This window comes from Anolis sagrei, chromosome 1 (genome assembly GCF_037176765.1).
Source record: "Anolis sagrei isolate rAnoSag1 chromosome 1, rAnoSag1.mat, whole genome shotgun sequence".
Classification (NCBI taxonomy): Eukaryota; Metazoa; Chordata; class Lepidosauria; order Squamata; family Dactyloidae; genus Anolis; species Anolis sagrei.
Genome location: NC_090021.1, coordinates 106,919,802 through 107,063,980, shown reverse-complemented (window position 1 = coordinate 107,063,980; position 144,179 = coordinate 106,919,802). Strand labels below are relative to the sequence as shown.

The 144,179-nt window shown below is 40.2% G+C and overlaps 1 protein-coding gene and 1 long non-coding RNA gene across 2 annotated transcripts; one reads left to right on the top strand and one right to left on the bottom strand.

The window, feature by feature from the left end:
* Positions 1 to 44,021: 44,021 nt before the first annotated feature.
* TBX18 (T-box transcription factor 18) lies at positions 44,022 to 94,616 on the bottom strand. The gene is made up of 8 exons (XM_060752988.2): positions 94,236 to 94,616; positions 87,315 to 87,531; positions 83,249 to 83,350; positions 74,129 to 74,300; positions 62,318 to 62,485; positions 58,731 to 58,795; positions 52,093 to 52,187; positions 44,022 to 47,981 (listed from the first exon to the last, which is right to left on the bottom strand). The coding sequence occupies exons 1-8, from the start codon at positions 94,492 to 94,494 to the stop codon at positions 47,257 to 47,259; spliced, it is 1,803 nt and encodes a 600-aa protein (XP_060608971.2). The 5' UTR covers positions 94,495 to 94,616; the 3' UTR covers positions 44,022 to 47,256.
* An 11,275-nt stretch (positions 94,617 to 105,891) lies between these two features.
* On the top strand, positions 105,892 to 119,881 carry LOC132760774 (uncharacterized). The gene is made up of 3 exons (XR_010909830.1): positions 105,892 to 106,275; positions 108,341 to 108,397; positions 118,750 to 119,881. It is a non-coding gene; the product is annotated as an uncharacterized lncRNA (long non-coding RNA).
* Positions 119,882 to 144,179: the final 24,298 nt, after the last annotated feature.

Sequence of the window (144,179 nt, the reverse complement as noted above, 5' to 3'; positions counted from 1 at the left end):
GCAGTGTTGAGCCAGACAGCCTGGCTGACCTCACATTTTACTCTTGTTGTGAAGCTAAAGTGAGGAGACCCATGCACACCTCCTTAAATTCCTTTAGAAAAAGGGGGAGACATAATGCAGAAAATAAATGATGGGTTTGAGGCAGACATGCCTACAAGAAACCCACTGAAATTAATAGGACTAGGGGAAGTGATGACTAACTTGAGCCCCTTGATTTCAATGCATTTACTCTAACTATGATTAAGACTGAATCCAACCCATAATCAGGGAGATTAGCATTGACCCACGACCCCTTCATTCCTTCCCTTTAACTGCATTAAACAGAGAGTGTTGTTTGGTGCAAAACGTCAGGAAGGAGGTGGGTGTCTGTCTGTGCTAAACTTGACTTACCATTAATCAGTCCTTTAAAAGCCAAGTCCCTATGGACCACAAGGGAAGCATTTTACAGCACAGGCATGATATGTGAGGTGACACAGGAAAAGTAGTCTATACCCAAGGATTAAAACAACAACAATAGTGTCTCACAAATAATGCAGCATATTTATTTTTTTTAAAAAAATACCAATTTAATAAATAAAAATGGAAGGTGTTACTTCCCCCCTCCCTCCCACCTCACCTGTACTTTTAATATTTACCCATCGAGATTCATTTGAATTCATGTGAGCTCATTAAAAGGGATCTCCAAAGTCAAAAGGGCTTGAATCATTAGTGGACAGCTGTTGAAAGCCTCAGTTCTGTTCTGCAGTCTGTCAAGTCTGACACGGGTCCCTTAATGAGAAAACTCCCAGGAGTTTGGCAATTATGGCATGAGGAAGGAAGTGTCCCAATCGCTAGCCATAATAAAATATTTGCAGAGCAGGTATGGGAAACCACAGCTGAGTGGCACTCAATAAGAAAAAGAAAAAACAACAGTAAAGTGATAAGAAAGATCCTCATTAATTATCCTGCTCCCATGCCATGGTGAGATTTGGTTTGGTTGCACGAATCTTTTCCCTCACTATGGTTTCTTTTGTTACATTTAGCTAAACTTACCTAGATATTCAGTAAATCCTAAAGAGAGATGTGAAGAGAAGGGGTTGATGTCTATAGCAGGGATAGACTCAGGTTGGATCTACACTGCAATATATTGCAGTTTGGAACTACATTATGTGGTCATCATAGACCCCTATAATATAATTTAATGGCATTGAACTATGTTATATGGGTCTATACTGACAGTATTATATGGCAATATAGATCCAGCCCAGATGATGTTCTCCAGATGTTTTGAATTACAAATCTCAGACTCCCTGGTCATTGTTAAAGATGGCTGGGTGTATGGGAGTTGCTTAGCTTTGTCCTGACTACACTTTTAAAGAGGGATCAAGACTGGTGAGGCAACTCTAATCCATACTTTGCCACAGAGCTGATTTCATAGAATTGAATCAGGCTAGATTACCTCCAAGCCTAATGTAACCCAACTGAGTCAATGTAGTGTAGGCTTTTCAGCATAGCACTACAACTTGGGAGTCCAAGGCAAGGACCTCTGGAGCAGAGTATTGGAAAGGCCCTGCTCTAAACTACATTTGCAGAGTTCTATTTGTGCCAGAAGAATGGGACTGACTGTGTTAAAGCCCTATTGTGATAATGTGAATATGATAGACACAAGTTCCACATATATTGTGTTACAGATACAATCTTAAAGATTAAATTGCCTCACTGATAAGCCAAGTACTATAATTCCACAGTCACACTAGCTAGGGTTCAGTGGGAGAGATGCAGAGGATTGTTTTTCAGTGTGCAGCAGTTATATTTCGCTATGCGGCATAGTGTTAGACTTGTCAACTGTTGGCCATTACCAATAATATATCAGTTACTTTGTTGGATGAGACCATCTAGGACATCATTTGATCTCCAGTTGTGACTGGGCTGATGTTATTTGCAAGCTGCTGCAAATGATAACATGTATTCCCTAACAGGTGACTTCTGGGTTGTGTTAACATAACACTATAAAACACAATAAACCACGTTCAAATCAATGTAAACCATTTGCAATGGTGCAGGAAAGATCCGTGGGGGGAGGTTGTGGGTACTTACTTTACATGTACACTCAACTTTGAAAAAAAGAGGGGAGAATTATTGTTTTTATGAGGTAGGAAAGGACAATTAGGTATCCATAGCAATACCAGGTTAGAATGATTTCCTTAGTCTTCATATCCAAAGTGTGCCCATGGAAATTGAATCAATTTTACCTTTTCTTCACCCACAAAAGACATTTGAAGACATAGCCATATTGGACTGGATCAGTATGCAAAGTACCTTTGAAACTCATTGAAAGAAAAGCATTGGTAGCATACACATTCCCAGACTTAAGTTTGGGTCATCAGATGTAAGGTTCCCAAAGTACATACCAACAAGACAATTTCAACCTGTAAGGCTGAGTAGATTGGGAAGGAGAAAGAACAAAACCAGCAAAGATTCTTGCTTACAGAACAAAACAGGTATCAAATTCAAATAGGTTGGTAGTACGTGCAATTGGGCGGAACTGTATTGAAGCACAATGGAAAGACTGCCTCTCCCTTTCCCTCTGTTAGCTTATTTATTTATCATGTCAGAAGTGAATTGAGAATACAGTTATAATGTATAGAAAAACCACAAAGTTAAAAATCTTGGCATTATACTAAATTTCCTTTGACCAGAAGCTGGCCACTTCAAGTGCCTCTGGTGTCACTGTAAGAAGATCTTGTGGTGCCAGAGCACAGTCTGTTCAGCGCCTTCCAAGTCGCCCAGTCTTCTGTGTGCCCAGAAGGGAGTTTCTCATCTGGTATCAGCCACTGATTGAGGTTCTGAATTTTAACCTGTCACTTTTGGACTCTTGCTTGCTGATGTCTTCCTGCGAGTATCTCTGTAGAGCTTAGAAAGCTATTTCTTGATTTAAGGCATTGATTTGCTGGCTGATATCTGAACAGAGGATGGGCCAGAGATGTCCATGCCTTGATCCTTTCATTGTTGGCTGCTACTTCCTGACAGAGGTCAGCTGATGCAATACCAGCTAAATAGTATAGTTTCTCCAGTGGTGTAGGCCGTAGACATCGTGTGATAATGCAGCATATTTCATTATGTTTTAACATGATGGGATGTATTCCATACTGGGCATGCGTATTCAGCAGCAGAGTAGCAAAGCACAAGGGCAGATGTCTTCTCTGTTATCTTAAGTAGTGGAAGTCAGAGGAAGGCAACAACAAGTTTTCAATCTCCTCTTCCCAGAACTTGCACGTGGAGAACTATGAGGTATAGCTGTTGAGTACATTAATTTTCACTTTCTTTGATACAGTTATAGAAAACTGTATCAAAGAAAATGTCTTGCAGATTAAACAGCACCACTCTGTTTAATGTAGCAAGCACAAAGCCATAGTCTTTCTGGAATGATTCCTGATTTGAGCTGTTTATCAGAATAGCCACCAAGAATTGTCAATCCCTTGTATATCCATGTGAATTTTTGTAAGATAGAATTAGCTAGGTTACTTAAGCGTAAGTCCTTTTTATTACAAATGGCCTTTTTAAAAACTTTGGAAACATCTGTATGTAAGTCATATGGGTTCCTTAATGGAAAAGGTTTAAGCACTGAAAGGCCGCAGAAAGCAATCCCTCTGGATCCTGTCCAATGTTTCACTCCGAATCAGAAGCAAACTACCACATCTGGTGCGAGAGCACACTTCGGCAATCCTCTGCCTCATAAAACTGTGTAGCCCCTCATGAAATTGAGGGAATAAAAGTCTCCTTTGTGGCATTTGCCCTCACAGTAGGTCCCATATCCTTGTTTCCATTTCATTCAAAGAATCCAAATGGTGCCTCAATGCCACATATTACTCTATGGAAATATTATTTCACAGACATTTGCATTTCTGAGACTGACGGTCTATGCACAGTTTCCAGAAATTTGTAAGAGTTACATGGAAAAAATTAGTGGTCTTGTCCATTAAAATGCTTTTGACTCTCAAAGCACTCCGCAACTCCCAAATGCATCTTGATATATTTATATTATACCCTTATTCTCCTAAACTTTTAGAGTCAGCATAACAGCTTGTGACCCCAATGAAGTGCACCAAGCCCCCATTGCTATCCTTTGGGTAGCATTAACAGTCACAGTACATAAACCATGCAAAAATAGATGTTGACAGCCTGCCTCTTTCGTTCCTTATATCAACGTCTTCTTTGGATCTTCCGTAATCTCTTTGAAAAGAATCCTGCTTCTTTTGCCCAACATTTTTACAGTCTTCTTAAAGTGTAGAAATAGGAATGATAGGTCGCAATCAAGCAGGAATTGTGATGTAAGTTCTTCTGAATTCAAAATATTGACATGACCTCAAGTCATTTCCTTCTGCCTTAATGGTGTTGGGGAGCTATTAAGGCTGAGGGATTCTGGGAGCTATAGTCCAAGAGTTCTTGTGGTATGGGCATACCAAATCACCTTGTCTCTCTCCTGAGGAATCTGTATAAGGACCAAGAAGCAACAGTGAGAACTGACCATGGAACAACAGACTGGTTCAAGATTGGGAAAGGCGTACGGCAGGGTTGTATACTCTTACCCAACCTATTCAACTTGTATGCAGAACACATCATGTGATGTGCGGGGCTTGACAAATGCAAGGCTGGGGTGAAAATTGCTGGAAGAAACATTAACAACCTTAGACCCGTCGCAAACTAGCCTCCTGCAGGAGCAAACTGTGCCAGCACATCCCTGACGTCATGAGACTCCGCCTCTCGCCCCGCCCCTTTCTCCGCCTCTTTCTCCGTGCCAGAGTGGTTTTTCCTTTGCTAGGGCAGCATTGCCAGTGTACTCTCGTTGTTGAATTCTGCCAACAACGAGAGTACGCTGGCAATGCTGCCCTAACAAAGGAAAAACCACTCTGGCATGGAGAAAGAGGCGGAGAAAGGGGCGGGGAGAGAGGCGCAGTCTCATGACATCAGGGACGTGCTGGCACAGTTTGCTCCCGCAGGAGGCTAGTTTGCGGCTGCTCTTAGATATGCAGATGACCACTTTGATGGCCGAAAGTGAGGAGGAGCTGAGGAGCCTTCTAATCAAGGTGAAAGAAAACAGCGCAAAAGCTGGGTTGCAGTTAAACATAAAAAAAAACAAGATTATGGCAACAAGAATGATTGACAACTGGGAAATAGAGGGAGAAAACGTGGAGGCAGTGATAGACTTTGTATTTCTAGGTGCAAAGATTACTGCAGACGCAGCCTGAAGCCAGGAAATCAGGAGACTCTTACTTCTTGGGAAGAGAGCAATATCCAATCTCGATAAAATAGTGAAGAATAAAGACATCACACTGGCAACGAAGATCCGCATGGTTAAAGCAATGGTATTCCCCATAGTCACCTCTGGATGTGAGAACTGGACCATAGGGAAGGCTGAGCGAAGGAAGATAGATGCTTTTGAACTGTGGTGCTGGAGGAAAGTTCTGAGGGTGCCTTGGACCGCCAGAAGATCCAACCAGTCCATACTTCAAGAAATAAAAGCTGACTGCTCATTGGAGGGAAGGATAGTAGAGACAAAGTTGAAGTACTTTGGCCACATCATGAGAAGGCAGGAAAGCTTAGAGAAGACAATGATGCTGGGGAAAATGGAAGGAAGAGGGGCCGACCAAGGGCAAAATGGATGAATGGCATCCTTGAAGTGTCTGGATTGACCTTGAAGGAGCTGGGGGTGTGATGGCTGACAGGGAGCAGTGGTGTGGGCTGGTCCATAAGGTCATGAAGAGTTGGAAATGACTGAACAAATGAACAACAACAAGTTCAAGAGGCTGTCCTTTCTACAGCTTTTACGGATTTCAACAGGATTTCATTGTGATTAGCCTTTCCTGATGGCCAGAGCTGTTTGATAGTGAAATGTGCCACCTCGGAGTGGAAGGAAGCTCCTTCTTAAACAGAGGTTCTCAACCTGTGGGTCCCCAGGTATTTTGGCCAAGGTGTTTTGAAAATTACAGTTCTAGGCAGTTTCATATGGGAGATTATCCAATACATCTCAATACAAAAGTATACCCTATAGAATTCAATGGGGCTCCCCCCACCCACAGAAAATGAGTACAGGATAGCACATTTTGCTCATCATGGTATAACCTTAGTAGTGCACAATATTAAGAGTGTATCTATATTGTAGAATTGACACAGTTTGACTCCATTTTAACTGCCATGGCTCAATGCTATAGAATCATGGTAGTTGTAGTTTTACAAGGCATTTAGCCTTCTTGGCCAAGGAATGCTGGCCCCTCAACAAACTGCAACTCCCAGGATTCCATAGCATTGAGCCATGGCAGTTAAACTGCATCAATTTCACAATCAAGATGTATCATAAATCCACTCTCTTTTCTGATTCTGTTGAGTACTTACAGATGGTCAACTAGACAGAAGAGGACAGGTGGACCTCATGATTTCAGTAGCACAAGCAAAGAATTCTACAAAAGTTCATGCTAGGAAATAAAAATGGTTGGGAAAAAAGGATTTATAATATTCTGATTTATATATATTTTCAAAAAACAGAATATTGCCAAAATAAAGCTTTCAGTATAGAATGTGGGGATCATGCAATCTTTGCTAGAGAGCACTCCCCATGGTCTATGGGCCATTCTTCCCAGTCCCAGAGTAAAAGGACAGCCTTCAAAGAGGGAAACTAATGGGCCCAAGTCAGGCAGCCCTTCAGTCACCTGCCTATCAATCAAATTGTGAAAGGCCAGGGGTTCAATTAATTGATGACACCTTTGAGGTCTCGCTTAGCAATTAACAAGTCAGCAAGAGAGAGAGGAAAAACAAGCATTCTTTTTTCTTCTTCTCTTGAATGAAAACAAAACTGCCCTGTCTAGAGATGTGTTGAAAATGTCCCTTCCTTGTCTCTTCATCTCTGTCGAAGACTAACAGTTGTAACACTGATAATCTTTTAAAGGCACGGGTCTTTATTTTAGCATGAAATGTGACTGATTGGAACCAGTTTGTGGCCAATTAAAATGAGTACTGTTGCGTAAAGAAAAGATATAGCAACTGCCATTTTTAAAGATCTATTGCAGTGAATAGGACTGGTCCTTCAGCCTTAAACCAGTCTGCTATCCTGATGCATTATACTACAAGGCCCATAATCCTCAACCTGCACTGCCCAAGCAAGTAGGAACAGGAGTACTGTTGAAGGTTGTGTTAATCTTCTGAACAACCCTTATAAAAGGAACAAACATTGTTTGAAACCTGTAAATGCTGACAGTAGCACAAATTAGACTAGGCACACTGATTCAATGGGATATCCATCCATAAGTGTTGACCTAACCTTCAGCAAGTGATTGATGGGTCTAATTTATCAGGGAATACCAATAAGTTTGAGGCCTAAATAAATGTTAAGAGAGATTACTTTTTTTACATTTTTTCATGTTCACTTTGTGTATGTTGGAGTGTTTCTTATGGCACTCGTGTGTGTGCGCGTGCGCACGCGCACATGCCTTTAAGTCATCTGTGATAGCAACTCTATTAATTTCAGAGACTTCTTAGGCCCCTTCCACACAACTGAATAAAATCCCACATTTTTTGCTTTGAACTGGGTTATATGGCAGTGTGGACTCAGATAACCCAGTTCAAAGCAGATATTGAGCGATTTTCTGCCTTGAAATTCTGGATTATATGGCTGTGTGGAAGGGCCCTTAGATAAGAAATACACAGAGGGATTTTTGCCAGTTCCTTCCTCTGAATTATAACCTATGGTACTTTGTAGATGATAGCACATTACAAGTCTAAATGCTAGTCCTTTCTAACCCAGACAACTATAGTCTAATTAGGAGGCAAGTATTTAAAAAAAAAAATCAAGAGCCTGATTTCAAGCAGACTGATGAGATATTTGGGCAGCACTTATCTACATTCATTATTATTGGAAGCCTGCTTCTGACATGAAGAACAATAATGTCAAAAGGGAAAGTCATTTATCTAGGCATGTGACATGTAAGTATTTGTGAATTAAAAGCCTCTGAAAGATGTAGCAATGAACATAATAGCAAATGTACAGTTATAATCTCCAGCAAAGGATCGCTGCCTTTTCATGGAGCTTGAGCAGCTAATGATATCGCGAGCAAAATCGTGAAGGGCCACCCAAGACGGGACAGTCATGGCAGAGAGGTCAGACCAAGCTCAATCCCTAGGGAAGGCAATAGTAAGCCACCCCAGTATCCTTGCCAAGAAAACTAAATGGACAAATACAACCAGAGATATGTCGGTATGCCATTGGAAGATGGGACTCCCAGGTTGGAAGATGGCCAAAATGCTACTGAGGAGGAGCAGAGGATTAGTTCAACTAGCCCCAGATGTGATGACACAGCTAGCTCAAAGCCAAAAGGAAGGCTAGCGGCCAACGGTGCTGGAGGTGAACGATGAATCCGATGCTCTAAAGATCAACACACTATGGTATTCCCCATAGTCACCTACGGATGTGAGAGCTGGACCATAGGGGAGGCTGAGAGAAGGAAGATAGATACTTTTGAACTGTGGTGTTGGAGGAAAGTTCTGAGAGTGCCTTGGACTGCCAGAAGATCCAAACAGTCCATACTTCAGGAAATAAAGCCCGACTGCTCATTGGAGGAAAGGATAGTAGAGGCCAAGATGAAGTACTTTGGCCACATAATGGGAAGACAGGAAAGCTTAGAGAAGACAATTATGCTGGGGAAAATGAAAGGAAAAAGGAAGAGGGGCCAACCAAGGGCAAGATGGATGGATGGGATCCTTGAAGTGACTGGCTTGACCTTGAAGGAGCTGGGGGTGGTGACGGTTGATAGGGAGCTCTGGCGTGGGCTGGTCCATGAGGTCACGAAGAGTCGGAAACGACTGAACAAATGAACAACAACAACAAAACAGTTATAACAGAATTGTTATAGTTGGCTACAGACAATCTCTCAGTCTCCTTGAACCATAAATGGTGTCTATTCTCTCCTAAAGCATTTTGTGTTCAGAAATGTATGAAAAAAATCCCTTCTCTGAAGTAAGGTAGCCAGTTCACACTCTGAGATTTGGTAGTCAAAATCTGGGATCTAGGGATGATACTTTTTGATGATGCAAAAAGCACGACTTGGTGATGCCACGATCATATTATTGCAAGAAAAAGCCCTGGTGCTGTCATTACAAATGAGACATTAACATCAACTGCAGCATACAGAGCATGCCATTCAAATGAAACCTCATTTAACAAATGGGAAAACCTTATAGGCCCACTCAATTTAAGTCAGTGCTCTTGCCCTGAAATTTCCCCTCTCCCACCAAGGACTCCAGAAGACATCCAATCCCCGAAATCTAGGAACTGTATTCCTGAGCTGCAAACAAACTTTTTACAAAAGCTCCTCTAGTATCTATGAAGAATTCATTAAACCTTGATTGCCACATGGAGAGCATCTGGATTTGTGGGTGGATAGGTGAATACATAGAAGTTTCAGTATTGGGGCATGAGTCAAGGAAACCAAAGTTTAACCATTGAAATCCACTGGGTAAATTTGGGCAAGTTGCAATCTCTAAGAGCCCTTCCACAGAGCACTATATCCCAGAATATCAAGGCAGAAAATCCAACATTATCTGAGTGTAGATGCAGGGCCCTTCAACACAGCCCTATATCCTAGAATATCAAGGCAGGAGATCCCACATTATCTGTGTGTGGACTCAGGTAACCCAGTTCAAAGCAGACAGAGTGGGATTTTCTGCCTTGATATTCTGGGATATAGGGCTGTGTGGAAGGGCCCTAAGGCTCCTTCCATGCAGCTAAATAACATCCCACATTATCTGCTTTGAACTGGAATATATGGCAGTGTGGACTCTGGGCCTTTCCACACAGCCCTATAATCCCAGGACATCAAAACAGAAAATCCCACAATATCTGCTTTGAACTGGGTTATCTGAGTCCACACTCAGATATTGTGGGATTCCATGACTTATATTCTGGGATATAAGGCTGTGTGGAAGGGCTCTCAGATGGAGGCAATGCCAACACTCTTCTGAATAAATCTTGCCTAGAAACCTGCATTATGTATTTGCCCTAGAGTTGCCAAAGTTGGAACTGATTTGAAGACACACAACAGCCATTGAATGTGTGTGTATTGTATGTGTCAAGTCTTAAAACTGATGTGCACTTATGTGATACTGATCAAGTTGTGTTATGTAGACATGATACAAAGGAGCTTTCTCACTTGCATACACTCATCTCTGATGTCGAGTCTTTTCACTAGAAAACCCAAAATGGAATCTGATACCAGGTAGAAAAAACACCCCCTGCCTCCTTATGTATGATTACTCCGTATGTATCAACCATAATATCATTAAAAACTAAGACATTGCTTCAGTTATAGTCATTTACATTAAAACAAACAGCTTAGGAAGTTAAGAGCATATTTGACCACACAGAGCATTGTTGACCATATTGTTTGAATTTTGAACATCTGCATTTGACACATGATGATGTATGATTTAAATCTCACAGTTCCCAGTGCTTGTTGGTTGACATGCTGACATGTGACATGATCATGGCCAAATTGCCCTTTTTCATTTCACCAAACACTGTACTTTTACATGGATTTTGCTGAGGAGTGCTGCCAGCTACAGAAATTCAGACTTCAGATCTGGAACATGTGGCTTTTCAAAAGGTTCTTGCATTGCAATTCCCATCATCCCTCACTATTGCCTAAATTGATTATGGCAGTCATAGTACATCCACATCTGGACTACAGATGTTGGGTCCAGGTGTTCACCCTCAGCTTTGATCAAAAAGAGCATGACTGGTCCTCACCATTACCCAGTACGAGAGTAAGAATGCACCCTTAAACAACTGGTTCTCAGCTTTTGCTCCTGTTTATGTTTTGGCCTTCATCTCCTAAAAACCATGATGATTATTTATTCTGGGTGATTTTGTTTGGGGCTGAAGATTTCAAAATTTGGAGGTCCAAAGGTTGAAGCCCTCTCTCCCAAAATTCGCTCAGTGACTGAACAACCCCTTTTCCATTTCTTTGAGGAACCCCTGGTGAGAATCCAAATAACAGTCCTGCAGAAGATGATTTGAAACCCAGTAGTATATCATATCTAGCATGATTTCATACCTACATGTAATCCCCAGTAGTATTAGGTATTAGTAATTCAATAGTTGATGTCCAATGCCATTTTTAATGGCAAGATATGCTAGCGTGCAATGGTTTCAAGTATCTAACAGTAGTTGGCAAACATATGGCTATTGACCACATAGACCCCTTCTACATTGCCATATAATTCAGTTTATCAAAAAAGATAATCCACATTATCTGCTTTGAACTGGATTATATGAGTCTACAATGCTGTATAATCCAGTTCAAAGCAGATAATCTGGATTTTATATGGTGGTGTAGATGGGGCCTTAGAAGACTTCGTCTATTTTGCATAGAAAAGATTTGATTCCCTAGCTTCTCCAGCCAGGGCCTGTAGTTTTTAAAACACTAGAAAGTCAATGCCTGTTAATGTAGGCCAGGCATGCACCTGTGGCCCTCCAGGTGTTTTGGACTTTAGTTCCCAGAATTCCTGACCATTGGACAAACTGGATAGGGCTTCTGGGAGTTGGAGTCCCGAACACTTGGAGGGCCACAGGTTGTGCAGGTCTGATATAGACAATGCTGAGCTAAACGAACCAGTGACTTAGAGGGCAGTCTATTCTTTATGCCAGCCCAAGAATCATAGGTTCATTAAGTTGGAAGACACCACAAGGACTTTCCTGTCCATTCCCATTCTGCCATAGGGAGACACACAATCAAAGCACTCCAGTCTCTGTTTAAAAAACCCCATAGAAGGAGATTATGGGGCCATGGTGATGCAGTGGGTTAAACTGCTAAGCTGAAGAACTTGCTGGGACAGGGTTAGCTCCCCAGCCCCAGCTCAATGTGGTTGAATCTGCATTATATGAGTTCACACTGACCATTATAATGCAGTTCAAATTTGAGTATATGTCACTGTAAATAAGGCCTGAGTCTGCTCTAGGTGTTAATTTGAACATTAATGAAACTATCCAAAATTCTGAATCTATTTTGGGGATAAACCTTGGCCTCTTAGCCTAAAGTATGAACTAACACCTAGTGGTGTCAGTGTCCCACAAAATATCTTCACCTTCCACAAAATATCTTCACCTCTTTGGATAGCTCCTTCAAAGTTCCACTTTGACGTGATCCCCTCCTGCTAGGCTTTCCTTCCCTCCATTAGGCCAGTGTTATATTAAAAAGCTAACAAGAACACAAAATTGTGCCTAGATTACTATTAAGGAGAATATGCAGTGACAGCAAAGTGGTGAGGAATGTCTATTCCTCCACATTGCTGAAACAATATGACATGGACAAATCTGTCCCATTACATGTCTTTTTTGGCATTAGCAATGGTTCTGGTATGCACCAGGAGCACAGAACACAATTACACAATCGTGTTCTGAGATCCCTCCTTTCAGCCAGCTTCATCTCCATTTCAAGGATGAAGGGCAACGGATGATGGCTGGTAGTAAACAAACATCATATGATGGGCTCTATGCCTCTTTGTCCTTGAAATGGAGATGAAGTGTCCTACGACAGGGTAAGCACTCCATGTGATGAGGTCCTAAGTGATAGATAGAGCACTATTGGCACCAAAATAAATTTATCATAATGTTGAAATAGTGCGATATTGCTAAAAAAAAAAACAACCTTCAGTATTTTGACTATAACTCAAATTATAATAAAGAAGGCTCAGTGTACATTGCTCATAATCAATTTCCAAAGTGTTGTATGAGTCCAGATGTGGCACACCATTAGAGGAAAGGAGAGGAGGGAGGACAAAAAGAAAAGAGGGGAGTGTGGGAAGCTTGGGATATTTCAAGAAAGAATTGGATGCAGACCAGGGAATATGCAAGTAATATCAAAATAAAAAGAACTGGAAACCTTCAGTGCATCCAGAAACATTTTTTCTCCTGGATGAACCCTGAGTGATGCCATAGAATAAGCTGAAATGTGCTTTTTGCCATCAAAGACATAAGCAATAACACTAAACTCAGTGAGGAAGGGTGACTGTGTCCAACTTTTTGTGTGATGTTCATCAAATTCTATGCCTCCTCTCAACAGATATACATGCATCTTAGCCTATGCGTGCTTACTCAGAAGTAAGTCTCTCTGTGTCCAGAGACACTTATTCCCAGATGGTTCATTTATGATTTCAGTCTGTGGTTACTGGATGCATTTCAAAGGATTTTTCTATTCCTGATACTAACTTGTGCTTTGTTTACTACAAAGTTCTGATTTTGTCATTCTAGCAGTATCTTTTTGTCCCTATGGTAGATCCAAGAGCTTGGCAGATTCACAAGCTACATAACTATAACATATTCTCCTCAACTTCTTTTAAAGCATTAGGGCTGAGATAACCCAAGGCATGCACCCCATAATCTTGATACTTGTGTATTTATCACCTGGGTCAAAAGTGAACTCATAAACATCTCAGAAGGCCTTGTATGTTGCAAAAATTGTGAGAGAGAGATGACTGCTGACCTATCAATCACATTAAGCACACACTTTGTCATCTCATCAAATGTTGGCAGGAGATCATAACTCATGATGATGGCACAAACAAAACACTAACTCCCTGGATAGAGAGTGCAATGTGGCTCTAAGTAAAAGCCAGCAGAGTTTTCATTTTTTTTCATTTAGGGAGAAAATGAAGTTGGACAATAGTCATTTCTTCTCCTCTTTTCTTTCTTTCTTTTTTTTTACTTTAAGAGTAAATAATGTTATACTACATCAGTGAAATGACACTTTTGTGCTATAACTAGGAAAGGGAAAAGAGTCCTGACAGACTATAGTAGTGGTTCTCAACCTGTGGGTCCCCAGATGTTTTGGCCTTCAACTCCCAGAAATCCTAATAGCTGGTAAACTGGATGGTATTTCTGGGAGTTGTAGGCTAAAACACCTGGGGACCCACAGGTTGAGAACCACTGGACTATAGGATTACATAAGCAAACCATGTCACAATTTAAAAACATGTTGGGAAGATTCCTATTGCAGAGCTCATAAATCAACAAGTAAATATAAGAGGCGAACATAACTGACAAAACCAAGCAAAAACAAAAAAGTTTTGTCTGGAGAATTCATGCCTTGTTACATAAATCCGGAAAAGCCCTCAGATTAGCATTGAGAAGTTTCTTTCTCCATTTGGTCCATCTGTGAAGCAGGAATAATAGTCACTTACATGACAAAGATGCAATGGTGACATAGTAAATATGGAGGAGTGTATTTCAAGAGCTGCATTTCAAAAAACAGCTTTCACGAGTTTAATCTCCCTCCTCAATTGATGCTCCATTCCAAATATTTCACATAATCATAGAGTTGGAAGAGAGCTCGTGGACCATTCAGTCCAACCCCCTGCATTCAAAGCACCCCTGACAGATGGCCATCCAGCTTCTGCTTAAAAACCTCCAAATTATGAGCCTCTACCAGACTGCCAGAAATAAGCTCATTTACATATGAGGTAGGGGGTGGTTCATGAAAAAAAGAGACATATATGGGCAATCAGATCAAGAATGGAAAAAGTACAGGCTTAAGGAGGAACACCTTGCATTTCAAATATCTAATATATCTCAAGCAAATGCCTACATCTGTTACCATGCCCTCTCGCCTTTGTGAGGTTAGAGCTCATGGCTGCCCAGAAGATGTCCAGTAATGTCCCTAAGAATAGAGTCTTATTTTTACATGCCTACATAATACCAGAAATGATTTTGATATTCCCTGTGGCGCAATAATACTTCACTCTTATACCAGTTTATTTTTCAGCAAATGGAAGTCCACTTTTTATTTTATAATGCCGTTGCTATTATATTCAGTTGGATTTGGTTAGTTCCATTTCATATATTTTTAATGTTTTCCTTGCAAATTCTTTGACGATCCCCCTTACCATGAAAGGTATTGTAAATGATCTTTGAAACAAACAAATGCAATAAACCTGGGTGACTTGGTTCTGCACATATTGTTCTCATCTTTGAAAAGTTCTGAAACCACTTGAAATGAAAGCTAAGGGGCCACTTTGATATTTGCTAAGTGTTCACTCTTTGGCCTGTCAGCACACTCATTGGAAATACTATCCCTGACCTTTTTCTTCACACTGGGAATTTGTTTCATGCTACAGAGAGATGAACATCTTGCAGCGGTCACACAGTTTGCCAGAGACCATGGGAATGGTGACTGTCAAACATATTTAAGATATGGACCCATGTGAAAGTGGTTTTAAGTGTAGTCTCCTGTTTCGATGATAATGGTTTACATTAGATTGATTATATGCAGACCAAGAAATGTATCATATACATATACTACTCACAGTGCTGAAAGATAAAAACCCCATTTGCTGGTTTTGTAAAATACTACTGGACTTTGACACTGATAATGCAGATCTCTATGTTCCTTGTAAATCACAGATATAATTACTGCCAGAAATCAGCTCATTTATATATGGTTCATGCCTGAAAAAAATGAGACATATATGGTCAATAAGATCAAGAATGGAAAAAGGACAGGCTTAAGGAGAAACACCTTGCATTTCAAATATCTTAATATCTCTCAAGCAAATACCTACTGCGGCTTCCATGCTCTCTTGCCTTTGGGAGGTTAGAGCTCATGTCTATGATCCAGCAGAGTCCCTAAGAATAGAGTCTGATTTTTACATTGTTTTCAGTGGGGGCAGAGAACGTAAGATACCCAGGGTTGCACCAAAGGGCTACTCCACCATGATGTTGAGAGGGTATTTCCCTTTCTTGGAGGACAGAGCTTACAACCCTCTCTAAAGTAATCTGTTATCCTTGGGATGCTGTCATTATACAGCTGCCAATCCAGTTGGTTTTTGTGTATGAAATTATTACAGCCATTGAAAAGAGTATGAGCAACCTCGAAACCTGATTTTTATTCGATATGTATGTATTTTCCCCATTCCTTTTAATTGTTTTGTTCTGGCCTTACACGCCTTCAAGTCATTTCTAATTTGCCACAGCCTCCCTCTGAGTCTCAAAGGGCCTGGCTTGTCCAAGGTCACTGTGACAGATCCCTTTGTCCAAGTACATTAAAAAACATGACACCCTAGGAATCCTGCCACTCATCTTATCCTTGTTTCCCACTTAAATTTCTTTTTGGGGTGGGTTACTGGACCTCAGAATGACCCCTTTAAATGTGGCCTTGACTGTGTTGATGTGTGGTCCTTTCACTTTTGCTTTGTATGACTTCACTCCAGTTCAGGCTTGATTGATAGCCAGATACAGGGTTAAAACAACAACACGCATAGGTTTATTGAACACAACAGAAAAATATATTAATATATTCTTTGGGCTCTCCAGCAACATAGGCAGTTCTTCTGCCTTCTTCAGATCCAAAACCCTGTTTCTTTCAGCTCCAAATCCTGTCTATGTCAGCTCAACAAACTCTCCCCTTCAGCTTCAAACCCCATCTAAGGCCCTATCTACTAGGGTTGTACAAAACTTCATTTGTTATTTGTTTGCTTATCTATTTTGTAAGAAACGGCACAGGCGGCCATGCAAAAAACTTAATATTCACACCATTGTGTTATGTAAATCACTGAGTTATGAAGGAGTCTCCATCACGGGCACTCCTTCTTCCCGAAAAGAATTGGGTTTGGTTCCCCCAAAGCGCCCTGAGCGGAATGGAGGAGTGGAGGGAGAAGCCCTACTCTTTCCCCAAAGGGATGGGTGGGGCAGGGAGGGATACCTGGCTGGATGGCCGGGCAAGGAAGAAGCCCCTCCGGCACATAACTGACCCAGAGCACAACAGGCAGAGACCACACTCACATTGAGGCTTTTATGTGGGAAGCTAGAAGAATTCTGGGGAATGTAGTTTAGGGCGAGCCTTTTGAATTCTCTGCCACAGGTGTCCTTTCCATTCCAGACAACATTTCCCAGAATTCTGCTTACCTCCTTATGCCTCCTCTTCCTCCCCTCTGAAGGTTTTGGTGGGGGGAAACCCATGTTCATTTTCTAAAGGGATTTCAAGATAAAAGGGGATTGTTGGGCGTTGAATCAACCCTGTGAGGTAGACAAAGTTTAGAGGTGGTAAGTCCAAAGTTTACCTAGTAGGTTTCCTATTATTATTGTTATTATTTCAAAGGCTGGGTGGGCATCTGTTGGGGGTGGTTTGACTGTGCTTTTCCTGCCTGACAGAAGGGGTTCGGACTGGATGCCCCCTGAGGTTTTCTAGTAAATAGTACTGTTAAGTTTATGTTGGTTAAAATTCCCTAAGAATCAGTGGATGTGCAAATCTAGGTTCTGAAACGTGGGGGGTATGATGTCCTGATTATGCTGCATAATTGAAAAATAGAAATTCAAGGAGACAGCTCTTGTTTTTTTTTTAATGTTGTTCTTAAAACCTTTTTTAAATTTCCCAAAATCAGTGGATGAGTAAAATGTTTTGCATTGAACTGCATTATATGAATCTACATTGAGCATATAATGCAGTTTGAAACTGTATTATATGGCAGTGTAGATGGGATCACAGTCATCCTGTTGATGTCCATGGCTGAGTCAGACTCTAGTACAGGAGAATTCTAATCCTGGGGCGGAGGCGGAATGGGAGGAGGAATTCACAGCAACAATTTTAATTAAAGAACCACAATTTAATTCTGCTCTAAGAACCTCATCATCTTATGGTCCTGAAGTCAGCGAAGAGCGGGGGGCATTCGTTGGATAGCAGAGCAAATCTGGCAGGCAGTGTGAGAACCCGTTGCCCCATGCCCCACATCTGCCGCATTCGCCGCATCTCCCCTTCCCCATCCCATGTGGGAAAACGTTGCCACGTGGCTTCCTCCCACACTCTCCCCATTCTACCTTATGAGAACACGGGAAGCCTCCCATGTTCTCAGGGCTCCATTGTAGAATGTTTTCAACAGAGAGCCAGGATGTGGTCCCGTCAGAAGTAGCACTGCATCATATGATGGGCTCTGTATGTCTGTCCTGGCTCCGTGTTGAAGGCATCCTAAATTGGAGCCCAGACCACATGCAATGAGGTTGTAAAACAAGCTGTTGGACCCAATATACCATACGTCAGCGAAATATTTGTGTTATCTGAAACCAGGAATGTTAAAAAAAACTGGCCATAATTGTCCAGTCATTTGAACATATGTTTCAAGGTGCTTGTGAGTCATTCAAAAGTCCTGGGTCCCAAAATAATGTCCTTCAGATTCCAAAGATTGTCCATCCCTGTTTTAGTATTTACTCTTCTCATAGCTGAAGTCTAACAGTTGGAGTCACATTGTGGTGCTGAAAAGTTAGAAACAAAAACAAATATGCTAAGAAAAATAATCACCACTTTGTACACAGTCAAGTCACAAAACATTGGATAAGCACTACCTAGGTAGCAACAGTGTCAGTATTGATTTTTTAAAACCAGGATCCACCACACTGTTCCCAAATTTTGGATTGCTCCTATCTATTGGGCTCTGGACAATGCACGCTGAGTTTGTGATCAGTTTTTAATGATTGTGTTATTGTCAACTGTTTAATTGTGATAAATGCTGATTGTTGTTTTATATGTATATGTACTCTATGTAGGCATTGAATAGTGCCGTTTTTGTAAGCCGCCCTGAGTCCCCCCTAGGGGTTTGAGAAGGGCGGGGTAAAAGTAACTGTAATAAATAAATAAAAAAAAAATAAATAAATAAATTGTGTATTTATAAACTCCATTGCTTGCTTTGGCATGGTGGACAAAACAATATATGTTCAGTCCATCCCAGCTTCAATCCTAAGTCTGTTCCACCTCATGCTTATCAGTATGCATTTTAAATCATAATTTGTATTTATATTCATACACACCTTTTCATAAAATACACATTCTTTTTTTTTTGCAACTTTACTTAACGTATATATTACTGGATGCAATTTGTGGACTGAGAGACTACACTGTAAAACTGACGTGTGGGCAATCCAACATATATATATATATATATATATATATATATATATATATAATCCACACATTAATCCACAAAATGTGATACTTTCATTTTAAAATGCAAACCAAGCAAACTTCTTTTCCACCTCTAAACCTGACTGCCATTTTAACCTCCTTCAGAATAGTAAATGGGCAGGCATAAAAGCAAGCATTTAGTGGTTGTGGCCAAGGAAGGAGTGCTGAGAAGAGAGAAAAGGAAAGGGAGCTCACAAAAACAAGACCACCCCCTGACCACTGGAATGTCTACCTGCAGAGATCGGTGTCTGGAACTTTAGCAGGCATTTCTTATCTTCTCTATTACAAGCCTAGAAGCTAGAGATGCAAATATGGGCTTTTGAGTTTAGTCCTGTACGTACCATGAATACAGTAGATCTTGGCCAACAGTATTTTCAGGGCTCTCTCCCTGTTCTTCACCTCCAGAGGGTTTCCCAAAAATTCCAATGCATTTCTCTTCTGGCAGTCTATAATTACACTGGAGAAGTTGCGCTTTCCCAGTAACAGCTTGAACCCAGCTATCCCGCTGTGCATGGAATTGATGTACACTATTTCTAGCACACCCACAAGGCTTTTTGGAATGGTTCCCTCAGATGATAGAAAATATAGTACTGTGCTATTTGCTATTCCTCATTTTTTTAATGGTTAACAAATTTTTCTCGTGACCTTTTCCATTAGGAGTCTCATGTTGGTCGATCTGCACATTGGACTAAACAGAGGAACTGTTTTAGATTTAGATGTCAGGTGAGCTTGGTGCAAAGTAAAAAAAAAAACGAAAGAGAAATGGAGAAAAAAAATATCTTAGTTGTCTTGGCAAGTTTGAGCCAATGCTGAGAGATGACGTCATATAATCATTCAGCTGCTGGTTTCTAAATTAAATGCACCGAGTCTAATGTTCCCAGTGCTAACAAGCAGAATGCTGGTTACCAAGAACTAAGGCAGCACATAGGGAGAGTAAGCCAGTAATACCTTTGGGCCTACTTTACATAGGCTTCCGGTCCATAGCTGTGAGCTGGGAATGTATCCAAATAACTGGAGCAAGTGAGCCTAAATTGGTTCCTTTGTATGTTTCCATCTGTTGCTAGTATTGCATGAAATGAAAGTAAGCACTTAAACCTGTAATCTTTCACAAAGGGATTGTCAGACAAAAACGTCCATTGTGCTGCTTTTAGGCCCACTTCCCAAATTTCATGCATGCCAAATATGATGGCAGGAGGGGAAATGCCCATTGAGAGCTCTAAAAAAATTTTTTTTTTTGATTTCATACATTTTCAGTTCTCTGTTCAGCTATGTAAGCAAGGGAAGAGAAAGAATATCTGGTTCTGATCTCACACAAAAGAATATCAAGTATGAGTCAGCTGTGATGTTATCTGCATTTTTTAATCAGTCAGCCTCCAGCCATGGGGCTAAGAAAAACAGGCTTAATGGGTCGCATCAGGGGGTATGTGGACACCCAGCTTTCTGGGGACAGGTTGTTCTATTTTGATGACAGCTGTGAAGAATGATAGCATTCCTTTCACCACCCATGTCAGTGGCAGAAATATTGCCCTATATTTGGGTACTTTAAATATCCCATGAAAACATATTGCATAATCTTAGTTGATTAGCACTAAATGCACCCTGGAGTTTGGATTAATCTTTAGAAGTGTATGAGATCTAAGAATATTTGAGTTGTTGTTGTTGTTGTTGTTTATTCGTTCAGTTGCTTCCAACTCTTTGTGACCTCGTAGACCAGCCCACCGTTGCCACCCCCAGCTCCTTCAAGGTCAAGCCAGTAACTTCAAGGTACTATCTATCCATCTTGCCCTTGGTCTGCCCCCCTTCCATTTTCCTTCCATTTTTCCCAACATCATTGTCTTCTCCAAGCTTTCCTGTCTTTTCATTATGTGACCAAAGTACTTCATCTTTGCCTCTAATATCCTTCCCTCCAGTGAGCAGTCGGGCTTTGTTTCCTGGAGTATGGACTGGTTGGATCTTCTTACGGTTCCAAGACACCCTCAGAATTTTTCTTCAACACCACAGTTCAAAAGTGTCTATCTTCCTTCGATCACCCTATAATATTGTAAATTAAAAACACAAAATAAAGGAGTTATTAAATATTGAAACGTCTTCATGACTTTTGGCCCACTCTAACTACATGTGTTGCAAAATCATTCATTCTACTTAACCTGTCCCTTTCCGGATAGTTACAAAAGCACTGACCTCTGGGAGTCTTGCTGCCAAACCTTAATGAGGAACCTCTTCACCCTGCTGCCTCCTTCCAGTAGCCTAAGCATGTTCTCTAGGTCCTGTTGCGCTGTTGCTAGCAGAAATGTCCTTGCACCTGTCAGAGGGAAGGAAGTGATGAGTGAGAAGCAAATCAGCTTATGTGGTCACATTGTTTTTCTAGTAAATGTCCATCATTATGGCATATCAGTTCAGCGACAAAAATCTAAGACAAACCAGGCAGATAGATAGATATAATTGATGTGATAGATAGACAGACAGTAGCTGCATGCTGTATGCTGAAGGAAGCCTTTGTGGGGTTTTTTTCTTGACTGAATGGGCATGTGTGGTTGCCTAAGGTCAGTGGTCATAGTCTCACCCTCTGATCAACCAAGGACTTAAAGAAAAACACCTTAGCTGTAGACATATGGAGATAAGAAAGGTATATTCCAACCCATGAAAGAGCTGATTTTCATTTGTTGGTGGGAACATGTGAACACTTCATCTGCGGGAATAAAGTGCGGAAACTTATGAACAGCAGCTTAGCTGAACATGGGAGTATTGCCGGAGGTATGTGTGCATGCATGTGCAGTATGGGGAAACTTATGGCCTTCCAGATGCTTCTCATCATCCTTTATCATTGAACCAACTGACAAGGGCTGAGAGAAACAGGAGTTAAAGAACATGGGTTCCCTAGTTCTTTAATAGTTTTAATAACACACATAGTTGTTTTTGTTATTTTCATACTTATGTATATTATTCACATTGTTTTAATTAGCCTTGTTTTATATTTATTGTTAGCTATGTTGAGATCCTATTTCAGGGAAAAGGTGGGATAAAAAGGAAGTAAACTAAATACATAAAATATCTTAACATTGCCATTATGACACTCTGGCATTGGGGTTTGGTTTAAGCAGGTTCAAAGACAAACAGGTGCCTTGTGCATATTTTGCTAAAAAGAATAACCTTGTGAAATGTTGGGACCTTGTCATCTTTGTTTTGGTGCTTTAAAAAAACAACGGGAAAAAAGCAGAGATTCTTGTAAACCAACTCCTGGAGTAAAAACAAAGGAAGGCAAATTCTGCTTTTCTGAACGGTTAGCCCCAAGAGCTGAAATAATAAATAGAGAGTGGAGGTAGCCTCTCACTTCAAATAAGCGGTGGCAACTCTTCTCACAACCTTGGCCTGCCTCGTATTTGTGCAGTTGCTGGCCATAAGACTGCCATAACCCTCGCTGTGCTTTGGACAAGTGCCTGTCTCAATCATTCTTCACATCATCCTGAGGCTAAAATTAGTTGTCTGCATACAAGTGTCCAAACTGTGAAGGATTTCTGCCCCTTTTGGGTTCAGATTTTATGTCTCTGATTGGCAGGCAAGCACAGCAGCTGTCTATGTGGGTGGCAAGGAATTCCTGTACCTTTGGATACTGGGGAAAGGGGGATTTGGGACTGGGACTCTGCAGCACTTTTCTGTAAGCAAGACATGATAGTGCTTCTGACACTCAGGGATGGGACGGGAGGGGGAGAGAGAAAAAAACCTACTCCACAATCAAAGTTCTTGCAATATCTATTAGCACATAGCTGGTAAGGGTTCAAGGCCAGTAAAATCTGCTGGAGCTCTCATTTCTTCTTCTTTAAAAGCGTATATGAACTACTCATTCAGAAAATATTGCATTCATATTTTAATCACAGGGTTCCACAAGAATAGAATGTGTTGATTCCAACCGCAAAACTCACCTGAGTTTATAACACCCAAATGCAATGTGCTTGCAAAACAATTTTCTTAAAAGAAATGCCTCACAGCTCACCATCCGGAATATGGTTTTAAGCAAAAAAAAAAATGTATGTCTTAAATGCTTTTAAGATTCTAAAAATTCAATTGGATACAAACACGCACACACACCATATATACCATATAATGTATATGTGCATAAGTTTCTATAAACTAGGTTACCAAATCTGTATGGAAGGGGCATATGGAAACTGTAGACAGTGAAGTCAGAGGGAAATGGGACAACTGCATGATTAACATGATAATTCATGAAACATTTCATAGAATCCTAGATCTGGAAGAGACCAGAAAGGTCATCCAGTCCAATCTCATTCTGCTATGCAAGAATATGCACTCAGAATTCCCCCAACATATGGTCATCCCACCTCTGCTTAAAACCCTCCAGAGAAGGAGATTCCACTCCACTCAGAGGCAGCATATTTGTTTCACCCCAGGCCTGGAGCCACCTATGACCATTGCACCACACAACAGTCCAGAATATAAAGAAACAGTTTATTGTAAAAAAAAAACAACATAAAAATATATGAAGAAATCAGGAATAAAGAAAGAAGATGTATAATCTAATAAAGTCTTGTAATAGGTGATAATGAAACAGGAATCGAAATGTCTCTTATAAATCCAAAGGTAATATAGTCCAAAATTAGCCAAAAATCCCAAATACAGCTTAAGTCCACAAGCAAAAGATGTACTGAGTAAAATTGGAACAGGAATACATAAACAAAACATGGAAAACTTCCAGGATACTAAAATCCAAATCCAAGGCTTGACTTGAAATAACAACCAGAGAACTCAGGCCTAGCTTCTCACTTGAATGCCACATTGCCTGAACCGAATTTAGAGTGCACATTGGTTATTTTAAAAAAGACATGAAGGTTTTTTTTTCATTTCATAGAATGGCTGAAAGAAAATAAAATAAAAGTATTAATCTAAAAAGAAGAAAATAGAATACTGAAGATATCATCGCAGTGAAAGTAGAAAGCAGAAAAAGAATAAGGGACAATACCATAATAGAGAAGCATGGAAGTACAAATCCCACTCAACCCCATTGCCACCCTACTTTTCCTTTCTCCTTCTTCCCCATACTTAAATCCTTCAGGTCCCCCCTACTCTCTAATCTATCCTTCCCCTTTTCTCCCATAACTTACCTTAAATGTTACCCCCACACACACACACACACACACTTTTATGTAAATTTAAACATATGAAAATCACAATAAATTATTTTTTTTAAAGATATGAAGTCATGGGTTTTTTTCCATAGACTTTCTCTATCTGTTTCCCATGGAACCTTGTTGATGTATAGATCTGACTATCTGCCCTAATCTGCAAACATAATTCCTTACTAAATTGTGTATTGCCAGGTGTTGTCCCATGAGAGCTTTCTGCCAATTTGTCTTCACTCGAGCCCTTATCTAGGGATGTTGTTTCTGCCTCCTGTGACGGACCTGGGAGCTCAGAGGCAATTGCATTCTCTTGGCCTGTATCACTTTGAATCCCGGGAAAGCCCATAATCCCTTCCGAGTCTAATTCATCAGTGAACTCATCAGCCCCTAGCTTTTGTCCCTGCTGAAACTGCTGAGCTACAACAATATCCCACTATTAAACAATTCTTACTGTCAAAAAGTTTTTCTTAATGTTCAGGTGAAATCTCTTTTCCTGCAATTTGAATGTTGCTAAATTAACAAAAATCTTGACATTTGATAAACCAAATAACATACAGAATATATATGTAGACATATTATGGGACTACTTGGTTCATCTGATATTTTTCTTCCTAAAATAAAATAGATGATTTTAGTCACCTTCACCACTACCATCACCATCACTGTCTTTCTCTAGAAATTTTCACCTAGTGTAATTTGGGACACTCTACCAAACCAGTGGTGAGGACATTGTGAGTGACTAGGGGCTGCCTCCAGTTTTCCCAAAAAGTGCAATGGAGAGAGCTATGCATCAAACTGAAGCATTGCATCCTGTTCTTGTATTGGAGAATGTGCATTTCACCATATATCTCAAGAAGCTTTGGTAAAACAAGGCTGACTGGTGGTACCTCCAAGGTCAGTATTGTCTGTACTGATGACCAGCTGCTCTCTAGGATTTTTAGATAAGAATCATTTCCATCTTTACTTGGAGATGGCAGAAAGTGTACCTAGGATCTGTTCTTGTCTGTTTGAGGCAGGTGTAAATGTTGCAATTGGCCACCGTGATTAGCACTGAATGGCCTTGTATCTTCAAAGCCTGGCTGGTTGCTGCCTGTCGAGATCATTTATTGGGAGGTGTTAGCTGGCTCTGACAACACATTCAAAACCAGATTTTATTTTATTTATGTCCTGCCTTTCTCCCACGGCCCATGACAATTTATAACAAGTTACATTATGGATGGTCTGGATGGTCTAAATGCCCTGAAAACAAAAATGTGAAAAAGTTATTGGATCCAGGAAAAAAACATCCAACATGTGCCCTTTGACTGCCTCGATTTGGCAAGGACAGCCTCAACTAATGTCATCCCACTTTTTCAAATGTTCTTAAAATGCCCCCACCCCCACGTTTTCTCTTTGTCATAACACTGCTGCAAGCTGAGTTCAAAGTCTAAAAATAGTTTGCACCCATTGGGAAGAAGATAAATCTTTCTCTTTCTGGTAGGCTTAGGCCAAGCAAACTGTGGCTAATTTATATGATTTTTCCCATGAATAATTTTTGCCCTCTTGACCGTGTGGCTCTTGATTGTGTGGGTTTGTGTGTCCTGGTTATCATCAGTGAAATGGTGGAGAATCGGTATAACTTAACTTAGATTTGCTAAATCATTGATTAACAGCCAGTGGTGCTAGTACATAACTGGCTGGATAGATATTCTTACCTATCTGTTTTCATGTATGAAATTTGGAGGATATGCTATAATCCTTTTGCACAGCACTGGCAAAAACTGCATTGAAAATTTTCATATTCACTCTCTCTGCCCATTTACCAAACGCCTGTTCAATCAGATCAAATATAAAGACAAGAGGATCAAGCAGGAGGGGGAAACCTTGCAGAAGTTTCTAATTCTGGTAACAAGTCCCTCCAAGCTTGGGAGCTCGGCTGCTCGGCTTGCGAAAAAGCCCATCACAAATTAGGCCAGTTATCCACTGAGTCATCAGCAAATGTCAAAGAGTGCTCGAAGGGTGGCAGGGAACAACCTTGCCAGGACCGATCAAATGACATTCCAGGCAGGCACCTAATCCTAATCTCAGTATGAACATGATCTCCCCCCCCCCCCTTTACCACCCCCACAATGTTCACGAGATGTTAGCAAAGGCATATGTTAGCAGCCATGTTTCACACAAGAAAGAGAGCGACCAGCTCGAAAGGCACACAGAAAGCAGAGGGCTCCTTTATTGAGAAAAGTTCTAAAGTTTGCACATTTTAAAATATAAATATCAATAGTATAATTATATGTTATGGTAACAGCAAAATCCCAAGTCCTTAAAAAAAAAGATCAAAGCAGAAGTTTAAAATCTTTCTTTTCAGGCAGGATTTTAAAGATGAAAGTTCTAAAGACCGAGCCAGGGGGTGCTGCGTTTTACGCAGTTTAATAGGTTTGTTTAGTGGTTTTATTGGTTTTTACTATGTATTTTTAATATTTCTATATTTAATTCTATTTTAATGTTTATATGTGTTATGTTTCAATTCACATATTGTTATGGTTTTTAATGTTAGCTGCTTTGAGCCTCCTTTGGCAGAAAAAAAACCCCAGAGTATAAGTAAATGCTAATATGTTCAGGCGAGACTTGCATACTTCAAATATATGTGTGCAAATATGCTTTGGTTGCAGGTATTTAAAGATGCATCTAAATTGTACACACCACTTCAAATGCCATGGCTCAGTGCTATGAAATGATGGGAGTTGTAGTTTTACAAGGTTGTTGGTCTTCTTGGCTAAGTAGTGCTGGTTTGTCATGAAACTACAAATCCCAGGAATCCATAGCATTGAGCCATTGCAGTTAAAGTGGGATCAAACGGAATTCATTCTACAATGCAGATGGAATGGTGTACATGGCTATGAGTAACACATGCAATTGTGTGACTAACATGTGTGCATATGCAACCATAGCAAGCCTGCTTTGTGCCAAATAGCTAAAACAAATTGGAAGATAACAAACCTGTCTAACTATGAAGAGGTTTTACCTAGGCTCTCTTTATTTTCAAGATGTACGATGTTGTGTTGTACATCTAGAGGCGCTGGCATACTATCTAATTCCCGTATTTGTCTGCTCAGAACTCCTTTATCGCATTTGCTACCAAAGATCTCTTTGAGACAAACTGCTGCATTGTTCCCTTCTGTTTCACTTATTCCATCCCCACCCTTCTTCTCATATGGAAATGTTGTTATCTCTTTAGCAGACTCCAGCAGTCATGTCTGTCATTTCAACAGCTCTGCTTTCTTACTCCTGTCAGATGGAATGGTGTGTTGTCATTCCCTTTTGTTGTGAACTTTGGATCACTGCCAGGTGATACTTGACTGAGTTTCATTTTCTACAAATCCAAGCCAGTCAATCACTAGACTAGAATAGTCATTCATACTATTGGACAGTAAGTTTTCCATGTTAATGCAAGATGCTAGTGTTTCTCCAATGTTGAATCAAATTTATCCCTAGCCAGAGTTTGGAAAAGTTATCTTTTTGGAAAACAGAATTCCATACTGACCATTGCTATAGGTGGTGTTTGGAAGCTACTATTCAAAAAGGAATTTTCCAAGCTCTAGCCTGAAGATCCTATCACATTGTTCTGTTATTGCGTTATAATTTCACTTACCTGGGTTTTTATAGCTTGTGGAGGTGAGTTTTAGAAATCTCATCTGGAGGGTTCTTGAGCCTCATTCAACTGCAAAACCCAGAATTCCACTGGATTATGTCATTGCAGTTAGTGGAATAACAATGCAATTATAGTATGATGTGATAGGGCCCTGAGACTGTAACACCAACATTTCACATATGAAAACTTGGACAGATGTGGCCAAGCAACATCAGAGTGTGCTCAAGATGGCAAAAGTTATTAATAAAGAAGAACACATGGGCTTTTGCCCATGTAGATGCAATCTCTGTGTATTTTTTTCTCCCAGATGAATCTATTGTATTTTATAAGCTTTGTGTAGACATAAGGGCTGGATATCTATTCACAGTATCCATCATTGTTATTGGTTTCAATGTAACCAGATAGACTTCAATCTAAAATGGAAGCCATAGCAATAGCAGCAGCACCAGAGGTGGATGTGACAGATGTTACGCAACATTCCCCTTATTCAAAACAGAAAGTTGGGCTACATCTTTGAAAGTGCTCTCCCCCCATGCCCCATATCACCCATACTAATGCGCACAACTTCAAAGAAATGAATTCTGGCATCTGTAACAATTACCAAAGAGTGTCAATCAAAGCCAAAGAGAGAACAGACTACACGGCGAACAGTGTGCGTACTCCTCCAATTATAGGAGTTTGGTGTTCCAGTGATATGGCAACATATGGCTCACAGCATAGGAACCAGGATAGTTGAAAAGAGCTCCAGCCGCGTTTCCAACTTTGATTTGCACAGAAGGTGCAGGAAGCGAGAGTAGCACTGCATTCAGAGTCAGCATCTGTTGCCATTTTGGTGATTGGAGGGGCCTCACCTGCACAAATCAAAGCTAGAAACATGGCTGAACCTCCTCACAAATCCATGGAGAGAAGACTGTGGTTAATGACGTCAGAAGATAAAACCCATTGATTTGATTGGTTCTGTTCCAAACATACAGAGCAACCTTCTCCAGACTATGTGAAGATGGTGAAGGTTGTAGTTCAAATCTCAGGATCACTCTCTAACATTAGTGCAAAAGGGGTTACGAATTAGTTTTGGTCAAATTTAGATTTGGTTTGGTTATTTTGGGTGCTGATTCAGAAAATTGCATTGGATAGACCACATCAGCTCTAGTTTCTCACACAGAACATATACCATCCAGCAGTCACCATCTGCTTACCCGTAGAAAACCATATTTAATAATCTAGAGCTGATGTGGTAGTAATAATCTTTTGTGGGTAGTCAGCCTCACCCCTCCTGACATCCCCATTGCCTCGGCACTATAAGAGGGTTTTGCAAGACCAGTTGCTCTTGTTGCCGCATGGTTTCAAGGCAATGGTCCAGTAATGGTGAGGCCATGGACCATATTTTCATTCTTGTAGACCACTGGTTCAGAACCACTGATCTAAAGAAAGACAGCAACATTACTAAAGGAATGCAAATGCAGCAAATATAAGAGTTCTAGGTGTGAGTTAGCATTGTACACTCTGCAATGCTAGACATCTGGGCACTGAAGAAAAATGATGGGGGGTGCCTCATTTAATCTCATGTTTGGATTTGAGTCTGATCTCCATTTAATCTCATATTTGGATTTGAGTCCCATCTCCATTATGTACATTTTTGCAAATGTAAGTATTCCAAAATAATAAAAACCCAAAAGTGCAGGACACTTCTGGTCCCAAGCATTTTGGATAAGATATACTCAACCTGCAGTATGAAAGTGCTCTTTCAGAGACTCAAGAAATGGAAACAGTGACCTGTGGCCTTTAGATATTAGGCTATGGCTGGCACTTTGTTAGTGACATACACATCTTGATGCAATGGTAGATGTGTGACAATTCTTTTTCTGTATTGCTGTACCACTGCATGTATGGATTCCCACACATTGGAAAAGTGCCACACCAAAAGAAGTGGATCCTTGATATGCTGGAGTTTAGTTCCAATACCACCTCAACTTATATATAATGGCACAATAAAATGATGCCCCTTATATAAAATGTCAAAATAAAAATATTTTCAAGCCATGGATGGTCAACTACATGGTTAAAGAATTTGGGGATACAGGGAACTAACTGTATTTGCAGTTGGATTTCATCTTCTTTTTCCAGAACTCCCAAAATTTGGGGAGAAATGTTAAAAACACCCCTAGCAGACTGCAAATACTGTTATCTAATGGGCTTCTCTATGAAGATATCTTAGTAGTGATACAGTATAGGGTGAACCAGAATAAAACTTTTTTTTTAATGTCAAGAGTGACTTGAGAAACCGCAAGTCACTTCTGGTGTGAGAGAATTGGCTGTCTGCAAGGATGTTGCCCAGGGAATGCCCAAATGTTTTACCATCCTTGTGGGGGGCTTCTCTCATGTCCCTGTATGGGGAGCTACAGCTGACAGAGGGAGCTCAACCCGCTCTCCCTGGATTTGAACCTCCGACCTGTTGGTTTCAGTCCTTCTGGCACAAGGGTTTAACCCACTGCGCCACTGGGGGCTCCAGAATAAAACTAAGTCGTCCCCACCACCACAGTTATAAGATATATGGTAGTCATAAGTCTGAGACAAAAGTCTGATCATGAAACAATTGTGTGTTATTTGCAGTCATTCAGCATTGTCAATTGTACATATAGCCTGGAAATATACATATTTGCATATTTTTATGAACCTCTGCAGTCTTTGTGTGAGCAGCGATACTTCATGTTGATATAACTGCTCCTGTTCTTAGCCAACGTTGTACATTTCTATGGGCAGTTAACGTACATCCTCTCTGTGTGGCAGCTGTTGTGCTGTGGAAACAAAACTGAATGGTTGGTGGCAAAGTATGCACTGGGTTGGATTCAACAGATTAATGTAATTTTAGCTTGGGTTAAAACATCTGAGCCCTGAACTGAAATTAGGGTGCTGTGTAAATCAACAAAGTCAATTTCTCGCCAACTCTGGCCTTGGGAAATTCTCCATCCTAATGTTCCTGGTTGATATTATTGTTCTTAGGGAGCTTATCTCCTATCTCTCTTGGAATGATAGTCCACTTTAATAAAGTGCCTAAAATATCGTAATAAACACAGAGCTTATATCAATAGCATCAGATTTCTCCATGTTGTATTTGTGTGTGGTTTAATTAGATGGAAGGATCACAGGAGACGTTTGTGTCGTAATGATTCTTTAAAGTGAAACCATAGATCAAAGTTCATAGCTGCCAAATATACAACTTTCGAAACCGGCTCAAGTGCTGCTATTAATCACGGCTGCCGGAGGATTTGATGACAAAGATTAAACTGCTGTAAAGGATACTGCTGTGCATCGGATTCTTGCAACTGTCATCAAATACTCTGCCAACCATTAACAGGTCAGGAAAGTTGTCCACCGTTCACTCCTGGTGCCCTTCTTGCTCCGTTCACCTAAGTCATTGCAACAGTCAACAGCACTGGAAAAAGTTCCGCAAATGTTCACAGATAATTAACAGCAGCAACCCAATTCAGGCCAATGGCTTGCATTGTGTTTCTCACCATTAGCTTTGATTTCTCTAACTGTGGAGAAGCCAGGCAGTTGGAGCCCATTGCCTTCAAGCACGCTTGTAAGGTCTACAGCTGGTTGGAGCACACAAGGCTGTGAAATAATTACAATATTCGTGGCAGAAAAGAGACTGAGTAATTACAGTGTTCAGTCTCTTTTCCAGTTCTCCTCCTCTCAAGTCTTCTTTCTTGCACCCATTTTCATAATTCCACTCCACACCAGGCCTGGGCTTCTGCTAGATCAGTGGTTCCCAACCTTTTTTTGACCAGGGACCACTTTGACCAGGGACCACTCTCCAACATTAGTACCAAAATGGTTACAAAACAGTTTTTTGGTCAACTTTAGATTTGGTTTGGTTATTTGGAGTACTGATTCAGACCACATCAGCTCTAATTTCTGATACAGAACATATGCCATCCGGTAGTTGCCATCTGCTCACCCACAGAAAACTATATTTAATAAGCCTATGCACTGTAAGAGGGTTTCGCAAGACCAGTCACTCTCATTGCAACGATATAGTAACAGTGAGGCCACAGACCATATTCGAGTTCTTATGGACCACTGGTGGTCCGTGGACCACAGGTTGGGAACCACTGTGCTAAATAAAGTAGGTGCTATGGCATCTTTCCCTAATTTAGCATTTTTCCAATAACGTGGATTACATTGCCCGTGCTGGCTGCATGATAAGTGATGTACAGTTGTCCCTCCACATTTTCATTATTTATTTTTGTGGATTTGGTTATTCACATATTTGATTAAAACTGGTATCTCTCTAGGAATCTCTAGGTCCTATGCCCAGTCATGCCAGAAGACCTAGAGATTTTTAGAGGGAACAGCTCTCTAGGATTTTCTAGGTCCTCCAGTGCAATTCTACTGTCAGCTTCCAGTGAAAGTTGACCAATGCTTGAAGATATCCATAGCAGACTGCAGACATTAGTATCAAACAGCCTTCTCAAGATGATATCCTAGTAATGATAACGCATAGCCACAGTAGTGATGCGGTGGGCATAAGTCTATACCTTTATTCACAGGGACCTTGTGTCTCTAACCTCAGTGAATGTGGAGAGCCCACTGGAGTCAAAAATATTTGGAGAGTGTCATATTGGGAAAATCTGTACTATTTTCCTAGCAGGATAGATCATACTGTATGGACTAAAAACTGAAGCTTTTCTAGGCAGCTGCAGTGGACCATAAAACTAGGCAAAATTTATTTACTGCCACTTTGGAGAAGCGGGGCTCAACACACAAAGCATTTAACATTCATAAGACCAAATATAAAACACAAGCATTAAGTACAAGAATATTTACCATATTAGAAACAATAATGTACAGTGAAAGGGTTGAGGGAAATTGACCATAATCAAGGAGGAGATGAGGTTTTTAGTCATAGGAATAAATGCACTTCTGAGAAGCCTACTTTTGCTTCCTCGATTTAATGAAATATTATTCATTAAAAATACTGTTTAAAACCCATAATCTAATAAAAATATTCCTCAGCTGCAAGGGGAAGAAACAGAGGGAAACTCAGGAAAAAAATAATGGGAAAAAAATAATGTGAGGTAAAAAGCTGGTGGAACTGATGTGCCTCCCACACCTTCTGAGGAACCACAAAAGAACTGGTTTTCCTCTTTCCTTGCATGTGTATGGAGCAATTGCCCTGAAGCCTGGAATGGGGATTGTCATAACCATAACTGACAGGGAGGCCTGTTGACTAGACTGGGAAGAAGCAGTCTTGAAGGTATTAATTTCCCAGGCTATGCAAGGTTGTAAGATTAAAGCCCATCACCTTGAATTAGGCTTCTGAATTACAGAATTCAGGAGGAATGACCAGGATGACTAGCAAGCCTGTGCAGAAAGCCCCTATTTGAATGGAGACAATGATTTGTCATGTGAACCAAACATGGGAAACAATGCCAGGAATGGCTGTGGACACACAAGAACATAAATTAGGTTTCGTAGAAGAAATAGTAGAACAGATTCCTCAGCTTCAGACTGAACTTACATGCAAATAAACCTGTTATCTTGATGGACTAATACCTATATAAACAGCTAGCATGTAAAGAATGAGTTATTGCTGAGAAACTGAGGTCTAAAAGACCCAGAAAGTGATTTGTACTTAGGGTGACAGCTTCACACAAGCAATTCACCATACAGACATTTAAGTCCAGGAAGGCCCTGATGACTTGCTTGTCATTAACAACTGGTCACTTCTTAATATTTATTTCAATTAGGATGGAGCAACTTGGGTTACAGCCATCATCAGCACAATCAATAGTAGTAGCTGATAGGAGCTTCAATCCAATAATGCTAGGAAGGTCTGACTAACATAGTTCAGTCACTCCTATTTTCAGAATACGGCTGGCATCCTGTTGGTTAGCCCCAACTAGAGCTGGTCCATTCAGAGTCAATCAATGGTTGAATTACACACCAACACATAAGTAAATCTAATTAACCAACTTTTGACAGAACTAAAATAGGATTCAAGTTTATGTGTTATCATAATTTCAAGTTTTTCCTCCCTGCACCAGTGGCCCATATGCTTAAGGTAGGTAATAAATTTCTTAACACCCTTCTTTATGCCTTTGACGTGGTGCTTGATCGCTCACTCCCAGGTGGGCCTGAGATGGCTCTTACAGAATCTAGTTACTTCCTGTTCACTTAACACGATAGTCATTAACAAGGAGAAGTCCAGGGTGGTGGTATTTGGGAAAAGGCACAAAAAATTACAATTGGTACCGAGGAGGAGTCCCAAATGAGCAAGTTAACTCCTACTTATATCTAGGGGTACTTTTCTCAAATACAGGGACATGGTCAAGCCACCTCAGTAGAAACAATCAGAAAGTTACAGCTAATTCCAGTGTATTCTATAAACTGTGTAACTACAACCACCCCACCAGCACATCCCTTATTCTAAAAGTATACAAGGCCAAGCTCATGCCTATATTATATTTTGGGGAAGAACTGCGGGTCAAATGAAAGAACCCCTTCTGGAACAGGCACAGGGCTATTTCCTTAGGAAAATACTTAGAATCATAGAGTTGGTAGAATTTGCATGTTGCATATATGTTACTATCATATTGTATTTGGAGAGCGAATGAGTGACTTGATTATAAGAATTGGTCAGATTCTAATTATTATTATTTTGTTTTGTAAATTGAGAGAAGTCTGAATTGACTTATAGTTAGTTAAGAATTTGTAGTAGTTATAGAGTATAGGAATAATTTAGTGATAAAGGTATGTTTACTTAATGTTTATGTTAAATTGAATAAATGCAATAAAATAATTAAAAAAAATAAGCTGATCACACCATGTTTAAGAGATTGAAATCTGGTAAAATCTCAAATAACTAAAAATTTAAAATAAATAAATAAATAAATAAGAATCATAGAGTTGGAAGAGACCTCAAGGGCCATCCATTCCAACCCCTGCCAAGAAGCAGGAAAATTATATTCAAAACGCCCTTCCTGCAGACATTAGATCGGCCCCCTCCCTGCTAGCGTTCAGGAGAAGAGTGAAGACCTGGCTCTTTGAACAGGCATTTAATTAAGCAGTGCAATTAATTAATTGATTGATCATGGGACATGGAATAATGGACAAGGAGATCGGATTACGTCTTTGCTGATGAGACGTGATGGATTACTTATATGGATGTATTGATGTTATATTGATGTATTGATGTATTGTTATAGCGATGTAGTTGCCTTGGTTACTGTTTTAAATGCTAATGTTGTGCACTTTGTGTACTGACTTGGCTGTAAACCGTTCTGAGTCGCCTACGGGCTGAGAGAGAGCGGTATACAAATGAAGTAAATAAAGAAATAAAAAACCCCCAACAGATGGCCATCCAGCCTTTGTTTAAAAGCTTTCAAAGAAGGAGCCTCCAGCACACTCTGGGGCAGAGAGTTCCACTGCTGAATGGCTCTCACAGTCAGGAAGTTCTTCCTGTGAGAAAGGAAATTTAGATGGAATCTCCTTTCTTGTAGTTTGAAGCCATTGTTCCGCGTCCTAGTCTCCAGGGCAGCAGAAAACAAGCTTGCTCCCTCCTCAGGCTAAACATGCCCAGTTCTTTAAGCTGCTCCTCATAGGGCTTGTTCTCCAGACCCTTGATCGTTTTAGTCACTCGCCTCTGGACACATTCCAGCTTATCAAAATCTCTCTTCAGTTGTGGTGGCCAGAATTGGACAGAGTATTCCAGGTGTGGTCTAACCAAGGCAGAATAGAGGGGTAGCATGACTTCCCTGGATCTAGACACTATACTCCTATTGATGCAGGCCAAAATCCCATTGGTTTTTTGTTTGTTTTGTTTTGCTTTGTTTTTTTGTTTTTTTGCTGCTGCATCACATGAAACAGACAAAAATGCCCTGGCTAAAGCAGTGAGAGCAGAACTTGGTGCCCATTCTGTCCAGTGCCTGGTTCTGATAAAAGTCTTTTATTACTGGCTAAGGATTCTCCAAATGGACCTAGGGAGACTTCCTAAACTAGCTAGCCAAAAATAAAATAACGTTTGGCCCAGAAAATTATCTTTGGATGAACCTCACACAGGGACAGAGAACAGCTTTGAGCAACTTAATTCTATGGTAAGAACAGGACGATTTCAAAAAATCCCTTATTATGAAAGAACCTGCATCTGTGGTACTCCAGCATAGAGGACATCGTGCATATTTTGTTTGATTGTTGTTTATATGCCAAGGTGAGATCTCAATAAGTACAACTTCTGATTAGAACAACCAACTGGGATCCAAATGCCAAACTGCCCGATTTTCTTTCTGGGGAGAATCTGCACACAGTCCGTTGCACAGCTGCCCAACTGCGAGATCTCTTTCTCTCACAAAACAGGGTCTTTTGTCATGGCAATGAATTTATTTAAAATCGTTTTGTAACTTAATTTAATGTTTTTACCAACGTTATGGAGCCCCTGGTGGTGCATAGGGTTAAACTGCTGAGCTGCTGAAGTTGCTGGCCGAAAGATTGGTAGCTCGAAACAAGAGAACAGAATGAGCTCCCACTGCTAGCAGCTCAAAAACATGTAAATGTGAGATGAATAGGTACTGCTCCAATGGGAAGGTAACGGTGCTTCATGCAGTCAGGCCGGCCACATGACCTTGGAGATGTCTACAGACAACGCCGGCTCTTCATCTTAGAAATGGAGCTGAGCACCACCCCACAGAGTCGAACACGACTAAACTTAATGTCAAGGAAAACCTTTACCTTTACTTATTACTTAATCAAGTTTTAAATGTATTTTATCTAATTATGATAAGAGTGTTAGGATAGGGATTTGTGTTTAGTTGTCTTTTACTGTTGTCTTTTACTGTTGATGTGGTCAGAGGACTAGTCAATAAACAAATCTATTTTCAAGTTTGAGTAGGGAAAGGAAGAGGTGGCTCAGAAAAATAAATTTTGGATGGCAAAGTATTGATTAGAGGTGCTAAGATCATGTCTGTGCTCTGCATAACCCTAACATATTGTGACTGAAAGAGGTGGCATTGAGTGGAATAGCACTGGATGGAAATAGTTTGGTCTTCTACATCTTGCTAGACTGCCGCTTTTACCTTTTCTCACCTATGCTAATTAAATCACATCTGCACACTCTCCAACTGTTCTGATTTGACAGAATCAGTCTTGATTATTTCTCTATCATTCTACTTTTCAGCTGTTTTGAACGTGTTCCAGTTTTCCCTCTTTGTCTTCATCTTGCTTCAACTGCTGCAGTCAGAGTCTAGGGTACAAAAGTTGCTTGCATTCAATGAACTCAACAGCGAAAGAGGAGAGAAATGATTGGGTTTTGCCCTTTCTAGTAGGTTAGAGGAAAAGCAAAGTGCTTCAGCTTCTACTAGCCTGTGTGTTCTCTCTCATTAAAAACTTGTTAAATTTTTACCACATTCCAATGTTGCTTGGGCAAACATATTGTTAATCTGTGACATGGTGGAGGGTCTGAATCCTGAGGACCATATTTTCCCCAAACCTGGATTAGGAAGAAATAGTGAAAGAAGTAAGATTGTTTAATGCTCCTTCCAGTCGCTTAGGGACACTTCAACAGTGAGAGCTTTGGAGTAATAGCTTTAACAGCTTTCAAGGTGAAGTTTTGCTGTTGTCATCACTGTGGTAGTGGTAGTCACATAATATATATTAAGAACATAAACAATAAGATAGTATGCAGTTTGAAAGAAGAATGACAGAAATCATCCTTCCTGCAAATGTATCACTGGACATGGAGAATAAGAGAAGGAAAGTAGGATGATGTGTGAAGAAGGGAAATGTATGAAAAACCCCAAAAGAAATGATCCCAACAAAGTCCAATCTAGTTCAGCTTTCTGGTCTCACAATGGCCAAACAGATGCTCATGGAAAACCCGGAAGCAAGACATGAACATGATTGAATCTTGTCATGTTCATGCTCTGCAGCAACTGGTACTTAGAATTATATGATACTCTCAAAGAAAAGGAAGATGACTGGAATCCTGTAAGGGAGATATACATGGTAAAACACCATTCCAACTCAACCCTACTTACTGGGGCCTCATCTATACTGCTATATAATGTAGTTTCAGAATGCAATTAAACTGAAATAAACTGGATTATATGAATTTACACTGCCATATGATGCAGTTCCATTATATGGCAGTACAGATGGAGCCTGGGATGCAGCTGCTGTGATAGACAGGGATCTGTTCCCCTGTGGTTTGGAAAGCAAGGGACATTTCCACCCTCCTTTGTGAGCGATCCCAGGTACAACAGACAATTATCCTATTGCAACAAAGATCATCTATGCAAAGTGGCAACATGAGGTAGTTTATCCCTGATCAACAGGAGAAAAGACACACATCAATCACTGTGGTTGTTTCCCAGTAAGTAGGATTGTGGAGGCATTTTCATGGTTCCTATATATAGGGTATGTAGGGATCATGAATTATGTATTCATAACTGTTGTAGAGAATAATGGATGATGTTTTTAGCATATGGAGAAGGCAACTTTCCACTGTGGGGGAAATTCTAGATTTTCCCAATCCGCAACAGGGATTAAAGGGAAGAGAAAACCATACCAAATCTCATTGGACCTGTTCAGATCTGGAAGAAGAAAATATAGAATGGAAAGATAGAAGATTGCTAAAACATCATCTTCAGTAAATAGGGTGCAGAAAAAGGGAGTTGTTACTTGGTCTATTACAGTAAGTACTGGAAGTATTTTACAGAGAGCGCAAACCAAAAGGAGGTAGTCATTTTGAATGGAAGGATTAGAATTATTTTTCTAATGCATTGTCTACAGACAGCAAAAGTGCAATGAAAAAGATCACAAAATGTGAAAATGGATAGCGTAACCACAATTAAAAGATAAAGAAAAGATGTTAGGCCGTGTCCATCTGGTTACAATGCTATTAACCCCAAAGGAATCAGTTTTTCAGATATTTTTGGACTATATGTACAAGCAGCACTGTCCAGAATAGTTGACAGTGGAGAGTGTTAGGGACTGAAATCTTGCAACCCTGGAAGACCAAATGAAGCTCACACCTGATCTATATTGGCTGGCTGTAGCTCTCCAGTTTTTCAGACAGGATTCTTTCTTTGTCCTACATTTATAGGCCATAATCCATACTGAGACCCTGTTTCCTGCAAAGTATGGCTGACTTTGTAACTAGTCCCAACTAGATTTAGGCATTCAATCAATCCTTGAACAGTAAGACAGGGCTTTCATAAATCCTATCGATTCATTCAGTCTCTAATAGATGGAACTAACAATTGAGTAATAACCCTTCCCCAGAGATAAAGCATTTGAAAATGGGGCAGGGAGGGAGGGGAGAACTACTCACCAATACCAGGTAGTGGAGAGAATGAAGAAAAAGAGAGACCCAATGAAAGGAGACGAAAAGAAAAAAGAGCAGAAGGAAATAATTCTGTGGGTGGAAGCCAATTAATGAAAGAAAAACAACACAAACTGTTCCAACCAAAAACTGTGTCAGATAATAATTCATACTTATATGAAAGGGTCAATTAAAGGAACACAGCAAGAGAAAGAAGTGTTGCAAGAGACTGGAATTCATAAAAGTTGCTGAACAAATAGAATGCCCTACAGCAGAAGCAACAGGGCCAGCTAATATAAATAAACAGACAATATAGATACCACAGAAAAGTGACTGTGAAACTAATCTTTGACAGTTTTATAGTAAAAACACAAAGGGGAAAGAACAGCAGATGAAAATTATTCAAATATCTTTTAACTGAGGTTATAACCCCAATTAAAAGAAAAACAGGGGAAGATGAATCATTTTATTGCTTAAAAAATCGCTGGAAAAGAAGACTGGGCATAACTATCTACTTTGATGATTGAATGGTACTAGGTCAAGTCATACGGCAAACATAACTCCACTGATTTCAGATCAAATGAAATCTGAAGAGGAAATGATAGACCTAATGGAGGCACAGTGTCAAATAGTGGAGAACTTCCTTCGCTAACTAGTGCGTTTATTTATTTATTTATTTGGTAGCAAAAGCATTGCAGAAATGAGTATGAAACTGATAAAAATAGAAGGAGCACAGGTGGCTAAATATCTTTTAACCAAAAACGGACAACAGTGACCGCATTGTCTGTAGCCTCAAACAATTCTTCCTCTGTACAAGAGGCAGAACATTGCGGACAAGCATACACATGCGGAGTTGTCTGTTCTGCTCCACAGTCGCACAAGGCGCAGGATTCTTATAGGGAGTGCCATTTTGCCAGGTTGTCTTTTGAACTGCCCACTCCACTTCTGAGTCCGTTCAGGGCCTTCCAAGTTGCCCATTCTTGGTTTGCCCCTGGAGGCAAACCCTCATGGGGGGGGGGGGGCATCCAATTGGAATTTCCTGGTTTAGCTGCCCAGGATACTCTTGCTGTTGCTGGGGGAACGTTAAGAAGAGTGGTGGTTCTCATGAAGTTTCTCCTTGATTTGAATCTACTGGGAGGAGGCTGATACCCATGCAGTGGGTGGCTTTCACGGTGTTCAACCTTATTTCTCTGTTAGCAGCAAGTTCCCATAACACATGGGGGGGGGGCAATGCCAGCTAGCTTGTAGTGTTTATCAACATGTTTAGGTTTAAGACATCCTGTGATTATTCTGCATGTTTCATTCAATGCTATGTTCACCTGCTTCCCGTGGGCAGACTTGTGCCAAACAGGGCAGGCATACTGAGCAATTGAGTAAGACAAGGCCAGGGCTGATGTTCTTATTCATTTTGGGTCTGCACCCCATGTGCTGCCAGTAAGTTTCTGCAGGATGTTATTACATGCAGCTACTTTGTGCTTGGTGTTCATGCAGTGTTTCCTGTATGTTAGTGTTCAATCTAAGGTGACACCAAGATGTTTAGGATGGGAAAAATGTTCAAGCTCTTGACCTTCCCAGGTAACTTTCAATTTCCTGTTGGCTTCACCGTCCTGCAGGTGAAAAGCACACAATTGTATCTTGACAGGGTTAGGCTTCAGTGGTTATCTTTGTAGTAGTTGGAGAGCTCTTTCAAGGCATTAGTAAGTTGGATTTCAACTGTTTCAAAGTCTTTTGCTTATGTTGTTAAGCCAAGTTTATCAGCATATATAAAGCTCTTTGTGAATGGTGGCTGTGGCTGATTGTTAATAACTATTTTAAACAAGGTTGATGCAAGAGTGCTGCCTTGGAATAAATTTATTTATTATTTATTTGCTTTACTTCTATACCGCCTTTCTCAGCCGAATGGTGACTCAAGGCGGTTTACACAGTAAAGATCAACACAACAACATCAAAAGGCAATTAAAACACATTATACAAACATATCAATTCAAAAACAATCATTATCATAAACGTGTGCCTCAGCAAACAAATCAGAATCAGAATCCGCAATCATAATCCTTTATACCAATTCCTATGTTCAGTTGTACCATCTTACTGTATTTCGTTGCACTATTTAGCCAAACGCTTGTTCGTAAAGCCAAGTCTTGACCTTCCTCCGGAATGCCAGCAGTGAAGGGGCCTGTCTGATGTCCACAGGTAGGGCATTCCACAGCCGAGGGGCCACCACCGAGAAGGCCCTGTCTCTCGTCCCCGCCAACCGCGCCTGCGATGCGGGTGGGACTGAGAGCAGGGCCTCCCCAGACGATCTTAATATCCTAGTCGGTTCATAGGAGGAGATGCGTTCGGAGAGGTAAGTAGGGCCAGAACCGTTTAGGGCTTTATAGGCTAAAGCCAGCACCTTGAATTGTGCCCGGTAGCAAATTGGCAGCCAGTGGAGCTGGCGCAGCAGAGGAGTGGTGTGCTCCCTGAGTGCCGCTCCTATTAGCAACCTGGCTGCCGAACGTTGGACCATTTGAAGCTTCTGAGTAGTCTTCAAGGGCAACCCCACGTACAGAGCATTGCATTAGTCTAAGCGGGATGTAACCAGAGCGTGGACTACCGTGGCCAAGTCAGACTTCCCATTTCTTTGCCTCCTCCATCTACTTTTCCTCCCTTGAAATGCCACATAGAAGCTGTGGTTTTCTAGGAGGGTTTGGTGCAGAATCTGCAGGACTATCTTGATTGATGAACAAGGAAAGTTGAGATGGTGGCCCAGATAAGAAAGACATACCCAAAACAGAGATACTATTTCTCTGTATCCTTGCTTCCAATAGCCCCCCGCTTTCCATATAAGAATCTTTGTAAATTGCAGTGGTCGCCTTTTAATTCAAGTAATGCTCAAGTAATGCCTACAACACCCAGAGGAATATTGAATTACATCTAGAAGATATAACTACTACTAGCAATTATTGTGTATTATGAGTGTGTTCCTTTAAATCACCTGTTGATTTACAGAGACCTCGTTTCATATAGAGGTAGATTGCCATTGCCTTCATGTTAAGTGTCCAACATCTAATGTGCCTCATCCAAGCACTAACTCTATCTTGGCTTAGCTTCCAAAATCAGATAAGATCTGGTGCCTTCAAGGTATTTAGGCTATAATGTTTATTGTTGTTTACCTTCAAGTCATTTCTGACCTTTGACAACTTGAAGGCTGAGCCTGTCAACAGGTTTTCTGGCCAGAATTGTTCTGAGAAGGATCCATTTACCTTTCTTTGAATTTGTGTCTTGCCCAAGGTCCCCTAGTCGTTTCCGTGGTCAAGCAAGAATTTGAACCCAGCTCTTCATCCAATACACAACCATTCTGGTTCTCACTGTTTGGATTAGTAAATGGTTAATCCTACTCTGAAGGGGTGCTCACAAATGAGAATTTCTAGTGAAAAAAACCATGGACAGGTTTTATTTTCTTGATTCTCACTAAATTAATGGAGGTGAGATTTAGAATTTCGGTAATTCTGCACCAAAATGATGATTTTTAAAGGAACTCCCTCTCTTCCAAATCCCACAGCACACCAGAGCTAAATAAATCTGTAAAATGCAATTTTGCCAACTTCCCTTCAAAGTTTCTCTTTTCTCAAAATGCTTATTGAAGATTTTCTGTACAAACATAAAGGCTTGAAGCATAGCCCCATAGGGCCCAGACTTGATAAGTCAGGTTTTGGACCAAGAATTCCTAAGACAGCGTGGCCTGTAATTTTCTAGACTCTGGCTGTTCCATGTTATACTGGGAGCAACCATATCGTGCTGCCCACCATTATGCTGTTTAGTAGTTTCTCCATTTGCTAGGAATCAATACATTCTTGCCATACAAATTATTGGTGGTGATGGGGGCCACACACTTCCAGGAAAAACTCTGGGAAAGGCTCAAGGCCAAGTGAAATGTGCACACACTAAGTGTTAATTTTCTAGATGTAGCTGATAAATGGCTCTCATCTCATCATCACATCTTTTGGAATGAATTCAGACATGTGGCAAATAGCAGTGGCCTGTCAGGGGTTAGTTCAGCTCCGCAAGTCACTCATTCCTGTTCCAAAATAAAAACCTGGCTGGTTAGCTGTCAGCATTCGGCTCTTCATGTGCTCAAAATTCATCACGACCTTCACCTTCAAATGACAGAGAGGGACAGATAGAAACAGGTTTAAATTTAAACATGTAAGGAAAGCCACATGCTTTTCATACCTTTCCAGCTCTCCCTGGGCTGCAGATGTTATTGCCTACAAATGACATTCAAGTGGTACTTATTTCCTTATCTGTTAACACCAGAGATTTTAGGCACTGGAAACAAATAGACTAAAAAGTAGGCTTTTTTCTAACAATTTTTGAAAAAAAAACAGTCCTTACATCCGAGCTATTTTCCCTATTCCTGGGATTGTATTTTTCCCCTCCCCTTCACCATTTTACTAAGATGCAGCTGGTTGCATTTATACACTAATTTTAGTAACATATTGAAACCAGATATAGATCTTCACATTTTCCTCAATGGTTTGTTGAGTATCTTTATGTGTTTTCCACTACCCATCCAGGTCTAAAGAACCATAGTTCTGGTATGTTTCTGATGGCTTTCATTTGTCACATACCATTGTAAGCTGTTCTTGGAGGCTTCCTTGTTTCAGATTATGCTGAAGAAAAGAATGAAAAGAGTGATAGTTCCAGGAGAAAACCTCTCTTGAGCATATAAGATGACTGGAGAAAATAATGTTGCCAGACTCCAACTTGTATGACCACAGGATCATTAGGGTAGACAGAGGGGATGCTAGAAGTTGCAACTCAATGGCATGCAGCTCCTCATTTCTCAATTAAAATGTAACTTCTGCCTTATAAGAAAAATAAAGCCACAGGCAGGTCTATCACTTAGTGAGAGTCTCTTGAGGAAAAAGAGAAAGAGGTAAACATGATTTATGACACTTTTCTGAAAGGGGTGCTGTGGATTTTGTTGTTTTTTGAAGCATTTTTTATTTTCAAAATTTAATAAAAAGTGTTTTTAGATACACACTTTAATATCATTTCTGTGTTTAAAAAAAAACAAAATACAGCTATATATAATTATAGATATACTGCTTATTTGGCATTCATTATATTCCACGAAAAGCTGGACTTTGTAATCACACGCGGTTGACTATGTACAACAGAAACTGCATTTTAGGAAAAAGCTGTGAAAACTACAATATGGTGGCTTTATAATATCAAAGAAATTATTGCAAGAAAGTAGGATAATGGATTTCTAGATGAAATTACACTTAAGGTATCTTTATAGCCTGTTCACACTCATCCAGCAGGTTCTGTTGTGATGGATTTTGTCCTGTAAAACACCAAGAGCTTTGCCTCATCAATGGGTCTTTCCTTATCAAATCCCCCTTTAGATGGTAACATACAACTTAAAGCTTATTTAATTACACACATTGAACTAACTATTGCATGATATGTAACTGAATAAAATTTTCATTACAGCAATATTTCATATGCTCTTAATATTGTGCAAATTTTATTGAGTATCCTTTTGGTGGATTTAACAATTGGCTACTATCCAATACTTTTTATGAAATAAAGCCCTCAAAGTGCATGAGGTCCGCCTCAATATATTACTATTGGAGAAATCTTTAACTGAAGGGGGGGGGGAAATAACTTGACTTTGGGTTGCCATGTTTGCTTTTTGTCTTTGGCACAAACCTTCCTTTTAGATCACATGTTTTATAAGAACAGTTGTTTCTTTGGGGAAGTCACACTGGGGGCCCTTCCACACAGCTCTGTATCCCAGAATATCAAGGCAGAAAATCCCACAATATATGCTTTGAGCTGGGTTATCTGAGTCCTGACTCAGATAATGTGGGATTTTCTGCCTTGATATTCTGGGATATAGGGCTGCGTGGAAAGGTCCTGGAATAATATGGTTGCAGTACGAAGAGTCAGAACCACAAATAAAATGTTATTTTATGTCAGTGTTAACTCAGAGTATTCGAAGGTAAGCCTATTATTATTGTAAGTTCATGGGTTGTTGGTTTGATGGTTGCTCTTATATTGTTATAATGTTGTTGTTTTATGCAGTTATATGTTGTTATTTTTGTATTTTAGTGTGTTGTATTTTAACTATGTTTGTTTGGGCTCGTCCCCATGTAAGTTACCTCGAGTCCCTCCAAGGAGATGGAGGCAGGGTAAAAAACAAAGTTGTTGTTATTATTATTATTATTTTACCAATTTCATACATGGAATTTGGGGACTGAACAGATTGGCCCACATATGTATTACTTTTAACCCTCTCATATATTATTACTGCTTCTTCCTTCTTACTTGCAAGATCTTTAGCCTTCTCTGCTAGTGCCTCATCAACTACAACTTCCATAATTTCATGGCCCTTAAAGTGGTGTCAAACTGCATTAATTCTAGTGTTGATACACTTGGCAATCTTTTTCCAAAGCATCTGGAATTATAGCCATGCAGCCAGTACAATAAATATCCTTCACAAAAGAGTAGTATGTAATTGTGCTTAGGCCTAATTTTAAATGGTTTCAAAGGGACACCCAATATTGACAGAGAGCCCAAGGACCATGTGTGCAGTGTTGCACATTTCCCCTTCACTCCCATTATCGCCTTCCAAAAATAGCCACTAGAAAAAAGCAAACATCCCACTCTTGAAAGTCGGTGTGCCCTCCTGAGTGGAAATCAAAGTGATGTCAGAGAATACTTTTGAAAGAGAAAATCAGAGACAATTCTCACACATGTGGGGAAATACTGCTTGTTTATGCAGGACTTTCCAGATCACAAATTGGAGTGTGGGCAAAAAGTTTACATTTGGCATTTAAACACCTTAAAAAATGAAGCCCAAATTCTGAAAACTAGGATAAGAAAAATAGGAAGTATGTGTCAGAAATTATTAGATATCTGATAGCTCTGGCTAATCTAAAATGTTGATATATCTGTAGAACTAGCCAGATAGTGCATTTGTGATCTTAACCTGACAAATAATGCTCTGATCTCAGTTCACTGTTGCATTTAGGCAACAGATTACTAAAATGAAAGCTTGAATATTTGTATATGTTTATACAGATGATTCCTATGATTCGTTTTAAAGCCACTATCCACTATTTTGTGTAGAAGTTCTGTATTTGTGATTGTGGGGATTTCTTTTTTCTTACACTCTATGGGCCAAACAATACATGCTAGAATGAAAACCAGCTATAAAATCAAGTGGATTTGCAAACACAGTCTATTTTATTCCAATGCAGATATGTCACTTCTGTACACCTAGTGAGGCATATCTAGGTTTTTTACGATGACTGCCACTCCAATACCAGATGCTAATATTCCCCTAAATTTGGAAACAGGATGCTGCCTTTGAAAAGGCAGTTCAAATGTTTTTTGAAAATATATATAATATTTTAAAATATAAAATCTCTATAGAAAATAGTTTATACTCTCTTCAAATGGAGCAAGCCCACTTCAAATTCATTCTGTACAGAGAAGTTAGCCATCTTGCCCTCTGCACTGCTTAATTTAGATTCTTACAATTGCATCTGTAGTTTGCTAGTAGGCATTCCTATGCTCACAATATATCATAATAGCAAAGACAAGGCTCTCAAAAGCCAGATATATGACAAAGGCTTGAGAAGGAAAATCACAGCTACATGTCTGAACTAAGCCTAATGGAAGCGCAAGTGTTTATTATCTCTCTTACAACAGAGAAGAAATGCATGCATGATGGCATCAGCTCATTGTAGTAAGAACACTTTAGGAAGAGTTATTATAAAAGGATGTATTCCTATATATTTAAATCTATTTTCCTTTTGTTTCATCTAAATCAGACCTGAGTGTTGTTTTTTTTTTTCTCTTTAAAGAGGGAAAGATGTGGAGAAAAGAATGCTAGAGGAAGTCCTGCTTAATTTGTTGCATATGGCCAAACATGTTATAAAATGAATTGTACACTACCAGGAGACTAAATGGGCAGCTCTGCAAACAAATGTGGCTTTGCCCAGAAGATAAAAGCATATCCAAATATTTAACCATAGGTAACTTAATAAATTCATTCCCACTTCATCTGGTGATTAAATTAAAAAAAATAACAACTACTTCCATAAACACCTTAAAAGGTACAGCAATCCTGTTTAGCATTATCACCCAAAGGAGTACATTGTAGGAACCCACACTTTTTTTTATTTTAAAAAGGTTTTATCAAACCATATGTGCAGATACTTGAGATGATGACAGCGAGAGGCTTCCTAGGGTCCTAGAGTCAAAGAAATTCTGCTGCCCCCCGTTGCTAAGTAAGTGCACTCCTTCTACAGGGGGCAACATCTGCCGATCGGTCATGGTTCCACTTGGCGACGACCCCAAGAAACTTCCTTGGGAAGAAACAATTTTCTCAGGACTGGCAGCCAGTTTGGGGGATGTGGAGAAGTTGTATCCATAGAGAGCACAAGGGCTGTGCAACCTGAATGTGTTGTAGGAGTTCTGGTGGGTTTGATTTGTAGCAAAGGCGTTGCTAGACGGAGAAGGCATAATATACTGGAGCTGGGGAGACATCCCTGAAATCTGCATCGATAAGCCTGCCTGGGAACAGCCGAATCCATCACCATCACTGCCTGCCACAGGCATATTCACTGCTGAACCACTTGACACGCCAACGTATGAGGGAGTCCTTGGAGTTGCGAAGGTCTCGTTGGTTTGGTTTGTAAGCCTGTTGTATGTTTCAGCCAAGGAAGTGCTGTATCTGTTAAGGGCTAGACCTGAGCGAGCGCAGGCTGTGTAGTCAGCTGGGGTGAGGCTACAGAGCTGGCTGGTGTTGGGAGGAAGGTGAAAGGCTGGAGAAGAGCAAGGAGATCCAGGGAGGATGTGGGAATGAGTTGTTGGCACTCCATTTCCAGACCCCTGGAGTAAAGTGGAAGACCCAGCATTTCCTAGAAGAGAACGTTAAAATATTGCATTCAATGAAAAGAGGCTCATTTGCCTCATTATACTATCCTATTCATTACATCTATGATCTATTAAAATCAGGATGGCTTAAATGAGGTTAGACCAGGCCCAAAATGAAGGAAAAGAAAAGAAGGTATTCATCTCTTCTATCAGGAAAAGTAAACCAGATTGGTAATCAAATTCTACCTTAGCAGTAAGTCAGAGCAGCAGGATAGCATAAGGGACACAAATCAGATTTTTTTTTCTGTGTCAGAAGCGACTTGAGAAACTACAAAGTGATTCTGGTTTGAGAGAATTGGCTGTCTGCAAGGATGTTGCCCAGGGAATGCCCAGATGTGTTACCATCCTGTGGGAGGCTTCTCTCATGTCCCTGCATGGGAAGCTGGAGCTAACAGATGGGAACTCACCCTGTCTCGTGGATTCAAACCGGCAACCTTCAGGTTAGCAGTTCAGCCGGCACAGGGGTTCATTGTGCACAATACACATGATAGATCATTGTGTATTGTTGGCTGTGGTAGGGACCATGGCCCTTCTTAACAAGAGAACCCATCATGGGTACATACCTTGGGCACATAACATTATGGCACAGTTCAAAATAAGAATGAAGAAGTTATACTTAGAACACACAATGATGGAGTAGGGGCACACTGAACTGCTTATTCAGTATAGCATTTCACTAGACAAAAAGACATGAGTTCACAGTGTTCCCGTCAAGAACTTAATGTTCCTAGATGGCCATCATTCAACCTGGCTACAAGAGGACACAAGGGAGGAATTCTGCTATAGCTGCTCAGCTTTTCCAGACTTGGAGTCTCCACAATGGAGAGGAGGAGAACTTACTTCTGCGCAGCACAGCATTGTTCATTCAGTGTTTCATACACTGTACATAAACTTGCCTGACCACACTATTAGCCTTATCTTGGCCCACAAATAGACCATCCCTTTCATTTCAGGTGGTGGTGGTTGGAGCAAAATGTAATATGGGCTTTCTTTGTTGTGAAATGCCTGCTAAATCTGAGAAACACCAGTACAGTCAGCCCTCTTTATCCATAGATTCAACAATCCACGGCTTGAAAATGTTTTTTAAAAGATTCCAAAAAATAAAGTTTTAATTTTGCCATTTTACATAAGGGACATCTTTTTACTATGCTATTGTATTGAATGGGACTTGAGTATCCACAGATTTTGGTATCCACAGGGGCCCTGGAGCAAACGCCAATGGATACTGAGGGTTCACTGTAAATCTTTTTTGCACTAGTAACTTTGTCTCATCCTTGAATCTGCTTTGGGAATGATTGCTGTGATGTTATGTGCTAGATTAGAAGGTCATCTGTAAAGGTTTCTAACTCACTTAAAAATTTATATAGCTACCCCAAGAGTATTCATCTCTCTCACGTTTACTCATTTGTTTCATATGCATGGTTTTCTTGGCCAGTTTTTTAGTTGTGTTACACAAATACGTTTCTCCCCTTTTTTTTACTTAGGACAGTGGTTCTCAACCTGTAGGTCCCCAGGTGTTTTGGCCTACAACTCCCAGAAATTTCAGCCAGTTTAGCAGCTGTTGGGATTTCTGGGAGTTGAAGGCCAAAACATCTGGGGATCCACAGGTTGAGAACCACTGACTTAGAAGCTAGTGCATGTAACACATGTATTGGGTTTCAATGCATTATGGCCATTCCATTTTTGTCCACTCTTAAAAATTTAAGTTTTTCTGGTCTGTCTGCCTGCCTCTGCCTTTGCCTACTTTTTGCATCAGCCATCCAAAATGACACTGAACATTTCAAGTCAATTACATAACCACTGTTGACAATGAATGTAAGGATCAGAGTCAGTGTGTCTCAGATTCCTTTCCCAGCTCCAAAATCCATGAAAAAATTGGAAAAGCTTTTTTAAGCCACAGGGCACAAGTATACTTTCTAAAAGCCATCTCTAGGCAAAGAGATGGGAAAGGCTATCATATGGAAGAGTTTGCTTGGCCCTTCTCTCTTCCCCCCTCTCTAATGCTAAACACCTGCTAACACCAACAATAACTTCCACCGCTTGTGTGGCCCCAAAGCAGAAAAGGGAGGGGGAGAGCATTCTTTTTCAAGAAGGCATATATAGTTAGAGGAAAACTCATTAACATGACCTCTCTTTTCTAAACTAAGGCATATCCAGGAGGGATATTTTACACCCCATAATCCTCAGCAATTAATATTGAACAGCCCTAAGGGATCTGTACGCTCGCTAGCATCTTCGTAATGCAAAGTTCAGATCCAAAGTTAACTCTCCATCAAAAATATTTCTGACATGCACATTTTCCTATTACTTTGCCAAAGCTAAAACAATTTGTATTTTGCTTTTGTGGCCTGTATTCTTGTTCCAGCACAATTTCCCCCCTGACATTCTGAAGCAATGGATGTAGATTTCAGAACAAGTTGGTACATTTTTTCACATAGCTTTCTAATATTTTTCATAGTTGTGTACAACTTTGAAACAGCTTGGCAAGGGGGAAAATTGGTATTCTAGTTATGTCAGTAAACAGTTTCTAAAAATATGTGTCTAACAGGCCTAGAGGGTGTTTATTACACGACAAATTACTTTGTTTGGCAAGATCTTGGAATGACAGCTACTGACACAAATGCCTCGTGTGTGTTACACCCAAACTTAATAATGTTTAAATCACATTAAATTCAGATTTGAGCTTTAAACCTACATTCAATTACTTGGTAGGAAGTCACACTGAACACACTGTAATTACTTTTGTGTAGACATATATAACATGACACTGTTAGAAGTAATTTAACACAGAAATCAGCAATTGCTAGCAACCGGGGCCATGTTGGCTCTCATTGGATCCTAGTACACCCTTCCATATCTTCACTCCCATACTACTAAATCTCCTCCCAAATTTTGTAGGAAAATGCCTCTAAATATCTAGCAGTACCTTCCAAGCTTCCACATTTATTTGACTGAATCTGAAGGATAATTTGACACCCCCACAGCTTTTTAGGCCCTTGTAGGGCTTTTTTATTTTGAAAACAGGAAGTGAAAATCCACTTCCTTTTTTCTGGGCCTCTAGTCACTGTTTTAATTAGAGGCCCAGAAAACGTGATACCTGATTTTAAAGCCGACTTGCACCTTAATTTGTTTCAGTTCATATTCATTAAAGTTTTTTTTCTAAATTTCAGTGGGGTTGCTTTGCAAGAGTCAAGTTTGTTAGATCAAGTGTCATGTTTGTTAGACAGGAAGTTAAGGAGAGACATTCAGAGTGAAATAATGCTGAAACTTTGTGTTCTTTTAAAGTAAGGCAAGAGGGGGATTCCTGGTTTTGTTTTTTAATATTTGGGGCTGCAACAGATGAGAAGGCCTTTTTCCATGTCTTCCCACATTGCATTGCTCCCACTGATCACACTCACAGAAGAGCACCCTGTCCATACCTCTATATGATAAGGCATTCTTTCAAGAATCAAAGTACTAGCTCCTCATTACAAGCAAACTTGATGCGGGGCAGAAATGAACTGGCAACCAGTTCCATTGCAACTGGACTCACACTTTGTGATTTCCCATTCTGCTATCATTATTATTCCCTTCCACCTAAAGAAATCAGTTATGAAAGAAAAGAGAAAAGGAAGACCCAACATGGCGCACCAACATGGTGTACCAGCTTCTGTGTTGAACTAGGACTCTGAGGTCAGTCTGAGGTGCAAACTGCAGGGTCCCTTTGAGCAGCTCACATTTTCTCAACCTTAGAGGAAGGCAAGAGCAAACCTCCTTTGAAGCAATCTTCCTAGAAAATCCTAGGACAGGATTGCCATAAGAAGAAGTTGACAAGAAGACATACACAGCAGCAGCAGCTTGGATGTGTAAGATAGGTAAATGTAAATATAAGCAATGTGAAATCAGTACTGCTATTATTCTTAAAAGCTTTTTACATGAGCATTTTTCCCTCTTGTAAGATAATGGTAGTATAGACCATCAATCTAATTATTAGAAAAAATACAGGACCCAAAACCCCATCTATTTAAATCAGTTGAAGTTTTACCTTTAACCTAAATGGAATACAAGTACATGAACACTGTTTGTGCCTTTGAAATTCCAAAATGTGATTAGTACCTTGTTTCGCAATCCCAGGTATATCTTCAAATGTTAGTGTCCTCAGTGAAGGTCTCCAGAATGCGTAAGATTCTACTAAAGCTTCCAATCCCATCCTAGACACACACAAAAAAAAACACTTTATGAGAAGAATATTCCAAAAATTGCTTATATTTTGCAGTACTTTATCATCGTGTTCTTTCCATGGCATGAAATACTATAATAATAATAATAATAATAATAATAATAATAATAATAATAATAATAACCTTTATTTATATCCTACCAGCATCTCCCAAAAGGGACTCGGGGCAGCTTATAAGGCACTACAAGTGTAGTATCTAACATAGATGGTACATGAGTATAAAAACAATATCACATAAAAGTTGTAAAAACAACCGCTATTAATACATCAAATAAAATAAAAACACAGTTTAAAACACAGACTATCTATAGTTAAGACTAGCTGCCTTCAAATCAATGTGGATGATAACTCTGTAAATCCGAAGCAAAGCCTCAAACCTAAATATTCCCTTCACCCACTGACCTATATGGCCAGATAATGAACAGACCATAACACAACTTTATTTTCTTAAGTCCTGGCTTATCATTATACACAGATCTAATATTGCTCTGCCATGCAAGTACTTATTGAGACTGCTAAAATTTCAATTTTTCATCTTTTGTTCAGAGGCAAAATTGTTTATACAGTTCAGTAGCTGATATAGGCTATACAATTTGAATTTGCATTACATGGTTAGTGTAGGCCCATATAATATAGTTCAATTATATGGGTCAATGCTGACTATATAATGGAGATTCAGACTGCATTATATGGCAGTGTAGATCCAGCCATGTAGATCTTGTCCTACTCATGGAAATGAGTAGGACAAGAAACTCTGTTGAGATTGAGGAGACTAATAAGAATTATCAGACACGTTCTTCTTTTTTTTTTCTTTTTTCCTTGTTTTGCTTTTTACTCCCCACCCTTTCCTTATAGATTTATCCCTGATCTTTCCCAGCAATACCCTTTATATTTTTATCTGTATCTTGAAAAATCTTAATTAAAAATGCATATATATAAAAAGAAATAAATTACAAACTTTTTCTCTTGAACTACAAGTTTCTCTGAAACACAACACTTAAGCCCTTGTGCAATTACAAGTCTACTACTGGAATGTTTTTTTAAATCATAGAACTGGAGAAAAATGCTGAAATGGCAACAAAGATTTTTGTAGCAGAAAAGGCTAAAATGCTTGGGGCTCTTTAGTTTAGAAAAAAAGACAAAGAACAGAATGATAGAACTTTATAAAATGATGATGGGCATAAACAGTCATTTCTCAGTTTCTCTCCTTCAGCAGGAGCTTGGCATCACACAATTAAAATAACTGGCAGTATATGCAGGATGGACAAGACAAAGTACTTCTTTATGCAGTATACAATTAACTTATGGAGTTCAGTTTCTTTGGAGACAGAAATCAAACTACAATTGAACTTCAGCATCATAATATCATGGAAACCAGTATTTTCCCATCATATTTTATTTCCAAGTCAGTGGTGCCAGAAAGAGTCAGAATTGTTGCAGGAAAAAAGTCATAAAGTATTAACTAAATATGAGCTTTGACAATGGCTTTCATTTTTCTCTCCTTGTGGTAATGGAGACTTTTCGTTTGTAGTGAAAGTAGAGATAAAAGCCCACCTCCTGGAGGAGTGTAGCCAAAGTGATAATTTATACAAGATGCTTTCAAACAATTTCCACGTTTTATCACCATCTTAATTTATACTTTCAAATGGCCAATTTTATTTAACTAAGCTATGTAATGTTTACCTAAACTACTTAAAAAAGGGCATTTTCATACTTCCCCAAGTAAAGATGGGATCACTTTCTAAGGTCTGCATGAAGAACCTTAACTGTTAGCTTATAAATTATTCTCAATTTTCCAAGTTTTCCAGGAAAAACCTCACTTTCAAGACACAAACCCACGGGTTTCTACAAATGGTGTGAGAGAATGTAAATTATATTAACAAAAAGAAGGGGGGGGGGGATTTTCATTAAATGGATTTGTCTACAAGTGTCTTAGAAAAGAATTACAGATCAGTATTATGGCTATATTATGCTAACAATTCAACACTCTCCACCAAGGGACTATTCTTCCAGGAATAATTGTCCGGAACCGCACAGTGGTGGTGAATAGGGCTGAAGCCAAGTACAGACAAAGGCAGAATCAACAATATGCAGAATCCAGGGCTGCTAAATCACAACACCTCCCACCACCTTCCTTCTTCTCAGAACTTGAAAACAATAGAGTTAGCACTTAATGTATAGGCATTAGCATTAAACCATTTAAAATTAAGTAATAATGCTTTAAATCTCATATTTTTTATTTTAAAATGTTTTAAAATAACTAGCATGCTTAGTAAGGAATAATAAAAAATGAGACACACTGATCATAACTCAAAAATAATAGAATTAGCATGTAAAAATTAAAACAGAAAATATGGAGAACACTGTCACAAATACCATATATAATTTAGTATAAGCCGACCCGAATATAAGCTGGGAAAACGTATTGACTTGAGTTTAAGCCAAGGGTGGGAAACTGGTAAAATTTCAAAACAAAAATAGATACCGATAAAATTACATTAATTGAGGCATCAGTAGGTAAAATGTTTTTTAATATCTACATAAAACTGTAATTTAAGATAAAACTATCCAACTCTGATTAAACCATTATTCTAACCTTCTTCAGTGTAAATGTGCTTACGTATCCTTCCAACAATAATAGAGTAAAATAATGAAAATGTAATAATTAACATTAATAATACAGTAAAATAATAAATTTAATATAACAATAATAAATAAGTAAAATAATAAATTTAATAAATAAAATAATAATAATAGAGTAAAATAATGGAAATGGAATATTAACAGGCTCAAACCCAGCACCTCAATCCGTGGGTGATACCAGATGAGAGACTCCCCCCTGGGCACACAGAAGACTGGGCGACTTGGAAGGCGCTGAACAGACTGCGCTCTGGCACCATGAGATGCAGAGCCAACCTTCAGAAATGGGGCTACAAAGTTGAATCCACGACATGCGAGTGTGGAGAAGAGCAAACCACCGACCACCTGCTGCAATGCAACCTGAGCCCTGCCACATGCACAATGGAGGACCTTCTTGCGGCAACACCAGAGGCACTCCAAGTGGCCAGATACTGGTCAAAGGACATTTAATCAGCTACCAAGTTTGCAAAATTTGTGGTTTTTTTATCTGTTTGTTTGTTTTGTTCTGTTAGAAATGTAATACAATGTTCTGGTTGCGGATGACACGATAAATAAATATAAATAAACCGCTGTGAGTCGCCTTCGGGCTTGAGATACAGCGGTATATAAGCAAAGTAAATAAATAAATAAATAAACAGTAATAATAGAGTAAAATAATAAATGTAATAATAACAATAATAGAGGAAAATAATGAATGTAATAATAATAAACAGAGTAAAATAATAAGTGTAATTAATAATAATAGAGTGAAATAATGGAAACATAATAATAACAATAATAATAAATAAAGTAAAATAATTAATGTAACAAAACTAATAATAATAACAGAGTAAAATAATAAATAACCTTGACTCGAGTATAAGCCTTAAAAAGGGCTTTAAAACTTGGCTTATACTCGAGTATGTACGATATTCGGAGTTACTAATCGGACTATTTCTAAATTCTATTCCTTCTTGTTGTGTGCCTTCAAGTCTTTTCCCATGTCCCATAAGGCAATCTTATCATGTGGGTTGTCTTGGTAACATTTCTTCAGAGAGTGTTTGCCTTTGCCTTCCTCTGAGGCTGAGAGTGTGTAACTTGCCCAAGGTCACTCAGTAGGTTTCCATGGCTGAGTAGAGATTTGAATTCTGGTTTCCAGAGCCATAGTCCAATGTTCACACCAATACACTAATGCTCACTTTTCGTTATCCCTGTTTTTTAACACTCATCCTGCCAGGTAAATAAATAATTATTTTTGCCAGAGGCCTGAACTGATTGCTTCTAGCGGGTTCCTGAAATCAGACGGAGGTCCACCTGTGAACCTAGGACCTGCCTAAATGTGTTACAATCCCTAAAGTGGACAAGATGTTGCTCCTGGGAATCCACATGATGCGTAAGACCCTTCCGTCCCCAATCTTAATTTAACCAAATATTACTTGCATCTCTAAGCATGTTGTAGGGGGGATGAACGGACGGAAACCTTCTGGGATAATTTCTTCAAGGTGTAACAGACATCCCAAGTCCTAGGAGAAGCTGATTTTCCTGAAGATGCAGAGTTTCTAGACAGATGAGCCTTGTCTGAGCCTTGCTCAAATAAATGGGGAGGTCTGGTGGGTGCACCAGATTGCATCATTTAACTGGGATTCAAATATCCCCCTGCATGCACTAAAAGCATTGCCCTGGAGCTTACCCACAGTATGTGGCAGTGTGAATTGTTGGGCCAGTTTCTATTTGGAAACAGCCAGTTGTTCATATCTCCCCCCTCCTCCCAGTTTTCCCTAGGTTTGGGTAACCCACGGACAAGTGATGGCACTTACTGTCCCCCTCTCATCCTTGGTTTAGCAGTGAGGACTATGTGTGAAACTACTGGTGGCTGTACAATATAAAACAGATCTAAAAGGATAAAACTGTGTATATGAACATTTTGGAATGAATCAACAAGGTATCAATATTGTCAATAAAAAGCCACATTTTTACTTGGCACCGCAATGCAGCCAGTGGTAGCACCAACCCCACCATCAATTCCACAACCAGGAGCTATATCGCTGAGATGGCTCTTTCCTGTGATTTCACACAGAAGTATTGGTCCCACAGGTGGAAGACAAAGGATGGTCCCTTCAGAACTCCTCACTCCTCCAACAAGCATATACTCAAAATGTTCCATGGACTAAATGATCAGTCGTCATCCTAACCATACAGTTTGTTCTACTGGCTTTTACCCATGTATTGCAGTTGGATGTTGTTGTTGTTGTCGTTGTTATGTATCTAATCGTCACTTTCAATTTATGGCAAGCCTAAGACAAACTTACCACAGGGTTTTCTGGGTCTGAGAGTGGATGACTTGCCTGGGGTCACTCAATGGGTTTTTATGGCTAAGCAAGGATTCGAATCCTGATCTCCAGGGTCATCATGCAATGCTCAGTCCACTACACCATACTGGCTCGTGCAGATAACCATACACTGAATTAATGAAAACTTGGGGTTTTTTTAATTTTAAAAGTCAGTTCTTAGTCCCAATGACTTAATGAATGAATTACGTGGCAAATTTCACATCCATTAACTAGCACTTTGAATAGTGATTTCATATACCATAATTCCCTACTTCTTTCATGTACAGGCAGTCCACAAGTTACAAACATCTGAATTACAAATGACTCATTGTTAAGAATGGGTGTGGGATTAAAGAAAGTGAAAAAACTTATCTCTCGGAAAGGAAAATTCATTCCTGAAAGAGTTATTAGGGGGAAAAAAAGTATCTCTACTGAAGCTTTTTCACCAATCCTTGTTTCCACAACAAGCCAACATTTTCAAAATCGAATTCTCACAGGGACAGAAAGTGAGATGAACAAGGGAAAGACAGCAAAATAAACATCACAGGAGTGTTAAACCTTCTCTAGGCTATACAAAACTAAAAAAAAAAATCATTATGTGTGGCTGGAGTTAAGAAATGTATCTGTTCCAACTTACTTACAAACAAATTCAACTTAAGAACAGCGCCATAGAACCTGTCTTGTTTGTAACTTGTGGACTGCCTGTACATCTGTTTATTCATGACAACAGGAATTGCTTAGTCCAAACAGAGTATGCCTGTGCCTTATCTATTCTTTTAAGATAAGCTAAACTTGGGGTATTTAAATTGTCTTATGATTCATACTGTCTATTGTTTTGTTGTTTCAAGTCACATCTATTATTTTTGTAAAATGCTATTAGTTTTTTTAGATTAGTATAGAGAATGCCAAAACTAAATTTATTTATCTAGTGAAAGACCAACTATTTTCTTCCCCATTGTACACAGACTGGTACTATATTAGCATTCATTGGTTATACATTGTTTTTCCCCTTCCAGAAAGCTTCTCAGGGACTGAAAAAAGATGGTTTAAGGAACAGAACCTATCCGCCACTCAGTAGCACTGCCCTATGCCTCCTTAACTCACAGTCTATTTATGACACCTAAACAGCTCTTTCTTTGCACATTTCTCCAAAAGTTAAGTTCGACTGTATTCACCAGGTCTTATTCCTGATAAATGTGGATAGGATAGAGGTCTTAAACTTCTGAAATGCTTATTTATTCTCCTTAGCACCAGTTCTATGCACATGATTAAGGATCTTCCAACAGAATATGCTGAAAAATTTAACAAACTATAATTCCCAAGATTGATGGGGAAAGGCATCTCTGATAGTTGAACTATTATAAAACTAATGGAAATTGTAGTGTATATGGAAATCTTTTTTAAATCACACAGCAACTGTACATGGAAATACAGAGAGCATCTCTTTGGGCATAGATAAGGAATCTATACTCTCTCAGCAAAGAAAGTGCTAAGTATTTGATGAAGTTTTCCTAATATCTCTAAAACACAAGAACTGCATAAATTACAAACATTTGAAATCTTACCTATTGCGTCCCGAATCTCGAAATCCTTTGGCAAATGGATTCCTGTCAATCTTGAGTCGGGTGATCTATAAAGATAACACAGCATGTTCAGATGTCTTGAAACTATTCATAGTTACATAAATCTGTGGATACAAACACATTATATCCACATACTTGTTCATCCAATGTCACTAGGTAAGCTAAGAAACATAAATTCAACACCCAGTTGGAAGTATGGATCTAGCAATGCAATTCACTCAACTGTGGCTAAGGCTATTAAAATCGGTAGTGGAAAATGTAAAAATAAGAAAAATTAACACAGTTTTATTTATTGTGCATGGCTCTTTTCCCATAGGGGAGAGCCCGTTCCATCACTTTAAGTTAAAGCATATGATGAAAAACTCTGTAATAAATGATGTAAACATATAAAAAGTGAAAACACCGCTGTGGCATAATTATTCATATTTGGCAAAGACATGACAAGAAAACTGTGCATATTGAAGAGGTCACTGCCAAGTGAGCAAAGTTATTGGAAGCAACCCACTGATGGATTAAATCATGTTTGAATCAATGGAAATAAAGTAGATAGTTAAAAATGGAAAAATCCCTAGAGTAATTTTAATGGCATTATCTTCATTGTCAATATCCACCAGCTTGTTGTTGTCGTCACCGTTGTATACCTTCAAGCCATTTCTGACATACGGCAACCATAAGAAAAGCCTATTATGGGGATTTCTTGGCAATAAAACTATAAGAAAAACCTATAATGGGCATTTCTTGGCACCCACTGACTCTAGCCAATGTCAGTGGGTGCAATGGAGCCCCCGGTGGAGCAGTGGGTTAAACCCCTGTGCCGGGAGGACTAAAGACCGACAGGTCGCAGGTTCGAATCCGGGGAGAGGCGGATGAGCTCCCTCAGTCAGCTCCAGCTCCTCATGCGGGGACATGAGAGAAGCCTCCCACAAGGATGATAAAAACATCAAATCATCCGGGCGTCCCCTGGGCAACGTCCTTGCAGACGGCCAATTCTCTCACACCAGAAGCGACTTGCACTTTCTCAAGTCGCTCCTGATATGATAAAAAAAAAGGTGGGTGCAATGAGCAACAGCCACCAGCAGTTTTACACAAAGTGGTCGCCACTAAGCCAAAGACAAGAAGAGGACAGTTAGTGCCATCCCCTGGCCCTGGGCTGCCTGAGCCCAGGGAAAGTGGGATGGCTATGTGAACAACCCTACCCAGGTACAAAAAGGAACTGGCCCAACTGTTTAACCAACACAAAGTGCAGGTAGTCTACTTCCAGATCCCTGAACTGATTGAGGAGATTCTGCACTAGACAAAAATATCCAGTTGCTTCAGCAGGAGCACTTCTCTACAAACAAAACTTATCAACACAATTGTGATTATACATCTCTTTTCACTGCTTGAGATGGTAAATGTTATAACTGGCATCAATCACAACTGGATAATATAGGCCAGGATCCAGAGGCACACACAAGTAATTTTTCCTCTGCAGTTAGATACTGTAAACTACTTCAGGAAATCCACTGTTTCAAAACTATCTTGCCATCTGTTATCTAGGGCTCATGTTCGAGAAATACAATCTCAAAGCCTCCATTGGCATGCAGAATTAACTGAGTTGCTCTTTGGATCCTAGCCATAATATGGTAGTTATGATGATACATTTTTCTCCATGGTCATTTAGGTTGCAATTCTATCTACACTTATTTGGGAGTTAATCTCACTGAACTCCATGGTGCTTACTTCTGAGAGAACATGTATAGGATTACCCTGCACATTGTTTTAACTTCAGAGGAATTTAATACACGATAGCAAAATCACATATGTACATTTCACACCATTCCAAAATATGAGAACTAAATAATGTTCAGTGTCGATAAAATTACAGTGTTGATCCACTTTGGGAAATTGTGGACATTTTTTAAAAAATGACATTGACTATATGAGGTTGGACAAGCTGATTAATAACCACTTTTCTATATCTCTGTCTTAATAGCCATTTCTCAATGGATAATATTATTTAACTGAGAGAGCACAGGAAAGCATTCTCATGGCTTTCTTGTCTTGACTATAGAACAAGTCTCAAATCTCACACCAGTTCAAAATTTAACTTTCTATTTAAAAAAGTTAAAATGTAACTGTAATAATACCTTTTATATGACTTAGAACAGACATGGGCAAACTTTGGCTCTCCAAGTGCTTTGTACTTCAATTCCCACAATTCCTAACAGTCGGTAGGAAAGCCATGATAGTACAGGGCAATGCAAGCTAGAATCTAAGATACAGGTCTTCTGATCTAAAAGCCTTGCAGACCCAACGAACTACAAGAATATATATGCTACTTTGGAGTTATAATTGTTATTATGGAAAATTCACTGAAGAATATCTAGAGTTGAATTTCTGCAGCAGGCAAATGGGTCTTCAAAGGCATGAAACCTTTCTATAATATGAGCAGAAACTACCAAGAATTTGAGGCTGCATTACTTCTACTTGCATACATTACACCCCCAGAAAATCGGGGGGGGGGGGGGATCTTATTAAAGGTCCCTTCTACACTGCCATATAATCCAGATTATCCAAGCAGATAATCCACATTATCTGCTTTGAACTGGATGATACGGGTCTACACTGCCATATAATCAATTTCAAAGCAGATAACCTGGATTTTATTTGGCAGTGTAGAAGGGGCCTAAGTCTCCAATCACTGAATTCTGTAACCTATTCTTTCTCCCAAAATGGCATCCTGATGCTTCCCTTCACATTTCTTGTGTTGCTTAACATTACACCATATTTGCTTCATTTAGGGAAAACATCCAAGTATGACTTCAACAAGATCTGTATGTTAAAACAGACATGATTGGGGGGGGGGGGGGTATTGAAAAGATGAGTTCATAGCTACCATGTTTCTGCATTGAGCTATAAATCATTGTTTATCAAACTATGGATAATAATGTGGCCTATGCAAAACAAAATTGACTGTTACAGTTACGACTGCTCAAAAATTCTGTTAAACTCAAAAAGATAGAGAGAGAACTGTTGAGGGATAGAGGTTCCCTCCTCTCTTTCCCATTTCATTTCCAACTGTCAATTTAGCCTCTGAAGCAGAAGAAAGCAAATGCTGTAAACCTTCCACATTTCGAGGTTTAACTTTTGTGGATTTGATCATTCATGGATTTGGTTAATATTGTCTCTCTAGGAATCTCTAGGCTTGAAGGTAAGGTTTGGAGTGCCCAATGTTCTCGATCTTCACAGGGTAGAAGTTCATGTCCTATGGCTTAAAGATTCTTAGAAAGATATTCTTTAAGATTTTTAAAACTCTGTTTTTATTTGTGTTATTTTTGCAGGGCTCTGTGTCCATAACTACTGCAAAAGTGGAGAACCTACTGTACATAATCTGTGAGGTTTCCCAAACACAAGTAAATGCCGACACAGCTCTACATATAGTAATATATTTTATTAAATAAAGTTAAAAAACATTTGATCATCTTCTTTTTACATAGTGTCATTTCCCTTGTATATTTTTTCCTCTTCTGATTGTTTAGCATTCAGGGGAAATCCAATTAATTAAAATTAAAACACAATAAAATTACCTGTTGGTTCTGGTACGCTGTTACAGTTGTAAAAACAGTTTCCGGAAAGGAGAAAGCCTTCACTCCTTCTCCTGAAGGAACGGGCTTGACAGGAGAGAGATCATCCCCACAGTCTTTCCGAATGACATGGACACGTGGTTGGTATTTGTGCATAGAATGGAGAATAATCTACATGAGAGAGAGATAGGGAAAGAAAGAGACACAGAGCTAGCTAGCTTTCTTCTTGTTTCTTCTGGATCAGCATTTTAAATACACTGAAATGTATTGCCTATCTTGCTTCATTTTATTTTTGGGGCATGCCAAGTGTATTGCTATTGTTTCTTCTGCATCAGCATTTTAAATACACTGAAATGTATTGCCTATCTTGCTTCATTTTATTTTTGGGGCATGCCAAGTGTATTGCTATTGGCTAGGTTTCAGTTCAATTAGGTGCCCCAGAGGGATGGTTTTGTAACCATGTTAAGGCAGTAAGCATGGTCTAAAAGGGGATCAGGTAGCTGGATCTTCTCCAGATCTCTCAGTATTTTCACAAGTCCTCTGAATAATCTTTGCTGAATCATGATGAAATAAAAAAATAAACCACTGGCCAGCATAATATTAAATATGAAAAATATTTGTTCATTTCATTTTTCCCTTTGAATTGTACATTAAAAAAAAAAAAACCTCACAAATATATTCCCAGCATCTCTGGCCAAGATATTATATACCAACCCAAGACACAGCAGAGATAATGAAACCATGTTGTTCATCCTAGGACTACCTCCATCTCATCTGATTTCAGGTACTATCTAATCTGGCTGAAACCTTATTTGATTACATGCCAGGTCAGTATTTGGATGAGAGGGATCTCTAAGTAGTGCTAGGAAAGAATCCAGCCTAAAACATAGAGAACCACTGCCAATCAGAGTTGACAATGCTAGACTAAGATGAGCCAAGGGCATAAGACAGCTGCTTCTCTTCCTTCATTTAAAGGATTACTGTTGTACAATGAACATACATAACCTGCCTGATCCTAAACATATTATTTGTACCAGGACAATATAATACTGACCATGGACTGAGCATTAACTCCAAATCTGGAAACACAGTGGGCTCTTGGTGTTGCTGGGGTTTTAGTTCTAGGACCTTTTGTGGATACCAAAATTCATGGAAGTTCAAGACCCATTATGTACATAAGTCTAGTAAACTGTTGACCCTTATACAAAATGGCAAAAACAAGGTTTAAATTTTGGATTTATTTATTCTAAAAAAATGTTTTCAAGCCATAGATAGTGGAATCCACCGATGCATAATCCATAAATACAGAAGGCCAACTGTATTCCTTTCCTTTACCAGTAGAACAACTGACATATCCAGTATGTCAGGGTGGAAAATGTGAGAACCTCCAAATGCTGGACTTAAATTCTCAGCATTCCTGACCATCAGCAATGCTGACTAGGGTCATATGAGTCCTACTTCTGCAGTGTGTGTTCAGGCAAAAAGAGAGAGAGAAAGAGAGAGAGAGAAGCTGAAACACAAATCACAGAAACTTCTTCAACACCTCAACATTATCACTTATGATGCCCAAACATGACAAAAATGATGTTCTCAGGCATCTAAGAAATAGAGGAGTCACACACACTATGTTCCATCAATACACAATCACAACAACCAATCAGCCCTGGTGGCAAAGGGAGCCAGAGCATAATCCAAGAGAGAGTCTTTCTGTAGCTAGTTTGCCTGATAGGCCTAACCTTGTCCAGCCTCTTATTCAGCTCCAGTCAAACCTAATTGTCTTTAATCTCATCTCTACTGCAGACGTGTGCTGGACTTTCCGCCAGTGTGGTGGAGTTTAGTCAAATCATAAAGACTAATATCAGGTGAACTTTAATACAGGATTATGGCTGAACTAGATCAGGGTCCCCTGGCATAATGTCAGAGCTCATGAGATATCGTTATCATCATCATAAAAAAACCCAACTTGCTTCAAATAAATACCAGCTTTAGTTTAAAAAAAATACATTGGGCAGCAAAAATATTCTTTAACATGAGATGACAGGTGAATGACATTCATTCCGAACAGCATTGTTCAGGGACATGAAAGTATGATGGGAAGAAAGGAGCATGAGGGAATTACAGGAAATGAAGGTAGTATTTTGTTCATGCTGTCAGTGTGTTGACTTTTTTATTTTATGTTGTATATGATACAGTTTGTTGTTGTGTTGAAGTGTATGTGCATTTGTGCTACTAGGAAAAATAAAAGAACGAAAGGACAGCTGAAGTACTGGGGAAAATATTACTACAAAATTGTTAAAATTATAATAATAGGAAGTGATATGAAAAATAGCAAATAAAGCTTTAAAGCATATAAAATGTATTTATCTACTCTATTTATAGAGAACACTGAGAAGAGTGTGGTGTTTGGAACAAAAGTTGTCTCACTTTTCTGTGCTCATGCACTCTCAAGTCCATGAGCACGCTCTCACCACTCCTCTCTTTTAGCAAGCTCTCCCCCTCTCCATTGTCACCAGCTGACTACCGTGTATATTCTGTTTTAATTTTTAAAATGTGTATGTCACGTTATATATTTATTTATTTTGTGTCAAAAGCATTGCATAAGTAAACAAGTGTAAAATGATAAAATAGAGGGAGCACAGGTGACTAAATAATTTTAGACCAAAGTTTGAGATATTATGTATTTATAACATATGTTCTGTAGGTTCTGTGGGTTTGTTCTTAAGCTGAATTTGTATGTAAATCAGAACAGTACATTTTTAAGTGTAACTCCGGTCAATGGATAGCATAGGGGTTAACGGTGTGTGTTTTGCCGTCTGTGCACCTATTAAAAAGATTTCATCTCACATTCGGTCCCTGTAACAATTTAATTTTGAAATATTTGGCTTGTTGTGGAAACAAGGATTAGTGAGAAAGCTTCAGTGGAGACCCCTTTCCCCCCATGATAACTCTTGCAAGAGTGAATTTCCTTTCCTACAGATAGATTTCTCTTACTTCCTGTTGTTTCACACCTGTTCTTAACTATGAGTCATTTGTAAGTCAGATGTTTTAACTCAGGGACTGCTTATATACCGTATATGAGGCCCCTAGAACCGTAAGAAATGCACAACATTCAGTGTTAACAAATCATTCTCGAATTGACCCCCTTAAAATCAAATTGCCCAACATGGGACATGTGCCTCAGAGAGCCAAGGTATTAAGTAGTCACTAGTTTGCCTTCTACGAAATTAATATTTTGTTACTATGCCCTTCATTGCAGTCATTTTGGGAGTGAACCCACTATAACCTCTCAAAATTTCAATTGTATCTATGAGCTCAAAAGGTTAGCAGTCCCTTCTTTTCACTGTAGAAAATTAATATTTTTTATTTATATATGAGGAGCCATCCACTCATATACACCAATGGTGAATACAGGCTGAACAGAACAAAAGCCTGTGAAATTGCCAAAAAAGATTGACAATGTTATTTAAAACTGAAAGTACAAAAAGAGAGGAAAGGGAAATTAAAAGTGTTTACATTGAGACAGTACAGAACAGTGCTTTTATTTTACCAATATCCCTAAAGAGAAGAAGTAAGACCTGAACTACATTGGCCTAAATATTCCCAATGGGTGTCTGATGTCTCCTCTTTCCCCCACTTCAAAATCGGTACAGTGGAAACCTATGAAGCATATGTATAAATATTTTTATAATGCTGCATTAATCATGATTTCCAGGCATACTCAGATAAATGTTCACATTCGTTTTACATTGCATATGAATTTGCTTTTAATAGTTCAAAATCAAAAACATAACTATTGCTTTTGGAAGCCTACGAAGAGATATAAAAAAGGGTTTAATGGCCACTAGTCGATAGAAAATCTAATTAAAGAGAGGAAATTTTTTAATTTCCTGTTTCATTATTGGCCACAGAATATTAAATTCAACATCTCATGTCATCCTTCTCCTGCCCTCCCCTTTTTTTGGCATCAAATGGAATGCCAAATACCATGAAATTAATTGTCCAAATAAAAGGATGAGCTTTATATTTGAACAAAATGAAGTCTTGGCTAATCTGGATGATTTTCTATGAATTCACCTCACACTGGGGGACATAATACTGTTTTGGATAAGCAACTTTCTGGATACTTGAACTTGCAATAGACTGAAGTCAGGCTTTTGACAATTACATCAGAAGCTTGCAAAAATGCCAGAAAGATAATCTTTCCCCAGAATATAATTTCTCGATGCCTGCACTCTCATACAGAAAAGGATGCCAGAAAGTGTTCTGCTGAATTAAACATTTAAACAATATTTCTTGCATCTCTGATCTTTTTGTTTTGTTAAAAAAGAAGAAAATGCAATATTGAACACACAAGTCCAATCCATTATGCTTCTGTGTATTTGCACTATGTAAACAAAATATTGGATCCAGTTTACTTTTCTAACCAGAGCTCATTTGCAATACATTACAAACTGCTTTTTAAAACTCGGAATTAGAGGCTGAACATCCCTTATCCAGAAATACGAATTCTGAAATGCTAAAAAATCCAAATTTGTCCTCCCGGGTGTCTGATATAATGATACTTTTGCTTTCTGCTAATTCAATGTATGCAAACTTTGTTTCATGCACGAATTATTTAAAAATACTGTATATAAAATTACTTTCAAGCTATGTGTATAAGATATATAGGAAGCAGAATGCCGTGTTTAAATTTGGGTCCCATCTCTTTGAGAGATAAAGAGAGAGATTCCCAAATAATTGTGTTATCAGTATTTTTCATGGCATCTACATTTTGCCACAAATTTACAAATTACAGACATCAATTAAAGGGTATTGTGAATGGTGCCATTAAATTTGATAAAATGTCTTATTATATGCTTAATTGTTATAGTGATATTATATGAGAATATTAATATATGCCTTTGATATAAAAAGTTATTGATAAAGCAATTAACTTTCTATAATAACTAAAATAAATCAGTTAAAACAGGCTGCATTTCAGTTCTTTGAATTGAGGCATGGAAATGAAGGGGGAATAAAAACAGCTTTGCAAGTATTAACCTTCAAAATGTTTACATATGTTATTTGTAGGAAAATTCTTCCAAAGGAACAACCTAATACTGTGAAGATTACATAATATATTTTGTTCTCTACAATTATACAAAATGAGCAATGCGTTACGTAGTAAAAACTGGTACATATAGATATGGACTTTTATGTGGAAGGAAGGCACAATTTCTGCTCTTTACGCGTATTTCCAGCAGTAGGGAGTTTCCCATACAACTGAGAGCAGGTTCTCTTGGGTTCTCATCAGAGGTGGCACTGAATTTGTCAATTGCCAGTAGCACGGTTACTAGTACTGTTGTTATCGTTATTCAGTAAAGTCACTATTGAATTTTCTACTATTTGCTTCACAAAATTTTCTCAGCACATTCACTTTATAATAGTGACTTTGCAACCTTGACAAATGATATTAAAATGTAAAGTCTTGTGGCTCAGAGTGCCCATTACACACAATTTCCAGTCTGTCAGAACAGGATGCAGAAATGTGTTTATTCCATAAATAAGGATAGGTCCTTGTTCTACCAGGCATGGTTTTCTAATTTCTCTTAGAACTACAAGGAAAGGATAGTCCCCTTCAACACCAGAACAGAAATTTTGGATTCAAAATATATTTGCAAAAATTGTACAGTGAATGAACTTGTGCCCCTTCTACTCATTTTATTTGACATTTATCTTGATGTTTGTTATGTTTGTAATAGAATTTACTGTAAAATTTTGAAGACAGTGAAACTAAGGGTAAAATCATCTATGTATCTACTTACAAATCAGATTCACTAAGTTCATTGGACATAAAGTAGGTAACTATATGTTTGCAGTGTGCAGTCTAAATTACATAAACCTACCTAACCTGGCAACTGGTTACACAAATTACTGGAGTTTGGCAAAATGTAAGCTAGAATAATCCCTAATCAGATTACACTAACTACATAACCGTAATGAGATTCAGACGACTCAGTACAAAAAACCAAATACTGCTCACACAGCTCCACCTAGGTTTAATTGTGTATTTTTTTAAATACAAAGTCTTGGACATTTACATGCAGAACAGGATATGTGGGTGCACGGTAAGCACCGTATTTGTGTAATGGATATACATGGTTTTTATTTATTCAGTTAGAACATCTTACATGAATAAGTGAAAACATGTATAACAGTTCCACTTAGGGCTTCCTATACAGACTTGGTACCTTCATCTAGCTCAATGGTTCTCAACATGTGGGTTGCCACGTGTTTTGGCTTACAAATACCAGAAATCCCAGCCAGATACCAGCTGTTAGGATTTCTGGGAGTTGAAGGCCAAAACATCTGGGGACCCACATCTTGAGAACCACTGATAACTGGAAATAGGATTTGCTGATCCACGGTTCAATGTCTCCCTTATGGATTTGAAGATCACATCATACCATTATATTCCACGTACATGGTTTCTGCCTCCATAACTCTGAATATGAGTAGCTGGGAATCAGCAGCAGAGAAGGCTGGTTTCGTTTTTGGTTTCTCACAGATATATGATTGATCTCTTGGGGAATATGATACTGACTTAGTTTAGGCATATGTTTAAAAAATTTTTTTTCAAAACTTGAGTTTTTTTTTCAAAATATGGGCATGGGAGAAAGCAATATTATCAGATTTTTTAATCCTTAGATTATATAGGTCTTATGTCTGATACAGGAAGGCTCTTCTTTTGTTCTCCGATTCGCAAACACCTAACTGTATCTCCTGATCATAAAAAATGTGATGGCGATGCACATCATGGGATACCTTTCTTATCCAAAACGAGCACACTACTTGGTTGCTGCTTGCACACCCTTAATTCTCATTTCAGTACGTTAAGAATTACTGAATTCTTCAATAGGATTAATGATGTACTTCTCAAGAATACAACAGTTTGAATACTGCCTCATATAATGCTATCCCCAACCTTCAGCTAAGCATTTATACAATAAACATTTGCCCTATGATTTATTCTACATGTGTAATAATTCAGCGATCTCAAACACTTTTTCATTTTGTCATAATGACCAAAGAATAAAAGTATATACTTTGGAACAGTTATTTCTCTGTTTTATATTTCTGGTAACAATAAAGGACATTCTTTGCAATCTCTCCAATTTTAGAAAGATGAATTTCTCATAGAATCTTTTGTCTCCAAACCCTATATTCCAATTTTCAAGGCACATTTTAGTTCTGAATCAGTTCAATGTGTATTTTTGAATTGTTCTAGGAGAACACTACTTGGTTCTCCTCCAAACTGAAGTACTCATTAAAGTGGACTGCTCAATTCCAAAGCATTCCACACAATGAATAATAGCTTTACAGAAAGTTATGTAGTTTTCAATTCAGATGGGAAATAAGTTAAACCCTGCGATTATACAATGTGGAAACTTGCTCTCGACCCATCTTGGGAATGTATTTGTAGACTGCTATTATCTAACACAAAGAGGTTCCCCTACTTGCTGTGCAAAATGAAAATAATGTTTTTCAGTGATCAATTCAACAGTGGTCGATTCCAGACTTAATAATAGTTCCTGAATAAGCTTTGGTTTCAACACTATCTCCCAAATGCTGTTCCCAACCAAATTCATTTGAAACAATGACATTAGAACACTACTTGATAAGATAACACCCTATGTTATTTTGAACAATGCTGTCATCACATTAACGCATTGGATATTAGCTGCAGATCACTTATTTCAATTTTTTCCTTATTTCAACTTTATTTAGTTCCCTTGATTCTGAATCAAGCAGTGTCAAATTGTATAAAAATCCAAATTCTAGTTGGTGCTCCAATCTCTGGTTTTAGTTATCATACACACATATTATTTCTCATTTAAAAAATTATGTTGAAATTACAAGTAGCAGCATTTACTGTTAGCTATGATTTATCTTGCCTAAATTGGCAAAGTTACACACGTATATATGAATGGTTGATAACACTATGTAACACACTTTTTATTCCCAGGTTATAGATGTCTTTTTCTAATTGATTCTATCATAAAAACATGGGAAACGCTTATTAAACTGCAAAAACGCTGGGGGTTTTTACACATTGAATAGTTGAAAGTTTAAAAATGGAATATTTTCATTAAAGGAAAATTATAAATTAAGTGCCTAGTCTGAAGGAAATAATAGTACTATCCACAGCCACAAATTTAAGTTTCTGGAGTGTAATAACTACATTCAAAGTAAGTACTGCACAATTAAACAGGAAATAACACTTTCAAACCAAGAACAAATTTTTTTCCTGTTTTGTTACATAGTATAATAGATGGGAGAAATAAAAGAAAAGCAGATTCCAATTTTGAATAGGTGTAGAAAGTTCAATATTAACCTTACTGAATAAGGATAACAGTACTAGCAACCATGCTTCTGACAATTGACAATTTCCTCTTAAGGTGCCACCCCCGATGAGAGCCCAAGAGAACCTGCTTTCAGTTGTATGAGAAACTCTCTACTGCTGGACATATGCATAAGGAGCAGAAATGATGCCTTCCTTCCACAGAGAAGTACGAACTAGACCACTGCTTCTTAAATTATGGGTCCTAACCCCAAGTGGGGTCTCCTGAACTCAATGTTGGGGTCACAAAAATTGGCAACAGTAAAAGTTTTCTGAATGCCACTTATTTACACAAATCTATTAGAAATAGTGTTTATAGTGGACTGTTTAGTAAGTCTTGCAAATGCTGAATTATCAGCAAATGTTTGGTTTTTATACCTATGTTAATTATACCTATGCAACTAGTATCACATGCAAAAAGGGGTTGTGAGTGGAAAAAGTTTAAGAAGTCCTGGACTGGATGCCAGAGTATTCAACACAGTTGGGGTGACATACAAATTGCTTCCTCTTAAGCCTATGAGGAAAGCATTCTTGCAAAAGAGTGTCCATGTCTGTGAGACTATCTAGAACATGACTATGCACTGTCCCACAGCGTTCTCATGACACAGGATAGTGGCAAGTTACCGTCATGAGTGCCTTCACACAGATGCTCTCATTATACAATTGTAACATCTCGGCTATGCAAAGCCATACTTCAGGATGGAAAGCATAATTTCAGCAAGTTGCTATGCCACTTTCAATCTTTTGTTGTTTTGTTTTATTTTGTTATCATCATCATCATCATCATTTACAGGCACTTTGCAAGTGATGGAATTTTTTAAAATCCAGTTAGAGAAGTGGATAAAGGAGAAGTTAACTGATAACTTTTTGAAAGAATGGGAACCATTGATATAATTCATAAAGAAAAAAGAAAATGTAAAATTGTTTGCGAGTTTTGAAGATTAAATAAAACATTGAAGTAGCAAGGTAGAAAAAATAAAATGTCTGAGGTAAGACATTAGCAGGATTGCAATAATATTTTCAAAGTGTGTCTTTGAGACAAGAAGTCCATATTAATGTTTTAATTTTTGTTAATTTGATTACTGGACACTGGGGAAATCTTGTTTTAATTGGTGTATATAGTGATCTATATAAGTAAATTGTATGGCAACACTCATATTGCTGGAAATAAATGAATAAATGTATAGATTATTTTTAAATGTTTTTCCAGTGAGGGAAATATGGATGATGCCAGCACAGGAGCACCTGGACTCACTGCATAAGTCGAGGGACTGTGGCTCAATCAGGGACTATTGACCAGCTTTGCCCATCAATAGCTCCTGACTGCTTCTTTATCATGGAAAGGTGGTGAACAAATAACAGGTTTTGCAATAAGGACCGTCAGGCAGTCCTGCTGTTGTGCCAGTTCACCCATGTGATAAAGTGCTAAGGCAGCCCTGATATATCTCAGACATACAACATAATGCTGTTGTTTTTTTAAAAAACGAATGTGTTACTTTATTACTAACCTTTAAAAATATGCCATCAAGAAACCCTATCTTATATACCATTTTTGGAATTATGTATTAAGTTGTAAAAACTATTTCTGAAAACAAAAAAGGGTTTGCGTGCCCTCTTCCCTCCCCTTCCCTGTGTTTTGAAGAGAACAGGAAATACTAGGATAGCATATTTTGTCATATGAGGTGGTGTCATAACTAAACAATTCGGAACTTGCAAACAGAACATTTAAACCACAAAATCCCCTGCCAGCTTTGCAGACGTAATGAGCTTCAGCTGTGAAAAGGTTTTGCTCCACGAGGTACGTAATAAATCATTATCAGGGTAAACACTGCTCTCATGTTGTTCTTTTTGAGTACTGTTCTTAACACCTCAAGGGGCTTTTGCACAAATTATTTTACAAAATCATTAGTTATATTTCTCGTAGATTCTTATATGCCAAAGCATTGTTTTTTAATAACAGACATGTTATTTTTGTCATATTTTGGGGAGATGAAGCAAAGTCTACATATGCAATCCTAAATGTTTATGTAGCCTTTATACTTTCAATTTAATAGAGTTCCTTAGTTCTGCTTATCTTTGGAGTTCAAAGTATTTATTAGGAGAAATAAAATTGTGCCCTATTACAAATAAATGTCTACAGAAAAATATTAACACATGGCTATATCTAACTGCCATGCGGTTTAAAAATGAATTAATTTTTCCTAATGTGAGGTTACATATCAAATAATTTCTTGTACTAGCCCAAGGCACTGACAAAAGGTACAGGTCTAGGGTGAACAGAAAAGTACCCTCAAAGCAAACAGGAAGCAAAAAGTAACAAACATAGGCAAGCTTTATGCTCACACAGAACAAAAAATGTGAATTATCAATATTTACTGAAGAAAGGTCGAATTAACTCCCCGACTCTCCACAGCAGATGATGGCAATTTTATCTAGCTCTCTCTTTCTTATCTTTTTTCCAGACAAAGCAAAAAGAACCACTTTATATAGTACATAATCATTTGAGTCACTTAGCAAAAACTGAACCATTTCTACAAGAGAGTTGCCGTTGTCTTTTATCAGCAGGGATTCCAAATATCTTTCTCTTGGGTCACTATATAAAGGACAGTTTAGCATGTAGTGCACAATGTCTTCCACCTGACACTCCTAATAAATACAGATGCAAAGTCTGTTTTCCAATGGCACATTATGGTGATGACCATCTAACACTGCGGTGGGCATTACTTGGAATCGCAGTTCAGTGAAGGCAGTTCTTAATGAGGATGGCTTCAATTTAATGAAGGTAAAGGTAAAGGTTTCCCCTTGACATTAAGTCTAGTCATGTCCGACTCTGGGGGTTGGTACTAATCTCCATTTCTAAACCTAAGAGCCGGCGTTGTCCATAGATGCCTCCAAGATCATGTGGCCAGCATGACTGCATGCAGCGCCACTTCCTTCCCACCAAAGTGGTACTCAGTGATCTCACATTTGCGTGTTTTTGAACTGCTAGGTTGGCAGAAGCTGGAGCTAACAGTGGGAGCTCACCCTGCTCCCCAAATTCGGACTGCCAACCTTTCGGTCAACAAGTTCAGCAGCTCAGTGATTTAAGACACTGTGCCAACGGGGGGGGGGGGGGCTCCTTAGTCAGATATCTGGCTCTAAAATGTTCTGATCTCAACAAGGGGAACCATGGGGAGAATTTTGTGTTCCTGGTTGATTGCAGATCCCTTATTAAATCAGTCCAAAATAGCCAGTCTCATAATTGCCTCTTATCCATATCCAAGGCAGAATTTAACTCAGAGAGGTTGTAGCTGGGTAGGAGATTTTCTAAACTTATTTTCCAATGTTAATCGTTACTTATTTCCAATTAACACAATGCTGGACAAGGTTTTATATCACAAGTCTTGTTTTTAAAGTGTGCATTACAATAATAATCTATAAAACAAGATACTCACATGGCCCTGGTCATCCAGTTCATTGTTTGTAAGTTTCAGTTTGTCAAAGCTAATCACTTGTCTCATCCAAGTCTCTCCTGAAGCAGGTGAATCTGGATGAATATATACCCGGGGAGGTACAGGTGAGTCAGCATTGCCAGCCACCATCCATTTGGAGCTGTGATAAACATACCTATAGGAACAAGCCCAAGGAGGATACGAGTAATTTATAAACCAAAAATAGATTGTTTAATTCATATTAAAACAAGAAAGAATTATTCCCTTCTTGACAAAGCAGCTTCCCTATTTCAAGAAAAAGCACAGTTCCAATTTGATACAAAGTACCTGATTTAGCCCAGTGTTTCCTCAAATAAATAGTCCGCCGGGAAATGAAGGCTTCAAATATTAATTAAATGTTTTTTGTTTTTGTTTTTTTGTTAAAACTGTTTATTTTTATTATGGTACATAACAAAAAAGCAAAGCAAATCATGGCAGATATAATCAGGTACCAATATTTTTGACTTGTACATGCCTATCTACCTTATTCAGTCAATCAGTTAGTTTTGTCATTAAGTACAAATTATTATCATTTACATATCTTAATACACATAGACTTGCTATTTCTGCCTGTTTTCCACTGCTTTCCGTCAGAGCTTTGTATTAAATTTTTCCATAACATTCAGTAAATCATCACATGACATTTTACACACATATCACAGACCTTACACTCATCCCAAAACCCCTATCCTAAACAAAATAAACCCTCATCCCCACACCTATGCACCCTTCACCATGACTTCCCACACCAAAACACTATGAAGCCTTTAACCTATTTATTTCTCCTTATTCATGGTAAACCTAAATTCCTAATGGAGCTCCTCTATATTACTGACTCTCTATTCAGATATGCCATGGCCAACTTCCATTTTTCTAGAAAGTCCTCATTACTCTTATTCCTCCTGTTATAAGTTAGTCTGGCCTTTAGCATATATTCTCGCATTCTTTCCCTCCAATCCTTTTTGGTTAGACCTTTTTCCCCTTTCCAGTCTTTGGCTATAGTCAATCTTGCCGCTGCAAAGCTATATTGATATATTTCTTCGTCCTTTTGATTATTGTTTTCTCTCTGTAGACCTAGCAGACACAGTCCTGGGCTTTTTTTAATCTTGTTATGTAACATTTTATTTGTCTCCTTAATTACCTTATCCCAAAATTCCTGTATGATCACACAGGTCCACCAAAAAAAAATTAACTAAATGTTGGATTAAATATTAAAAGAAAATCAGTAAAAAAAATGGAATGTTTAAAATTGCTAAGGAATTATTTGCACAGAAAACCAAATTCTGTGAAGATTCTAAAATGACACTTATCAAAATTGATATTTATCTCACAATGCCTCCTGTGTAAATCCTGTAGATCGGTGATTCTCAACCTGTGGGTCCCCAGGTGTTTTGGCCTACAACTCCCAGAAATCCCAGTCAGTTTACCAGCTATTAGGATTTCTGGGAGTTGAAGGCCAAAACATCTCGAGACCCACAGGTTGAGAACCACTGCTATAGATCAATCCATTTTCTACTCAAAACACTACAAAAACTGATCCAACCAATATATTTAAGAAATAGAGGATCAGAGAGAAAGACATTTCTTAAAATAGCTGTTGAATATTTTTTATTACAATTTTAGATAACCTAGGTCTAAAAACTGAAAAGTCACCAGTGCTACAACCATTCAAATGTATAATAAAACTTGTTTTCTTGTAAGATGACACAGGAAGTACACAAAATTAGTGATCTCATTTTAAAAATATGTATGCCTCAGGTCTGAACCCTCTTTATGTGCCAATATGGAGTTCCTAAAAATAGATACAATATTGAAGTGTCTGCTTCAGTCAGAAGATGTTGAAACCATTGGTACAGAGGAGCTTCATACATACATGAAAATCACTGAAATGGGAAGATCTATCTCATTCACCATTAAAATCTAACCTCTTCAGATCTAACTATGTTTTAGTACCAAGTAAATTTATCCTTTTTTTTCTGTTTGCAAGCTCAATGTTCAATCACTGTAGTAAATATAATCTTTTTGAATAGCCGCAATATTAAATCATGTCAAATATTATCATCTGAATCAACAAAAGCTTTGTCCCCAAAGGAAATTGACATTGCTGGTTCAGAACCTAGCAATCCAATCTTATGCATGTCTCCTCAGAAGTAAGTCAATGGGACTTGAGAGGCTGGATCTACGTTGCAGTTTGAAACTGTATTGTATGGTCATTGTAGACTCATATAATACAATTCAACTGCAGTGAACTGCATTATATGGGTCTACACTGTACATATAAAGGAGTTAGAAACTGTGTTACATGCTAGTGTAGATCCAGTCTTAGGCTCAGGGAAGTGTGTTGGACTGCAATCTGAAAGTTCTTTTCACAATAGAAAAGCTCCTTTGATTCAAAGGAGTGGTTCTGAGGCTTCTACTGGTGAAGGGGAAAGGGGAGGCAGTTTTCAATTATTTCCCCCTTCTCCACACATTTCATTCTCTCTCACACACACAGCTGTTCTGAAGAGTCCTGCAGACCACCCCCACCCCCCATAGATTTCTAGTGAGGGATTAATCAGCTACATCCTCTTCCCCTTCCTTCCACGGCCAGATAAGGATGTGAAAAAATTATCCATTTTGTTGAGTTTCTCCACCATTCCCATCCTAACCTATATATCCATCAGAGCTGTTTTGGTTTCTTTCTTTTTTCACATAGAAATTTGTACTCACTTTTTGTAAGCATTTTTATAATATGTGCATGTATTTACATACATTTTTCAACTGCACATCTTTCAGTGGTTTGTATTTTTTTAATTTATGCATGATTTTGAGAGCACAAAATGTACCATAACCTTCACAAATATGTCTGTTTCTTAAGTAAAATAGCTTTGTCCCACTAGGAGCTCTACCAAATACAAATTCCATAATTTCAGGTTTTTACTTTTTGTTTATTTTGTTTTGTTTTTGTGTCAGGAGCGACTTGAGAAAGTCCTGGTGACACAATGGGTTAAAACCCTTGTGCTGCCAGGACTGCTGACCAACAGGTCAGTGGTTCAAATACAGGGAGAGCGGGTTGAGCTCCCTCTGTCAGCTCCAGCTCCCCTTGCAGGGACATGAGAGAAGCCTCCCACAAGAATGGTAAAACATCAAACATCCAGGTGTCCCCGGGCAACGTCCTTGCAAATGGCCAATTCTCTCGCACCAAAAACGACATAATTTCAGTGAAAATATAACATCAGCATTTTTTCACAACAAATTTTGTACAAGAATTCTAGAGATAGAATTCCATTCATGGAATTCAAGGTCCAGTTCAATGAACATAAAATACAAAGCCCAGGTCTCATGCAAGTCATATTCGTTTCAAAAGGATTTAAACGTATTACTTCCAATATTTAGAAAGCTCTGTCCCACGGCTCAAGGAATTAGAATAATTTGGGAGAAGGAAATTAATAAAAATGTTTGTATAGAAACATGTGACAAAAGCTGTGTGCATTAATCATTAATATGTAATTTACTGAAGCCAATGAATTAGACGGAAATTTTACAACATTTTAAAGTTATAATTAGTGTTAAAGAAATATATTGTGACTTATAAAATACAGCACTTATTACAGAACATATGTGCAAAATATCTGTCTATTCATGATGGGCTTGAACACCTTTAAACATGTTTTCTCATTCTTACTATTGTCTTCCATATCTATTTAGTGCTTAATATTTAAACTCGGAGAACTGGTATCCTGTTTGGATCTAAGAGAATACCTTTTTAATCACTGCACATATTTATGCATAAATCTAGAAGTTTTAGTCAAAATATATACTCCAAAAATTTGGGACAAAGTATCCACAAGGTCAATGCAAGTGCAGTAATGCAACATTTTTTTCTTTTTAAAAGTAAAATATACACTTCTTCTGAGTGGCAAAAGGTGACAACTTAGTCCATCCTGAGAGAAGGAAAAGAAGCACCAACTACCTCCCTATCACAGTATTTTAATGCCTTTTTGAATGTCTAGATGGAAAAAATGGCAGGGGTGGCCAGGGCAAAGCAGTACCAACATTTTCCCATCTGCGAAATGAGCCTTCACTTTTATCTGTCATATCAAAATCCGTACTTTGAGCCCCAAAACTTGTCCTTGATCTAGACATAAATTTGCCTTATACACAAATATATATAATAGTTTCCCTGCACTATAATCCAGCAGATGTAAGCTTTGGGGTCTATCAATTGCAAAATGTGTTTTGGTAAAGGAACAAGATTGGAGATAGAATGAGCATAATAAGTACGTTCTATCTTATATATTCTACAGCTCAGTTTTCTAAACAAAAGTGTTACAAAATTGTTCTAGTGATGAATTTAATTAATACAACAATTTGCCCAAGTCTTCTTTAACACCACAATAAATATTATTGAGAAAGAGTTGTAGGGTCCTCAGTTGCTGAGAGCAGCCACTGTCTTCCTATTCCTACAAATTCATGCCAGGAGTTCTTGTGGAAATACATGCTTAGAATGTACACGGGCCCAGTCAGATTCTATATGAGCAATATCTTATGTTACAATGTTTAAAAGAGCGATATCTTATAACTCTTGGTCAGTTACTGAAAGTGACTGGGTAAAACAAATACCATACATAATACAATAAATAACTAAAAACAAAGCCATCAAAACTGTTGTTTTATATCTGTGTATATATTTATTTCACTACATTTATATCTCACTTTCCCATTAAAAATATGACCGAAATGGCTAACAATAAAATCTACAGGTAAACATTAACTTAACGAACAATATGAATGGCTCTAAAATCTAAACAACATCATACAAAAATATATATGGCCGTACATGCCAAAGGTCTGTTGTAAACTGAAAAGCTTTTTGTATGTAGGTTGGGAGCCATCCATGCAACGGCAAAAGTAGAGACTTCACAGATGTGAGAGGTCTCTTTCTCAAGTTCCTCCGCACTCCCCATCAAAGGTCAATAGGACAGAGTGCAAGGCTTCTTGCAAAATATCAACATCTGAGCAGGTACTGGACTGAAATTATTTATTCAGGGTTATGACCAACACTTTTCACTGTGCCAGAGATGCAACAGCAATTAGTGTAACCGTTATAGTTACACGCTCCCTCTAAGGTCAACAGTCTATCTATAACATTTTGAAACAGCTGAAGTTTCTGAACAGATTTCAAAGGCATCTCTCCCTATAACATGCAGCAATAATTCAACCAAATTGAAATTAAGATGTGTGCCACTATGACCATATTGAACAGCTCAAGAATGGACAGAATTGGCACACCAGACTCTGCTGAGCAGAAAGGATTCCTGGTAGCCACTGAAACACTGGCATCCAGCTGTCGGAATAAATCCTAATTATCTTGAATACCCTACCCACCCCACAACCATAAAACTTTTTAAGCAGGCTATACCCTGTCTAAAGAAGGCTGAATACTATTTCCCTGAATTTGCTTTCTATTTATCTTGTCTACATTAAATGCCCACTTGTTAATCCTCATGCAGTTAGTAACAGCTTCCATGGGCTGTTATGGAGAGTAAGACATGGATGACACAAAACTCCAAATTTGGGGTTTTATAATGTATAGGATGAGCATTCTAGTTGTATTTTAGAGACTTAGGCCCTTTCTGCACTGTCCTATATTCCAGGATCTGATCCCAGATTATCTGCTTTAAATTGGATTGTATAAGTCTCCACTGCCAGATAATCTGGGATAAGCAGATAATCTGGGATTAGATGCTGGGATATAGGGACAGTGTGGAAGGGGCCTTAGTAGGTTGGAGCTGGAAGACTGAATGTGTCTCTCAGCTTTAGCACTAGCATTTAAGTCTACCATAAGTATGTATGCTGGAGTTGCAGGAAGGACTTTGTGCCTGATTAAATAGCACAAGCACAACCAGAAATTGGCATTCCAGGTGTTGATCAAATGTTATCCCATTTTTCAGGCTGGCCAGCACTGACAAAAATAGACTGATCAATTCAACACTATCTACACTGCCACATATATATAAGTGATATAAATTATAAGTAACAAGCTGTAGAGGTCTCAGGAACATCATATACCAATGGTCAAGATATTAAATGTTGGCCCTTTAGCATCACCTACTAGAATCAAAACTCTCAAAAGTACAAGAACCACTCCAGATGAATTCCATCTAGTGCCATCTCAGCGAGGTACTCCAGATTAGTAACACCAAGGGCCACTGAAAAATCCAATAAAACTAAAAAGAAGTGGGCTATTTTCTGCCCAGCATCTAGTGAAGAACATCCACAGCGATGACTAAAGGGGTTTCTTTCACATAACAAATTCTGAAACCAGATACAATTTGATCTAGAGGTTCATATCCTCCATAATAAACAGATTTGAGAACCCATCACACACTCAGGCACTTTCCTAAGAACAGTCAAACATTACTGAATACAGTAAACTCATTCAAGGAGAGCATTTTTAAAAAGAACAATAACATTCCCACTGTCTCTTTTTTGATCCAGTAGAGCCAGTTGCCTCTTGCACAGAGACATTAATCACTCTCCTCACCAACTGAGTCAGCCTCCCTCTTATAGGTTTTCAGAACCCGGAAGGAAGAGTCGGACAACAATTTCACCTCTCCAATAATTCTATCTACCTCCTTGGACTCTATAGTTTGAGAAATATCACTCAAAACTGGATAAAAGAGAACACAAGCCACACAAACTACTATTGAGTATGGTATGTCATGGTATCCCAATTAGACTATAAATGAATGTGTCTTTATTTGTAAACTATCTTGTAAACAAACTGATCCTAACAATCTTTCAAGAAATCCCTGTTACTCATTTTGTGGATCCTGACGCTATAGGCCAAGGGTCCTCAAACTTCTTAAACAGAGGGCCAGGTCACAGCCCCTCAAACTGTTGGAGGGCCGGATTATAAATTTAAAAAACATGAATGAATTCCTATGCACACTGCACATATCTTATTTGTAATTCAAAAAACACTTTAAAACAATACAATAATTAAAATGAAGAACAATTTTAACAAATATAAAATTACTAGTATTTCAATGGGAAATGTGGGCTTACTTTTGGCTGATGAGATAGGATTGTTGTTGTTGCTGTGTGCTTTCAAGTTGTTTCAGACTTAGGTTGACCCTGAGCGAGGGCCGGGAAAATGACCTTGGAGGGCCGCATCCGGCCCCCGGGCCTTAGTTTGAGGACCCCTGCTATAGGCCCTTGTTCACAGTTTGTACAATTACAACAGCTGAAAATAAACTTTTTTTTAGCACCAACACCACCATGGAGCAGGCCTTTAAATGGATTTTAGTCAAAAGTAGGCCATGCTTCATTCATTAACCCAAGGCCCCCAAAAAGATAGAGATCTCATGTGGCTCTATGAACTAAGAAAAGACACTTGGGAGCAAGTATGTCAACTGCTTGGGCCATTTTTCTGTTCTATAAATTAGTGACAACAAAACTGCTGAAAGCTTCACTGAACTCAGATCACCATCATCTAACCCCCCCCCCCCCAAAAAAAAAAACAGAATAAAAAGAGTATGCTACTTTTAAATGGTTGGGCCAGAAGTAATTTCTTACAGACCCATAATTGCCGCAGAGGCCATGAAAACCTGCACTTCAGCCAGGTAGCAGAACAGTGGATACAGTATTGTAAGTCCCCCAATAACACAAGTTTGGAAAACTTCAATATCACAGTCAAAAATACTGATATAGTTCAGGAGGGGAGAATGCTGAGCACTGGCATAATATCCTTTCTCAGGCACATAAATCAGAAAGATACACTCAAAACTGGATCCATGTGCTACTTGATCGTGTGAAGTCCTTACTGCAACTCTGGCTTACTTGCTTCTTAATATCCCATTAAGTCTCTAAACTACAACCAGAATGCACTTTTTGTATAGGATCAAGACCCAGCTGAGCATTTTTACATTAAGTGATATGTCATTCAAGAATACAATACAAGAGCTAACCAAAGGAACTCAGAGTTCCATTAGTGGACAGATGGTTTCCATAATGGGCAGAAAATAAGAGTTGGGATCCTTTCCCTGTAACAGCCTTGTTAACTGACACTGCCGTATCATCCAGTATCCTCATTGGAGGACCTAGAGATTCCTAGAAGTAACATTTTAAATCAAATCCATAAATAATCAAATATGAAAAGGCAAAACCACAAATGTGGAATGGTGAATGCACCCATCTATTGAATCCGTCTTCAAGGGCACATCTCTCTTGAAGCAAAATCTACAGAACATCCTATCTATCTTGAAATAATTCAAGACTATTCAATGGAGTTACACTATCAGCACAGAAATGGTATGTTTACATGTAGCTGTGTAACTCATCTTATGCAAAAAACTTGTGGAACAGGCGAAATATTATCTCAAAGAATATTCCCAGAATAAGGACAATATAAACCTTATACTGTTAAACCGCAGAGCTGCTCAACTCGAATCCAAGGAGCGGGGTGAACTCCCACTGTTAGCCCCAGCTTCTGCCAACCTAGCAGTTTGAAAACATACAAACGTGAGTAGATTGATAGTTATCACTTCTGCAGGAAGGTAATGGTGCTCCATGCAGTCATGCCAGCCGCATGACCTTGGAGATGTCTATGAATAACACTGGCTCTTCGGCTTAGAAATGGAGATGAGCACCACACCCCAGAGTCCGACACCACTAGACTTAATGTCAAAGGAAACTTTTACTTTAAGGACAATATTCACTAACAGTGGTATCCTTTGACCTTGTGGATAATGGCTAACATAGTAGAAGCCCTTCTAACTAGCTTTAGTAAATCTGTTAAAAAGTAAGTGGACTGCTGTTTATATGATGGGGAATAATAATTTGAACAACATAGAATGTGTTCGGTTATATGAGCCAAATATACAAAGCAGGCGTTTAAAAAAATAAATAAAAAGAAAGAAAGAAAGAAAGAAAGAAACATTCTTGATTGTTCTCACGTGCTTGGCACAAAGCACATATTTTCTAATGTAATGGGATGAAGATAGGAATTTGAAAGGGAGTTAAGCACAACCTTCTGTTTATTTCCAAACTAGACAGTCTTTCCCATAGTACCCCAAATTTTATATAATTTAGATACTATACCTGTATCTTTTATTGTCCACAGGGACAATATCCATGGCAATGTAATACTGCTGATGGGGGTCCAAGCCTGAAATTTTCACTCTCATTGCAGGAAACATCCGTCTGAACACAGAAAAAAGCATTTAATAAAAAACAGGCTTGAATACAGAAGCAGGAGCATTTCTGGAATCATACTCAACCCTTTCTTTGCTTAAAATTGTCTGAAGGACGTTCCTCCCCCCTCTCCCCAATCTATACAGCTAGCTCACAAAATACTATTCACAACATATATATCCAGATTTTACATGCGCATTATTATTACTCCTTTCCTTTAGTAATCCATACTTCATATATTTTCTAAAAGGCTTCCAAAGTACAAAAATATCCACATAATTTTAGTATAGATGTTGATCAGAAAACCATTTCCATTCTCACATTTTATTTTATCAGTTTTAAACGCATTATTAATTTTGGAGTTTTTAGATAGCAATAGGTATGAGTCACAAAGAACAAGAATATTCACATGGTGACAACTTGATACAAAAGCAAGTACCATCAAAATCAATGAAACATTCTTATAGGTCACAGGTCTGAATCAAGAGATGGTGGCATGGATTACAAAGTGTTCTTTCTCACACCTATCCCATCCACCTCTTTCTGTGTATATATTAAAGAATTCACCATGAAGATGGGAGGGGGGGAATCCTAGACATGCATATTTAGAACCAAAACATATGAAAACAAATGGAATTTATTTATGTAAAAATGAACTTTAAACGGGGGCTGTAAATTAAATCAAAGCCCTTTGTTGTTAAGACAACAGACAACATTAGTAACATATAGTGCATGTCTAGAAATGTCTACTCCTGAGTAAATCTTATGTAAAGTCAGGACTACAACTTGTATGAGTCCCCTTGGGGAGATAGGGTGACAAATAAAGTATTATTATTATTATTATTAAACTATTATGAAACAAGTGACAACATATCCTGTCAGCATATCACTCAGAGATCACATTCTGCTCAAGGAGGCTCATCCTAAAATGCTGCTTTACAATTAAAATTGGGCCTATATTTATTTGTTAGTTCCAAACTAATCAATGGTACATACAAAAGTACTGGCTTACTAAGTTTCCGCTGATTTAATGGGTCTACTCTAGTTGGGGCTTCATGCTGAAGTACTTCATTATAGATATTATCACACTCATTTTCTCATGAGAAAAAAAAAACCAATTCAAAGCTACATTAAATCCAAGGGCATTTGTGGCAATTCTTACTAGGATCTAACCAAAGCAGTTTCAGCTTAAGGGAACTGAAAGTCTGTTTTATTTTTCAAATAACGTATGCACAGTTTCTGTCTCTGTTAATTTCCTTTCAACAGATTTATATAAATGGCATAGTATCCTTTTCCTTTTATAGAAGGGAACATGCATTTCTTATTTACTTGGGTTTTTGATGTAGCTCTGTACTCATAATATCAAACTTATTGACATCACAGCTAACTAAAGAAGAGAGCAAAACTAGCTGCGACTAACTAGTTCTTGCTGTTATTTCAGTGCACCTGTAAGATAAAAAAAGAAAATCTTTGACAGGACAACTCTTAAGACAAATGTTGCCTTGTGCTGTTTAAGACTGCACTTCAATCATTAGTAAAGCCCCTCTGAAAATGTAGAAGGTAGCATATGGATTCAATAAAATATGTTTCTGTAATTTCTAATGCATTCAGATACTTTTATACCATGCAGGTTTTTTTTACCATGTGTATCCTTGGAAGGGAAGAAAAAAATTCTCTTTAGAAGAAAGTAGTATTCATATCCCTTGCTTAACATAATGAACAGGAAACCTAGAATTCCACATGTATTTCTATATCGTTTACAATTTTTGCAGCCTATCCGGCTTCATTAATCGATGTTTTTAAATCACTTGGGACTTTATTTACCATCTTTAAATATTACTAGTAACTATATGTTATTTAAATATCCACCTCCAGCAACATATTTTATATGCAATTAAAATGACGGATAGAACTGTGTCATGAAAGAATGTGATGCCAACTGTGATGCCTTAAAAGCAAACATTAATTTATAAAAATTAGAAATAAATGTGTGCTTTTAATATTTGATCCTCTGTAGTTAACACCTCACATTTTAGAAAAAATAGTCATGTGTAAAAATATCAGAAATGGGGGAACAAAATAAAATAAATATAAACAATTCAGTTTATATTTAAACTTAATTGTTTAAGTTTAAGCACCTGACAAGACAAAAAAAACCCCAAAAATAATTAAGTGTTCTATAGATAAGTGGTGAGCAAAATTGCAGTTAATGTTGACAATTTAGAAACAGATTGGCCACTCTCATCTTAAATCAAATAGAAAAAAAGCATGTCCAAGTCAACAATTTTTCTTCCAAGTTATTAATCTCCTTTCAGGACATTAGTTAATGAAAAGAAACAGACTTTCCTGGAAGTATCAGTAAAATCAGTGCGGCCTCTTTTTAAAAAATGAACATATGGTACAACTAGGACTAAAGTGAAGAAATTGATGAAATCATAGAACAAATTCCACTTCTGGGAATGGATTTGTTTGCAACCAGTTTGGATCCCCCTGAAAGTGTCCTGTGCTTACATCAAAGAGATTTCCCAATCATTTTGAGAGAGAGAGAGAGAGAGAGAGAGAGAGGTCAGGGTGACAATTAGATTAACCAAAAGCACTTGGTTGAAGAAGAATGGTGCTGTTTTTTAGAACATCGCCTTTTCTGATGGAAGATGGAACCCTTTCCATCAAAGTGGTGGACATTTGGCAGGGTGGCAAAGCCTGTATTTACACCGGCTTAAATACAAGGCCCAAGGGGAAAGGGTGGTGCTGTCGACATTATTGCTATATAATTAATTTTATATAGCAATTAATTTTATACAGTAATTAATTTTAATTAATTTTATATACCAATTAATTTTTAATTTTAATGAACCTTTAGTGTTTTTATAAATGGAGGTTCATGTTTCTTATGTTGAGATAATTTTAATTGTTTAACTGATTATGTAATTTTAGGTCTCATGTTTATAATTTGTTGTTTGATATCAGGTTACTTTGGAATTTGAGTTGGGTCATTTAATGCAGTCATGTTTATGTCTTAAGACATGAAATATTTGCCTTTGTGTTTTTGTTTGTTGGAAACTGCCCCGAGTCCCCTTGAAGAGATAGGGCAGAATACAAATAAAGTTTATAATTATTGTTATTGTTATTATTATTATTATTATTATTATTATTATTAGGAGCCCCCGTTGGTACAATGTTGGTACAATGGTTTAAACCCTTGTGCTGGAAGGACTGCTGACTGAAAGATTGGTGGTTCGAACCTGAGGAGTGGGGTGAGCTCCCATCTGTCAGCTCCAGCTCCCCATGTGGGGACATGAGAGAGGCCTTCCACAGGATGGTCAAACATCCCAGCGTCCCCTAGGCAACGTCCAATCACACCAAAAGCGACTTGCAGTTTCTCAAGTCACTCCTGACATGAAAAAATATTGTTGGTGTTGTTATTGTTATTTACAAACAATCCCCGAGTTACAAACATCTGATTTACAAACAAACATGAGTGAGACAAGAGGAAGAGAGAGAAATCGATCCCTAGGAAGGGAAATTCACTTCTGGAAGAGTTATCATGAGGAAAAGGTGCCTGCAATGAAGCTTCATCACCAATCCTTGTTCCCACAACAAGCCACATTTTTCAAAATCCAATTATCACAGAGACAGAAAGTGTGATTAAATCTATTTACCTAGACAGCAAAATAAATGCCACAGGGGTGTTGACCCTTCCCTATACTATCCAAAGCTAAAAAATAATTATTTTTGACTAGGGTTACGCTTAAAAATGTACCTGTTCTGACTTAGAAACATATTCAACTTAAGAACAAACCCACAGAACCTATCTTGTTCGTAAGGGAGAGTGAAGTGAGATCTTACGAACGGGCACAGGTAGTTGGGCCTTACTTTGGACGGCCAGGGCTGCAAGGAAGGGGTTGTTTACCTCTTCCTTGCAGCCCTGGCCGTCCAAAGGAAGGCCCAACTAGGAGTTCAAGCGAAGCGTTACCTGCCGGCCTTGGTGATGATCATCTCGGTGCCAATCTCGTGGAAGCGCTTCCAAAGCTCGGCGCCCTGGAGGTCCACGCGCGGCGCCTGCGGGGACAGGAGCGGGGAGGCCGGGCGGGAGGCCGCGGCCTTGGGCGGGCAGCCCACGGGAGGAGGAGGAGGAGGAGGCGGCGGCGGTGGCGTGGCAGGCCCGCTCAGGAAGCCCTCCTCGCAGCTGCCTGGGGAAAGGAAGGGGAATCAGTCAGGGAGAGGCAGAGGCGCCAAAGCATCGCCGCCAGGGCTCAGTGCTGTGGACCAGGCCTGGGCCAACTTGGGCCCTGCCTTCAGGTGTTTTGGACTTCAACTCCCACCATTCCTCACAGCTTAAGCGGCTGAGGGGGAAAAGGAAAGGGCCTGAGGCTGTGAGGAATGGTGGGAGTTGAAGTCCAAAACACCTGAAGGCAGGGCACAAGTTGGCCCAGGCCTGCTATACTGTCATTTTGATTGAGAGGAAAACACTGGGGACTTTTGGTGGTCCAGTGCCCCTGCGACTGTTGGAGGACAGGAAAAGAGATTTAAAGATGGGCTTAAAGCCAGCCTTAAAAACTTTGGTATAGAACGGAGAACTGAGAAGCCCTGGCCCTTGAGTGCTCCAGCTGGAAGTCAGCTGTGACCAGCAGTGCTGCAGAATTTGAAGAGGCACAATTGAGGGCAAAAGAGAGAAAGAAGGCAATCACGCCAACCCAGACCAGACCGCCTTCCACCTGGAAACTGATGCCCTCACTTCGGGAGAACATGCAAGTCAAGAATAGGGCTTCACAGTCACCTACTTGCCCAACTCTGGCATAGACACCAAGAACTGGGAAGCCCTGGCCCTTGAGTGCTCCAGCTGGAGGTCAGCTGTGACCAGCAGTGCTGCAGAATTTGAAGAGGCACAATGGAGGGCAAAAGAGAGAAACATGCCAAGAGGAAGGCAATCCCGACCAGACCACCTTCCACCTAGAAATGGATGCCCTCACTGCGGGAGAACATGCAGGTCAAGAATAGGACACTAATCTTGGAAGACAATCCTACTCCACCTAAGTAAGCCCCTACTACACTGCCCTATAATCCCGTTCCTAGATCCAAATTATCTGCTTTGAACTGGATTATATGGCAGCGTGGATCCTGCCTGAGGCCCCTTCTACACAGCTGAGTAAAATCCCACCTTATCTGCATTGAACTGGAATATATGGCAGTGTGGATTCAGGGCCTTTCCACACAGCCCTCTATCCCAGAATATCAAGGCAGAAAATCCCACATTATCTGACTGTGACCTCTGATAACCCAGTTCAAAGCGGATATTGTGGGATATATGGCTGTGTGGAAGGGCCCTGGGTTATCTGAACCCATACTGCCATATAACCCAGTTCAAAGCAGATATTGTGGGATTTTCTACCTTGATATTCTGGGTTATATAGAATCATAGAGTTGGAAGAGACCTCCATCCAGTCCAACCCCCTGCCAAGAAGCAGGAAAATTGCATTCAAAGCGCCCCAACAGATGGCTATCCAGCCTCTGTTTAAAAGCTTCCAAAGAAGGAGCTTCCACCACACTCCGAGGCAGAGAGTTCCACTGCTGAACAGCTCTCACACAGTCAGGAAGTTCTTCCTAATGTTCAGGTGGAATCTCCTTTACTGTAGTTTGAACCCATTGTTCCTCTTGTGTCCTAGTCTCCAGGGCAGCAGAAAACAAGTTCGCTCCCTCTTCCCTATGACTTCTTCTCATATATCTCCTATATCATGTCTCCCCTCAGCCTTCTCTTCTTCAGGCTAAACATGCACAGCTCTTTAAGCCGCTCTTCATAGGGCTGTGTGGAAGGGCCCTCAGTCAAACAATCCTATTCAGCCATATTTGGAGCAAAATCTCACAGTTGGGAGAAGCTAAAGGCAAGGGTGCAGAACTTTTCCCTCAGGCCCCTTTCCACACAGCTGAATAAAATCCCGCGTTATCCCCTTTGAACTGGGATAGATGGCAGTGTGGACTCGGATAACCCAATTCAAAACAGATATTTTGGGATTTTCTGCCGGTGTTTTGGGATATATATATATAGGGCTGTGTGGAAGGGCCCAGAGGAAGGCCCAAAAGCCTTGTTTTGCTTTGCTTCAAGGCTTTCAAACTGGGCGGGAAAAATCCAAAGGGGGGGCGCTATCCAAGGAGAGTAGGGCAGGTTGCTTTGGTGGGAAATTTAGGAAAGCCGTTTTCTTTTCAACTCGAAGGAGAAGGCCTCAAGGCGGAGGTCGAGTAGCAAAAGCCCCGGTTTGGCCTGGAAATCAAGGCGGGCCTCCAAGGAAGTCCCGCGGCTTTCCGATGGAAATGAAACCCGAACGGAATGGAAACGAAATATCGTCGATACTCTCGTTTTGAGGGCCATTTTTAAGGGGGGAATCGTATTATTACGCCTCGTATTTTCCAGCCACGGAGCAGAGGCCTTATTTTGGTAGTTTCGCTTTTCCACAGCGGGCTCTACAAGGCTTTCTAACTCTCATCTATTGCAGGCCCCTTCCACACAGCTGAATGAAACCCCACATTATCTGCTTTGAACTGGAATATATGGCAGTGTGGACTCAGATAACTCAGGGCCCTTCCACGCAGCCCTACAACGCAGAATATCAAGGCAGAAAACGCCACAGTGTCTGCTTTGAACTGGGTTATATGGCAGTGTGGACGAAGATAACTCGGGGCTCTTCCACACAGCCCGATACCGCAGAATATCAAACCAGAAAACCTCACAATATCTACTTTGAACTGGGTTATATGGCAGTGTGGACTCAGATAGCAAAGGGTCCTTCCACGCAGCTCTATATCCTAAAATATCAAGGCAGAAAACACCACAATATCTGCTTTGAACTGGGTTATATGGCAGTGGACTCCGATAACGCGGGCCTCTTCCACAAAGCCCTATAACCCAGAATATCAAGGCAGAAAACCCCACAAAAGCTGCTTTGAACTGGGTTATATGGCAGTGTGGACTCAGATAACTTGGGGCTCTTCCACACAGCCCTACAGCCCCTAGAATATCAAGGCAGAAAACCCCACAATATCTCCTTTGAACTGGGTTATTTGAGTCCACACTCAGATAATGTGGGATTTTCTGCCTTGATATTTGGTATATAGGGCAGTGTGGAAGGGGCCTTAGGTCAAAGCAGATCATGTGGGATGTATTGTCGAAGGCTTTCACGGCTGGAATCACTGGGTTGTTGTAGGTTTTTCAGGCTGACATTTCGCCTGCATCTATGGCAGCATCCTCAGAGGTTGTGAGGTACCACAACCTCTGAGGATGCCTGCCATAGATGCAGGCAAAAAGTCAGGAAAGAATGCTTCTAGAACATGGCCATATAGCCCGAAAAACCTACAACAACCCAGATAATGTGGGATTTTCTGCCTTGATATTCTGGGTTTTATGGCTGTGTGGAAGGGCCCTGCTCTCCCATGAAGTGGTTAATTAATAAAGGATGCTTAATAAACTGGGGTTGCTGGGGCGACTATCACGCAGGCCCGTATCCTATTGAAATACTAATATTTAGACTAAAATATATATGGACACATGCCAGCTCTGCCCCAATTGAACCTAAGGAAGAACTGGAAAGAAATAGGAATAGTAAATAAATCGAGCGATCCAACTGCTTCCAAAGCGAAAGAGTTAAGAAAGGCATCTAATTCTTTAAACAAATCCCTAAAATGTGGTCCCTTCCACTCAGTGAATAAAATCTCATATTATCTGCTTTGAACTGGATTATATGGCAGTCTAGACTCAGATAACCCAGTTCAAAGCAAATATTATGCCTTGATATTCTAGGTTATATGGCCCTGATTTTGAACTGGGTTACCTGAATCCACACTGCCATATATTCCAGTTCAAAGCAGAAAATGTGGGATTTTATTCAGCTTTGTGGAAGGGGCCCAAGGAGCAGGAACTATAAACTAAATCTTCCTATCTATCTACCTACCTACCTACCTACCTACCTACTACACTTTGAGTCCCCCCAGGGGAGAGAAAGGCGGTATATAAATACTGTAAATAAATTATCTGTCTGTCTATCTATCTATCTATCTATCTATCTATCATTTCATAGCCTCCTCTGATTCTTACATATTATTACTCAATTTAATAAAAGGCATCCCTATTCCTCACTGTCTCCTTATGAAAGCCCAAAATTAAAACTTAAAATAGTGTTTTAAAAACTTTTTTACATATATAAAGGAATGGCGGGAAAGGAATCGCCCCATCTGTTTCTAAGGAAAGTTTTCCACTTTTAGCCCAAGTTGGGCAAAGAAGGAAAGAGCTGCAACTAAATGCTACCCAACAATAATAAAATGTAAAAAGTGATCGGAAATCAGAAACCTCTCTCCTGTTATTATGCAGTTATAACATTAATAACAAAAAACAGTGATTGCTAAGAAACATTGGTCATGGTAATTTATTTATTTCCAATATTTCTATCCCGCTCTTCTCAACCCCCAGGTGACTAGAACTCATTATGAATAAAATGGGGAGCATTATTAACTATATACAGGACTAGAATGAAATTTGTCTGACTAAATAAGCTTTCCCAACACCCTGCCTTTACAAAATGTTGTGAATGGTTCAAGATTGTCACTGCAACCTATGATAAAAATAAAATAAAATTGCGTATTTAGGTCCCATTAATGGGTTGTGTCCATGAAATGAATTCAAGGGACCGATTTTAGCACCAATCTGGCACAAGTTTAAATAAAAGTATCTAGGTTAGAGCTCAAGATTTTGAGTGAATATTTATAGAGAGAAAGAGGTGGGGTAAAAATAAAATCCATAAACGAGTAAAAGAAAAATAGGACTGTGTTGTTATAAGGGGAGGCTTTGCGAAAGTGCAGTTGTTAGATCGGGAGTAAATTTAATTCAGAATTATCTTTATAAGAATATGCGGGGACATCTAGGGCCCTTCCACACAGTCATATTACCTAGAATATCAAGGCAGAAAATCCCACAATTTCTACTTTGAACTGGGTTATCTGAGTCCACAATGCCATATATTCCAGTTCAAAGCAGAAAATGTGGGATTTTATTCAGCTGTGTAGAAGAGGCCCAAGATTGCAAAATTAATGCAGTTTGACGCCCCTTGAACTGCTATGGCTCAATCCTGGGAGTTGGGAGTTTCACAAAGTCTTCTGTGCCGAAGAGTTTCCCTCACCAAACTACAATTCCCAGGATTTCATAACATGAAGCCGTGGCGGTTCAAGTGGCGTCAAACTGCAGTCATCCAGCAGTGTAGATGCACTCTGCGTGGGATTGATGAACTGAAAATCACTTGAAGGAAACTAAACTGGGATGCGACTGCAAAGTGGGATATATTGCTGGTTATTTATTCCTCAAATAACGACCAGAAAGGGGTGGCCTCGGAGTACTTAAAGTACTTAAACTTTTCAGGACTGCCTTACCACCTTTGCCGTCAGAAAGGTGCATCTCTACCAACTTGGGCCCTTCGTGTGCTTTGAACTTCAACTCTCACCATTCTTAATGGTGAAGCTCCTTCCTTAAGCGGTTGAGGGGGAAAGGAAAGGGCCTGAGACTGTTAGGAATGGTGGGAGCTGCAGTCCAAAACCCCTGGAGGGAGGGCCCAAGTTGGCCCCTGACTGATCTATATAGTAGAATGAATGCAGTTTGGTCCCGCTTTAACTGACATGGATGAATGCTAGGAAATACTGAGATTGGTGCTCTGGTGAGGCGCAGCACTATCTAGCGGAGAGAAGGGTAAACAAACATGTTGCAAAACTACAACTCCCAGAGATTCCTTAGCATCACGCCACAGAAATTCAAAGTGGTGACCAAGCGCATTCCTTCTCCAATGTAGATGCATCCCGAGGGCCTTTCAACACAGATATATAACCCAGAATATCAGGGCAGAAAATCCCACAATATCTGCTTTGAACCAAGGGCCCTTCCACACTGCCCTATATCCCAGAATATCAAAGCAGAAGATCCCACAATATCTGCTTTGAACTGGGTTATCTTAGGGCCTTTCCACACAGCCCTATATCCCAGAATATCAAGACAGAAAATCCCACAATATCTGAGTGTGGACTCAGATAACCCAGTTCAAAGCAGATATTGTGGGATTTCTCTGCCTTGATATTCTGGGATATAGGACTGTGTTGAAAGGCCCTGAATTATCTGAGTTCACACTGCCATATAACCCAGTTGTAAAGCAGATATTGTGGAGTTTTCTGCCTTGATATTCTGGGTTATGGGGCTGTGTTGGAAGGGCCCTGAATTATCTAAGTCCACACTGCCATATAACCCAGTTGAAAGCAGATATTGTGGGGTTTTCTGCCTTGATATTCTGGGTTATGGGGCTGTGTGGAAGAGCCCCAAGTTATCGGAGTCCAAACTGCCATATGACCCAGTTCAAAGCAGATATTGTGGAGTTTTCTGCCGTGATATTCTGGGATATAGGACTGTGTTGGAAGGGCCCTGAATTATCTAAGTCCACACTGCCATATAACCCAGTTCAAAGTAGATATTGTGGAGCTTTCCGCCTTGATATTCTGGGTTATGGGGCTGTGTGGAAGACCCCCAAGTTATCTGAGTCCACACTGCCATATATTCCAATTCAAAGCAGAAAATGTGGGATTTTACTCAGCTGAGTGGAAAGGGCCTGAGACTATATTAGAGGACGGGATGTCTCCAAATAATATATCCAGAGTATAGATTCCTCCAAAACTTACACAAGTCCTGAGTCTAATTCGGAATTAAATTCTGCCCCATTTAATGCGGTTGGGAGCTAGCTCCAAAGCGCCAGGCGACCAAAGCAAGCCCTTAAGGCGCACCCAGTGGTTTGTGCCTTCGAGCTGGTTCCTCTGCCCCCCGCTGCAGAGGCTCAGCGGGGCTGTCCCGCGTGGACACTGTCCCGTGCCACTCACTCACCGGGAGGCTCGGCGGTGCCTACTCCTCCTCCTCCGCCGGCGTCCCCTTCGGCGCCCCCTTCTCCGCCCGGAGGCCTCTCGGAGCAGAGGCCGGGCGCCCCCTCGGCAGCCATCATCGCCTCCTCAGCCCCGGAGGCCAGTTTCCGCCGCTTTTGCTGCTGCTGCTGCTGCTTCTCGGCCCCGATGAGCGCCTCCACGGAGAAGGCGTGCGCCTTGAGGCTCAGCATGGTGCAAGGCGAGGCTCGCCTTTTCTCGGCCATGGCCCCAGCCAGAGAGAGAGAGAGAGAGCGGGCTTTCCTCTCCTCCTTCCCTTTCCTCCCTTCTTCTTCTTCTTCTTCCCGAGGCCTTGCTCCGACTCCCTCCCAAACGCCTCCCCCTTTGCTCCTAGCCGCCCCCTCCCTCCCTCCCTCCCTCTCTCCTTCCCTTCTTTTCGGATCCCTTCTTCCCAAAATCAGTCCTTTCCCCTAAAAAGCGACTCTTCTCGTCTTTCCCCCTCCTCCTCTCCTTCTTCCTCTTCTGCTTGTTCTTCTCCTTCCTCTTCTTCTCTTTCTCCGTCTCCTTTTTCTCCTCCTCCTCCTCCTCCTCCTCCTCCTCCTTCTCTTTCTCCTTCCCCTCCTCTTCCTCCTGCGAGCTCAGCCCCGTCTGAAGGGCCAAACCGTCCTGACACGGGGAACAAACGCTCTGCGGACACAAATTAGGGCTTGTAATTGAAATTTGTTGCCTTGATCTGTCAGCACTTCTAAGCAGGAGACCCGGTTGCGGGGGGGGGGGGAGTGGGGGGGGGACGGGGGAGAGCGCTCATTAGTGACCATACAGTGGCTGGGAGGGGGCGGAGCCTGGCCCCAGGGAGAGAGGCTGCCAATCAAGAAGCGGCCTCAACCAATCAGAAGGAACGGATCCCCCCACCCACCCCTCTTCCCTTTTCAACCAGGCGCTTCTTCCTTAGAAGGGTATAAAATGAATGGGGAGGGGACCCCCATCTCCAAGTGATCAATGGATTCAGTTTGCAATCGATGCCTAGAAATATAGGGTGCGTCTGCCTTGTGGTATGAATGCCGTCAAACACCGCTTTAACTGCCATCATGGCATAAGGCTATGGGATCTAGTTTGTTTCTTTAGTTAGATTGTTTATATTAGACCTCGCAACCTCTGAGGATGCCTGCCATAGATGCAGGCGGAACGTCAGGAGAGAATGCTTCAGGAACATGGCAACACAGCCCAACCAGTTGTTTATATTTTCTAATGCGCTTTGTCTTGATGTCAACTGTTTTGTATGGTTTTCTTTGGGCATTGGGTTGTTGTCATATATATTTGGAAACCGCCCTGAGTCCCTTCGGGGAGATAGTTTATTATTTTATTATTATGTTATGTTTATTATTTTATTACCATGTTCCCTACATGGTGAGGCACCAACTTTGGTGAGTCGTTGTGAAAGGACAAGTTATAGCCTTGCAGTGGGGTCACACTGCATTCATTCTCCAGTGTAGATGCATCCCTAGTTGGCTAAGGAGCTGGATTAGTCTTTCAAAAGAGAGGAGTTCACTGTCACAGAAATTTTTTTCACTTAATAAAAATGAGAGGAACCGTCACCCTCAGTGTAAGTTTATATACGTCAATCTGAAGCCGATGCAATGGATTTCACAGGATTTCCTTAGGCAAGGAATCAGAGATGGGTTGCTGTGAGTTTTCCGGGCTGGATGGCCATACTGCCTGCCATAAATACAGGCGAAACGTCAGGAGAGAATGCTTCTAGAACATGGCCATCCAGCCCGAAAAACCTACAACAACCCAGTGATTGCAGCCATGAAAGCCTTCAACAACACATTAAATTAGAGATGGTTTTGTCAGTTCCTTCCCTTGAAATATAGCCTGGCATTCCCTGCCTGACTCCCATCCAAGGACGAACCAGAGGTGGCCATGCTTAGGCAGGATCCGATGGTTAGGAAAACAAATAATCACCAATTTACTAACTAAATAAGTATGTTTTGTTTTAGTTTTGCCTCTCATACTTAAAAGAAAACGGCATATGAATCTAGCTGTAACGATTGGGTTGTGGTAGGTTTTCCGGGCTATGTGGCCATGTTCTAGAAGCATTCCCTCCTGACGTTTTTCCTACTTCTATGGCAGGCATCCTCAGAGGTCTGTTACATTCACACTTGCCTCTGACAGACAAGAGTTCTTTCTCCCACCCTGGATTTTCCACAGATATCTAAACCCCATTTTCCTAGTTTCCAACAGACCTCACAAACTCTGAGGATGCCTGCCATAGATGCAGGCGAAAGGTCGGGAAAGAATGCTTCTAGAACATGGCCATACAGCCCGAAAAACGTACAACAACCCAGTGATTCCGGCCATGAAAGCCTTCGACAATAGATGTAATGATTATCTGTACTGGTCACTTTCTTTCTTTCTGGAAGGAAAAGTTACTGATTCCTATTTGTAACTTACGATAGAGACTAATAATATTCTAGACTGCTCCCAATAACTCTTGCAGACAAGGTTGTGAGCTTTCCAAAAAGAAACAGTCTGATATGAGTTTCCATGCAGCTTTCTGGCTGCGTGTTTGATCAATCTGGAGAACCAGAGCGATGCTTTCACTGCGCCACGAAGGGAAGATTTCTGGGGTGAAAACATTGCCTTGAAGAGCAATTTCCCCATTTTCCTTCTTTCCAACAGACCTCACAACCTCTGAGGAAGCCTGCCATAGATGCGGGCGAAGCGTCAGGAGAGAATGCTTCTGGAACATGGCCATACAGCCCGGAAAACTCAAAACAACCCAGTGATTCCGGCCGTGAAAGCCTTCCACAATACATTGCTTTGAAGAGCTAAGATAACATGGCTGAGAAATTCCCCTGCACAAGAGCAAACTGTATTTGTATAGCCTGAGGGCGGAAACATTCTCCTCTGAGTTGTTGTAGGTTTTCCGGGCTGTATGGCCATGTTCTAGAAGCATTCTCTCCTGACGTTTCGCCCGCATCTATGGCAGGCATCCTCAGAGGTTGTGAGGTTCTCCTCTAATCCATATATACCTCCTAGGGATGCCTTCTTGGTGCCGGTTTTGGAGACTTGGGGGTTTCCATGGGAATACAACCTCGCCCTCTGCCCATTTCACTCTGGAGAGCCAAACCAATCAGCCGGGCTTGGAAGGCTTGAATCCATTCAATTCGTATTATAACAATAACCGAAACTATTTTAATCTGAATCGATTGCGAATGCTGTCCTGCTGATCGTACCACTTATTTTTTCGACTTCCCTTTTTGGCAAAGCGTTGCACGACCATTCCTGAAAGGATGAGCCTCCAGCCCAAAGCGGGTAGTTGGAAGAAACTACATTATAAACCCTATAGATATAATTTAAGTGTGGATCCGGCTGTATTGGTTCAAAGTGAGGCTCGGGTGTTTAGAAATGTTCTCAGCAGCAGAGAGGAGGATCTTCGGGGCGAATGTGTGTCGCGCCTGCTTGGTTTGATTTCACTCCCTGCATTCATGGGTTGATTCTAGGGAGACTTTTCCCAGCCGGTCCAAGCCTCTTCCCCATCGCATGTGGGGCAGCCATCCAATATCTCAAGGGGGCGTCCTCGCCTCCACAGAGGCAGGTGCGGGTTTGCAGCACCAAATAAGACTTATTCTCCATCAACAAACAACCCTCGAAAAGCTCCGTTTCAAGAAAGCACCACACAGCTGCTTGTCAAAAACCGGAGCTGGCTTTCCATCCTCTCTCCCTTCTATTGTTTTCCTGTCTTGTCTTTTCCTTCTTTCTTCCCTCTCTTCCTAATTCTTTTTTCTTTCTTTCTTTTCTTCTCGCCTTGGTTCACGATCAATTAATGTCTGTAAACTTGGAAGTAAAACCTTCCAATTGCAACTGAAATTTTCTTCTTTCTTTTTTTCTTTCCTCCCTCCCTTCCTTTCTCTCTCTCTCTTCCTTCTCTCCCGATCTAGATCGAAAATAAGACCTATCTCAACTGAAATTTTCATTCTTTTCTTCCTTCCTTCCTTCCTTTCTTCCCTCCCTCTCTCCCTTCCTTATTTTCTCCTCTCACTTTCCTTCCTTCCTTCCCTCCCTATCCAGAGCAATAAACCTCCATCTGTAAACTTGAAAGTAAAACCTAAGCATCTCAACTGATTTTTTTCTTTTCTTCCTTCCTTCCTTCCTTCCTTCCTTATTCTCTCCCTCTCCTTCTCTCTCTCTTTTATTTCCTTCCTTCTTCCCTCCCTCCCTAGAACAATAAACCTCCATCTGTAAACTTGAAAGTAAAACATAACCATCTCAACAGAATGTTTCATCTTTCTTTCTTTTTCTTTCCTTCCTTTCTCTGTCCCCTTCTCTTTTTTTCTTCCCTCCTTCCCTTCCTTCCCTGTCTAGAGCAATAATCCTCCATCTGTAAATATATGGGTGAAAGTAAAACCTAAGCATCTCAACTGATTTTCTCTTTCTTTCTTTCTTTCTCTTCCCTCCCTTCCTTATTCTCTCCCCCTTTTCTCTCTATTTTCTTTCCTTCCTTCCTTCCTTTCTTCCTTCTCTTCCGATCTAGATCAATAAACCTCCACCTGTAAACTTGAAAGCAAAACCTAAGCATCTCAACTTAAATTTTCTTCGTTCTCTTCCTTCCTCCCTTTCTTCTTTTCCTCTCCCTCCCCTTCTCTCTCTCTCTCTTCTTTCTTTCTTTCTTTCTTTCCTTACTTCTTTCCCTCCCTCTCTGTCTAAATAAGCCTTCATCTTGTAAACTTGAAATTAAAACCTAACCATCTCAACTGATATTTTCTTCTTTCCTCCCTCCCTCTCCTTCTCTCTCTCTCTCTTCCTTCCTTCCTTCCCTCCCTATCTAGATAACTAAACCTCCAACTGTAAACTAGGAAGTAAAACCTACCGATTTCTTCTGATTTGTGTTCAGCTCCACTTCACTAGTATTCCCTTCTGTAAGAGAAAGAGGAGGATAGCGATGGTGCTTTCCTTGCCAGAAATCCTGCCAAGACTTCTTTCGGGTCAATAATGCCTAGGAGGGCTGCATTCTCACCCCCCCGCCCCCCGGGATCATATGCAAACACAGGTAGAGAAGTCTTTTCCTTCGCTTCGCATTGTATTGCAGGTAGAGGGGGAAGGCAAACAAAATCTGAAAGTCCCCGACTTGGTGCAGGGGTTGGAATAGAGATCTGGAAGGTCCCGGTTCGAATCCCGCTCCCTTTTGGGGACCCACTGGCTGGCCTTGGGCGAGTCACACTTTCTCAGCCTCAGAGGAAAGCAATGGACCCCTCATGCCAGAAAGCCACATAAGGAAGGGGCTCTGGAGTGAGCTATATACAAAACTGGATAAAAAGAGAATAATAGTTTGGAAGTCTCTGTGCAAAATTGTTATTTAAACGGCAAATCTAAATTATTTAGGGAAATGCCTACCTACGAAACCTTTACCTTTACTTTACCTACCTACCTAAATATATGGGTGAGTAGTTTAACTTACGGGTAATCAAATGTGAAGATTGCGTTTGTTTGTTTGTTTGTTTGTTTTTAAAAAAATCTTAACTAACTAGAATCTGGAGTTTTGCTACACTGTAGAAATGATGCAGTCTGACACCACTTGAATTCAGCCACTTTGGCAGAGAAGGATAAAGGCTTTGGAAAACTGCAGCTCCCAGGATTTAAAGTACAGAGCCATGACAGTTAAAGTAATGGGTTGTTGTAGGGTTTTCGGGCTATATGGCCATGTCCTAGAAGCATTCTCTCCTGACGATTCGCCTACATCTATGGCAGGCATCCTCACAACCTTTGAGGATGCCTGCCATAGATGCAGGCGAAACGTCAGGAGAGAATGCTTCTAGAACATGGCCATATAGCCCGAAAAACCTACAACAACCCAGTGATTAAAGGCTGCATTCACTCTACTGTGTAGATGCATTTTCCTGGCGCTTTCCTCTAAGGGCAGGAATGTCGGCGCATTTTGTGGAGAAAACTCTCAAAACAGGGAATTGAAAGTAGTCTCGAACTGCATTAATTCTACAATATAGATGCACCCCTATTTTTTTCAAAGAGGAAGGAACCGACAAAAACATTTCCTTGCTTAAGAAAATTAGGACGCTCCATGCAGTCATGCCGGCCACATGACCTTGGAGGTGTCTAAGGACAGAGCCGGCTCTTCGGCTTAGAAATGGAGATGAGCACCAACCCCCAGAGTCGGGCACGACTAAACTTAATGTCAAGAGGGAAACCTTCACTTTACCTTTTATCCTGCTTAAGAAAACCTTATGAACTTCACAGATTGCCCATCAATAGATTGGAAGAAATAAACACAAGCAAAACAGAATGACAAAATCTTAATTCTAGGAAGGAGAGTCTTAGACCTGGAATAGTGTTATGGTTTGTTTGGGTTTTTTGGGGGGTTTGTTTGTTTTTTGCATGGGACTATGTTTTGCAACCCTGACAGTTGTAATTTGCAAGGTCTGTAATCCTCTCAACTAAAGAGGGCTGGTGCCTCGCCAAACTACAACTCCTATGATACCATAGCATTGAGCCAGGGTAGTTAAAATCATGCTGGCGATTATTATGTTTATTTCTATAGTGCCTTCATTCCCTTCCTCCCAGGGCGTCGTGTGCGTCTGAAGGCGTGCGCGTGTCCCTTTGCATCTCCCGGGGAAATAGTGGAGATCAGGAAAATCCTGCCTGATCTCCTCCAGGTTACTTCGAGATCCGCCGCCTTCTGTCTGAACCCACCCTCAGTTTGAACAGCTCGAGTTTTCCAACCCGCTCCTTTAACAGAACTGAACGCAGGGGCGCATCCCACTCGGTGCCAAACGTTGGATCCTGTAAATGCGCAATAATGGCGCGCGAGAGGTGTCAAACTTTGTTCTCGTTTGAAGACGGGAAGGATTGGAGTGTCTGCTCCAAAGCCGCCGCAGCGTGATCCTTACACCCCGAATTATTGGTTTGTTTTGCTTGTTCCTAACGAGGAATCCCTTTCTCCGTCCCTTTCCCCGTCTGTCGGCTGTGTGTCCGTCCCCTTTTGGGTTGGGATCCTGGAAAAAGTGATGCGGGGCGCCTTGGGGTGGAAGGCTGGAACTTGTCACCAAAATATAAATCCATGCGCACTCTCAGGGGCGCCTCCAACCAGAGACCAATCTGGGAGTTCAAACACTTCAGAGGTAGACTCTCTCTCTCCCTCGCCTGTCTCAGTCAGCCGTGTTTTGCATTAAAAGGGGCCACAAAGGGAAATGTATTCACACCCCCAGTCCGCACATCCTTAGAAATGAGTGCCAGTGTGTGTGTTTTTGAAAGGAATCCTTAGTCCACCTGAGGGTGCACCTTCGAGGTAAAATTAATGCGGTTTGATATCACTTTTTCTGCCATAGCTCAATGTTATAGAATCGCGGGAATTGTCATTCGACCATTGTCTTTAACCTCCTTTGCCTCCATAAATTACAAATCCTATAACATTGAGACAAGGCGATGTCAAACCTCATTACTTCTACAACGTAGATGCGTCCAAAAGAATTGGATGACAGGTTTAGAGAGACCTGTCCTCGTGGATAATGAAACATCGCCGAGCGAGTTCATCTGGGGAGGAAAAAGGAAGCCTTAAGTTCCAGGACTGAAATGCAGTTTCTTCCCAAAGTTGCTTCCTTGTATCTTTCCTTCCTTCCCTTCCTTCTTTCCCTTTTTGTTTCCTTCCTTCCTTGTTTCTTTCCTTCCCTTTCCTCCCTCCCTCCCCTCCCTTCCTTCTTTCCTTCCTTTGTTTCCTTCCTTCCTTTTCCCCTTCTTTTCTTTCTTATTTCTTTCTTTCTTTCTTTCTTTCTCTTTCTTTCTTTCTTTCTTTCCTTCCTTCCTTCCTTCCTTCCTTGTTTCTTTCCTTCCCTTCCTTCCTTCCTTCTTTCTTTATCTTTCTTTTCTTCCTTTCTTGTTTCTTCCCTTCCCTTCCTTGTTTCTTTCCTTCTTTTCTTTCTTGTTTCTTTTTTCTTTCTTTCTCTTTCTTTCTTTCTTTCCTTCCTTCCTTCCTTCCTTCCTTCCTTCCTTCCTTCCTTCCTTGTTTCTTTCCTTTCCTTCCTTCCTTCCTTCTTTATCTTTCTTTCCTTCCTTTCTTGTTTCTTCCCTTCCCTTCCTTGTTTCTTTCCTTCTTTTCTTTCTTGTTTCTTTTTTTCTTTCTTTTTCTTTCTTTTTTCTTTCCTCCTTTTTTGTTTCTTTCCTTCCCTCCTTCCTTCCTTCCTTCCTTCCTTCTTTCTTGTTTCCTTACTTCTTTCTTTATCTTTCTTTCCTTCCTTCTTTGTTTCTTCCCTTCCCTCCCTCCATACCTTCCCTTCCTTCTTTCCTTCGTTTCCTTCCTTTTTTCTTTCCTTCTTTTCTTTCTTGTTTCCTTCCTTCCTTCTTTCTCTTTCTTTCTTTCTTTCTTTCTTTCCTCCCTTCCTTCCTTGTTTTTTTCCTTCCTTTCATTCCTTCCTTCTTTCTTTATCTTTCTTTCTTTCCTTCCCTTCCTTGTTTCTTTCCTTCTTTTCTTTCTTGTTTCTTTCTTTTTTTCTTTCCTCCCTTTCTTGTTTCCTTCCTTCCTTCCTTCCTTCCTTCCTTCCTTCCTTGTTTCTTTCCTTCCCTTCCTTCCGTCCTTCTGGTTTCCTTCCTTTGTTTCCTTCCTTCCTTGTTTCTTTCCTTCTTTTCTTTCTTGTTTCCTTCCTTCTTTCTCTTTCTTGTTTCCTTCCTTCCTTCCTTCTTTTTCTTTCTTTCTTTCTTTCTTTCCTTTCCTTCCTTCTTTATTTCTTGTTTCCTTCCTTCTTTCTTTCTTTATCGTCCCTTCTTTCCTTCTTTCTTGTTTCCTTCCTTCTTCCCTTCCCTTCCTTCTTTACCTTGTTTCCTTCCTTCCTTTCTTGTTTCTTTCTTTCTCTTCCTTCTTTCCTTTCTTGTTTCCTTCCTTTGTTTCCTTTCTTCCTTGTTTCTTCCCTTCCCTTCATTCCTTCCTTCTTTCCTTCTTTCCTTTCTTCTTTCCTTCCTTCCTTCTCCATTTCCAAATTGCTCCTGAACATTGAAGTCACACTTGATCCCTCTCCCTCAAAACCGAAGGTACCAAATGAACGTCTATTATGATACATTTCTGTTTAGCGTGTGTTATAAAACGTCCTGATTCCTGCAAAACGAGGACAGAGAACATGGGAACCCAAGAAATAATTCGGCAGGAAGTGTTCCCCGGCAGACAGCAGCCAGAGACAAGAGGGCAGCCAATAGAAGAAGGAAAACAATTCATTATAGTTGGATCAACTCTTAGGATGCACATACGCGGGAGAATTGATGCAGTGGGTTGCTGTGAGTTTTCTGGGCTGTATGGCCATGTTCCAGAAGCATTCTCTCTTGACGTTTCTCCCATATCTATGGCAGGTGTCTTAACAGGTTGAGAACGTGGCTATACAGCCCGGAAAACTCACAGCAACCCTGTCAGTGATTCCGACCATGAAAGTCTTCGACAATACACAGAATTGGTGCAGTTAGACACCACTTTAATAGTTGTGCGATCCTGGGATGTGTAGTTGCCCAAAGTCTTCAGCCTTCTCAGTCAAATATTGTTAGAGGAGCTTCATCAACCTACAAACTCTGACTTCCTAGCATTGAGCCATGGCACGGAAAGTGCTGTCAATTTTCGGTCATTCTCCAGTGAAGATGCGCTCTTACAGACCATCCAATTATACCAGTCTGACACGACATTAAGTGCTAGGACTCAATGCTATGGGATCCTGGGTGGTGTCATTTGGGTGTAGCTTTATTGCACCCCTTGCATGGTAGATGCACCCCAAACTCACTGTTCTCCACCCAAGGGCCCAGTGATCTCGGCTGTCTACACCGCGTATGTATCGAATTAAAAGTGCCTGATGTATGGAGGAGATTGGGGGCTATTTCCGGTCATTTTTCTCCTCCTGTCAACGAAGCTCTAGGAAACAGCATCATGAATTTCACATTAACCACTAAAGTTGCGGCCTAGAGGATCCTGGATTTGCAGCTGAGCAAAGGGCACCTAGAATTCTCTGCTTTTGTGCCTCACCAAGCTATACATCCCAGGATTCCAAAGGTGGAATCACAGCTTATAATTGCGGGTGCTTCAACGGGGTCGAATGAATGCAGATTGATACCACTTGACCTGCCATGGCTCAGGATTACAGAATCCTGGGAGTTGTAGTTTTGCGAGGGCCTCTTTGCCAAAGAGGGCTGGTTCCCCAGCAAACGGGTTAGGACCTGAAAGGGAAAAAATGGATCTGAAAAGCAGGTAATATAGATTATCTACAGAAGGAATGGGCAAATTTGGGCCCTCCGCTTAAGCGGTTGAGGGGGAAAAGGAAGGGGCCTGAGGCTGGTAGGAATGGTGGGAGTTGAAGTCCAAAACACCTGGAGGGAGGGCCCAAATTGGCCCAGACTTGTTCTACACTGACTCCCTAATACAGTGTTTCTCCACCTTCCTAATGCCTCTAACTCCTTAATACAGTTCCTCATGTTGCAGTGACCTCTAACTATAAAATTATTGTCGTTGCTACTTCATAACTTTAATTTTGCTACTGTTACGAATCATAATGTAAATATCTGGTATGTAGGGGGTATTTTCATTCACTGGACCAAATTTGGCACAAATACCCCATACGCCCCAATTTGAATACTGGTGGGGTTGTGGGGGGGGGGGGGGTTGATTTTGTCATTTGGGAGTTGTAGTTGCTGGGATTTATAGTTAATCTACAATCAAAGAGCATTCTGAACTCCACCAGCAATGGAATTGAACCAAACTTGGCACACAGAACTCTCCTGGCCAACAAAAAAATACTAGAAGTTCCTGGGTGGCAAAAGTATGATAGCTGGGACCCAATTCTGGTTGCCCGGCAGCCTGGGTCAGAATTAGAGAAGTAAAGTATTTGAACGTGATAGCTTGACTGTTTGTCCCCCCCCCTTTCGCCCCCTCCTTTCTGGCAAGCTATCTTGCCACAACTCTGTCGCACCTGCATCTCGCTGTGCTGTTTCCGCATTGGGTCCCAGCTATCATACTTTCGCCTGGTGGGCATTGACCTAGAGTTTTGGAGTTGGAGTTTGCCTATATCCAGAGAGCACTATGGACTCAAACAGTGATGGATCTGGACCAAACTTGGCACGAATACTCAATATGCCCAAATGTGAACACTGGTGGAGCTTGGGAAAAATAGACCTTGACATTTGGGAGTTGCTGGGATTTATAGTTCACCTACAATCAAAGAGCATTCTGAACCCCACCTGGGATTGAACCAAAATTGGCACACAGAACTCCCATGACCAGCAGAAAATACTGGAAGGATTTGGTGAGCATTGACCTTGAGTTTTGGGAGTTGTAGTTCACCTACATCCAGAGAGCACTGTGGACTCAAACAGTGATGGATCGGGACCAAACGACACGGATACTCAATATGCCCAAATGTGAACACTGGTAGAATTTGGGGAAAATAGACCTTGACATTTGGGAGTTGTAGTTGCTGGGATTTATAGTTCACCTACAGTCAAAGAACATTCTGAACCCTGCCAACGAGAGAATTTAGCCAAACTTCCCACATAGAATCCCCATGACCATCAGAAAATCCTGTGTTTTCTGATGGTCTTTGGCGACCCCTCTGACACCCCCTTCGAGACCCTCTCCCAGGGGTCCCAACCTCCAGGTTGAGACTCACTGCTCTAATACAATTCAAACTGGAGAAGGCAGAGGGCTGCCTCTCTGCGGGCTGGTTCCAGCGACAAGGGATACTCTATACCCTGCGTCCAAACCGGTCTTGAGGCCGCTTCCTCGGGAGTAAGAGCCTGGAATCGGTTTCTAAGTCTCGGCGTTCAAACGGGGCGGGTGGCGAGGAAGGGAAGGAAGGAGGGAAGGTGGCGGGAAGAGGAGGAGGAGGGAAGGAAGGAAAGAAGGAAGGAGAGAAGGGGAGGCGGTGAAGGTAGACGAGAGCGGGTGAGCCGCGCCCCTCCTTTCTCCCTCCGACTTGGTGGTTTTGGGGACCTTGCAGGGAATCCCACGCCTTTTGCCGGCATGGATTGGAGAGCGGGCCAGCGAAGGAGACCAAAGCGGGACTGAAACGGAGGTAAACAGCGCAACAGGTCGTGTGTGTGTGTGTGGGGGGGGGGGGGGGGGGGTAGGCTGGATCCATACTGCCAAAGAACTCCATTGTGTTGGACCATATAAATGCAGTTTGAGCTGCCTGTTCCATAGTTCGACACTGACACAGTTCAAGCTGCATTATTTGAGAGTATACACCCAGCCCTTGGTCTCTCTGAATGTTTCTAGTTTCACAAAGGGACCCTCCTCCTCCTCCTCCCTTTGTGCTAAGGCTTTATGATGGCTCCACTTTAACTGGCATGGCTCAGTGCTATGGAATGCTGGGAGTTGTAGTTTCACAATGTGTTTAGCTTTGTCTGGGCCCTTCCACACAGCTCTGTATCCCAGAATATTAAGGCAGAAAAGCCCATAATATATACTTTGAACTGGAATATATGGCAGTGTAGACTCGGATAACTTGGGGCTCTTCCACACAACCCTTTATCCCGGAATATCAAGGCAGAAAAACCCACATTATCCGCTTTGAACTGGGTTATCTGAGTCCACACTGCCATATATTCCAGTTCAGATTTTGTGGGATATTTTACCTTGATATTCTGGGATAAAGGGCTGTGTGGAAAGACCATCGGCCGTTGTAGTTCGGTTTATTTATTTATTTATGTATAGCGTCAGAAGCGAATGGGGAGTACAGTTATAATGTGCCCTCAATTCACAAAACACAAAGTTAACACTTAGTATTGTACTAAATGGGTTGTTGTAGGTTTTTCGGGCTATAGGGCCATATTCTAGAAGCATTCTTTCCTGACGTTTCGCCTGCATCTATGGCAAGCATCCTCAGAGGTTGTGAGGTCATTGTGCAATGACATTTAGTCATTGTAGTAAATGTCTTTTGACCTGAAGCTAGCCACTTGGAGCGTGTAGTTTGGTGAGACACCAGCACTCTTTGCAAAACTACAAGTCCTATGATCCCAATGCCATGGCAATTAAAGTGGGGGATCAAACTGAATTTTATTCTGATGGCTGGATCATGGATATAATTTGATTGAGTTCGTTGTATTTTGCTTTCCCCTTCACTTTGTGTCCTTCCACGCAGTCCTATATCCCAAAATATCAAGACAGAAAATCTCACATTATCTGAGTGTGGACTCAGATAATCCAGTTCGAATCAGATATTGTGGGATTCTCTGCCTTGAATCAGATATTGTGGGATTCTCTGCCTTGATATATAGGGCTGTGTGAAAGGACCCTTTGACTGTCGGTTCTTTCCAATTCCAGACCCAGTTCCCCATAGTATATCTGTTTATATGCTTATTTTTTTCTCCTTTCAATGATATAATCCTGGAGCAAATAGTCGGCTAGATATTTATTCTTCTTTTATTTTCCCTTGTGTGTGTTTGTGTGTTCGTCCCATCCCAGTGCAACGGTGTCGTGTGCCACTCCTCTGAGGCCAAGAGGGTGTGATTTGAGTCCCATCCTGCTGGTTTTGCATAACTCCTCACCCCTGGTGTATATTTCAAGACCAGGACTGGAGCTTCTTTTTGCCCATGGAAACCCGCTGGGTGACCTTGGGCAAGTCACACCCTCTCAGCCTCAGCGGAAGGCCAAGGCAAACCCCCTCTCAATCAATCCTGCCAAGCACAGCCTGTAATAAGTCAGAAATGACTAGAAACAACAACAACAACAACAACAACAACATATTGTGGAAGACTTTTATGTCTGGAATCACTGGGTTGTGAGTTTTCCCGCCAAGTTCCGGAAACATTCTCTCCTGACGTTTCACCCACATCTATGGCAGGCATCCTCAGAGGTTGTGGAACCTCACAACCTCTGAGGATGCCTGCTATAGATGCAGGCAAAACGTCAGGAGAGAATGCTTCTGGAACATGGCCATACAGTCCGGAAAACTCACAACAACAGCAAATACTCTAACAACAATTATACTCAATAAGTTTCCACGTTTCTTCCTACTGCATCACTGAATCAAAAGGCACTGGGATATTAAAAAGAGAGTCTCAATGCATAAATTGCTCTTAAGGACTGCCCGCTTTTTAATTCTCACATGAAAGCCTGGCTTGTCTCTCTCCTTTCAGGTAGAGGCGCTGGTGAGCTTTTCTGCCCAGGCCATTCCAATAAGTCCTGTGTGAAAGGTAAGGTTTGCTGGAACTCAGAGCCCTTCTGCACAGCCGCATAACCCAGAAGATCAAGGCAGAAAATCCCACAATATCCGCTTTGAACTGGAATAGCTGAGCCCACAGCTACCATCTCTCTCTCTCTCTCTCTCTCTATTTATTATCTATCTATCTACGACATGTATATCCCGCCCTACTCACCCCAAAGGGACTCTGCGCAGCTTAATAGTTATATGTACATACAATATATTATATTATTCACAGTACAATATTAGCATTATATATTACTATATTGTACTATACCACTATACTGCAATATTATCAGTAATATTACATGTAATATATAATATATATTATATTATTATATTGTATTATTATTAGTTTTATAAGGTACAGATAAAGATTTCCCCTTGACATTAAGTCTAGTCATGTAGGACTCTGGGGGTGGTGGTGCTCACTCTATTTCTAGGCATTGTCGGTAGACACCTCCAAGTTCATGTGGCCGGCATGACTGCATGGAGCGCCCTTAGTAGTAGTAGTAGTAGTAGTAGTAGTAGTAGGTAAAGGTAAAGGTTTTCCCCTGACATTAAGTCCAGTCTGGGTGGTGGTGCTCATCTCCATTTCTAAGCCGAAGAGCCGGCGTTGTCCATAGACACCTCCAAGGTCATGTGGCAGGCATGACCGCTTGGAGCGCCGTTACCTTTCCGCTGGAGCTGTATCTATTGATCTACTCACATTTGCATGTTTTCGAACTACTAGGTTGGCAGAAGCTGGGGCTGTGGTAGTAGTATTATATTTCATTACAATATTATGATCAATATTATATGTGCATGCAATATATTATATTATTCACATAGCACAATATTAGTATTTTATATTACTATATTGTACTATATCACTATACTGCAATATTATTTGTAATATTATATGTAATATATAATATATACTTATTATATTATTATGTGTATTATAAGGTAAAGGTAATGGCTTCACCTTGACATTAAGTCTAGTCGTGTAGGACTCTGGGAGGGTGGTGCTCATCTCCATTTCTAGGCAGAAGAGCGAGCATTGTCCGTAGACATCTCCAAGGACATGTGACCAGCATGACTGCATGGAGCACACTTAGTATTATTATTATTATTAGTTTATTGTACTGCAATATTATTAGTAATATTACATGTCATATATAACATATACCTATTATATTATTTTATTGTATTATTCTTAGTATTATAAGGTAATGGTAAAGGTTTCCCCATAAAATTAAGTCTAGTCCCGTAGGACTCTGGAAATGGTGCTCATCCCCATTTCTAGGCAGAAGAGCTGGCATGGTGTTGGCCCTAGACACCTCCAAGGTCAAGTGGCCATCATTACTGCATGGAGTGCCCTTAGTATTATCATTATTAGTATTACTATTATATTGCATTACAATATTATGATCAATATTATGTGTGTATACAATATATTATATTATTCGCATAGCACAATATTAGTAATATATAATCCAATATTAGTATTATATATTACTAGATTGTTGCTGGGGGGGGGGCTCCCAAATGATGATCCAGGGGACATGGTGGAACTGTGGCCCCTTCCACAACTCAATAAAACCCCACATTATTTGCTTTGAACTGGAATATATGGCAACATGGACTCAGTTCAAAGCAGATTTTCTGCCTTGATATTCTTGGTTATATGGCTGTGTGGAAGGGCCTTGTGTCTTCCTGGCTCCCTTTCTTCACTCTGGCCCCATATGTTCCAGTTCAAAGCAGATAAGGTAGGATTTTATTCAGTTGTGTGGAGAGGGCACCTGGGACACTGCAAAATGACTACAGCTTGACCCCACTTCAACTGCCAGGGCTGAAGGCTATGGAATCATGGCAGCCTGTAGCCTTCTCTGTCCAAGAGCGTTGGTGCCTCACTAAACTGCAACTCCCAAGATGCCATAGTACTGAAGCACGGCAATTGTATTCATTTCCCAGTGTAGAGACACCCCAAGGTTGTGCAGGCCTCTGTCCATGAGTCACCCTTGGCAGGAGCTCCCTTCCATCCTGGTTTGGACCATGTCTCCCTCTTCGAGCCAAAGGCACTGATGGCCAAGCCCCATGGTCCTCCCAGGCGCCTGGACAGACGCCCCAGAGCCGGGGCTTGGACCCATGGACTCATGGAGAGTTGTAATTCGCATCCCCAGCTCTCTTCAGTTGCTTCTTGGCTCGGTAGGAAGCCCCAGTTGGCTCCAGTCCTTTGACTTCAGTACAACATGACCCCCTTCCCAAGAGAGGCCCAGGCAGCCTGATCCAGGGGGCGGCCCAGAGCAAACGCCCCCTTCCTCAGGGGGGAACAGTTCCTACCCCTCAAGGCAGGGGAGTTGGTTTCTTACATCATCCCTTTCCCTCTCTCCATCACTCCTTCCTTCCTACCTACCTACAAGCCCCCTCCTTTTCTTTCTTTCCTCCTCATTCCCTTTTACCTTTCCTTCTTCTCCAACTTCTTCCCATTTCCCCCTTTTTACCTTTACCCTCTCCCCTTTATTCTCCCTTCTTTCCTCCCCCCTTCCTTTTTATTCTTCCCTCCTCTTTCTTGTTCCCACTGCCCTTCCTCCTTTTGATCTTTCTTCCTCTCCTCTCCATCATTCCCTTATTTGTCCTCTCTTTTTTATCCCTCCTCTTCCTCCTCCTTCTCTTCTTCCTCTCCCTTGTTTACCCTGCAAAAGAAGGAGAAGGAGACATGTATACATATGTGAGGGGAAGTCATAGGAGGAGGGAGCAAGCTTGTTTTCTGCTGCCCTGGAGACTAGGACGCCGAAGAATGCCTTCAAACGACAAGAAAGGAGATTTCATCTGAACATTAGGAAGAACTTTCTGACCGTGAGAGCTGTTCAGCAATGGAACTCTCTACCCTGGACTGTGGTGGAGGCTCCTTCTTTGGAGGCTTTTAAACAGAGGCTATAGGGTCCCCTGGTGGCGCAATGGGTTAAACACTGAGGTGCTGAACTTACTGACTAAGGATTTGGGGTGCGGGGGGGGGGAGCTCGTGCTGTTAGGTCCAGCTTCTGCCAACATAGCAGTTTGAAAACATGCAAAAATGTGGGTAGATCATTAGATACCGCTTTTCCCGGAAGATAACAGTGCTCCATGCAGTCATGCTAGCCACATGACTTTGGGGGTATCTACGGACAACGCCGGCTCATCGGCTTAGAAACGGAGATGAGCACCACCCTCCAGAGTCAGATAAGACTAGATTTAATGTCAGGGGAAACCTTTACCTTTATCTTTTAAGCAGAGGCTGGATGGCCATCTGTCGGGGGTGCTGAAGCGGCTGAGTGGGAAAAGAAAGGGGCCTGAGGCTGTCAGGGATGATGGGAGTTGCAGTCCAATGCACCTGGAGGGAGGGCCTAAGTTGGCCCAGGCCTGGTGTAGATTCCCCTCCTTTCTCCTTCATTCCCGCAGAGCCTCCTTTTACATTATTTTAGAGTCAAACTCCCGTGGAGTGCCAAGAAAGGCGATTCCCAGGAAATCAAATCAGTGGGAATCTGGCACATTGAGCCATTAGCCTTGTTCGCGGAATGGAGCTGTTCCAGCCCAGGAAACCCATCTCGGAATGTGTTTCCACACCTGCCAAGCGGTACCGTGAGATTTCATGGACCCAAGGACGTGGGAGCGGCCAGGAAATCCGTTTCTGTTTCTGTTCGGCAAGTGAAGGAAAAGGTGCCACGCTTGGACGCGGCTTCCTCGAGAATCAACGCACGGAACTTCTTTCTGAAGGAACAGAAGAAACCTCACAACCTCTGAGGGTGCCTTTCCTAGATGCAGGCGAAACGTCAGGAAAGAATGTTTCTACAACATGGCCACACAGCCCGAAAAACTCACAGCAACCCGAAGAAACCATCTTGCATCAGCCAGAACGGCGAAGAGGAGCGGAAAGCCTGGAATCCGACTTGACGTTGGGAAAAGAGTGATTTCCTTGCCATTGAGTGGCATAATAATATCACTGGATAGACCTTACTCAGCTTTTACGTGTGCCTAAGAGTTACTGTTATACATTTATTTAAAACTGGAGTCACACCCGACTTTTATTGCAGCACTAAAATACCAGAAAAGGGCGAATGATTACATTCTCTGCCTGATCACATGGTCTCACAACATAGAGTTCAGGGAAAATTGCATACCAAAACACACACATATACAATATAGTAAGCAATCACAATTATAGACATAACACATAACTAGTATAGGAGGCTTGTAGAAGTGTTGTCGAAGGCTTTCATGGCTGGAATCTCTGGATTGCTGTGAGTTTCTGGCCATGTTCCAGAAGCATTATCTCCTGACGTTTCGCCCACATCTATGGCAGGTATCCTCAGAGGTTGAGAGGTATTCTCCATGACAGGCAACATCTTCATCCTCGTATGTCGCCTTGATCATGTTATTGTTAGTCACCTTGAATCCCTATGAGGAGAAAAGTGAGATAAAAATAAAGTAAATAATAATAGTACTAATATTAATAATAATATGTTTTGTATTGTGTTTTATTTTCTGTAAGCTGCCCCGAGTCCTGTTTGGAGAGATTATTATTATTAAGTATTATTATTACTTAATACGTATTAATAATAACGGTGCTCCATGCAGGCACTCCATGCAGTCATGCCGGCCACATGACGTTGGAGGTGTCTATGGGCAATGCCGGCTCTTCGGCTTAGAAATGGAGATGAGCACCAACCCACAGAGTCCAGAACGACTGAACTTAATGTCAGGGGAAATTTATATAATAATACTAATTTTTCCAGAGCTGGCATTTAATGTAGCTCACTCCACATGAAAACAGAACTTCTTATTATTCAAAGACATGGTCGTGTTAATCTGGAATATCAATACAGGCAGTCCCCGAGTTACAGACATCCCATTTGCAAGCGACTCACAGTTAAGGAAGGAAGTGAGACTATCGGAAGTGAGAGAAATCAACCCCTAGGAAGGGAAATTCAGTCCTAAAACTGTTTTCAAGAGGAAAAGGAGTCTGACTTGTTGGAAATAGCAACCTTTTAAAAGCCTGAGTTTCTGTGAGTTTTCCAGGCTGTATGGCCATGTTCCAGAAGCATTCTCTCCTGACGTTTAGCCCACATCTATGTGGGCAAAAGAGGTTGAGACTCTCAATCTCTGAGGATTTATCGTGTCATCAGCAACCAGAACGTTGTATTACATTTCTAACAGAACAAAACAAACAAACAGATAAAAACCCCCACAAATTTTGCAAACTTGGTAGTTGATTAAATGTCCTTTGGCCAGTGTCTGGCCACTTGGAGTGCCTCTGGTGTTGCCGCAAGAAGGTCCTCCATTGTGCATGTAGCAGGGCTCAGATTGCATCTCTGAGGATGCCTGCCATAGATGTGGGTGAAATGTCAGAAGAGAATGCTTCTGGAACATGGCAATATACAGCCGGAAAACTCGCAGCAACCCAGTGATTCCTGCCATGAAAACCTTCGACAACCCTTCTACAAGCCTCCTGTACTAGTTATTTGTTATGTATATAATTGTGATTGCTTACAATGTTGTATATATGTGTATTGGTATGCAATTTTCCCTTAACTCTATGTTGTGGGAGGGACTACAGACTATGTGATCAGATCTGGGACTGTTCAAGCTGAGACTCCATTTAAGAAGTCAATGTATTGTCAGTGTGTCTAGTCTGTTTGCATTAAGAGAGTTATATATTAGTCTGTATGCTACAGAGAAGAGACAAACAATGCCATAGAAACAGTCTGTTTAATATTTTAACTGATAAGCAATTTTACCTGTATGCTGAACACTTTACATTTGTAATTAAACCAACTATGAGTACATATTTTTGTCTCTTGAGATCATGATTTAGAGCTATATATTTTATGGGAGACTAGATTTTTTTTGGCAACTGAAATGACACTTCTGAAGATCTGCTATATATTTTATGCGTTGGCATAATCATTGTTCCTAACAGTTCAGAGATAACCAGGTATATCAGTCTAATAACTGAATAACCTAATTTGCCTTGAATGAATGCTAGTAAATATTTGCCACTAAGGAAGAGATTCACTCAAATGAGTTTTAGCTCTTCTGAGGATCATACCAAAAAAAAAAAAAAAAGGTTATGACCATTCCATATAGTGTGAATGCCAGGTAATCTTCTGATGTCATCCTTTCTTTGGAGATTCTGGTTTTCCCAAAAGATTATGGATGTCTTGTCCAAAAGGTTATGATCTCTAAAAGGTCATGCATTTCCATAACCAAGGAGGCTTTCTCACCAATCTTTGTTTCCACAACAAGCCACATTTCTCAAAATCCAATTATCACAGGGACAGAAAGTGAGGGGAGATCTTCTGAACAGGGGCACAGAGGATAAAACAAGCACCACAGGTGTATTAAGCCTTCCCTATGCAATCCAAAGCTTATATATATACACACACGTATATTGATAGCATAAATAGAGGCTTTGGATAGCATAGGAAAGAGCTATCACCCCTGTGGTGTTTCTTTTGCTGCTTACGGTATATATAAAAGCCTTGATAGTATATATGTATAAGCATTTGAATAGCATAAGCCTTGAATCCCATCACTGGAAAATAATAATAATAATAATAATAATAATGATGATGATGATATAATATAATAATATAATATTATTATATTACTACTGTTATATAAAATAATATATTACTATTATATAATGATATAATATTATTATATCACTATTGTGATAACATAATAAATTATTATTATTATTGTTATTATTTCCCAGTGATGGGATTCAAGGTTTATGCTATCCAAATGCATAATAATAATAATAATAATAATAATAATAATAATAATAAATTATAGCAATAAAGATATATAATATAATAATATTATATTGCATTATATTATGTTACATTATAATATAATATAATATATTATAACATATCATAATAGATTATTATTATTATTATTATTATTATTATTATTATTTTCCAGTGCTGGGATTTTAGACTTATGCTATCCAAACGCTTAATAATAATAATAATAATAATATAGCAGTAGAGATAATATATAATATATTACATTATATTATAATCTAATAATTATATTATCTCTACTCCTATATTATTATTATTATTATTATTATTATTATTAAGCGTTTGGATAGCATAAGTCTTAAATCCCAGCACTGGAAAATAATAATAATAATAATAATAATAATAATAATAATAATAATAATATAATATCTCTCCTTGGGGAGATGCTATATATAACAGTAGAGATAAAATAATATAATTATTATATTATATTATATTATATTATATTATATTATATTATCTCTCTCCTTGGGGAGATGGTGGTGGGGTCTAAATGCAGTTTTATTTTATTATTATATTATTACTACTACTACTATTATATTTGGCCGGAGTTACACTTAAAAATGTACCTGTTCCGACTTACATACAGATTCAACTTAAGAACAAACCTACAGAACTTGGGGAGTGCCTGTGTGCAAAATGGATATTGTCGCATTGAAGCTGCCATGGCTCAATGAGATGGGATCATGGGAGTTGATGTTGGTTGAGATACCAGCGCTGTTGGGTGGATGGAGATGGAAGGCTCAAACCAGTGTATAAACATTACAACTCCCATGCTTCCATAGAACAGAACGATGGCAGTCAAAGTAGGGCCAGATTGCATTAAGTCCACAGGTAGATGCATTCTCTCTACAAGGGAGGAGTCAGTCCAGAGAGGAACCTGCCATTCTTCCTGCACAGCTCTGTGTTGTGCGTGAGTTTAATGGAAACCCGCTCTGGAGCCAAACCGGGTTCTCGTGTTACACGAAATACCCTTTTCCCCCTCCGAAGGACTACCTGCTCCAGCTGTCCAGGGAGGGAAGGAAGGAAGGAAGGAGGGGGCTTCAAAGAGAAAGAATTATGGAAGTCGGAAACACATGGAGGGCCAGCCTCGCCCCAGAAAAGGGCCATATGAAAGTTATAAATTTCGCTTTTTAAAAAAGTAACCATTGTAAACGCGTTTTTATGGGCTTCGCAGCGCGCAGGACATCTGTACTGTTAATTTCGGCCATATAACTTTCCTTGAGAGATACCTGGGATGGATACAAGGCTGGATCCAACCCTGGAACTGCATTATATGGCAAGGGAGAGCCAGTTTCGAGACTAGGCTTGGGCAAACTTGGCCTCCCTCCATGTGTTTTGGACTCCAACTCCCACCATTCCTCACAGCCTCAGGCCCTTTCCTTTTCCCCCTCAGCCGCTTAAGTCCAAAACACATGGAGGGAGGCCAAGTTGACCTAAGGCAAAGGGACCTTCAAGCCATCTGGTCGCCAGGCTGGGGAAATTGTGGGCCGCGCCCTCCGATCTGGAGCTGAAGGAAGGCACGGAGGAGGCTCATTTTTCTTATCATCTGGACGAAAGCTTTCTTTTTTTTCTTTCCTCCCTGCAAGGCTTGCCAAAAACTGAAATTCCTCTGCAATCAGCCGGACCAATTTTCCCAAAGGGTTCCCATCCTGTTTCGGAGAACCAAGAGCCAAAAGACGAGGAAGGGCGGCTTGAGGAAATCTCACTCCCCCCCCCACCCCCACCCCGTGCCAGGCCGAAGGGCAGCCTGGTCCCCATCGAGGGGGTAGTCAGTAGGACACACGCCCAGGGTAGGTTTTTAAAACGGCATCATCGAGAGAGAGCTCACCTTTTCCTCAAATTTCCAAGCACGTTTTATCATTTCCACTTTCGGATTGGGACCCTGGTATTCAGAAAATAGATGGGTACTATTTGCCCCATTGGAAGCCACTCTGCGTCTTCTCATCCTCTTTTTTTCTTCTTCCTCCTCTTCTTTTCCTCTTCCTCGTCTCCCTCCTTGTTCTCCTCCTCCTCTTCTCTAATTTTCTCTTCATCCTCCACCTCCTTCTCTTCCCCTTCCTCCTTCTTCCCCCTTTTCTTCCTCCTCCTCCTCCTCCTCCTCCTCCTCCTCTTTTTCTTCTTCTCTTCCCCCTCACGGCCTCTTCTCCTTTTTCTTTCTCCTCTTTCTCTTCTTTCCCCCTCCTTTTCTTGTTCTCCTCTTCCTCTCCTCTTCCTCCTTCTCCTCCTCCTCCTCTTGTTTTCCTCTTCTTCCTCATTCTATTACTCGTTCTCTTCCTTCTCCTCCTTTTATCAATCTTCTTCTTGCTCTTCTTCTTCTTGCTCTTTTTCTCCTCTCCTCTTCTTTTTCTTCTTCTTTCTCCTCTTTCTCTTCCTCCTCCTCCTTTCCTTTTTCTCCTCTTCCTCTTCTCCTTCTCCTCTCCTCCTCCTCCTCTTTCTCCTGCTCCTCCTTTTCTTGTTCTCTTCCTCTTCTTCTCCCTCCTTCTTCTCCTCTACTTCCTCCTCCTCTTCCTCTACTCCTTCCTCCTCTTGTTGTTCTTCTCCTCTTCTTTTTATTCTTCCTCCTTTTCTTCTTCTTCTCTTCCTCTTCTTCCTCCTCCTCCTTTTTCTCCTCTTCCTCCTCCTTTTCTTCTTCTCTTCCTCCTCCCCCTCCTCCTCTTCTTCCTCTTCCTCTACCCCTTCCTCCTCTTGTTCTTCTCCTCCTCCTCTCCTCCTCCTCCTCCTCCTCCTCCTCTTTTTCTTCTTCTTCCTCTTCCTTTTCTTCTTTTTCTTCCTCCTTGTTCTCCACTTCCTCCTCCTTTTCTTCTCCTCTTCCTCCTCCTCCTCTTTTCCTCCTGTTCTTCTTCTCTTCTTCCCCCTATGCTTATTCTACTCTCTCTTTTTCTTCCCCTTCCTTCTCCTCCTCCTCCTCTTTCTCCTCCTCTTCTTTTTCTTCCTCCTCTTCCTCTTCCACCTTTTCTTCTTCTTCTCTTCCCCAAATTCCTCCACAGAGGAACCAGACTCCAATGGCCAACAAACATTTGGTGCCTCAAATGTTAGCCCTGTTTCTGGGTATGATTGACTTGCTGGTTCCAAAAAAGCACCCGTCCATCCCTTGTCCCCATCAGCTCTAGTTTTTGAGATACAGATCATTTGCCACCTACCAGTCACCATCTGCTTGCCCATAGAAAATCATGATAGCCATATCTAAGGAACTAGAGCTGATGCAGTATATCAAATGTAATTCTCTCAATCGGCACCCCAAATAATCCCAGGAACAGGCCTAAAAACCAAGGCACCAAGAAAGAAAATTGTGTGTTGGGCTGTGAGTTATCATCTTTTTGGCCCAGCTGCCACAATTAAATGAAATGTGCAGACATGTTTGCAAACAGATGAACAGATGATGTTGGTAGTGATATATGCCTTTAAATATTAGTTTTCCTTTTAAAAAAAGAAATGGAATTGCTAGTAACTTTTTAATTTCCTGGTAGAACTGGTTGAAATTTGTAATGGTATTCTCCCTTCCTAACAGGCCGAAGCCTGCCAAGTTTCAGAAGAATAGTTGTAAGAAGTTCTGCAGCCTTTCCAGTCAAAAGGACACACTTACCTCATAGATGTGTGCTTGTGAGAGAGAGTGAGTAAGTGACTCAGTCCGACCCTATTCACCATCCAAGATCAGATCTGGAGCTTTTAGAGCATTTCAGCCACCACAGATTTGTCCCAAACACAAAAAGTGTTGGGATAAATGGAAAACAATTTAAGAAGTGTTGTTGTTGTCTTCTGCTCAACTGACACCAAAGTGGAAGATGACAGGTTGCATATGAGCATCTTCTAAGCCAGCCGCTAATAAGAAAGAAAAATCCCCAGGTCCAACAGATTCCTCCATAAACAAGTGCTAAAATCCCTGTCCTTAGAAAAAAGCTGTAGGAATACACATGGAGGGCATTTACACTGTAGTATGAATGCATGATGATATCACTTTAACTGTTATAATGCAATGGTATACAATCATGGGAATTTGAGCTTTACAAGGTCTTTAGCCTTCTCTGCCAAAAATTGCTGGTGTCTCATCAAACTATAACTCCCAAGATTCTACATCATTGAACCATGGTAGTTAAACTAGTGTAAAAGTGCACTGATTCTACAATATAGATGCACCCTCATCACACTTTTGGCAGGTAATCATTTTGGGTCCATTGGATGTATTACATTTTAATAATGGAGCCCCATGGCACAATGGCACAATGGATTATACCCTTATCCCAGCTGATTGGGAATTCAAATCCAGGAAGAGGGGTGAACTCCCATCTGTCAGTTCCAGCTTCTCAGGGACATGAGAAACGTCTCCTACAGATTGGTAAAACATCCGGGCATCCCCTGGGCAACGTTCCTGCAGATGGTCAATTTTATCACACCAGAAGCGACTTGCAGTTTCTCAAGTCGCTCCTGACATGAAAGAAAATAATGATTTTAAATGAATGTTAAATGTTGTTTATATAATTTATATTTAATGTCTATTATGTTAAATGTAGATTAATGAATTGATTTATGTTTCTATTTATGTATTGGATCTGGCATTGTATGTTTGCCATCTTTTGTTGTAATCCGCCCTGAGTCCCCTTGGGGAGAGAGGGCGGAGTATAAATAAAGATGATGATAATGATGATGATGACAATGATTATTGCTATTATTATTATGACTTAAAGTTGACAATCATATGTTTCTAGAAGTTCCTCCAAATCCAAATGGCCAATGAATCTTCATCAGTGTCTGGATTCAGATTTGTTCCTGTCATAGATCTGCTACAATTTGGCCATCTTTCAAGCAAAAGATCAATTTGGTTCTGCATTAGGATTGACTTGATTAGGAAAAACTCTCCTACTCTTGTCCCAATCTTACATGCTTTTCGTTGTCTCAGTATGATGGTCTTCCAAGTGTAATGTCTTGGTGGTGGATATGTAAGTGACTATGAAGCCCTGTTCTTGATCCACATATTCTTCCACAGTGAGGGCATTGATTTCCAGGTAGAAGACAGTCTTGGTCAAGGTTGGCCTTCCTCTTGGCACATTTATCCCTTTAGACTTCCATTGGTGCCTCTTCAAATTCCACAGCACTGCTAGTCACAGCTGACCTCCAGTTAGAGTGCTCAAGGGCCAAGGCTTCCCAGATCTGAGTGTCTATGCCACAGTTTTTAAGATTAGCTTAAAGCCCATCTTTGAATCTTTAAATCTCGGCAACCCTAAGGTGAGCCGAGAGTCCCTGTTAGACTGTGGAATTGAACCCTGACCTCCAGAATTGTAGCCTAGTGCTCAAACTACTATGTCAATGGTTCTCAACCTGTGGGTCCCCACATGTTTTGGCCTTCAACTCCCAGAAATCCTAACAGCTGGTAAACAGGCTGGGATTTCTGGGAACTGTAGGCCAAAACACATGGGGACCCACAGGTTGAGAACCATTGCATGCTGGCTTCCTGGATAGCACCCTTTGTAAGTTAAGACTAAATCCAGAATTGGATTGACTGCACCAGTTGTCCCTGGCAATTTTCTCCTCCTTTTTGTTGGCCCCATTGACACTTCTGACTCTGCCCGTTTACACTGGCAAACGGTTTTACAGCTGCAAAAGTGTCCATGCCAATATTGCCTTTGTGAGTTTAGCAGGTAGAGTGAGGGGGGCCCAGCTCACAGCCTGTCTGCAAATACACCCCCACCGCGCATAATGACATGCCTGCTTTACAAAACTATGCCCACATCCTTGAAAAGCTTCAAACCGTCACCTATCAAGCTGTGACATTTTAATACACTAAATAGCAATTTAAGGTCATTTTAAAAGGTGTCTTGGATTTATTAGTTAGTTTTCCCTCTGAATCCTGAGCAGTTGGGCTTGCTGTAAGTAAAGCACCTGGCTTTATGGGTGCAGCAACTTCTTTTTTAAACAAAAAAAAATCCAATAAAATCCCCTCCTATTTCTGAAACATGTGGAATGTGCAGAACACACAGAGTGGCACAGAATAAAGATTTTTATTAGCACTCATGTGGGATAAACTGCATAAGCCACTCATGTTTTTGCCACTTATAAGTAATGAAGCCATGCTTTTAAAAAATAGCATGCCATGAAATTTTCAGAACTACTCCACTGCAGTTTAGACATGCAATGTATACATATCAGAAAGAAGCAGATGACTGAAACTGGATCATCTTTAAGTTAGAAAACAGGTAGGTACAGTCCAATTTGACATGCTTTTTTCAGATAAAGGTCCCTTCCACACAGCTGAATAAAATCCCACATTATCTGCTTTGAACTGGAATATATGGCAGTTTGGACTCAGATAACCCAGTTCAAAGCAGATATTTTGGGATTTTCTGCCTTGATATTTTGGGTGATGTGGCTGTGTGGAACGGCCCTCAAATTCAGTGGGGTTTGTTCCCTGGTAAATGGGTTTAGATTTCAGATTGTGGCTTGTGTCCTTTTGGTAACTTCATGTTAACATCACTGAGAGTCTGGATTCATCGACAATGAAGAAATAATGGACCTCTTTCACCACCATGGTTCAATCCTATGGAATCATGGGACTCTTTTGTCTTTTGCCTTCTCTGCCAATAAATGCTGGTGCCTCACCCAAACAACACATCCCAGGATTCCATAGCATTGAGCCATGGCAGTGAAAGTTGTATCAAACTGCATTAACTCTAAAGCATAGGTTCACCCTAGGAATACTTTTGCCAAATTATAATTCTCAATATTTCTTAGCTGCAGCCGTGACAATCAATACAACTACTTCATCTAAGTCAGTGGTTCTTAACCTGTGGTCCATGGACTACCAGTGGGCCGTGAGGACGAAAATCTGGTCTGCGAGCCTCCTTCCCCTATTTTATTTTATTCCACTCCTTTTGTGCCACCTGCCACTCCTTCCTTGTCGCTAACCATGGCATATGTTCTGTATCAGAAACTAGACTTGATGTGGTCTATCCAATGCAATTTTCTGAATCAGCACAACAAACCGAATCTAAAGTTGACCAAAAACTGATTCGTAATCCTTTTGGTACTAACACTGGAGAGTGGTCCCTGGTCCAAAAAAATAAAAATAAAAAATGGTTGGGAACCACTGATCTATGTACTACTGGTATAATGTATGGTGAGCAGTGTGAGAACTAACTGGGATTAATCTGAACAGCAGGATTATTTTTGATTTGTAGTGATCTCCTGCAGGTGGTGCCATGGGGCACAAAGAAGAGACAGAGAGAACAGCTAATAGGAAGACAATCTTCAAAAATGTGGCTCTCGGGAGGTGTTTCATTATTTAGATGGATAGGTATGAGGACAAGCCATTTGGGCTCTGTTTTAGGTAGTAAACTGTCTTAGTCCCCCCCCCCTCCCATCTATACTGTCATATAACACAGTTTGATACTGCATTATGCAGTCAGCGTACATAGGCTTCTATAATGCAGTTTAACTATATTGAGCTGCATTAAATGACAATGTAGATGGGGCCTCTGGTTAGTACTGCATGAACAAATATACTCAAAAGCGTAAGACTAATAACACAAGGTGGAGTGAGATTTATCTCATATCAATCAGCAGGTAATTGTAAACCATGCAGTTAAAGGGGAAGCAGTCAAAGATCTCACCCAGAAAAACGAAAGGAAGGCTGCAAGGCCATTCAGTGCTAATCAAGGTGGCCAACTGCAACATTCATACTTGCCTCAAGCAGACAGGAATTCTTTCTCCCACCCTGGACATCATTTCACAGATATATAAACCCCACTTGACTCGTTTCCAACAGACCCCTCAACCTCTGCAGATGCCTTCCATAGATGTAGGCAAAACATCAGGAGAGAATGCTTCTGGAACATGACCACACAGCCAAGAAAACTCACAGCAACCCAAATGGAAGAGATGTTTTGCGGTTTGATCAAGAAAAGCAGGATATAAATAAAAGCAAGAAGAACAACTATTATAATCATGATAAAGGCTCCCAAACATATTTTGAAATGACATAATGTTCATAACTTCATTGTATCACTTCACTAAGATTGTTGTTCTGAATCCTATTAGCCCCAATTAGACTAGAACCCTTGAATCAGTTGATAAATGGTGAGTTGACACAATGGGTAAATCCCATTGATTCTATGAATTTGGCGTAGTTGGAACTTACGGTTTTTGGGCCTTTAAAACCCTATCTTTCCCTGCATTCCCCTCATCACTGATCTAGCCATCTATCTATTCGGTGGTGTTTATTCATATACTGCACTGGTTCCCAACCTGTGGTCCGTGGACCACCAGTAGTCTGCAAGAACTAAAATATGGTCTGTGGCCTCACCATTACTACACAGTTGTAACAAGAGCAACTGGTCTTGCAAAACTCTCTTATAGTGCCAAGACTTATGAAATATGGTTTTCTGTGGGTGAGCAGATGGCAACTACTGGATGGCATATGTTCTGTCTCAGAAACTAGAGCTGATGTGGTCTATCCAATGCAATTTTCTGAATCAGTATCCCAAATAATCAAACCAAATCTAAAGTTGACCAAAAACTGATGCGTAACTCTTTTGGTACTAATGTTGGAGAGTAGTCCCTGGTCAAAGTGGTCCCTGGTCAAATAAAAAAAAAAGGTTGAGAACCACTGATATACTGGAACTGGGATCATGATTTCAGATCTGTCTTGCCTGAGGTTGGATCTACACTGCCATATAATGCAGATCACTGTGTGGCAGTGTAGCTCAAGCCACACAGATCATTCAAAGAAAGCGGAAGTTTCTTTGGTTCCCTATCTCTACTGTGCAAGCATCTAAATGGGATTATTTACATTTCCTCCCTTACTTCAAGTCACCCAATACAAAGATGCCAAAGTGCAGTATACATTACAGAGCTTCTATTTCTCTCTCCACAGGGACATTGACATTGATGGAAGTTATGCACATGTTTAAAGTGGAGGAAAGGGCCTTAGATCGTTTCCTGATCAGAGTTTACATAAGATCAAAGGAAGCTTAATAGAATTAAAGAAGAGCCAGATGGCACTTTGTTTATGTTCTGTAAGACAGTACTGGAGAATGGGAAACGAATATTTGGCAGGGTCTTGTGGGCACCCGAGTAAGCAAAAGGTCTTCTAAGAGGCAAGGATTGACTCACTCCTTCTCTGCCCTTAGATGTGTGCCATGGATTTTGGAAACATACGTAGTTGGTCTTTGAAGAAAGGCATTCCAGACTATTAAGTACAAGAACTGCTTTGTTTGTATGAACATAATAAGTTCCTTTAAGATCAGGCAGTAATATGGTTCTTTTTTATTTTTATAAAGCTTCAAAATACGTGGGAGTTTTCCTGCCTGGTGCATGATGATGAAGGTGTTGTCTAAGCTTCCAATGGAAATAGTTCTGTATAAGAAAGACTGGGAAGGAGGTGGTCTTTGATCCTCACTGTGAACATTTTTGTGATGCTTTGATATAAAAGGACATGGGATATTTCATGAATGTTTTTGTGCTGACCTAAATTTACCACTTTTGGTGTCCTTGCAGGGTCGGAAGATGAGCTTTCTGGGCTCCTTTTCATATGCCTCACCTTGTTGTCTGCTTCTTTTCACTTAGCTGCACTTCTTCCTCCTAAAATCTGAGATGTTTGATCCAGCTTGGGATCAAACTACTCCAAATACAGAAAAAATAGTTCTTTTAAGCCAGTATCCATTTTTGAATTGATCTAGTATATACTAGTTCAAGACTCAAGGCAACCAGTGTTGCATATAATTGCACACTCTCTCTAGAACACACACACATGCACAGTTTTTTTTAAAATCCCAATGAGAATTGTATTGTCTTGTGAGATTGAAAATTGTCCCTCTCAAGAAAGATTTGTATGTACAGGATCAAAGATGTTCCATACCACTTCACTTCACTTTATTTCTTAATTAGTCACTCTCCACCAAGGTGCTCTGAGCGACTTACAATCTAAAATAGCATTTACACAATATAAAAACATTCAACATAAAAACATTCAACAGTGACTATTTGGCAAATTAGATCTGATCACTTTACGTAAATGCACAGCCAAACACTAACAGCCACAAAACACAAACAAACACTAACAGCCACAAAACACAAATGCCAGGAGAGAATGTTTCATATAGCCCGGAAAACTCACAACAACCCAGTATTACTTTATTGTTTGTATTCAATAAATGCATGGAGAATCTATGGATTATTTGTCCAGCAGTGATGTTGACTTGTAGTTTGTGAGGTGTGTCTGTCACTACAACCATATGATTCTCTGCTGTGGTGTATTTTGACATTTTATTAGATCAGCTGCCCTAAAAGTCCCCGGCAGGAGTCTTGTTGGCATATTGCACCAGTGTAACTACATGGGTACAGGAGGTGGTGGCAGGAGGAAAGCACAATTTCTCAAGAAACAGGCTATGAATGCAGCAAACATGAAGGAAGTAATAAGGGATTGGAGAAAAAGTCTGCTCAGAACCCAACTGATTTAGTTTGCCTTTCCTTGGCACCACCACAAAACCTTGGAAAAAGTGAAATCACTAGCGTAACACAGCAACGGGGTTTAAGCCTCTGTGTATTTGCAGTATTTTAATCTCACTCTTCCTTAAAGACGTCAGAGCAGCGTTTGAGGTTCCTCAATAATCCTGTGAAATAAATTAAGCTGAGCCATGGAGACCTGCTCCAAGGCCACCCAGAGGACCTTATGGTATATGACAAAGCTCTATTCTCCCTCTGTCAAGCCTAGCAGTATAGCTACCTCTTCACCTTGGCTTGGACATATTTTTTTTTAAATCAAAGCTACCCTAATGTTACAGTTGGCACAGAATGCTTCCTGTTGCCTCCATATATCCCTTTCATGGAAAGTCTCTTAAAGCAATCCAAAGACTAGGAACACGTTGGTGCTGTCCTTGGAGCGCCTCCAGACTATCTTCAGGAAGAAAGACAATTCTGCCTGAACTCTACATTTGTTCTCGGTTTAATCTAGGAAAGGGATAAAACGTTTCTTTTAATATTTTAATGAACACTTACCTCATTTCTCACTTTCAGATCAACATATAAACTCAGTTATCCGACAAAGTTCCCCATTTTCCAATTTTTATGTGTTTCTTGGAAAATTGTATGCATTAGATAAAAATACAAACTAAAATGTATGTATTCATAGAAATGATGTTAGGAAATAGCTGACAAAAGTGTGTATGTTGGACAAACCTGCATGTTTTAAGTCTTAAACTTTAAGATAAATGAAGTTAAAAAGCACACAATGTTTTTGTCTGAATTAAAAGATCCAGCTCATGTTTGGAAAAAGGAGTAACTGAAATGAAGACTAAAAAATCAATCCATTCTTACGTCAATGGTAGATGTACATGATCAGATGATTAATTTTGTGTGTATCCATTTGGCATTTTCTTTCCACATCAAAAGTAATTATACTTAACATGTGCCAATGTTGTTTCCAAATCCAACACATATTTGGAAAAAAAATCTAATCAATTCTCCACTCTTGCTTCTTTCAGGAGTAGTACTTTTGATCAGAAATGAGGACCCAGAAGTGGGGCCATGGTGGTGCAATGGGTTAAACCCTTGTGCTGCTGAACTGCTGACCTAAAGTTTGAATTCGCAGGACGGGGTGAGCTCCCACTGTTAGGCCTAGCTCTTGCCAACCTAGCAGTTTGAAAACATGCAAATGTGAGTAGTTTAATAGGCAAGAAAAGGCAAAAAGATGCTCCAAGCAGTCTTGCTGGCCACACAACCAGGGGGTGTCAATGGACAACGGCTTGGAAGTGGAGAAGAGTACCTCCCCCAGAGTCAGAGATGAGCACCATCTCCAGAGCCGGAAATGAAAGGAGAAGCCTTTGCCTTTGTCTGTGTACTTGTGTCTCATTGTATTTTATTGTAACAAGGCATTGAATGTTTGCCTGTGTCTGTTTATATGCTGTAATCCACACTGAGTCCCAAGGGGAGAAGGACGGAATATAAATAAAGTGTTGTTATTGTTATTGGACTTCCAAATGCGAGTGCAATAGAAAGATTAAAAATGTAACTTGGAAAAAATACTGTACATTTTTCAAGAAATAAAATGTAACTAGGTATTTTATAATGAATTATCTTCTGGTTGCTTCTGGTGTGAGAGAATCGTGTACAAAGACGTTGCTCAGGGGACGCCCAGAAGTGTTGCAGTCCTGCGGGGAGGCTTCTCTCATGTCTCCTTAATATAATAGCAAGTTTTTTAAACTTTGTGTTTTTCTAACTACATTACAACTGTACCCTTGGTTTGCTCCTGATATGATAAATATAAAAATATATAAATACCAATTTTCTTAAAGATCTGGGATTTATTGCTACTAATATCTTCCTCCAGAATAGAGAAAGCAACTTGCTCTCCATGTTCTGTTCCATAATAAGGATTTTTCTTAGCAAACATGTTATTTTATATATTGCTCAATTATTTAATTATTAATTGCCCACTCCAGCATTCTGAAATAAAGTTACATTGATCTAGTTAAATTATGTGATTTTTTTCCATCAGTGTTTAAGCAATAGTCGCCGCAATACAAATAACTTTACCAAATAACGCATATAAACAAGACAATTAGGCTTGATGGAACTTAGCATACATTTTTTGAGAGAATTAAAAGGGAACATTTGGGAATTCCCCTGATCCTCATAATTGCTCTTTGCAATATTGGTTTGCTTAGCTGCCTTGAGTTTAAAACAGAAAGGTAAACCAATGGACAGGCACCAATTAGTATTTTAATATATTGGCTAGATCATGGTTGAATGGTGATATATGGAGATCATGGCTGAACGGTGATTTGAATAAAGCACTTCTCAGCTCATTGCTTTTATTCTAAACTATGAAATAATGGCAGCTTTGCTTTCCAAGAGAGGGGGACTGAAACACGGGCTTTTCCATCCTTTTTCCACTGCTCTATCCATTACATTACAATGGGTCTTTTTGCTCAACGACTCAAGGTTTGGCTATGGGTTTTGGCTATCCACTGGTTTTTCATTACTTCAAAATACTCTAATTACGAAGAGGAAAAAACCCTCCCTATTTGCACTGCAATATTTTTGTCCAGAGTTAGAAATATGTAGCACTTTCATCATACCCTCATCTTCGGATGGGGAATATAACTAGTGAGATCTCAAGGGGGTGTTTTAAAGACCTCTGTTATGCTGGATAAACTGTTATAACACTAGCCTTCTAGGCCAAAGCCTATTAAACTGGAGGAAAAAACGTTTCAGTGGCCTTTTGCCTACTCTTAGAAATTTAATTGAATCTAACATAGAGTTTCAGAGCTAAAGACCTGCGGCATGAGTTCATTATTTGACATAATGATGTCCAAATAAGTTGGCCAGTTGGTGCAGCCAAAGGGATAAAAGAACCCCCAGTTTAGCAAAGGTGGTCAAGGTCTATCAGGTGTAACATTGGATGGCAAAATGCCACCCTACCAGGAGAAGGATGTCTTAAGAAAAAGACTGATTTGGATGTTGAATTAGGTTGAACATGCCAGTGTTCTAAAGAAGACCTCCTTATATAATTCTGTTTATAGAAGGTATTGATGGGACTTATGCCATCTCTATGCAATTCATTACAAAATACTGGAAAATTACGGTTTTCAAGCTGGGTTGTTGTAGGTTTTTCGGGCTGTATGGCCATGTTAGAGAAGCATTAAACCTCACAACCTCAGAGGATGCCTACCAGAGATGCAGGCAAAACATCTGGAGAGAATGCTTCTATAATATGGTTATACAGCCTGAAAAACTCACAAGAAACAAGTGATTCTGGCCATGAAAGCCTTCAACAATACAGTTTTCAAGCCATTTATGCAACAAAAAGTGAGTTCATATACCCTGTGTTCAAACAGAACCATACATAAAAAGAGCAGGACTCTGAAGCAAAAGAATACATTACTGTAAATTAGTAGACTCCAACTGTAGGTGGATGAAGAATGGGACTGAAGCAGATTACATTGAGATGTGAAAGTTAGGCAATCACATTATTTTCTTGGGCATCTTACATTATGAAGAATGTACCCTTTAAACCAGGGGTCCCCAAATTAAGGCATGTGGGCTGGATGTGGTCCTCCAAGGTCATTTACTCAGCCTCTGCCCTAAATCTTAGACTTTGGGTTGCCCTGAGTCTGAAACGATTTCAAGGCACACAACTACAACAACAATCCTAATTAATTGGACTCTGGGTGGTTCCAGACAGCACAAAATTGTCAGGGGCAAAAAAACCCCCCAAAAACTCGGGACCTGCAAGCAGGTCTTCACACAGACCTGTTGGTCCTGAGATTTCTGCCTCCATCATTCACACTTGCTGGTTTGTCCCAGGATTTTGCAACCTCCAAGATGACCACCACAGGACATCCGCTGTAAATTTCTTAAAAAGTCTTAAGATGTGAACATGCAAAGATGTGAATCCTTGTATAAGTTCCATTCCTCGGTTATACAAGCTGCAGGGCCATCTTCACTTCTTCACTTCACTTTATTTCTTAATTAGTCGCTCTCCACCAAGGTGCTCCGAGCGACTTACAATCTAAAATAGCATTTACACAATATAAAAACATTCAACATAAAAACATTCAACAATGACTATTTGGCAAATTAGGTCTGATTACTTAAATGCACAACCAAACAGCCAAGTGCAGAAAGGTTTCATGATGTTATTGTGGCAAGGAACAACAGGGTTTTGTTCCTGGGTTATACATGTCTGTTCCTGATTGGTCTTATTGTGAAAAGATATACAACATTGAATAGAGGCTGACAACTTTGTCCTGGCCAGAGAAAATGTGCCTTCCACACATTTCAAGAAGTTTCTGGCACACAATCAAAGTTTTCATGTTCGACTCAACTGTCACCTTCTTTTTAGGAACCGATCAATCAGGAACAAAAATCTAAAACCCAGGAACAAACAGAGATAATGAATCCCATGTTTTCCAAGTGCAGGGATATACAGACATTTGAAGATGTGGATTTTTGGCTCAGAACTGGGATATTCTCGCACCTGAAAATCCCATGTTTTTTGCTGTTTGTAGCAATTGCTTCCTATTTAGTCCAGAAAACTGTGGGAATGGTATCTGGATTGCAATCCAGAGACCTGAAGTAATGGGTTTATCCCATGCCTTCCAAGAAGGAATAAATCCACTATCTTTTTAATTAGCTACAAACCAGGTTTTCCTGGTTTGTGGTGAATTAATTGGGGATTGTCCAGGATGTTATCTGTACAGCCCCTTCTTTATTGCGGGAGTTACCGCAAAAAAAGGGTGTCTGGATGCGCCCTCTAATAACCCAGTTCAGAGCAGATATTGTGGGATCTTCTGCCTTGATCTTCTGGGATATAGGGCTGTGTGGAAGGGCCCTCCTTTTGCTTTGGTGGGGCATTCATCATCCCCCTTACCTGATTGGCCAGATCTCCACGAGCAGCTTTCGGAAGGTAAGAATGGCAAGGATCTAATATACCTGTGGAGTCTCTCACCTGGCCGGGCATCTTGTTCGCATCCTCAGGGCTCTTCCACACAGCCATATAACCCAGAATATCAAGGCAGAAAATCCCACAATTTGAAATGAGGGCCCGTCCAGACAGTACCTTTATCCGAGGAGCTTACACAGCAAACAAGAGGGTGGTCAGACAACGTTCCTTGAAACACGGAAGCAATGGCTACAAAAGACAAAAACCGCGATATTTCCAGGTGTGGGTTTTGAGCTGAATATGTGGATCTTCGGATGTCTGTATGTCCCTGCAATCTGAAATCACAGGATTTTTTTTTTACCTGAGTTTATTCCTGGGTTTTAGATGTTTGCTCCTGATTGGTCATTTCCTAAAAAGAAGGTGACATTTGAATAGAAGGCAAAAACTTGGTTTGTGTGTCAGAAACTTCATGAAACATGTGGAGGTCACATTTTCTGTGGCCAGGACAAAGACCGGAACTTTTGCAGTGATTGGCTGCAGTGATTCTCTGCACATCTGCATATCTGCATATTATGCCAAAGTTTCTGGTGGAAGTCCCATGATGGCCATCTTGGGAGGCCCTAAATCTCACAACAAAGCATCAAGTCTGGACAACGGAGGCAGAAATCCCAGGACCAACAGGTATGTATGGGCCCTTCCACACAGCCCTATATCCCAGAATATCAAGGCAGGAAACCGCACATTATCTGAGTGTGGACTCAGATAACCCTGTTCAAAGCAGATATTGTGGGATTTTCTACCTTGCTATTCTGGAATAAAGGGCTGTGTGGAAGGGCCCTATGTGGACTTCTTCTGAAGTCCTGGGATTTTTTGCCCCTGTTTAAAACTTGTAATTTAGTGCTGCCTGGAAGTGCCCTGTCTCCACACTGCCATATATCCCAGTTCAAAACAGAAAATGGGGGATGTTATTCAGCTGTGTGGAAGGGGCCTCAGTCTGTACAAATTGAAACATATCCAATAATACAGGATAAGCAGGCCCCAAGATAACATCTACTGGACCTCTCTCAACTATAGCATCCAGGTCAGAACAAATCCAAGCAATTTTATCTGCAAAGTCATCAAAATGGGCTGTTCCTCTAGTACTTTTGCTGACACTGATAACTGCTGGCCAAGTTTCAAATCAAGTAAGGAGGAATTAATGTATCTTAATAGATACTGAGCACATTGCATATTCACTTGGTGAATCTGTCGCATAGTTCAACAAGAAGGCATTGAGAATCCAAGCCTATGGGATTTAAGGAAGTGTTGTCCAAAAATGTAACTTTTCCAAGCTTGGCATTCATATCAGTCATCAACAGATGTTACAACAATGAATTAGAATATGTTTGTCCATGTCTCTGTGTATCTGTGTATACAAATTAAACCATGGGAAATTATATAGTTTAGCATAGTTATAATTAATCCTAGCATGCAAGCTATCTGTTTCCTATTATGTCGTGAGGTGTGTATTCTATGGACTTTCCCATTCTAAAAGATTTCTTTTTTCAATAGAAAAAAGTCATCCAGCCAAAGAAAATTCATTAGATCATGACTTCAAATGGTCTTCAATTACTGGAAGAAATGAAGAGTCACATTCTCCCCTTTCTCTGAGAACATTTTCCAAACGAATTCTCCTAAATATTATGTCTACTCTAACTGCAGTGTTTCTTAAAAGACTTTTCTGGAAACCTCTAGATGAGCCTTGGAATAATTCATTTCTAATAATTTCCAGGAATTATAATGTGTTATTTCCCCACTCCCGACTTGTAAATGGCCATGATGAATAAACACAAGATCTGTTTAATTGTATATGACCTTGGAAGCTGTAAAGAATTTCACAGGGATGGGGCAAAGTTCATGCAAGGAAAAAGAATATTCAATTATGAAATCTCAGTTTTCTTGAAAATATTTTGTGCAACCTTTGTTTACCTGCTTGTCACTGTCTTGGATTTCCAGCGACATCAGCTCCCACCAACATGACTGAGAAATACATCAAATGTGAAAATGTGTGGTTTCTGGAGATATGGATGGATGAATTGGTGGATCAGTAGATTACTATCATCTCTGACAACAACTTCTAGGCACCCAAGGCTGATATTCAGAATTCACTAATATATACACTTATTTGTGATTGTATAGATTTTAAAAAAGCTAATGGTGCTGGGATAACTGCCTGTCTGAAATTGCCCAAGGTGTGAAGTTCTTATTTGCTTGCTGTAAAATTCTTAAGAGCAGTAGCACTAAACCCTCAACTTTCTGAAGCTGTGTATATTATAAATAATCCTCTTTCCAAGGACCACTAAACAAACCATATAACTGATTGTACACATTATCTGTTTTGAAATGGAGTAAATGAGTCTACGCTGCCATATAATCCAGTTCAAAGCAGATAATCTGGATTTAATATGGCCCCCTGGTGGCACAGCGGGGTAAACCATTGAACTTGCTGACTGAAAGATTGGCGGTTTGAATCTGGGGAGCGGGGTGAGCTCTCATGGTTAGGCACAGCTTCTGCCAACCTAGCAGTTTGAAAACATGCAAATGTGAGTAGATCAATAGGAAAGGTAACAGCGCTCCATGCAGTCATGCCGGCCAAATGACCTTGAAGGTGTCCATGGAAATGGAGATGAGCACCACCCCCCGGAGTCAAACACGACAGGGGAAACCTTTACTTTACCTTATATGGCAGTGTAGAAGGGGCCTAATACATACAACTTCATTTTTTGACTGAATGGTTTTGGTTATTTGTTGCAATTTTAAACTAAGGAAAACATACAATTTATCTCTGTTCTGAGAGGCTCTGATGAGCTGGGCAAAAAGTAGCTGGTCCGGGTGAGTAGGATATCAAAGCTGTTTACAGAGAAAACAATTTATTTGTCCAAGACACACAATAGATGAAAGACTTCTTCAGTGCAAGCTGAGGCTCTCCACTTGGTTTGTGTCTTCAGCTGGTGACCTGGGAGAGGGAAGGGAAGAGGTTGAGGAGAGCTGCTTTGAATAAGGGCTCTTTTCCCATTGCTTTCAGCAAGGTTTACTACGTGAACAATGACTATCACGCCTAGTAATTTCTTCTATCAAAAAGGGAACAAACCAGATCTGGAAAAATTAAAATGTGGCTATGTGGAAGGGCCCTCAGAGAAGAGCTGCTATTAGTGCAACAATATTGTCCTTCATTTTGAGAGCACTCTGCTGTTGCTCTAACTGATATGTTAGGGCCCTTCCACACAATCCTTTAACCCAGAATATCAAGGCAGAAAATCCCACAATATCTGTTTTGAACTGAGTTATCTGAGTCCACACTGCCATATATCCCAGTTCAAAGCAGATAGGGTGGGATTTATTCAGGTATGTGGAAGGGGCCTTAGGCTTCTTCTACACTGCCCTATATCCCAGGATCTGACTCCAGATTATCTGCTTATCTCAGATTACATGGCAGTGGAGATTCATATAATTCAGTTCAAAGCAGATAATCTGGGATCAAACCTGGGATATAGGGCAATGTAGATCCAGCCCTAGGCAACAGAAAACTCCCTAAATTAAAGGACAATGGCTCACAAGGACACTTAACTGAGTCCCCAAAATGGGTTGAAAGGCCTTCCCACTTCCTTTTCACTAGTCATAAAACAAACCTGCTTCTTTTCCATTCACTTTGGTCTAATTTAAAAGGAAACACCCCCGCTTTTCCTTTTTCTCCCACTTCCAACACTATTATTTGTGGGTTGGCCTCTCTGGTTGCTAAGTGATTTCCATCAACACATTTACTAAATATTTTAAAAAGCAGAGCTGCACTGAATGAAGTCCAGAGCCTTTGAAGGCGCTTCCAACATTAATTGTAAAGTTTCTATGTCTGCATAAGATATTGTTAACAGTTATTTTGGAAGTGCTAATGGCAAGATGGAAGGCTTCCAATATTTGGGTTTTATTGAGGAAGCAGCAATTAAAATGTTGAGTGCAACAGTCTATGTGCAATTTTTAAAAAATAAATTGCATTCTCTGCCCTTTAAACATAAAACAAAACAACACAAATGTTTTCAAACGATTCTAACAGTGATTTATCAAAAGTGTTTGCGGACAGGGCAAGGAGGGGGGAGAGAAGAGCTAGTTAAACTGAAATGTGACGCATCTGTAAGAAGTCAGAGAGCTTTGAAAAGGCTGCAGTGAAAGTAGAGAACAAGTTATTTTTCCATAGAGAAAGAGAAACAGATTTCTTATGCATCAAAAAATTTGTAATGGTTCAAGAAAACTCAACCAAAGAGCAGAACAATGTGATGAGGTTCTTTCATGAAGGGAAAGATCCCATTATTGCAGCTTCTGGTTCAATTGCTTTAAGTGGGGAATGTTCTTGGAATGGCACACCAAAAAAATCTGTAGTTAATAGAGAGGCTGCCATCTGCTGGAACAATTGGATAGATCACTTATGCAGCCGTTATCACCCCATAACCATCAAACCAGAATCATCACGACTGTTCAACAAGAAGAATATACTTTTTTAAAATCAGAAACAAATTTTATTTATCGTATCAGGAGCAAACCAAGGGTACAGCTGTAATGTATTTAAAAAACAGAGCTTAAAATCTTGGCATTATATTAAATGTCCTTTGACCAGTAGCCAGCCTGAGTCCCTCTGTTGTTGCTATAAGAAGGTCCTCCACTGTGCAGGTGGCAGGGCTTAGACTGCATTGTAATAGATGGTCTGTGGTTTGATCTTTTCCACACTTGCATATCGTAGACTCCATTTTGTGGCCCCATTTCTTAAGGTTGGCTCTGCATCTCGTGGTACCAGAGTGCAGTCAGTTCAGCGCCTTCCAAGTCGCCCACACCCAGTCTTCTGTGTGCCCAAGGGGAGTCTCTCACTTGGATTGAGGTTCCGGGTTTTAGCTTGACACTTTTGAACTCTTGCTTGCTGAGGTGTAGATCTGTAGATATTAGAAAACTATTTCTTGATTTAAGGCATAGACGTGCTGGCTGATATCCGAACAGGGAATGGGTCAGAAATGTCACTGCCTTGGTCCTTTCATTACAGGCTGCTACTTCCTAGTGGATGTCAGGTGGTGCAATACCGGCTAAACATTGTAATTTTTCCAGTGGTGTAGGGAGCAGACATCCTATGATAATGCGGCATATCTCATTAAGAGCCACATCCACTGTTTTAGTGTGGTGAGATGTGTTCCACACTGGGCATGCGTACTCAGCAGCAGAGTAGCAAAGTGCAACAGCAGATGTTTTCACTGTATCTGGTTGTGATCCCCAGGTTGTGCTAGTCAGCTTTCATGATATTGTTTCTAGCATCAGTATGATATTGTTTCTAGCACCCACTTTTTGCTTGATGTTCAGGCAGTGCTTCTTGTAGGTCAGAGCACGGTCCAGAGTGACTCCCAGGTATTTGGGTGTGCTGCAATGCTCCAGTGGGATTCCTTCCCAGGTAATCCTCAGAGCTCGAGATGCTTGTCTGTTCTTAAGATGAAAAGCACTGTGTCTGTGTTTTAGATGGATTAGGAATCAGCTGGTTTTCCTTGTAATAGGCAGTAAGAGCACCAAAAGCTTTGGAGAGCTTCTGTTCAACTATCGCAAAGCACTCTGCTTGAGCAGTAATGGCAGGGTCATCAGCATAGATGAAACTCTCTGTCCCTTCTGGCAGTGGCTGGTCATTTGTGTAAATGTTAAACATTGATGAAGCAAGCACGCTCCCCCTGAGGCAGGCCGTTCTTCTGTTTTTGTCACCTGTTTCTCTGGCCCTGGGATTCAACAACAAAGCTCCTGTTTTGTAACAGATTTCCTATGAAGCAGGTGATGTGGTAGGCCTTTGTGATATTATACATTTTTCTCAGCAGAAGGCGATGATTTACTATGTCATAAGCTACTGACAGCTCCTGTAATCTGCTGCGCTTCAAAACCATCTTCTGTGTACTGAGTCAGGTTCAGCACTTGTGATGTGCAGCTTTTGCCTTTCCTGAAGCCAGCTTGCTGTGGAATCATACATGGGTCTATTTTTCCCCCATAATTCTAGGCAAAACAAGTCTCTCCAAAACTTTGTAAAGATGGCACAACAAGGTAATTGGTCTATAGCTTTTTGGATTATTATGGTCTTTGCCTGTTTTCAAGATGGATATAACTCTTGCTTTTCTTCAGATTTTGGGGATCTGACAGGATGCAATGCAGTTTTTTTTAATCAGCTTCAGCATCCAGCACCTTGTTTTTGGGCCAAAGTTCTTAAGTTGTTCCATCCGTAGATCATCCAGGCCAGCTGCTTTGGTATTTTTTTTTTTTTACATTTATTGAGAGCCATTTCCAATTCAGTAGATGTAAAAGGTTCATGAAGGTTGTTGTTCTCATTATCTGGTTGTCTGACACTTGATTTCCTTCCTACTTTGGTGGCAAGGCTGGGTTTCCCATTCTTCAGAAGTTGATGCTCTATCTGATCTGCCTTTATGTTAGCATGAGTATTAGTTTGTGAGGGGTCATTGCTCAACCATCTTAACAGCCTCCACGCCTTCTGCCCATGTCGACTTATAGCCTTTTTACACAATTCAAGCTAAAGAAGTGCATTTATTCTTTGAGTGTATCTTCACTATACAGTTAAAACAGTTTGATCTCATAATCTGTACACAAATCTTCTACTGATGGTAATCAATATATATTTTATAAGGCCTACACAACAATGCAACACAAAATTTTAAATGCTTAAACTATGAAACAATAGAATTAAACATTTATTCGTATTAGAATAACAATAGCAGTTAAACAAAACTAAATTAAAATGGGCATCTATTAACAGACTTTAGTCTCCAGGTCTTAAACTCCAATTACAAACTGTCAGAGGGGAGCCACAAACTTGTCCAGAGTGTCACGTGGTATTGGGAAATTTTTATTTTAGGCACTGTTTTAAATATTTGGACTGCTTTTTATGCCCTCTTACGTTCTTTAGAAAATACTTAGTTTAAACCTAATGAAAACATTTCAGATTAAGCCAATGTAATTATTTCTGACTATAATGATATTCAGTGCAGTTTTCTTTTTAAATAACTTTGTATAAATCAGATTTGAACACTATAAGCAGATTTCTTGGAAAGCGCACGTAAAAAGTTGACATCAGCTGAAAATTAAGCAAAATTGGAAGACTTTTCAGAACCCTGGAAGATTTCATTTGGGGATCCAGATGAAGTTTTATTTAATAGCAAAAGTTCATATATTTATAGACTGAGGTTCATGCTGCAAGAGAGCAAAACAATATTTTTAAAGATTTCCATCTGCAGATTGTTATGTCGCAAAGCACACAGGCTGAGCAATCTAGTGAGAACTCATTTCCCAAATCATATTAATGTAAAGTTGAATCTCTGTGAAGTATAATCAAACTGTGACATAATAATTTTATAGCCAGTTGTAATCTCCAAGGCATTCATTTTAAAGAATATCAGTGTTATCACTGCCAAGTGAGGTTTTTACCCCCAAGATTTCTGTTCGTACAGCTCAGTGGTCCAAAAGTTACAACTGCAGAGTATGTTTTGGTTTCTCGTCTTTTGATAGCACAAGCATTATATTAGGTGATGATTAATGGGTTTAACTGTTTACATCTTTGGAATAAATGTTACGTTTTTGGAGAAATGGGACGGCATACCAAATTTTGGAATCCAGATGAATTTACATTATTCAGATGAAGAAATTCTGAAGTACAAGAACAATTGCAGGCTTTTCTTTTTGAAAAACTCCTTAGTCTAATGATTCTTTTAAATGTGTCATTGTACACGGGGGTGGGGGTGGGAGTTGCAGCAGGCTTAGAGTTTTCTAAGAGTGCATCCACACAGTAGAATTAATGCAGTTCGAGACTTAGCTCACTGCTATGGAATCATGGGGATTTCACAAGTCTTTCGCCTTCTCTCTCAAGGAATGGTGGTGTCTCATCAAATTACAAATCCCAAGATTCCATGCCATTGAGTCATGGAAGTTAATACAAGGAGCCGCAGTGGTGCAATGGGTTAAAAACCCTTGTGCTGGCTGAACTGCTGACTTGAAAGTTGGATTGCTGACCTGAAGGTTGCCAGTTCAAATCCGTGAGATGGAGTGAGCTCCCATCTGTCAGCTCTAGCTTGTGGGGACAAGAGAGAAGCCTCCCAGTAGGAAGGTAACATATCTGGGCATCCCTTGGGCAACGTCTCTGTAGATGGCCAATTCTCTTACACCAGAAGTGACTTGCAGTATGTTTTCAAGTCACTTCTGACACAATAAAAAGGAAGTGAATGTGGAGTCAGATCGCAATAAAAAGGAAGTGAATGTGGAGTCAGATCGCATTAATTCAGCAATACAGATGTACTCTAAGTTCCAACATGTCCAATCACATGATCAGATACATATCATGGTTTTGCAGTGTCGGAACTAGGGTGAGCCAGATTAATTTTCAAATACTGGAATAGCTTTGGTTCAGATTAGGGAGTTTGACTAATACTATCCCTTAGGCTTCTTGTACAGAACATTGAGATACACATGCATATTGGACATGCCTGCACGTATGGAAACAGAATGCACACATATGTTCCTTTTATACCAGAAATAGGAATCATGTAGTCCTCTGGATATTGCTGGATTTCAACTCCCAGAACTAATGGACTATGCTGATTAGGGCAACCAGGTCTGGAAGATGATCTAGAAGACTATGTGATATCCAAACTCTACATCAATCTCATCAGTATAAAAAAGAAGGCTGTTCAAGAGTCTATTTGATGGTGGCATTGAGCAGCTTTTCAACAGATGCAGCCATTGTAAAAACACAGATTTCCCCATCTTCTTCACATGTCAGAAGGGAGATAGTTTTGGCACACATGAATAGAAAAAATCCACTTCCAAAGCAGCCTTCAACCCGAGATGAATGTATCAAACCGAATATCTGGAATTTATGTGAAAGGCAATCAACTGAATTTGGAATATCAGTTCCTCCTAGAGCAGTGGTTCTCAACCTGTGGGTCCCCAGATGTTTTGGCCTTCAACTCCCAGAAATCCTAACAGCTGGTAAACTGGCTGGGATTTCTGGGAGTTGTAGGCCAAAACACCTGAGGACCCACAGGTTGAGAACCACTGTCCTAGAGCTTTCTTCATTTTGTGCCCTACAAACATGACATGCAACAATTCCTACCAATCCATATTTATGGGATTGATGAGAGTTCTAGTTTGCTGTACCTGGAAGATTAGGGAAGATTATAGCATCTTGCCCAGTAGCAACCATGATATATGGGGTTACTCAACTACAGTTAGAAAAATCAGTGGAGACTAACCACGAGGCATTTTTGTGTACCATGCAAAAGAGAAAATGGTAGATAACAATGGATTTTTTATGGACCATGACATCATCCTAGAAATTTTGGTCATTCTGCCTCATACATTACAAGGGCTTGGCCTCAAGGTAGGGCCATTAGCCTTGGATTCTTGGCTAGGACACGAAGAGATGAATGGGGAACAGACTCAGGGTGTAGCTGATTTCCCCTGCCCTTGCTTTTCAAATGCTACACTTCATTGTCTTGTGAAGATGTTAAGAGAAGTCCATGTTGACAATGAAAGTGTCATGTTTAGAGCAGCTAACATTTTCCAGCAGTGCACACTAAAGGAAAGAAATGAAAAACTCATCTGCAACTTGCAACTTTAGTGACTCTTTGATGGGATAAATCTAAGCTGGATACTTAATAATGCAGCACAGCAGAGGCGATTTGGAAACATCCCTTCCCTGTCCACCCCCCATGTCCTAGTGAGCGCAGGGAGTTCAAACAGCAAGCAGCCAAGCTGGAATAGGTACAGGACTGCAAAATTGCTTTTCCTTACGGTTGCCCTCACTGAAGCATCATTTCTCATGCTAGTCAGAGCTAATTTAAATGTTGGAAGGCCTCCAATCATATGCAAAGTCTTCCTGATTTTAAAACGTGTATAAGATACAACTGATACTCAGAAACATCTGTTACAGAAAAACTATAACCTACCATGAAACTACCAAGTTATAGATACAAGTCCCTTTCTTTTTTTAGTGTCATTCATTAGTCTTTACATTAGATGAATGGCTGTACATAAAAATTGCATATTTATTATATCCAAAAATGTGCTGCTGGTGGATTTTTCTTGATTTGCTAAATATGCAATTCAATGATTCCATTAGGTGAAGATCTGTTTTCTTTCATATATGTAGCACCAGTTGCTCTGTATCTTGAACAAATCTGAAGTTTATATAGAGATCATGCATTCAATCAAGTTGTCAGAACTTTATATCTAATTCCACTGAATTATGCATTCCTTGGCTATATTGGGGTAAAGATAGTGAAATCTGTCCACTCCAATGTTTCTCATTATTGCTGTCCTACATTGCTCTATTCCGTTTCTACATCAATGGCATGAAAATTCATGTAACATTTTACAATATTTTTCAATCTCTTATAAGCATGTTTGTTTCAATTTTGCCTAATAAAATATTTTTGCATTTTTGCACGACATTTTACTAACAGACTCCTTCCAATATCTGCTTTCTTATATGTATGCACATTTCTGTAATATGCACCATTTTTGTTTGTTTGTTCATTCAGAGAACAGCATTTTAAATTACTGCTTCAGAAATTTAAAATGTTCTGAAAATAATGTTTGTAGCAACACAAGGCACAATGTGGACCAGCAATTCCTGTCTGAATATAAAGGTTTTAGCCTGCCGCTGGAAGCTAGCTCTTCAGTCTGTGGGAAAAGGAGACAATGTGCAATACCATCCTTGTATTTGTGAGTGGTACATTCCAAGACCTTACTGGATCATAGCTAACCCTACATTTTGACTATAATTGGACTAGGAGCATAACATATAATCACACTGGAGGATCTGGAGAGGACAGCAAACACTTCCGGAGAGGGAGGAATTTCTTCTAAGCATGCAAATCAGTTTTGTTTTTGTTTGTTTTTTTTTCGTGTCAGGAGCAACTTGAGAAAAATTCAAGGAGGTTGCCCAGGGGATGGTTTACCATCATTTTTCATGTCTCCACATGGAAAGCTGGAGCTGACTGAAGGGAGCTCATCCCACTCTATGGATTCGAACTGCCAACCTTTTGGTCAGCAGTTCTCCTGGCAGAAGTATTTAACTCATAGTGCCACTGGGGGCTCCATGTGAATCAGTGAAACTGGATATGAATCTGTGGATAAGGGGTTATGGATTATTTGCAACAAGTTACTTTTAAGCCCTCCCTTGCTTAACTGATTTCCAGTCCATCTGCTTCTCAACTTCCAGTCCACCTGTGGCTGTGGCCATACACTTTGCTTCTGATTCACTTGATCCTCCTTTCACTTTGCAAGAATCAGACCCCTGGGCAGACCTTTAAAGTGTTCCTGAACATTACTGCTTCAGACAACAGCCAAGCAATATTTCATTTCTCATCTGTTAAATATACTTCCTGTTGTAACTATTTCTGTAGTATTTAAAAACCATCTTTGAATTCTTAGAAGTTTATTATACATTTTTGTAAAACAGTTGCTTGCAATGGTTTCTGGACTGTTTCACAGTCACTGACTGGGGGGATCTTGTGCATCCAAATGCTGTCGTCAGCATTTCTTACTCTGTTTCTACTGGATGGTTGCCAGAGTTTTTGAAATAAAGGAGCCTTCCTGAAACAAGGCAACATCCATCCTATATACAGCAAGGGTAAACAGAGCTACTTAACTTCAATACAGTATCCTGCATTAGCTTCCAACCCCCCCCCCCCCATCATTTTTATCACTCATGCTATTCTGTATCAGAACTTTTTTTTTGAAAAATGAAAAAGTATAATAGTATTAAGAGCCAGTATGGTATAGTGATTTGAGCATTGGACCATGGTTCTGGAGACCAAGGTTCGATTTCCTGCTCAGCCATAGAAACCCATGTGGTGACTTTGAAGAAGGCACATTTTTGAAGCTTTCGGACTTTATCAGAAAGCCCAGGAGAAGCATCCCGCTTTGCTGGACTTCTGCGAGTAAAGAGGGAACAGTGGGGCGAATCTGTGGCCCTGTGCACAACTTCCTCTCTATTATACTTTCCCCATAACATGGGGAAAGTGTTGCCCTTGCAGGGAAGCCCTTCCTTGGAGCCAGCACAACACAGGAAATCTCTCATGTTGAGGAGGAAGTGTACAGTGATACTTTCACCCCAGTTGTGGCCAGAGCCTCAGCCGGATGTCACACAACATCATGTGATGACCGGTGTCAGTCTCTGCCCCCAAGATGGAGTGAAAGCATTCTAGGATGCTAAAATCACCCCGTCTTATAAGGTAGTTAGAGGAAGGCAAAGCCAACACCCCTCCCTCTTGCTGAAGAAATCTTGCAAAGAGCTTCCCATGATAGGTCTTCAAAATTTGAAACTACGTGAAGGCATCACAATATTCTGTGAGGATAAAGAGTGGAAAACAATGCTCTTCAAAGTGCCTTTTACATTTTTGTCTCCATGCCCATCTTTAAAAATAGGTCATCTTATTCAATGATATAGTAGTGTCAATGGATTGGAACTATGCGATCAGTTTCTCAGTTCTATTCTCATAGGTTTTCATTCTTGTTAGGTGGTTCCCAATTTATGGCAACACCAAGGCAAATCTTTCTTAGCAATATTTGTTCAGTGGAATTTGTCATTACCTTATGTGGAAATTGAGAGAGTGTGGCTTGTCCAGAGTCACAAAGTGTACTTCCAGGGCTGAAATTCAGATTCTGTTCCTCCAGAGTTCTTGTCTAACAGTTGTAGATCAGTCATCAGAGGCTGATAGTTTAATTGATGATTTAGAGAGGATTGTAAGCTTTCCTGTGGCACAAACCGACAGGCCCTCAAGTCTGGGAAATGATGGTTCTCTCCATGAGAAAACTGGCTTGGAAAGTGCAGGGTCTCAAGGGCATTCAGGGGAGTCAGAAGTAGCAACAGCAGATAAGGAATCAAGTGAAGAGCTGAGTAATAAAGAAGGTTCCCATGGGAACCCATCTGCAGCTACAGAGATCAACGAAAGTCTTCATTTACAAATCAGAGCTGAAAATAGATTGTGCTGTTCAGCAAGATTACATGGAAAGTTATGAAAGAAATTTATGGGAAACAGAATGATTTCATGGATGCCTATTAAGCAGCAAAATGTTTACCTTAAGGTCAGTTCAGGCAACACTGTTTAGGAGTGAGAAGCTAAGCCTGAGTTCTCTTGTTCCTGGTTTTAGTCAAACTTTGATTTTGGATTTAACATATCCTGGAAGTTTTCTGTGTTCCTGTTCATCTACTTCTGTTCAAGTTTTATTAGTTATACCTTCATGATTGTAGACTTATGCTGCATCTATGATTCCTGGCTGTTCCCACCTCTGGAACTTTTTGAGACATTTGGATTATTGTTTGGATATCACCTGTTGCTAAACTTTTTTGGATTATATATCTTACTTTCTTATTCCTGATTCTATGTTTTGTTTTGTTTTGTTTTTTGTTTTTACAATAAACTGTCTGCTTATATTCCTGGACTCTTGTGTGGTGCGGTGGTCATAGGTGTTTCCAGGCCTGGAGTGCAACACTAACACTTAAACCA

Coding starts and splice junctions, on each gene's coding strand:
- TBX18 (XM_060752988.2), bottom strand. CDS start 94,494: ATGGCCGAGAAAAGGCGAGCCTCGCCTTGCACCATGCTGAGCCTCAAG. Junction 83,351..87,314: donor ATCATCACCAAGGCCGGCAG/GTAACGCTTCGC, acceptor TTCTGTGTTCAG/ACGGATGTTTCCTGCAATGA. Junction 47,982..52,092: donor ACCTGGGATTGCGAAACAAG/GTACTAATCACA, acceptor GTTCTCTTCTAG/GAAATGCTGGGTCTTCCACT.